Genomic DNA, 124,805 nt, shown 5'->3' with positions numbered 1-124,805 from the left:
TGAGCTTGTCTATGCAGATTTTTTTTTTACTGGTTATACTGGTCTGATTAAATGGCTCATGTTAGACCAGCGTGGACATTCTGATTTTAGGTGAAGACTGGATTTTGTCAGGATAGCTTAAAGAATTCATGCAACAATATAAAGTAAAAAGGGCAAGCCTTGATTTTAGACACCAAGTGTCCTCCTGGGAACTACTGCTGGTTTAATTACAGAGGTTGAAACTCTCTCCTTTTCCCTTTCTATTATAACTATCCCATGTTGATAAGCCAAGTTTGAAGAGAGACTGAACTGATTGCTCTGCTGCATTATATTTGCCTTCACTTGAATGGATGCCAACTCAACTGACAAGTATTGTAACTGTAATGCCAGTAAACATTAACTATTTCACTTCTCAACAAAGCACACAAGGAAATCAAAGGACCAAAGAACATGGGCTTGCAGAAACACTTCCCAGAATACAGCACTTAAAGAATACAGAGCTTGGCTGCTGGTGTGCATAAGATAAATATATTTAAGTCTACCTACAGTGAAACTGCAAGGAAGTCGGGGGAAGGGCACCAAATGAAGTCATTTTTCTAGAAGAGGTTAGACGTGGGCTCAGCTTTCAAATGCTAGAGAAAGAATACTCTTGTTAACACGGTTCTCTCTTGTTCCCAGAGAGACACCCCTCTTAGGCTCTGGAAACAGGGCACTTCCAGTGCCCCCCAGAGGTGTAGCACTGACCTGGTGGGTGGACAAGGGTTGTTGGGGTGTTTTTAATGAGCTGCAGTGGCTTTCTCCAGGGACTTTTAGAGCTTAAGATGCTGAGAACAGCTTATCTCAAACTATGACAAGGGGGAGGAGTGATAAAGAACACAGGAACAGGTAGTCTGCTGAATTCATTGCCCTGCACAGAAATCATGCCTTGAGGAAGTCAGTTAACTGTCTGTTGATGAAAAAAAGAGGTTTTAAAATGACAGAAGTAGATAGTATTGACTGCTCTGGATGAATTATATTCTGTGGTTTCAGATGAATTCTGTGAGAAGCCTTCTCTGAGGGTTTCAGAGAATAATTACTGCCAGTTTTCTGAGCATCTCGTGATGTAAGAAGCAAAGCTGGAAATCACCTCTGCAAAAGGGCATACATACAAAACATATACCACCAGCTAGATCTGAATACAGGTGTCTTCCACCTCCAGCTTTCCAGAGCCACCACAACACCCAACAGGTTCTCCAGTGCAGAAAGGGTACCTGGTACACATAAATCCTCACAAAATGGAGCAAATTCAGCCCATTGTCCTGTAAAAATTCCCTGTGTAACTGTCAGAGAAGTACACACGGTCAGTCACAAGCCCAACTAACCAACTAAGCCTAACTAAGTGTGAGTCTTTCTGAACTCCGCAAAAATTTGCTTACAGGAGTAAATCTTATGGCCCTTAACAAACTTCCTTGAAGAAACAGGACTGCTCTCTGCAGTAGCTGTTTGACTGACATCACATAAACACTGATTTACTGACTATACCTTCCTTCCATCAGTGCTGCTTTTTGAGACTCATATTTCTAGCTAGAAAGGCAAATCTTTACCAGACAAGAGGAGAAAGTGCAGTGGAAGGGCAAACTAGAGATAGATCAAGTTCACTAAAAAAGATTTACATGTACAATAGCAAGTGAATTTGGAGAAAAAATTAAGCAGTCTCATGGTATCGCATACCTAGTTGCTCCCATGAAGGCAGGGCTGGTGATTGTTCTTAAGGTGACTTAAAAATTAGGAGTCCAGCTACTATGAGGTGTGCCAGACCAGTAAAAAAATCAACATAGTTCCTCACCACATCTTGCCAAGATCTATGAAAATCTAGAAACTCTGGATGGAAAAGGTCTATTAAGTCAGCCCATTGTGTCTCGGTCCAAGATTGTTCCTAGACCTTGCTATATTTTCTTCAGCCCCCCAGGAAAGCCTGGCCACAGCTACCCATTTGCAGCATGAGGCTGCAACAGCTCAGGGCTGAAGATAGTGACCGGGGCACAGAAAGCCTGGAAAGAGAAGCTTTATTTTTCTCCATACTCTGATAACCACAACCAAATTGAAATAAACAGATGCACTGTTTTGGGGTTAGTTGTTTTTAGCATTTCTTTTAAAATAGACAGGACAAGGTTTTATTGTGTCTTTAAAACAAACTGAAAGAAGCAGAATTTCTGTCAGATAATATGACTGGCTTTTCATGCAAGCTGCACTGGCAACCCCAGCTATAGAGCTGCGAAGCTCTCCCTCTGCTCAGATCCTGAAAGACATTTGCTCTGAGAGCATTCAGAATCAAATGTGCATTTAACTCTTATTTCCATTTCACACTCCATTTCTAGTGATTAATGCTTGTGTTCTAGATGGATGAAAGCTGAAACAGATGTTATCCACTCACAATGCCATTCTGATAACCCTGAGCTAAAGGCTGAAATCCTTAGCAGATTAGTGGCTGAAATGAAAAATGGGTAAATAAAGTGAGGAGTACGGGTGAACAAACTCTTATAGGTTTTATTTCTGTGGATAACAATGCACAGAGGCTATGTAATCTCTGTGCTAATCTGCCAGAGGAAAGATTAAATGGAAAAATTCCAGTACTGAGACCTGCAACTCTCCTCTGCTGGACTGCTTCAGTGTGACCACATATTTTTTTAGCAGAATGTCACTGTGTAGACTCTATTATGTTGTTAAAAATGTTTTTTTCCAGCTTATTTTCTTTTTATTGAAACAACAATAACAGTTTTTCTTATACATTCCTATGAGTTTATGCTATTTCTGCCATTAAAGGTAGTTGCAGCCACTGTATGATTCAACCAGTGCTGAGGAGGTTAGGGAAAGTATTTCAATTTTCACTTAAATGAAATTTTGAGTGGCTTTTATCAAATAAGAAGACAGACTTTTTAGAGAATTTGGGACTATTTTTTATATTCCTTTCTTCGCACTTTGGAAGTCCTTTGGAGCAATGAATCTGGCATAGCTCTGTCAGTCAGGGAAAAACTTACAGTCTCCCTCCTTTGTTTTCTACCTCAGAGCGCTAACAACATGTCAAAAAGCTGTGGTGTATTAAACTATAGGCAAGATGAACCGACTCAGCTGAAGGTATGCTGTTGGAAACTGAGAGAAAAGGACGAAATCTGCAGCATCAATACCCTGAAAAGCAGAGAACTGGCTAGGTACGTATGAGCTATATAGCTCAACGTATCCACTAAACCTCTTTTTTTTTTCAGACGGTCCAATTACTCTCTTTAAAGCACAGGAATGGCAACATGGATGCAATAATCTAGTCCATTACCCTGCCTCAGACAGTAGCAGATGTTTCTGAGGAAGGAAATAACAACCTGCAGTAGGCTGGTGTAGGATAATCTTACCCCCACATCAGATCACAGCCTGGTCTTCAGTAGTTAAGAGACTGGCTTAAAGCAGGGTATTATTTAATATCCTTTTGAGAGGGTTTTCTGCTCTGGTTACATTACTGATTAATTTCTTTCCAATACCCATCACGGAGGTAGGTACCCTAAATGTCTTTGCTTTATGTATCAGATGAAGTCTCATAAGACACTTAAAATTAGAGAAAAGACTACTAAAACAGTAACTCAAACTACTTTTTCCAAATGGAGAGAGGGACACCCAGCTTGCCATGTGTAAATTGTTGTTCTGGGTTGAATTCACACTGCAAGCTCCTTGAGGCCTCTTACATAATTGCCAAATCTGTGCTAGTTCTGTGTCTATCAATAACACATAATAAATCACAGCAAAACAATCAGACAGAAAGCCCCAGTTCTTCCTCCCCTCCTTAAGAATAGGCCTAAAGACCTAGACTTTGCAAAAAAGACTTTGCAAAAAACATGATGGTTGTGCTTTATAACGTCATGTTGATGCAACAGGTATGAAGTGAAGAGCAAGAAAATAAATGTATTCCTTTAAAGATACGTTACAGAAAAGCACTTCCAAACTCATGAACCTCTTCCCACCACCTCCCAAGAATCATTTAGTTTTGTTACAGACCATAAGATGACTCATCTGAGGAATAACACAGCATTGCAAATTTCAGGGTATTCATTCTCTGATGCAAAAATCTCCAGATCTTCAGTCCCCAGGTAGCCGCAGGGATCTCTGGCTCCAAATTGCTTTTAACTTTTAACCCTCACGAGGCTGCAGTTAAGACCCCAGTTAAGACTATTACTAAACCTGCACCTTTCCTGGCTCTTCAGTGACACCTTCTGGGACAAAAATAGACCAAGCCAATCTTAGGTTTTCTGCAGCTGTTTTTACCTACGTGTAGGAGTCAAGTGAGATATTTGGAAGCTAGTTCCCAAGAAATAGTGAGCACACAAGAAATGCTACCCGAGTACACTGCAGCTGCCTGTACGCAGCACCCTGAAAAGTGCGATCTCTCTGGAGACTGGGCAGGAGATGAGTCCCAGATGGCCACGAATCTGTAAGCTTTCACTTCTCCCAACACGTATTTTGCTTTCCTGAAATTGCTAACTGTGGGGAAAAAAGTCACACTTAAAGAGCTAGATCCTCCCTGTAAGAGCAGTAAAGATGAAGGTGGAAGTTTATATTAAAATCTTTTATTCTTAGTGACAGTGATCTCATCTTTGCTCAAGGGCAAGTTTTAGGCGCAGCTGTGATGTGACCCCAGGGCACAACACTTGCATTTCACTGTGGCAGAAGCCCTGTAAAGGGCTGGACTGCAATTCCCGCTCCTGTGCAACCCCAGTCGCAGAGCACAGGGGCACACAGGGAGGTTCTCCCAACCACAGGGATAAAGACACCTCTTTAGTGACTCTCAGGAGAACGTGCTGGGAAGACGAGCAGGCTTTGCTAGGCAGGTTATTAACTCACTGAATAGGCTGGAACTTAGCTGAGAAAGAGAGCACATTTAGCAAAGAGGTCTGATCTTGAGCACTCATGCATGTACAACCCCAGACTTTGGTGATACTGTGCAAATTTACAGCCACTCAGAACAGCAGAAACATCTGGTTTTCCTATGTGCATACTCCATCCTAAATAAATTTACCTTTGATCACACTGTGCTCCACCAATGATCTATCTGGTACTTTTTGGCATTTTCAGTCTGCCTGTCCCTGGCCTGTTTGCTCATTTATTAATCTATAACTTTTAAATGTCAAAACAGGTACCTTGGGCAACAATTTTTCCAGTCTCGTGCAGCTACTGTTTTGCAAAGAGAAAACACAGTGGGTGAGAAAAAAATTATTTAAAATCTGTGATGCTCTCCAAATTTGACACTCAGCATGCTTTCGTCTGACTTGAACAAAAGGTGAGCCAGGAGAAGGGCATCCTCTCCATCCAGGGCAGCTGGCAGTACTGCAACGCTGACGTAGATACTGCACTCCATGCCCAAAGGCAGAGAGTCAACATTAGCAATTATGTTAGTGTGACCTGCTCTAGCTTTTCAACAAGTTAAGCTACTCTGCGTAACTCTTTCTGTATGCTGGCCCAACGCTGCCTGCTTTCATCAGTGCACATTTTCCTGAAGCGGTAGAGATTCCTTGTAAAGGACGTGTATCTAGCACGATACATTGGAACCTGGAGAATTTACTTGTTGTAAATGGGGAGTGCTGCACAGATGAGAGCCACAGACAAGGTTGGCAGTACGCAACATAAACAATGTGATTTGTAATCAAAGCAGAAAGCTGTCACTCGTGTCTCCTCTGGACTGGTGCATTAATGATCCATGTCCTTCTGTTGGAGGGATGCTAATGTAACCCATGAATCATGCATAGTTTAAGAAGAAAAGAGGACTGAAGAATAACTGCGCTATTGGTTCCCTTCATTTCTTCTCTGCAGCGGCCAAAGGCTGAGCTCTTTGCCTAGGAGTTAAGAGCTGCTAAGTACACTGCCACAAAGTTGAAAATAAAGGAGAGAACTCCCTCCATGTCTGTGCTTGCCCTGTGGCTCCGGAGCAGAGGAGTACAGATCTCCTTGTGCTCCTTTCCTGGCCACCTGAAGACCCGAGTGTCTAGTCCCAAAGGGTAAGGTTTTATGTGTGTGTTCACCACTGCATAAATAGATTGTTTCAATCAGCATCAATTAGTGCTTGGGTCCTAAGTAGGTGAGTTCTTGCTAAATAGATGGAGCCAGGTCTGGGAGTTGTCCTCTTGTTGTGGTTCTTGGTTTGGACACTGAAGAAAACATTGCCCCTCAAAACTTCCCTGCTTCCCTTTCAAACTAGAGTATTATCTCCCTCCTATAAATCCCCAAATACATATTCTGGGCACAAGCCTGATTTTTTTTTTTCTTAGGCAAGATTATATATTGGAAGCCACAGAGAGCTTTTCCTGAGTATTGGGTTCTTTCAGTATATCAGAGCTTATCTGCACATCTGAACAGTTTGCTATCACCCATTTTTTGAGGGTTAAAAGACAAATACCACATAAATTGTAAACCTCTGTGATAACAACAATGCTCAGCAAGAATATTTTCTGGCTCTTCTAGTTTAAAGAGACAGGATCTTCTGATTATTCTTCATACTTGTGATATTGAGGCAGCCTGACCCAAACTGGGGCCCCAGTGTGCTGGGTTGTCTATACAGATGCAGAATGAAAGCAGCTCATGAGAGCAGAAGGTTTCTAAGGCAAAACATTAAGATTCACGTTTGACCTCTTTAAAAATTGCCCTCAGCTGTCCTCAAAAGCTCTGCGCATTTTCTTTTTAGAGCTCTTTTACTAGCAACCTTTGCCATAGGCTGCATCCTGCCTCATCCTCCTGGGAGCACTGGTTCACCAGGAGCTGCACAGCTATGGCTTAGTGCTCCAGAGAAAGGGCTGGGGGACACCTTCCCAGCCCACCGTGCTCCAACCTCAGAGCCTCTTGTCAAGTACTTTGGTAACTCCACCCTCAAAACCAGGTTATGCCTTCTTTTTGCAAATGACTTAGAAGGGATCCCCTTTCTGCTGTCCACTGTACCTGTGCAGGAAGTAAGCATGCTTCTGTCCCCAAGTGCAAACGTACTAAAGGGGTTGCAGCCTCCCTCCTGTGCACGTTACACAGGCTGTCCGGGGTGTGATGTGCCTCTCTGTCCCACTTGCAGGGATGTGTCAGCCTTGGGAAGACAGAAAGTGTGACAAGACAAAGCAGACTGAGCTGCCTACACTCACTCTGGGCCCAGTAAAGTGTGTGCTATCGGTGCATATAATTTGGCTATCAACGCATATTCTGGTGTGCTCATATTTTAGGCACTCTTTGCATAGATATTAATGAGTAGCTCAAGGACATGGCAGCAAAGCACCAATGCTTGGGGTAGAATTACAACCATACTCAGCATGACGTAATCAAGCAGTGTGCCAGAGCGCCTGGTACGGATTTATACCTTTTGGGTTAATATTTGCCATTGACTATCACTGGTCAACAGGAAGGCAGTGTGTTTTTAATAAACTTCAAGATAAGGGGTGGGTGAATTGTCCTGATCACAGCAGTCCAGTGACTTCTGGGCAAAGGTTATCTTTGTTTTCTCCACAATTGTAGATTGTGAGGGACTGTAAGTTCACCTGGCATGGGGAAAGACTTCCCATATCTTACAATAAGGCATTATTTACAAGCCTGGAGTAGCCACAAAGTCGGATAAATCCTCAGCAAAGCACCACACTTGGAAATGAACAGAAGAATTGTTCCCTGGGCTTTGTTCAGGTGCTCTACTACAACTGCCAGCAAGAGGGCCTCTTCCCACTAACAGCAACGTTGACTGCATAACAGAAACAGAGTGTTAGGCAGGAACATGCTGGAAGCACCATCTAATTTTACACCGGTTAGCCACGGCTAAGCAGATCTCCCAGTCTGCCCACACTGGGTCAGGCCCTGTGCTTTGGAAAACATTGGAGCAGTGGAAAACAGGTAAAGTGCTCCGATACTAGAGTGTGCTGTGAAAGCCCAAAGGCTTTGGCCTCTCCTCATTATTCCATGTCTTCGGAGCAGAGGAGGTGGCTGCACTTGCAAAGGGGTAAGCAGAGAATTTGCTGAGGTCAGGCAGGCTTGGCGTATCCTGCAGAGGCTCTGTGACAGCACTAAGTGCCCCATCATCACTAATTATGAGGCTGAAGAAACCCAAAGATTTAAAGCTTAAAAGTATCTGCAGACATCAATCTTTCCAAAAGATACAACAAAAAAAGAAAAGCTAAATAGAAGTTTTAGCAGCAAAACTGCTTTAACAGCTACTGTAGGTCTAGTGAGACTGCTAAGGAAAGATGGAAAGCATATGGATTAGATTTATTGGCATAAATCTGGGGACATCAGCATAGCTGCAGAAAATGCCATCATCAAGTCTTTCAAAATCCAAAAAAAGAGTCTTTTAGTACAGAGAAATGGGGAAAAGAGGAGGAGATAGGAAATCGTATCTCAAAAGAAATAGATACCTGTCTTATTTCATACGTATATTTGGGCTCAATTTTCCCCTTGCCTAAATCAGTGGAAAAGTCATCTTCAGCAGCATATTTAATTACATAATTAGCTTTAAGTACAGACTTCATCGTGATTGAAATCAATGTGTGTTTAATCACATTGCTGCATTTGTGCCTAAATCAAAAGTCTACTAAGGCTCTTAAAACTACACTGGTATAAAAGAGGTGTAAGAGGTCAAAATCAGACACTCCAGGGTGGCAAGTAAATTGCTACTGTCAATGAGCTGTTAGAACAAATAGTGTTATCTTTTACCAAGAAATTACACTGTGCTATGTTATCACAAACAGAATTTGTCTTTTCAGCCATTTCCTACTCTGGTTCCCATCAGCTGACAGTGACTCTGCAGGAGTCAGAGGCCGAAATACAGCTCAAGTTGTTGGGACAAAAGCTAAAATGCAGCAAACTTTGTGCATAACATTAAAAGATACTTAATGAATGACATGAACTGATTCCACAGATAAATGCAGGAGCTGGTAATTGCTAAGAACTATTCAGGCTGACCAGATATTCTTATTACTGTAAAACATCAGAACAGATGTTGCATGTCTAAATCATAAATACCGCAATTCAGCAAAATACTTCAACATGTGTTTCACTCTCATTGAAGTGGAGCTGAGATTAGACAACATCCTGTTATGAGGCGGGTTATGCCTTAACATTGCTCATTTCAGTGAAGAATAACACACCAACTTCTGGAACTTACAAGAACTGGAGCAACATCTAAGAAATCCACGTTAAAAAGAAAAAATAAAGACCGTTTCAGTACTTTTATCTGCTACAAAAAATAGCACACTAATTCATATCAACATCACGGATAGCAGAATAGATAATAATTCAATGTTTAAATTGCTCTGTAAGTCAAGAACATAAAAAGATCCACAACTTGTTTCAGAGCTAGTTTCTAATGGGATACTTACAGAATCAGCATGCCAGAAAGTTTCTTGGCAACCCAGTGTTACGTATCTTCACCTTGTTTTCCCTTTGTTTCCCCTTTCCCTTCCAATTTTCCAAAACAGAAAATCCTCTTTGAATTTTATACAGGAAAAAAAAAACCACGCACCAAAACCCTCCCCATATCCAGGATCTGCTCCTTTTTTAAAAGCCAAATAAAAGTCTCCTTTCCCTTGACACCGTTCAGGGGGGAAGGAAGCCTAATATAAGCACCTGAGGCCTAAATTATTTTAAAAGTGATGCCAGCTTCACACATCCAGCTGATGCCATGCTGGCTGAAGACCCATGTTGACCACAGTCTCTTCAAATTTTCTTGCACACACTTCCACACCTCCCTGTCTGTCAAACCCGTGTTCTGGGAAGGACCTCCTTTTTGTTCTCTGTTTTTACTAGACTAAACACCATGGAGCTGCTTGGTGTTAATTACCCCAGCACAAATGTACAGGCAAGACCTCCCAGAGCAGCAAGCCGCTATTCCCCACTATTGTGTGCATCCATGGCAGGCATCCATGGGAGGGCCTAGGACCAAAGCGCAGGAGCTGGAGAGTGGGAGGAAAACAGCCACGTGAGATGAAGAGAAGTGAAAGGGTGATGTGGGTGGGGGAAGCTAGCCTTGGGTGGGCGAGGAGGATACACACACCTTAGTGAGTCTGGGTAGTGCACACAAGTGGATAAGAGTGGAAAACATAATGGTTAACAATTATCGGAAACAGGAAAGTGATTAGCTCATGGCATTTGTCATCAAGCCTTGATGAAACTCAGCATAGTGTAACTATCTCGGTTAATGGGAGTCAGTGCTAATGTATTTATGCACTAAAAAACCACCACTGACATGGGAAAACATCCCTTAGTTTTGTCATACCCTTCATTCTAGGGAATGAAAATCATGGTAGGTATGACATTGCACTGGAACTTTAAGATTGCAGATGGAAAGCCAGCCTCTTCCCAGGAGCTGTAACCTTTCACATAGTAAAATCTTTGAAATAATCACTCAGTACCTACATATTCAGGGTCTTGGACAGGTTTGTACTGTCCTGCAGCATAAAGTCTGCTTCAGCACTACTTGATCTCCAGCTAGCTAGAATAAGTCTATCTCAGGAGCATCAGTGCTTTGCCCTCATTTATTCTATCTCACTTTCTTGCATGGGACAAGGACCTATGGCTCAAGCTAATATGTTACAGTGCAGGTTGCAATAAATTGGGCACATATGCAAACACTCAGGCAGCTCATTTATCCACGTGTAAAAAATTAGTTTGGCACTTCTGGTTCAGCACAGGCACATGCGGAGCTGTTAAAGCCAAAAGGTTTCAATAAACATTAAGAAAAACTGCCTGCAGGCTGCTGGCCTGTCTCCCCATCCCAAGAGGGGAAAAAATGCTGTGTTTAACCTTTTCTGGATCCTGTATAGTCTAGTACAAAGCTCTGCAGAGAAACAGAATAAAAAAAACCAGGAGACAAGCCTTCAGAAACACTACAGAAATGCCTAGCACAGTCTGGACAAAGCTTTGCTCTCCAAAGCCTGCAATGCACCGGAGGACATCTTTACCAGGAAGGCACTCTAGGAGCTATCGCTCACCCTGAGCTCAGTGCTCACTTAGCAAAGTGGAAGAAAAAGCCCATCCCTTGGCTACCAGCTGAGGGCTGGGCCCAATATGCGGCCAGCGTGGGGGCTGCTCAGGTGCTGGAAATAAAAGAGAACAATGCTTTCTAAGATGCTGCCTTCTACTTGGTAAATTATGTGCCTTTCTTATCTTTACTAGACATCTCTCTTGGGCATCAGGCTTGCCATGGTCACCATCACAGCTTGCTTTAAGCCAGCTTCTTCATAGTGATTTTGGCTGACTCATATTTAATGAGATATGACACCTGACTTCCAGAAAATTTTTGGGGTGAGATTAAAAAAACCAAGCAAACAAACGGGGAAGGTGCTACTTTTGCACATTAATGCTTCTGACTTTTCTTGTAGGTATATCTTCTAGAAATGCTCTATGCAGTGAAACACAGCCCTGCACAGGGAATCCACACCTAGAGGCATTCAGAGCCAGGGCCCTGTTGGGAAGGCTTAAAGGGAGGGTTTAGGAGATTTGTAAGCTTTGTGGCAGCCTTAGGACTGAGAGAAACGTCTCCCCAGAATACAGAGCTCTCTCATTTTCCCTATGGCCCTTTTCTCCCTGAAAGAGCTTTTTAGAGAGGGAATATTATTCCAGCCCCAAGGACATTGACTAGTACAAATAGGAGCTAATGTAACTAAACCTTGGAATTACTAAAAAAAGATAAATGAGACCCCAGTTCTACCAGCAATACAATTAGATGGTTTTCACATGGGACTGTTAACAATAGACGCTTTTCAAGAATAAATCCTTACACTTCCAAGACATATGTCTTTTCAATCACTAGCTCTTTTAAGAGGCTTCAAGATAAATGAGTGCAAAGTGAATTAATGGAGAACATAATGTAGTCACTTAATATTCCTGATATTGATTCAATTTCATTAGCTGGTAAGCACTTTATACTCCCGCAGAGAGATTTTCCTCCTTCCTCAGGTATCTGATTATAGGAATAAAAATAACCTTAAAGAATCTTCCCCTTGGAGCCTACCTCTAGATATATTTCCAGAACTATACCTTTATGTCATTTTTTTTTTAGTCAGGATTATATAGAAATTTTAGTACTGAGAAGGGGATGTGACTAGTTTTTCTGCAGGCTTGAAGCATTTGATTTGCCTGTTAGAAACACTGTCCATTACACCTGCGCTGCGTCTTGTCCTTCAGAAAGAGTGGCAGAGAAAGCCAATAGATGTCAGGATGATATCTACTGTGCCCAAATTAGCAATGGGTATGTGCACATTAGTGTGTGTCTTTGAGGGCTGGCTTCCTGTTTGTGTAAGTTGTTCCAGGACTTCTGAGCCCTTGTGAGTCATGTTGGCCATTTTATGAGGGCTACAGGAGCACTGAGGCAGGGAGCTGCATTTTAGCAAGAAGACAGCAAATTTGTCTTGCAGTACAGCATATACCAGCAACACAGCTTTTCTGCCAACCCAGCTGAAAAACAGGATACACTGGCATCATTCACCACGGCTATCTGACTTCTCCAGCACTCAGGGTACACTGTGCAGAACAGGCTTGCTATCTTTATAGAGCACAATGCCGTATCATGCAGATCTTTTAGTTTTCACCAAAGTCATAATGGGTCTCCCATGCAGAGCAGATGAATAAAAAAGCAAGAAGACTGAAAAACAACATGTCCCTGACCAGAGAAAATTACTCAGGTCTACAGGTAATTTAAAGTTAGTAAGGTCTGATAAGAAATGATACTGTTCAAGAAGATTTGAGGTATATTGAGATAAAACATTTTTTTCTCTTCCCTGAATTTTTTGCAAAATCAACACAAATTTGCAAAGTGTTTTGCTGATTTTCAATTTGCATTTTTTGCTGAGCAAGATTCACCCACTTCTAGCCCTGACTAGAATGGAAATGACAGAATAACTACAGGAAATTGCTTCTTTCTGCTGCTCTCCAGAGCAAGTGTTTTAAATGCACAGAAATTAGCACATTGTTCAGAAATGGAAATCATCCAAGAAATGAAGGAAGTACAATATGCCTTAAAAGACTAAATCTGCTCCAATATTTTCAAAATGGCATGCAAGACTTGAGGTGCATGACTCCCACTAGCACCAGGGAGGATCACAACACTGCAGTATGGGTCTTTGAAACGAACATGTCTGAGATGTGATTTCACCAGCACTGACTTGCAAGAGCTTACAGACTTCTGGGAGTATAGATGAGAAAGCAAACAAGCAAAAGCAAGGAGAAAAATATCTAAGTAACGAAGGCAATGTGTAAGGGAAAGAAAAACAGAAATAACAGTAGTATTTGGATTCATTGCCTAGAAAATTGGCCACAATCAAGGTGATCAAGGTGAAGGCTTTTAAAGAATGGATAATCTGAGTTCTTTTAAATTAAGTTCACCTGTAGTATGAACTGCAACTATATATACACACATTTTGACAGGGAAAGGCTGATTAAGTTGAACCCTTTTTTAAGCACCTAAGCATATATGGTAAAGAATAAACATTTGGAGTGAACTACAGGTAACTGTAGCCATCTAGTCAATGGTGTAATCACCCCAGTCAGTGCACAGTGACCCAGATTTTCACAGTGTGGTTAATGCTATTTTAAAAAGGGCATCACTGATGGGTACAATGATTTGCCCTCTGGAAATGCTCACTGTCCACTGACTATTGGGAGATTCCTACTAAACAGGAATCTAACTAAAGTCAGATAAAAAAGTCTCTCAGCTAGTCTGACAAGGTAAAATAACTTCTGTAGAGTTAAAATTTGCCTGGAAGGCTTTTCTGATGTGACATTTTAGATTTGCTTTCATTGAAATGAAGATCATTTTATGATTTACTTCAATGGGAGAACATTCACATCAATGCCAAAAATTTTGAGAATGTTATGTTCGTTATATTCAAGTGTAAAATGAATGATCTTTAAGGGAGTGCTATCAGAAAGAGAGCTGGGCTTCCTCCAGTGATTTAACTTGATCTGCAACAAACCAAACTAAAAGATACTGTTATATCCTGGATCTTAAGGCTTTTATGCAGAGGTTAATCAGATTTCACATCTGCACAAGAAAACCCCAGTTAACTGAAGGGGTTTAAAGCAGCTCCTCAAAGGGGAGCACTCAGAAAATAGTTTGATTGCTTTTTTTTACTAGCAAGACACTAGACAACACTGTCTGGCACCTTGCTGCACATACCAACAGCCAGCTGAGAAGGAGCCAGGTATATGACCTGACTTTGTATTTCATTGGAAAATCATCCTTCTTATGCCAAAGGCTTCTTCACCATCCTAAAAACAATCACAGAAAGGAGATAAAGCTGGCTTTTCCCATAACACACTGCAAAAAAGATTAAGAAATTCATTCTTACCCCAGTGTTGACCCACAGGTACAGCAAAATTCAGTCTCTAAAACAGTAATCTGAAAAGAGATGAGGGCTGCCCTGAAGGGGGTCATGGTAGAGTTTTTCCCTCTTCCCCATCCTACCTGCTCTAGGACCTTCCCCCACAGCCAGCTCTTCAATCCTGACTAAGGGAAGGCACCGAGAACAATCAGCGATAAAACATCCTTGGCAGGGTCATCTCTTTTGTGAGTAGCTGGTATCTCAGTTGCAATCTCAGGATTGCTGTGAATTGGGACCAGCTATCCTTGCGTTCCCTCCGTAGACTGTGCACAGGGCCACAGAGCACACACTGTCATGCTAGGGTTGAGATTGTAGTCTACCAAAATTAAGTTTGTAAATTATGACACTGCCAAATATCATCTAATAAAAAATAATTTAGTGTGAGGCCAGAGAAGAGGGTTGCAAGTTTAAAAGTCAAGGCTACAGTTACATTGTTCTTCAAAGTAAAGGGAATATGAGGTGAAAAGAAGCTAAAATCAAGCTGCAAAAATATTAGTGCCTCTGGGCATGTCCAGAAACAACTCAAGAGTGGATTGTCTTTTGTTTGATAGAAGAGAAGGGCTCTGTTGCCCAAATTAAAAACAACTGAACTCTACTTCTCTGAATTTACTTCACTACGTTGCTGGCTTTATCTATGTCTGGCATAAATCCTGAAGTCATTGGAAATTGTTTCAGTAGAAATAGTGTTCATAGTAGTTCAGTAGTAATAGTGTTTCAGTAGTGTTCATAGCACTTCACAATTCAGTTCAGTGAGTTTATTAGACTTTTTGCAAAAAGTTTACAGTAGACCTGAATTTGCATATTTGGACCTTTACTGAGACCAATATCAGAGCACAACAGAGTGGTGTGTTCCCTCTATGGACACACCAGGAAACCACAAGGCAAAAAATTAGTGTCTGAGACCTGATGTTTGACATTCTTAGGCCAGGAGCCAACCTGGCAAGCATAGCACCTGCAAAGCCCATGCATAAACTATACCTTAGCGGCTGCAAAGGCTTTTGTAATCCTATCCTCCAGAAATCGGTAACCTATTTCTTCTCAGCTTCTGGCAGAGGACACAATTCTCTTGTTAATAAAGCAAAGCATCTCCAAGGAATTCACAACCACTGGAAAAAAGTCTAAAGTAAAGTAGTAATTTAATCTGCAGAGCTCCTTCTAACAGTATTTTACTTTGCGATACAACTGGCCCCTCTTCCATGAGGCAGTCACTAACAAGACAACGCAACCATGAACAAGGTGTTTATAAACTTCCTTGCCTACAAATACAGCAGAGCCAAGGCTGTGCAGAAGTGTGCTCACGACTTGCAGCACCTTGCCCGGTCCCAAAGTTTGATGCCTTTGGCCCTCCTGCTTCTTTTTCAGTGTGTGCTGGCACCGGGGGCAGCCCTGCTTCCAGTGTCAGTTCCCTCCAAAATGGAGCCTGGTCCCAATCCCACATCTGCTGAGGCATTTGGGAAAGCAGCAGCTGGGCCCACCAGAGGGCCAGAAACCCCAGATCGAACTCTACTCTGAGCAGCCCCCGCGAGCTACCTCCTTGAAATCACTAGTAACCTACACATAGATACATCCTAGCAAAATACAGTCTATCATCTTCAAAAATAACTGTTTCTGCTGATTGCCACAGCTGGGAGCAATGAACAGGTGTATGGAAAAGAAGCAAGAGACGTAATGGGCCTGAAACATGGTGAAACCTTTTCCAGGGAAGCTCCTCCAGTCTGTTCAGTGGATTTTGGCTCTATATGCAAAGGCTCCTAATTTACATAAATACTAATCTTACTAAAATTCATGCTTGATCATGCTCAACTCTGCTAATATTAAGGAGACATTTTTTTTCACATTGGGTCCTCAGTTCTTCAGCAGTTCTGGACTCTGAGACTTCAGTTCAGCTTTCCATACTTAATTCTACAAGGAGATTATGAAATACTTAGAAAAATGTTACTTGTTTTATGCCAGAATAAATGAAGGTCATGTTAACTAGCTATGAAGAACTAAGTTGTTATTAAATGTACTTGTGTGTCAGAAGAAGGATCCAGACATGACTAGACAAGTTTCAAGAGAAAATTAATAATACACTTCTGATATTCACTATAACTCTATAAATTTTGTGTACAGGCATTTTTATAAGGCCAGAAAAGATCACTGTGATCATAGTCTGGCTTCTTGTTTGGAACAAGGCAGAAGATGTCACTGAACTCACTCATACATATGTATTTTATATTTTGAAAAACATACATCATCTTGATTCAGCAGCTGTAAGTGGTGAAGAGTCCACAACAAGCACTAGGAAGATGTTCCAGTGATTGATTAACCTCTTTCATGTAAAGATTATGTTTATCTGCTTTATCCTCCACTCCTAGTGCTGACTGCCAGACAGCAGAGCCTCTGACATGCTGCCGTCTCTGATAAGAGGTCCCTGCAGCAGGATGCAGTGCTGGGCAGAGACAGCTGGGGTAAGTCAAGTGCAAATAACAGCGCAGCCCCCAGATACTGCTCCCCATCTAACTGAATTAGTCTCGTTGTAAGGCAGGCTAAATTAGCCCAGGTTTTGGGCTGAGCTAAGGCAGTTATGCTACTTCTGGTACCCAGAAAAAGCCACAGGGAAGCAGTTTGGGTGTCCCTACATGGTGTCCTCTCATGCTGCTGATATCCACAGGCTGCAGTCAGGTGGCATGGGAAAGGAGTTCCTCCTGGGATATCAGCAGGAGGCAAGACGGACAGCTCACAAGCCACCCACCACCGTCCTTCCCAAACTGCAGTCTTTGGTGAGAAGACTCCAAAAACCAGCTGCACCTGACTTCCCTCCTTGTGCTTCAGCTCACCTGGTTTGAATGCCCGAGGAGACTGCCTCCTCCTGCCCCTCTTACATTCATAGCACAGAGATGTGTCCACATAGAAACACAGAATTTGCTTCCTGTGCCCACGTCCAGCCAAGCCAGACAGCCCTGACCCAGCAACCATCCTCTGTTTCATGCTGCCTCTGACCCACATGTCATCTGCCACCAGTGTCGGCAGCGCTTTTGCTGCTTCCTTCCAGGTCACTGCCCTGGCTCTAATAGCACATTCCCTCCACCTCCAAAACCTTGATACAGTCTGATTTAAAACAGCCACTGTTAGCATCTGCTGCTGGCAACCTGACCCTCAGCTGACAGCAAAGCGTGCAGATCCTTCCCCCTTCCAATTCTTGCCACGTGCGTGTGTTTGCAATAACAATAAAAGCTCAGGTATCTTCCCCATCACCATTCAAGATGTTATAGCAGCCACTGGAAAAAGCCTTTTCCTCCCCATTTCTGCTGGTCACTGAATGTCTGCTCCCTGCCCATCCTCACTGCTGCCTGAATAGACTCCTATAATGAAAGCAAATGAACTTCAGGTAGTTACTGGAGGAGTAAAAGAAGAGACAGATTTGGTTAAGTCACAATCTGATTGCTGCCCTGAATCTGCTTAGACCCATCAAAACTCCTCATGAAGTCTAGTTCACATCTATTTAGTAGATTAAAATAGCAAGTGTGTTTCCAGCCAAGCAGTTTTAGAGGAATATTTCTCTGCAGAGCCTTTCAAGCAAAAAAAACCCTGACATCTCATTGCTCGTGAGAGTCTAAACAGCCACTGCACAGCTCTTGTGTGTTGCACCTGGCTGATCCTTGTGCATGCAAAACCAGTCAGCCTCTCTCCAGAGGGGTGCCATTTCCCTCTCCACCCCAGAGATTTTGGGGATGTGGTCCAGCTGACACAGGCTGGGCCAAGGTCAGTATATGGGACTCTCCCTGAAGATGCAAAAACCTGTCTCCAGTTGTTTCAGCTCTGGCAACGCTCAGATAAATCTTACTCTGCATCCAGCCATGGCCAGGCCAGAAATGCCTTTTCCAAAGGAAGTTGATGAACTTGGCAAACCACATACTGCTGCACCATGAGGGGCAGAGGGAAGAGCAAATCAATAGCTGGCAGAGCAAGGAGCATCAAAGCAGAAAGCTGCAACGTACCCTGCCATTGATTTTTTGATGGGGAACCCAGATCCAAGTTGGACAGGCTTGCCTCTGCTTTCCACTGCAGATTGGGCAGCCTGTCACACCTCCAGATTGGTAATATATTCTCAGCAATTGGCCCTTGATCAGACTTTCCACCTCATTTTCTTGGGGCAGTGCTCTAACATCTGACCAGCAATGCTTCCTTTCCCAGCTGGAAATGGCTGCTAAGATATATAGAGTTACTCTTGAAGATTTGCTATTTATCGTTAGGGAAATGAGGAAAAAAATACAGAGTTTTTACATATATTGTCTGATACAAAATGTCTTTTGTTTCTTATGGGGAGGCAATAGACAATCCATATTTAATGCTACATCATTTCCATTATGAAGCCCTATTTTATTATCCTGTAATTTTGTGCAAGAAAATTGGTTAAAGTCCAAATTGCCTGATTTTCTGCTGCAGAAAAATAGTAACTTCTCTGCAAGCACCATGTATTTACTTACAGTCAAATGAAGCTTGAATGGCACTTGTCTTTGTAAGTGATCAATGAATGTCACTGATATCTGCTCATGGGGCTGGTTACCTGCTGGGTGGTGAATTCAGCTGGCTTTGCAGTGCCCACCTGAATGGTGCCAGGCAAAATTCTGCCCCAAAGTCTGAGGTTGCTTTTTTCAAAGGTTTAGCTATTGGTCTTATTTTGAGTGTCTTCCAGAAAGGACAGCCTATCATCTCAGAGGTAACAGGTCAGACTGATCTTAAGGATGCCCTTAAGAGTTTCTTTTAAGTGAAGAGGCCCTGCAAATGACTTATTAAATTGGTGTCACTTTAGCAGATATTTTTGCAACAGAATTTTGGGATTTTAGTTTCCCACGTGGGGTTTTGCATTTCTGTTTTGTGTCAAGGAGGAGGAGACAGAGGTTAAAAAAAAAAAGCAGTGAACTGAAGATTCACAAGCAGGATAAAGTAGCATCTTGCTTTTGAAGCAATGGAACCAAGCAATTTTTAATGGGATTTGACTTCATGTCATATAATCCCAATAACCTACTATACAGTGATATTTTCTCAAAAAAATGCAAGACATTTCATTTTAAAAAAACTTTTCTTAGTTTTTCCTGAATTTGTTTTACTCTTTCTGGTAGGCAAATAAATTCATTTCAATGAAACAGTACTATTTCAAGTCTCAGTTATTAAGAAATCCCAGTTTGGGGGAAAAAATAATTTCATTTTTTTGAGAAGTTTCCATTTGTTAAAAAGACAATTCTGCCCTAAGAAAGTTGCCAACCTATCTTATATTTGAATAGAGGGATTACTATATTACAAACAGACTATGTTTGTTTTGCTGGCCACACTGATTATGTCCCTGCAAATTTGCTTTGTTGAAGACAAATGTAAGATACACAAAAGGAACCATGCTCCTTTCCTGGTTAGCTACCATAGCCACATCTGCATCTCCTTCTCTCTAAATACTGTAGACAAATTGTCCTGCCAGCAGAATTAATGAAGTCTAGAAACATCCTGTGCACTGATGCACCACCTCCTTATCTCCCCACAGACCCCGAATAGGCCTTGTGTATCCATATATCTCTCCTCCAGTGTATCCCCTTACTCGTTTCTATATCCACCAACCACCAGTGGCTCTGGAGGATCGTGAACACTTGGTGAGTCCAAGAACACTTGTGCTAATCAAGACATCCAACCGCCCCATCCATGCTACAGCCTTCCTCTCAGTGCAGACACTTGTCATAACTTGTTTGCCTTTGAAGCTGTACCCCTCTGCTGAATTCTGCTTAAAAGTTAATACTACAGGGACAACAGAATCACAGAATGGTTGAGCTTGGAAGGGACCTCTGGAGGTCATCCAGGGCCCCAGTCTGTACCCTGCCATGGTCCTAAAAGCAGCTGGAAGGTCCCTGCAGCTGTGGACAAAGGAAGCCCCACACTATCCACCTTCTTTGTACCTTGTCATGATCCTACAAGCAGCTGGAGGGTCCCTGCAGCCATGGACAAAGGGAGCTCCGCACCACCCACCCTCTTCTGTGTGAAACTTAACTCCAAATAAATTTTCCAATTCATGAACCCATTGGCTGGTTTGTGCTGTCTTTTTTGGGAAACCTTTTGAGGCTTTTCCTTGTGCATAAGGATTGCATAAGCCTCAACTTCTTAGGAAACTGGGCTAAAAAAAAATTCAAAGCATATTAAGTGTCATATCTAAGATTAGAGTCTGCAGGCAGGGATATGTAAACCAAATGTGTGCTATAAAGGAAACAGCAGGTCCTTCAGCAGTGTAACTGAACCCAACTGGCTCCTTGCGAGGTTGTGAGAATCCCTTTCACAACTAGACTTCAAACCTCTGATGGGCTCTCTAGCATGCAGGAATGAACAAACCTTGGGTTCAGCATCAGAAGAGACAGACCCTGAGCACAGCAGAAAAGTTGAAGGACTCGCTTTGATTTATAGGCACCATCACACCCTATAATAATTAATTTTATTAACAGGGCTGAGATCAGTGTCTCCTTACCAAAGACGTGGCAGGAAAACCCTGAAGTGAAACTGCAGAAAAAGCTCTTGTTATGCGACTGCAACACCTAGACTGAAAAATACTTTGCTACCATGCTGGCAGGATTGCTAATGTCACAAGAGCAGCTGAACCACTTGCTACACTAGCAAAATGAGCTTTCTTACAAGGTAAGCAAATGCAATGTACTGTGAAGTTGTGTGTGAGGACCTGTGCTTTTAAGGATAAGGAACACACTGCACGGCAGCCAGCTGACCTACATTTACAGCTGAAGACGTAAAGCTGACCCACAGGGAGTTCTGTCTAACCTACAAACACAGAAGAAGTGCTAGTCAAACGGACCATGTCTTTTAAAACGATAAACTGAGCAGGAGCAGCAGCATGGGGACAGGCTTTTCCTGCTGCCATATGTAAGAAGCAAAGCAGTTCAATATAGCACGATGAGCCACTGGCAGCAGGGAAATACATCTCAGAGTAACTCCTACCTCCTCAATATGCCGTGCTGCAGGGAGGAAAGCACATTCTTGGTACACGGAGGCAAACCAAGTGAGCACTAAGTGGGATGGCAGCATGGGCTGAGCTGGACAAACCAGGTCGTGGGGCCCCGTTGCAGGCAGTAAAGCTGCAGCAAAGCCAGCGCTGCTGTGCTTTCACTGCCACCAAGCCCGTGGCATCAAAGCTTACACAAGTAGCACCATCGAGGCACAAACACAGCTTGCCATGTAAGCATGGATAACCTTCAAAAAAACAAGGGGATGAACAGTGCATTGGAGGGTTGCTAAGCCATAAAGAGAGGAGAGGAGGAGACAGAGGCAAAATCTTCCCCAGGCGCAGTGGTGATAATTGCATCAGCATAGGAGAGAAACACACACACTTGGGACCAGATTTTTAACCCCCATCAAACAAAGTAGCTCTGTTGAGATCTGCACAGTGCTGCAACACACTGTCTGAGGATCTCCCTGTTGGCATAAATCAGCTTTTAGAAAAACAGGCTCCCAGTTAATTTGCTGAGTCCTGCCCCAAATACATTGACGTTTCTTGAACAGAGCCTTCCCTGTCCCTTTGTGGAGCTGCATGGTCATATGACAGCTAAAGAGCACATGAGCTCTTTTTCCACTGCTACAGTGGAAAAGGAAACATGTAAAAGAAAAATTGAAAGTTACTACAAAACAAAAATGCATATCCTAAACCTGCCTATTAAAGACAAACCATAAGTGTTAATTAAGCCACCTTGCCTATAGTTAAATTACATCATGCCAACATTTCACCCCTGGCAAGCATGAGTGACAGCTCTATACTTTGGAATTTTATGAGACAAAACCAGAGCAAGGAAGATAGTTCTGCTGGGCTCAGTAAATGCACACAAATAACCACAGTAGGAAACTATCATTAATACAGCCTGGATAGAAAGACATCTCCCAGATTACTCAGTGTTATTTCCCTTTTAATTTTATTTTTCAGAAATCTAACCATCTTTTTTCAAAACTTCATACAGACAAGACTTTTCCTGGGACCAGCTGGCGCATTTCTGCAGTGTTCAGGGAAAGCCTGAAATGCAGCCACTGCACCAATGCGAATGCCTGATGCAGATGCAATAACCTCCTAGAAGCCAGTGCAGCTTAACTGCAGTATGAAGTAGAGACTAACTGCCGAGACATAGCCACGTGGCCTACCTGCATGTCAGGGCTTGTGTTGGTGCAAGTTGCTGCAGTGGGTGTCTATATATATCACAAACTTGACTGGGACAAGTTTGTTACCTTTGCTCTCAAGCAGAAATCACCATCCGTATAGGGTCTTCATGGCACTTTTGTGACACTCTGATGAAAAGTGCGATGCCCATATATTGGAGCTGACACATGACATAAACTTGGAAACAAATCAGTCATGTTTTCATGTATCATATCTTTGTCCTTCCACCCACACAGAGCCTTGTACCACAAAAGGGGGGTAAGAGGTTGACTAAATGTTTCCTTTTTTATATTAAACTTTGATGTCCACCATATTAAATAAGGCAAGAGGAGTGAGGTTTGGTTTGCAGCCCAGGCAAGAACACTTAATATAAAAACCTAATCTGCTGTGATAGAACTGCTTGAGGAAATTCCTGTTTCTGGCATGGATTCTGGAAGAAGGAAGAATAATTCAAGTGCTCACTGTTCCTTTCCTGAGACAAGTGCATTCCCCCCCCCCCGTGCTTATTTTGAAACATGCTCATTTATATTACAAAGGTTGAGGCATTTACCCATTACTGTCCCTGACAATCTTATCAGTTCAGCAAGTCACTTCCGAATTTTACGCCTCACAGATAACATTTCAGCAAGTTCATGATCAGCAATGCTTTGTGGCCAAAGTTTTGCACTTTTTACTTCTGATAAATAAAGAACTTTCTATTCATTCAAGGAAGATGGACTAGAAAAACATTTTGAAGGTGATTACAGGATTCAACAGCGTAAGTGGCTAAACCACTTTTAAAAGTTAGAAAGTCAGTGACTTTAAAGCTACTTTTGACAACTTTGAACGTTTTATCCCGATCTTGAGCGACAGCAATTTACAAGAACCTGAGGAGATGACAGATCATTCCACACAGTCCAAAACAGCCTGTCAGACATCATTTTTGTTAGCTGTCATCTCCTCTAAGAACAGAGGTAGTGACCAGCATATATTCCACATGGCAAATTACATATTCCCTAAAACCTGTACCGGTGATCTGGATTTATGAAACTTTGCAGAAGTCTCTAAAGGGAAACGAAAATAACAAGTATATAATCCCTCTGTAGTCTAGCCTGAAAATTATAGGCATGTAACATGCCTATAATAGGCATGTAACATCAGACAGAACATTTTCCTCAAAAATCCTTCCTAAAAAGTCAGCTGAAAGGAGAAATCAGGTATGACGGGGAAGCATTTTACATATTAGCACTGGAGTATTGGCTAAAAGTTCACAACACTCCTTGGTTTCACAGTGTTTTAAGTGCCTTATATTTGGGTTCCATGAAGCAGTAACTTAAATGATTACACAATCTTTTAAAGTATTTTTCCCCCCAATTTCATTACGTATGCGGAGAATGATTTTTTCAGCTTTGTGCCTTGTACTAACACTCCATGTGAGAGCTTATTTTAGCCTAGATTCCCACAAATTGCCACATCTTAATGATTTCTTCATCAAAGGAGCAATGCCCATCTGGACACACTTAGCCAGCCACATTTCATCACACATACGAAATGATGCATGGTACAGAAATGCACCATCTGCCTTGGGTTTTAAGCTATCATGTTGTACCCATCATTTGCAAAAGGTTAAGGGGACACAAATCTTTGCTTATATGGAGCAATGGGTGAATCTGTGCAGTCTGGTCATTTGCTGCTGTCAGACCAGAAGTTTAAACTACTCTGCGGGGGCTGACAGTGTTGCAGCAGGTTATGAGTGGTCATAGGTTGCTGTCTTTCTGATGAAGCTTTCCCAAACTGAGACCAATAGGCTTTCCCCCCTCTCCTTCTCCCTGCTTCCTTCCTGTATCTCCTTGCCCCTGGAAGGCTTACATGAAAACTGTGAGGGAGGAAACCTCTTATGTTCAGGGAAACAGAGGTGTACATACATGCATGCTTTGTAAACTCTTTGTGTATACATTATGTGTTTACCTTAAAGATATGAGTCGTGTATAATCAGTATCATTTTCAGGTAGAAAGACTCCAGGAAGGTCCCAAACACTGTCTGCCCCCTCAGATCAAAGTGGCTACAAGAGCTACACTGTAAGGGTGGACACAAGCTGCTCTGGAGAAATCCTAACACCCATCCATCTGTTGCGACAGTGGCTGTAGAAAACAGGGAGACTAGTTGTCACCTAGCTCCTGTTTTCTCCCCAACAGAAATGCTCTGAAGATAATAATAAGCAAACATCAGCAAGCTTTGCTTTCCAAGATGGTATTTCCATGGAGATATTCCTGAATGTCTCCAGCTGGTGTCCTGGCTATGGATTTCAGTTTTGTTTCTAAAAGGTATGATAAATGCTGTGATTAAAAGCAAATAGGTAGTCTTTATCCTGAGGTGTGCAGGGTGGGGCGTAGCGGGGGAGAGTTGGGTTGGGGTTGGTTTTTGTGATGCATATTTCTCACACAGAAAGAAATTCTGATTTTGCTTTGCTTTGCTTTCTAAATAAAGCCCCTTCTCTGGGTTAGTTTTTATCTGTCCCTGCATGCCAGGCATCCTGGAATATGGATTGCACACCATGGAAAAACCATCCTCACACATTCTGTAAAAGAATGAAATTTGCTGGTGGGGAAAAACCCTTCTTGGTTTTACCCAGGCTGATTTGGAACGTGAGGAAGTTGCTGGCCCTGCTGCTGAGGTGCACGTGACATGCACCAAGCCTTCAAACTGGAAAACTCTGAGCTACCTAAGGTACCTTCTCCTGGTAGTGTCCATTTTTTTACTCAAGGCAATCTTCTGCTCAAAAAGCCCAGATTAAATGTTACATTCAGTATTCCCTGAAAATAAGTGTCTTACTGTTGCAGAAGCTGCAGAGCATGTGATCAAAGGATGCCATATGGGCCATTTATTAACAATGAAAAATGAATGCATGATTTGTTGGGCTGTAATTAAAACTGAAGAACAATATTCCAGTTTTCATTCCCATTGTTGATCTAGCTATTTGTGTCACAGAGCATAAACAGTTTCTTGCCTTATTACTCCTAGCATGAATTCACAGCACATCAGGTTTACGAATGGATATTGGTAGTAAATATTTCATATTATGGCTCAATAATATGCTGATATATATGCAAGCACATTGCCTACCAGCTTCCTACTTACATACATGTTAATAGGATTATGTTTATATACATATACAGAAATACAAATTCACATCCAAACTAACACAAACCCAACCAAGATAAAAATAAAATCACTGCAGTCAGTTTACATGTCATTCTGAATTTCAAGTGCTTTAAAATACTACTGTAATTTGCAAGTCCATATTCTAAACTAACATATTGTAAAAGCACTGCACAAAAGCTATTTTAAACTGTCAAAATACAAATCTATACATTTCCACTTTCTTCACTCGCATCTTAATTTAAAAACAAAACATTTCCAAAGAAATGCTTTTTTAAAAGTCTGAGAGTCATAGTTTTCTTTCAGATCAATTTCTACAAAATCGCCAAATATAAGCATTAACAAAGATCACAAGCTTTATGATATTTTTAGTTGCCTCCTCTTCTGAGATTTTTCCACTTTTCTCCATTTTCCCCCCTCAAGGCAAAAGACCTAGAAATGCCCTTATCTTTTATCTACTCCACGAAAAATGAGAGACCAGGATCCTGGCACATTTACAAGGCTGAGGGAGGCAATTGGGGTGCAGAGCACCACACCAGACAACTGACGGCAGAACAGCAAAAATCTGCCACGCTTTTTTGAGGCTGGCTGCAGTCATGGCTTTTGCACTCCTATGAGCTGTGGAGCAGGCTAGGAAAGGGTGACGCATCCGATGTGACCTGTCCTCCTCCCCTGCCCTGCCACAGGGCCCCAAGCCACCCTTGCTTCCCGGGGACTGCTCACAGAGGCCACTGGCACAGCACAGGCACAAGGAACACTCCTTGGGTATCCATTCCACAGGTTCCCGAAGTGAGGCCACCTCTACCTTTGGCTTGACGGTGACAGAAGTCACCAGCATTTTAACTGTTGTGGCACCTAGAGTTAATGCAAATGCTCAAAAGATAAATGAGCAGCCTGTATTCAGCTTTTGCATGATTGCTGTCTTGCAGAAACACACCAGCAGCGTACCAGTAACAAGGTATCAAAGAGCCCTTTGGAGACTCAAGAGGATCATGCATTCCCCCCCCAAGTAAGTTGCATCCTGCTTAGTGGTAAAGCTCCATTTCTACCACAGGTTGCTTTCAAATGCTTCCCATTTAAACCTAAAACTAGCAGAATTCACATCTTCATACACAGTTTCCTCCCCTTTTCCTTCCTTTTTAGTATTACAACTACAACAGCCACAGCTTGCAACTTCACAGATGCATGTCTGACATTAATACAACAAACTTTTCCAGGAGGGTGAGCAGGTACTGAGTTGGTATATCAAGACTATGTTTTCCACATGTATTAAACTTAAATCTTAACCTGAAAGAAGCCCTAACTGAAATTCCACAACACAATCACAGGAAATCACAAACACATCTATAAAACTAGGTAATTCCATTCTGCAGATACTGCCTCACCTTCCATATAATGGCAGTGTCTGTGATTTCTAGAAGGGATGTTTGAAATCCAAGGAGTATGAATGTCAACTTCCAATGGCTCTCTTAGAAACCTCAGCCAGCAAGAACAGGAGCAGGAGTAGTGCAGAAACACAGGAGCAAGCAAAAAAGTAGTTTTGACTGTTTACAGGGCCAACAAAATGAATGTTTAGAAGACACAGCACCAAAGTTTGTCAATGCTACCTGGCACAATTGCACCAAAGTCATACTAAAACAATTTGCTGCATCATTTCTCATTAAAATAAGGCCCTATTTCACTCTCATAACCCCAGCTGATAACAGAGCTACATGACTTCTTGTACTGCCATTCCGCTTGTCATGGGAGCCAGTCCAACAAGGTTGTTTCCTCCTGCAGCTGAAATACACCTAGCAATTGCACCAAGTGAGGCCTCCACTCCTCCCCACTTGGACATAATGGGGAAACTCTTCCTTACAACTACAGCTGCAAATCAATGCTCATATTGCAAAACTCCTCTACCTGCAAAACTTGGCTCTCCTACTCCAACTTCTTCCCATAGTTCTCAAAACATAACAACAACACAGCTTGGAAAGGCAGCTGTGGTGCAGGTGACTTTAAGAGGCTAGAGCCAGCACTATGCCATCTATTTCTGGCTCCTTAAGGAACCCATTGCATCCCAGGCCAGTATGGTACTGCAAAGCTATTCCAGCCAAGGCAAACCATGAAGCTGCTCAGGTTCCCCCATGGCTCTCAGGAAGAAGAACAAAGAAAAGCATCATTGCCATCAACACTGTTGTGCTAAGCACAGCCCAAGAGTATGGAAAGTTCTAGCTCAGGAAGTGTTTGGGGACTGTATATAGCTTTACTCATCTCTAATTTAATACTTCGTCTTAGCCCTGAGGATGCTATATTGTCCCTGCACTATGCTTAGCGGGGATCTGTTTGCAGAAAACACTGCCACCCCACTTCCTCCCCCACCTCTCCTAATGAAATATGAACAATGAAATATTAGAGAGAGGTATTTTGAACAAGTACAGTGATAAAAGGTTGTTTCCCAAAGCTGTCAAAAAGTCACAGTTTCCAACTCCACTCTGGCTATTAGGGGCACTGCGGGTTGTTAGAGTGAAACTTAAAATATTTGGTATCACTTCTGAAGCAGCAGGTATGCTCTGCTCTCAGGATTAGCTGCATCTTTAAATATTATAGAGCTGCTGCAGTCTAAAAAGCTGCATTCCTTCAATCTGTTCTAGTGCTGCGGGTCAATTCCTTAGGTAGCAATAGTTTTGGAGGCTCTTCCATAAATGTTCATGTGGAGAGCTGTTTGCAACTGATGTAGGTGCAATGCAGTATCCTGCCACTTTGAGCACCACACACTTTGGGGGCTACATTAGAAACGTTCTCTTCTTTAGCTCTGCCCTATTTTTGCTCTGTTGCAAAGCACAACTTGCAAAACAATCCATAGCATCAAACTTCACAGAAGTTACCCTTAAAAAAGAAAGGGCAAGATTAATCAGCAATTTTTAGAAGACTTGAGCAAATATTAGCAAGCAGCTCTGGTATTTTGAGTTTCCACTAGCAAAAGAATAAAGCTGAAGAAAACATTTTAAGATCAGCATCCTACAGCTGTATTTTGTTCTCTCATGGCAAAAAGCTTAAATCAATGTCTTGCAGCACAGGAAATAATCAGAGGAGGAGACAAATGCAGTGTTTCAACTTAGATCACTGCAACAGTTAATTGAGCATTTTGTGACAGCAAGCAATTTACCAAGTACGTTTTCACATAATTAAGCAGCAAACGAGACTCAGTCCACAGGAGCTGCACATTTAATTGTGTCAGCAATTCTATTATAAAGCACTTTACGCACATATATGTGTGTATAAGGACCTATCTTTATATACTTACTGTGCAGCAAGGCATGGGTGTTACGTTGGTCTCAAAACAATTGCTTTACAGCCTCAGGCAGAGCAACCTTCCTCTCACGCTCATCTCAGGCAAGTCAGTGTTTCTGGAAGGTGGCCAGGCAAGATCAGATTCATCAGCCAATAAAACTGTCTAAAGCTGCCGTTCCACAGGAGACCGTTCCTCCGGCTGCAGACTCAGGAGCAGCCAATAAAGAAAATCAGCATCAGAGTGCAGGCAAGAATCTTGCCCCATATTAAGGATCTGCTCTCCAAAATTCCAGCTTCCCCTTGCCTGTGCTGCTGTACACAGTCATCCTGCATGAAAAACAACTTGCACTTGACTTGCTTGGCTAAAATAGATGCACAGCTATTCTGAACACTGGCAAGGGTAAAGAAATCAGTCAAGCAGGTGCCTCGTGCTGGGAAGCAATATAGCGACATCCGGAGCCATGAATTCATGCTGCTAGCGGGGGTACCACATCAGACCTAGCTTTGTAGGGGGTGGTGGGAATTACTGCTCAAACCTAGTATTCACTTGAGGACAGAGATGTTGTTCGTGGTGGGCAGTGTGGAGACCACTGAAATCTTACCTCTATTTTATCTTGCAGAGCTGGACCTGCTGCAGTGGCTGCATGAAGCCATCCTGTCCTTGGACCCACGTGTTCGTCCCGGACTTCATTGCCATTTGAAAGAGCCCTTGCTTTCACCCTGCCAGTCCTACGGCAGCAGCAAAATATCCCAGCGTGCAACAAAACTTCACAGAGGTGGCAGTCGGAGCTGGCTGACATCTGGGGACATCTAGGGAACCTTAGGCCTTGCCTTTACTAGGAAAAACAAAAAAAGTCAGTCTTAGTATATGTTAGCTAACCTACAATAAATCCTAAAGATGACAAGGCATCTGTTGCAGTTATGCATGTTAGCAGGTCAGGAAAAGCCTTAGGAGGTCTTTACTTCTAAATTAACACTAGGAGGAAGACCACTCCTATATGTCACCAGTCGGAAAAATGTGTATTTTGACAGTAGATGACCTATTTTGCTATGAAATCCTAATAGAGAAAAAGCACAGGTGGTCTCTGTGCCCTGTTTTGCTCCCTTGCTGGCATTTACCTCTCCTAACTTTTTTGAGGTAAAAACTATTCAGACTTGTTTCCACAGAAGTTTTGCACCAAGGCCCTTCATCTGCAAAACTGACTTGCCACCTGACTGAGGGCAGTCCAGGCCAAGGCCCACGTTTCCAGCAACATCTATTTCAGTCTCCTGACACAAGTGAAAAGCAAATACCATCCAATCTTCACCAGTAACATTCCATACCCTCACCTACATGTATTAGACGACAAAGTTGTCTGTAGCGCAGACAACCCTTGGAAAGTTAAGACTTTGTAAAAAGCTACACCGTGTCTTGAAATGGGAGAGGTTTCTTAATGAAAAACAAATGGTAAGGAAAAAAGGGTTATATTAGCATAGGGTCAGAAGACTGTCATTAACAATAACACTTTTCCTTTTCATGTGCCATTGCCTTTAATCTCTTGTTTTGATACGGATGTATTTTTACTTATTTATGCAAAACAGCGCTACCTCTGCTCTCTTTACATGCTGATACTACAACCCTTTGGGGGACCACAAGCCAAAGATGTTGCCCCAGAGCTCTGAAGGCTGTGTTACGCTGGAGCTGGAAAAGAGGCTCCTAAAGAGCCACAGTATGCTAAAATCAGGTAGCACAGAGGCACAGCCTAACTGAAATCAACAGCCTGGACTTTGTACTCTGATCTTGGAAAGCTACATGTGCAAGCATTTATGATCTGGATTTTCCTTTGATGTAAATTGTCATAGACCCCCACCCATTTACACAGGCTTTTCTTCCAGCTGGGAATCTTCTGCTATCTTTGGAAAACGTGGGGTTTCATTTGAAGCCACTGTACCCTGCCATATTGCCCATTCAATGGCAGTGCAGGGAGCACATGCCACCCTGAAGGCAATTACATGCTGGGTGATCCCTCAAAGGCGGTCTTGGTGCTGGGGAAAGAGGCTTGTCAAGTAGTAGCGTAGGAAAAGCGTGTCTTGGCTGCAAAGAGGGGCAGGACATATACTTACTGGAAGCAGCCGTCTTAGGGAAACATGACAAGCAAGTGAGGAATGCCCATACCTTTGGGAGTAGGAGAGCACAAAGCCACCAGCAGGCCAGGGCCCACACCAGTGGCATATGGAAGAGGGGGATACCAAGCAGGTTACCACAGCAGCCCGCCTCCAGGAACTTCTGAATTTTCTTAGAGCTGATAAAAGAAAAATCAGTCGGCCAGGCAGCTGTGCTGGTATCCCATCCCACTGGCAAGCATTGGGTTGATTTATTCTGCAAGTTGTGCACATTGCACTAGAAACACAGTAAATACCTACATTTTCTCCTCCTGTGTATTTGGAATGTGGTCAAACTGCACAGAGAGCTGCTAACGCAGGATTTGGTTTACCATTCACCATAAACTTCAGTTTCAGTGTTTAAATGCAGTAACAGAGAGCATTTTCTAAGCTGCTTTCTACACGTATTTGAGGTGGGTTTGGCTCTAATTAATTTGGAACAGGGCAGGGAGTTCAGAAATTTTCCTTTTCTCTCACATCGCTGTGTCCCACTTTACTTTTAAAGTGGTAAGGCCCATCTAGATCAAGGCACTAGGAGGAGAAGGGAGGAAAAAATCTAACTGAATTAGAGATGGCTGACAGGGCATTTCATCATCGCAATCGTGTGCTCAAAGCTTTTCAGAAATCATAACATGAGTGGCCATGCAAATCAGCGAGTCACTGCAACAGCTGAAGGGGAAAAACTGTACAAAAAAAAAAAGAAAAGAAAAAAGCAGAACTCTGCTCACCTGCTGAACCTGCTCACTGAGGAGTTTCCATAGCATACTTGTGCTTTGCCTGGCCATAGCACATTTTTATTCTCTTTAGTGCATTTATCCTTAGGATGGCTTGGTGAAGTAGGGCATTACTTCGGGGAAAGTTACATTACTTTCTCACTACTGGGAGAGCCCAGCAGCATGCAGGAAGCCTACGACACTTCAAGGAACTGAAGGCGTATCTTTGTAGTTACAGCTAAGGCTGTTAAAACTGCATTGGGCTTCTCTGTAATGCAAGATCAAAAGCTGCTTCCCTCTTCCCCATCCCTTCCGGCACCTGAATATGCAGCTGCATTGGTGTGTCCTCAGTGAGGGGGTTGTGCAGTCTTAGCCTTTCAACAGCAGTCTCCTGTTTTTGTATATTTTATGGGCTCAGTATTTTCATGTTTTTTAATATATATGTTTTTAATTATATAGATGACCTCAATGTTTAAAGATAACATACTGATATTTGGGGGACAGCTGTCTTATACTCAACCTTTCACGCCTACTTTGCGCACAAGTGACAGCGGGACAGTGTCACTTTCCATAGTTTTACCCTTTCTAGCAAGGAATGATGAAAGAGCATGTGTAGGAAAAAAAAGTAAAACAATCAGAAAAACTCAGACTATTTTTTTCCCACCTCATGTCTAAGCAGTCCCTGCTTGAGGGTACTGTTCTGTCACCTCCAGAAACATGGAGAAATCCAAGTGCAATCCTAGGCAAAGAGCTGCAATAAGTACCAGAAAGCATGCATCAGTCCTAGAGTAGAAAAATGCAGCCTGCAGAGAGTAACAGAAAATTATTTCCCTGTGAGAAGAAGGATACCCTCTCTTGGAGCAGGCAGGTCAGCAAGCATGCCATGCAGTGGCCCTTGCTTTAAGGGGGTAGGCTGCTTTGGAGCGGGCAGAGCTTGGAAGGAGAGACAAGATCGAAGGACTGGTGTTTCAGTAAGCCCTCGTGTGAAGGGCGCAGGAGTGGTAGGAAAGGCTCTGTGCTCAGCTCCTGGTGGCTTCACACAATCCTACTCCAGGTGCAGCCCATCATGAGCAAAAGGGTTGAAGCCAGCTCTATCAAAGCTGGGGTTTTTGTGCCTCAGAGTAGCTGTACCAGCTATCTAGAATAAACACCTTCTGTGTATGCTGTCCTGTGATCATGCCAAATACCTAGCTTATCCATTAACACAGGAAAGGAGACCTTAAGTGATTCACGGTGGAAAAAAAATACCCCGTCATGTTACTCAGAACTCACTTTGATTCAGATGAAGCAACTCTGCAAGACTAATAATGCAGCTTTTGGCCTTTAGTGTTATTTACAGGAAAACTGAATTCAAACAGACCTTCCAGGTTTGTTTAAACAAAGGAAGGGACTAGATTTTTATTCACACACCCCCCCCCTTAAATCAGTTTGACACTGCAGTATAGAGTCAATGCCCTCTGGTTGGCAGCCTCATTACCATCTGTAATGAATGTAACATCTTAAAACATAAATAATTTATGTTGTAACAGCAAATACAGTTTGGAAGGAAGACATTTGGGGAAACTGGGATCAGGAAAGGCTAGAGTGAGTCAACACGGGCCTCTCGGTTTCCATAGAATTATGAGCATTACCCTACCCACCTTAACTGCAATCAAACTGAAGCCCAAACAACCAGGCTGACTCTCAGGACGGGAAATATTGCATCAGATTATCAAATACGAAAGTCTAGTACTAAGCAAGGAGGGAGATCTCCCAGGCGGGGAGCATGCTGGACTGGGACACAGCAGGAACCAAATTTATTTTCCAGCTCAGCTGCCAATTTCTGTCCCACCCTAGGCAGAACCCCTAACTGCAAGGGGGAGAAAATCTGTATAAATAAATGAAAAATTTTAGAAAACAGCTGTTCTGGCATAAATACCTTGTCACATCCCATTTTATGCTTGTTGAAACAAACTTTACCCATGCTTCCTCTGCTGCGCTTAGACTAATTTATCATGCATTATGTATGTTGCTCTGTCTCAGTGTTTAATTATTCATGAATCCCTCCACCCTCTCCTCCTTTCCCCTTCCACTTGCACGAGGATCAATCAGCACGATTCATCAACTCAAGCCCTTCATCGCCACCAGCTCTCAAAGATGTGAGCCTGCAGCCTGGCCCAGCTCTGGGCATTGCTAACTTCTGCCAGAAAAACCAAAATCCTGCATGTTTACTGACTGGTTTGGTTCAGACCTCAGGAAGGCATAGGAGCATTGTGTTAGACCAGGAGGCTGACACATGGAAATGTCAGCCTCCCTGTGGGCTCCCTAACAACCCTCCTGCCCCTCGAGCAGGTGCTGTGGGCTGGGGAGAGCCTAGCCTACCCCGAAAAAGTGTGGCGCGGCCACCAACGCGTGCCCCAGAAACCCTGATGTGAGGTCCAAAACAACCTCCCCTCAGCCCCCAAAGTGGCGGGGGGCCCTGAGGAGCCACTTCAGCGTCTCCTCCTGCCCACCCCAGGGAGATGCCAGCACCGGCAGGCCCTGAGGGCATTCTCACCTGGGATGGGACTCCCTGTTTCTCTCAGCAACATTTTCACTTCATTTCTATTCGGAGGGAAATGTCTGAAGAAGGTAGACCTACCTGCCGGGTGCCACAAGGGCCGGGTGCCACCTCAGGCTGGGTGACAGCTGCAGGCCCATGCCTGTCCTGTCCCAAGCAATGGAGGGAACGGGGTGGATTGGACATGGTGGCCAAGTCGGATGAGGATCCCAGGCCTAATGGCAGCGTGGCAGCAAGGAGGAGGTCCACACCGGGTGCTGGTGCCCAGGTGCTGGCAGCAGCGGGGCTGCGGGGTGACTGCTGTGAGGAGAGGCGGCCGGGGGCTGCCCCGTGCTGGATGCAGCCGGTTCCTCAGCGGCCCCAGCACAGGGCACCGCCCGGGCTGTCAGTGGAGCTGGTGGCACCCCTGGGAAAACGTTCTCCAGGAAAGGGCACAACGCCGCACAGGCAGCGAGGAGCGAGGGACGAAGGGCGAGGAACAGCCCTGCCGGCAGCCAGGCTGGAGGGAGAGGAGGGGCGGGGGGAGCTCGGGCCGCCAGAGCAGGGATCCCCCCTCCCGCCACCTGGGAAGGTGCGAGCAGGAGGGAAGGCGGAGAGGGACCATTACAGCTGGCTGCAGCCCCACTCACCATCACCCTGTGCCTCCTTGGGCAGAGGAGTTCGGAATGAAGGAGCAAACATGAACCTGAGGAAAAGGAAGGGGGTGGGTGGGTGTGTAGTTTAATTGTCTTTGTTTCTCACTATCTGAACCTATTTTAATCCGCAATACATTAATTTTCCCCAAGCCGAGACTGTTTTGCCCATGATGGTAACTGGTAGGCAGTCTCCTTGTCTTTATTTTGGCCCACAAGCTTTTTTGTCTTATTTTCTCCCCAGTCCTGTTGGGGAGGTGGGGTGAGCGAGCAGCTGGGTGGCAGCTCAGTCTCCAGCTGACCAAGGTCAACCCACTACATATTATTATTTATCAAACTACAAGCCTTGCACTTGTTCTTTTCTCTCCTGTTAGCTTTATGATTGTCTCTCCACTATTTATTCTTCTTTAGATTTGCTGTACATGTTTCTGTGGGCAACATGGACAACTTTCCTGTGTGTTTTGCTCTCCCCAGTGTACTCGGGTTTCTCCACATCTCTGTGCCTCAAGGTACTTTCCCTCAGGGTGGCAGGTACATCTTTGCTCCCACAGTAGTACCACCTCTGTGTTTAGTCTACTGTTTTCAGGGCGCTCTGAAATGCATGGAGTAAGGTACTACGTACAGCACAGTAGCTTCTTCTGTGAGACAGTATCTTAAAAGCTGTTCTCAACTGCCAGCGCCACAGGAGTCTTGCTTTAACTCACATATGTGCTCAACAGGATCATGCATGGGAGCCATGAAGCCTTCCTTAGAAGAAAACCTTTGGTGCCAGCCTGGTCCTTCCGAGTCAGCTCCCCAGCATGCAAGTCCATAGGCACAGCCAAACTGAGGAAAAGCAAGAAATTATTACTAGCTTCTGTAATTTAAGTACCAGATACCATTGCTTGCATTTTATTCCAGCCCCCATTTCCAAACAGCCACAAATAGATTTCTGTTAAAAAAAACCCTTTCTCCTCCTTTTAGTAACAGCGATGTGTGCAGTGTAGAAGAGGTATAAATCTGCTGCCACCACTGTTCTGCTGGCCCAGCGCCCTCACCTGCACTGTATTGCAACTTCAGTTAGCACAGAATGCCTCAGTCAGCATCACCGGTGAATGCATCAAGTATAATGTGCTTTTTTTAACTTTTAAGGCTTCCCCTCCAGCTTGCATAACATTACACAGCTGATCTCTTAATTTCCTACATGCAAAAATCAAGCTCTTTGTTCTGAAACCACACAGCTTTCATCTGCTGCCAAAGGGGAATCCATCTGGGTGCCGTGACTTCCGCCCTTTGAAATGAGTCCTCCCCACACCCGTTAGCAGGCAGCAGGCCTGTGGCCGCATTCAGGATGCCTGCCTGGTTTTGGTTTACCAGCAGAGCAGGGAGGATTGGAGACAGCAGGCATACTCAGGCTGCTCACAAACCCCTACTTGCAACTAAAACAGTCAGCTTCCAGGGTGGAGGGATTTGCCCAGGTGTAGCAAGAACCTAATCACCTCCATGTTTTCTGTTTGCTTTCTGCCTTTGCTGTGAGGTTACTTAGGAGTAGTTGGCATTTCAGTTAACTGTATGAGTTATTCTGGGTTTTTCCATCCATTGCAGCCTTATTGTATCTCCTGGTTTCCCATGCTGTGGCTCTGCTTGGTGCAGAGGGCCCCAGGCTGCTCCTGGGATCCAGCCCATGCCAGGGAGGCAGAGCCCTGCCAGCTCCTTTGCAAAACTGGCAAGGCACCACAGTGAAATGCTGCTCTGTCCACTGTGACTTCTTGGGCCCCTCAGCTGCTTTTGCATAGCAAGAACGAGATCAAAAAGCCAGGCACATCCTCAGATGACTGATTTACCCCAAACGTCTCTTCCCCCACCCACAGTCTTTAGCACCGGCAAGTCCCCCTATCCTGGCCACCCTCATGCCTGCTGCCTGTGACTTTGCTCAGCTCCAGCCCCCGGCTTATGTTTCAGTTTCATCGTTGAGGTTATTTTGCTGTAATCAGACAATTGATTCCCCCGTATGCGGATACTGAGCCATCCTGAGACTGTCACTTCAGAGGACTTTTGTCAGATTTGTCACCAATAATTAAACCGTCTCCACCCAAGCAGACTGTGCTTTTGATCAAGAATATGCAGTTTGCTCCTGACTGTGGGCCAAGGAAAGCCATGATTTGATCACAGTGCTGGCAGATGGCCTAGTGAACAGGGGAAGCTCACTTTGTTATGCTTAGCAGCTCCTGCCTTTCAATCATGGGAAATCACAATTTGACTATTAGCATGTAAGAATTTTCCTTACACGCCAGCAAAGTTAAAAGGCCACTGTCAGCTTGGAGCATGATGCCTTCCCTATGGAGGCTGATGAGAGACTCCACACTAATCTCACCCTGCTGTTTGCCTGCTGGTTTCTGGTACAGTCCCAGGTTATTAAGATGTTACATTAGTCACAATGGAATTATTTAACTATGTGGAAATGCTTTATTTTTTCCCTTCTCTGTTGTGTGAAACAAAAAGAGGCACAACAGTCTCGCTTCGGCAAACATTTGCAGTGTACACCTGCAGTGAAACACGCAGGTTTTCCCCACCACAGCCCCTCGGCTCTGGCACAGCAACAGCGCTTTCTGCTTTCCCCAGTGCATGGGAAAGTGATTCAGTCCCACAACGCAGCTGCTGGCATGATGTCAATTCATTTTGCCAATCCTTTTTGTGGTATTTCATAGGTGATTGTGTGTCTTTGTTAATGGTACCAACATACATTGCCCAGGCTTTGAATCGCCTACAAACCCCTCTGATTTTATTCCCACCACCCGTTTTCCTGAAAGGAACTACATGTGAGCATTTTGCAAAACTGCCTTCAAATGTCTCCTAAGAAATTTGTATCTAAGAAGTCCAGAAAATGGTAGACAATTGCAAATGCTGCTTATTAGGGTGACCATGGTCATCACACTGCTGGCTTGTGCCTCACTCAGCTGCTGGTTATATTTCTCTCCTGCCTCTGGTGATATCACTGGCTGCAAACTCTCATCAGGAGATGGTCCTTCCCTCCTCAGCAGCTCTGTCCCCAGCCCAGAAAGCAGCCAGCTTGACTCCCCCACAGCCATCCTGCCTTTTCCAAGATAAACTAAATAGCAAAGTCCTTGAAAGCTGAAATGTTCGCCAAGCGAAAGACCAATCCCGGGAAAAATTGCAGTGTCGTGTTTTCTCTGAGTGCAGAGAGAGCATCCTCTGCAGACGGTGGTGCTGGTGGTTGTATTTTCACGTAGATTCTGGCTCTACCTAGTAAAAGCACTTACAACATATTGATCACTTTATGCAATAAATTGTGACTACAATCATGTTTCATCTGGAACCAATTGGCCATATTCTATAGAATAATACTTCCATGTACTTCTAATACCATTTAAAGCCAGTGACTTCGAGAGAGCCTTAAGGCTCTAGTTTGGTAATAACATTTTGCCTTCCTCAGACTGACTCGTAAAGTTTCAGCCTAGCCAGCCATGCACACTTACATCACATTGGAATAACTTGGCTAGAGGCAAAAAATTTTAAAAAACCCTCTAATTTCTGTCTGTGAAATGGAAAGTTGAGTACTTAAATACACATGGTGGATGGCTCAGTGCAATGCTCTTCAGGAAAAAGCATATATTTTCCACAGCTGCTTAGAATATGGCCTTAACTCAAACCTATAAATCAGATAAGAGAATACTGTGGAAAAAATACGTCTTACATGTATTGACCTATTTCAATACCAAAATCTACATATAGGAGAGCTATCAGTGTTATGGTAATTTGTCTTCTGTTCTAGATAGCTCAGGTTACCGTCTGCAGAGAGTTTAAAGGCATATTACTGATTGACATCCATATATATTCAGATTCCCGATTCTCTGTCCCATCATTTTCTAACCAGGCGCTTAGTTTTGCTCAAAAAAACCCCTAAGCTTGGTTTGCCAAGGCCCTGCGCAAGCTGTATGCTCTGGGTATGCCTCCGTTCCCTCTCTCAGCTGACTTGCAAGGATAGGGGAGCAGAGATAAGGTCACATTCCACAAAGCACCACAGGTGCTTTCTTTGGATTTCTCAGTATTTCAGTCCCCTTGACTACAAAACCCATTGTAGAGAAACAAAAATGGAATATACTCTTAAATCCTGATTGAACAGTTAACGTTCGTCTGTACTTTAAATTGCTTTAAAAAAATGTCCAAATGGTGAAAAAAAAAAAAATGGAAAGAAATTCCCAAGAGAGATTTTTTTCAGGTAGTGTGGAACTGTTCAAATCTTTGTTTGGTAGCATTTTTTAAAGGCAATGCTTTTTAAAACCCTAAAAAGCTAATTTTCAAAATACCAAGTGGCAGCATCAAGTCTTAACAGAAATAACATGACTGGTACTAACGTGCTGGCAGTGAGCTTGACAAATGAAAATATCAATGGTCTCACTGCAGCTACCACTATGAAATCTATTTTGCTGGCATCTCAGTCACATTTTAGATCATTATACTGAGGAAAAGCAATTCAATAGCTTTAGACATGGTTTATTATTAAATTACAATGGTTTTAAAGGTTTGATTGATCCTTACTGTTCAGAAATTTTTTTCAGTATTTTGGTAACTGGCCTACGAATGGCCTCCAGAGCTCAGCTTTCCTCCAGCACGCGCCCACCTGGCCTGTCACCTTCAGCACTGGGAGCATCGCTCAGGCCAGGGGGCAGCAGCCGAGAGCCATTCAGCCTGGCCAGGTCCTGCTCAGAGCAGATCTTCCATGGTGGAATGGTGATATTTGAGCATGGGAAGTTTGGATGTGAAGTGTTATTTCTAGTTTTGATTTATTCCTCATTCAAAGGAGGAAGGGTTTGTAAGCAGCTGGGTAGTTGTAGATATGTCTTCCAGGAGATTTAGAGCATTTGCGGAAGATCCATCACACACCCATCTCCATTATAGCTGTGCTTGTGAAAAAAATATGTATCTATCACTAGAGCTTTGCATTGAAATCTCGCTGTGTTTCAGGCTGGAGATGGAAGAAGCAAAAGTAACTCAGCAGATGTTGCCGGATGCTTTAAAAGGTGCATTTAAAACCTCCCTAAGGACCTATGTAAAAAAAGGCACGGAAGAATCATGGTTAGTGTTACACACACACACATAAACAGATCCATTAACTGAAATAGCCTTTTAACTGTTATTCATATTGAGCAGTATGAGCAAGCACATTGTTGTTGGCTGTCTTTATTGATGTATCTGAACTGTTCAGCAGTCCTATAAATCCGTTATTGCTGGGAACAGCTGTGGAGCAGACTGATAAGCTGGGAAATGAGCACACAGCCAACAGTGCTGAATAACCAGCTCCAGCTCCAAGAGCCCTTACACCTCGGACTACATGCACCATCAGAAAATATCTAGGTATCAGTAGGACTCAAAGTGTAAGAGCACTTGCCAAGAAAGCAAAGGAATATTTGGCATTGTCAGGCTATTGCTGAACTTAAGAGGCTCTGAAAAAAGTAATCTGATCAGGTGTACAACGCTCTATAGGTGAGCACAAGGTACCTAGCCCCTGTGGAGCAGGCAGACCAGCCTTACACAGGCACAGTGGCCTGGGCTTAACCACTGACATGGGCCAGGGCTGGAGGGGACGTTAGGGAGAGCTGGAGGGGACGGGCTTTGCACCTACAGCGTGGGGAGAAGGAAGGGGAAACAGCTCATGGCGTGGAGGGAGGTTATCGGAACCTGGAAAGGAAATGAAAAAGCAGGCAGGCTGGCAGGAAAAGCTTTCCCTGGAAAGAACAGTGGTATCATCTGCCATCTGGAGGCTTAACGCAGAAATGAACAGCCTATACGTCTTTCTGGAGAGACAACCATGACCTTTTAGTTAGATACGTACCTTAACAGGAGCTGACATTAGATCAGCCTTTATCACAGAGCTTGTTTTCCTTCTGATAGTACATTCCCAACAGTGGAAGAACCACATCAGAAAACTGCCAGATTAAAAGACGACTAGTCCAGAAATCTCTTACAGAAGATACATGTCTTCTTGCCCATCCTGCCCTGCACTGAAACAAGGGTAGAGACATGGCATGGTGTGTGGAGAGCACTCTGTCCCTAGCACACAGCTCTTGTGTCCCTAGCAATCTCATTGTAAGCACTATTAATACACTAGGGATGTCCATGAAACACTAGCATGACATCCGGAACGTTGTTCCAAAGAGTCTGGCTTTTCCCTGGTCTCCTGGAAAGTTGGAGGTAAAACATGAATTAAAGTAACTCGCTTTGGATCAAACTAGACTACTTTTTCTCAGTGAAAAGAGCAAATTTGCTAGCTTTGCTCTGGCTGTCAGGAGATGAAGTCTATTAATTTGAAATTAAATAAACCCAGGAAAAGCAACTTGGATGAATAAATGGGGTTCTGCTAAGTAACAAGGACAAAGAAGAACAGGCCTGGATCCGGAACCTTTTTCTTCAGGTCTAAGAAACATTCTGAGGGGTTCCCAGCTTCTCCCCTTGTGAGATGTACAAACAGCTCCTTCCCTTCTGCCAGCAAAGCAGGCAGGAAGCAGCTCCTCCTGGTGCTTCCAAGTCAGGTTTTCTGCTTTGTTTACCTCCTCCTCCCTTGCAGGCAGGCAGCTGGCATGGGCAAAGAGTTGGCCAACCTGAGAGGAGGGAGATCAGAACGAAGCACAACACTGGAAAGAGACACCGTTTGGTACCAACTCTGTAAACGCTTCTGCAAAGTGCTGAAAATTGAACTATTTAAAGCCAGAGGTTTCAACACCACAGAGGTTTCTTCTCTTATGTGAAGAGCTGAAAGGGACTCCCTGAAGCAGAGCCACAGTAACTGGAAAGAGGAAGTAAACTGACTTCGCTGGTGGGTATGAGAAGTGGGAGAACGCTGTACCTACCTCAGAAGCGAGTAAACTGTTGATCTTTGCTTGCCCCTTATTCAGCCCCTGGACAAAAGTGATTGCATCTGCATTTTTTGATTAGTTTTTACTCAGATCACCCAGGAGCTGTTAAGACCTAACATCCTTGCCATTGCTAAGAGGGTTTTTCTTTTTGCTTGAGAAAAGCAGAATGTGCAAAGTTTTCAGGTGTTTTTCCCTTCCAAGCTCCCACTTCTGACCCTCTTCCACAAGAACATCCACATCTGTTCCTCTCCAAACTCCATTCACCGCCTGGTAACACCCAGCCAGGAAGGGCATGCAAGGGCAGCAGTGTTTCTGACTACATCCCATTTATCAAGCAAAGAACAGGACAGAAACCTTACATTCTCTCCTTTCTGACCTTTTTAGTCTCAAAGGCAGTAAAACCAGTAAATGACAAGGCCAGGTACAGAACGCAGTTTCCACATACACGGGTTCAACTCTACCCACCTGAACAGACTAACACTCTGAGTGACAGCTAGAACAGTTGGCTTTACTGAAGTTCTAGTATTTCAAACAAACCTATGTGATTTAAGGGGAAAAAAAAAAGTGAGGAATTTTGCTCCCTAAAACTCTCCCTGAGGCTGATTAGCCCTAGCAGTGGTGGTCACCTGCTGCAGGTCCTGCACTGGGAGGTTCATTGTCACAGCTTCTCTTCTGCAGCACGAGTCTCACCAAAAGCACTCAGGCGACCATCGTGTGGCTGGCACATGCTCCCACTGGAAGATGACGAGACAATCATGCTTTGCTCTTCCCATCTCACCATGCAGTCGTTTCAGAAAATGCAGCAGTTACCATGGAGGATCACAAGATTCTTCAGTAAGTGTCAGTAGCCCATGAGAAACTGGAGAGCTGCTGAGTTCCAGCATCACCCTCCAGGCATGTGATCCTCCTTGGGAGTGATTCAGATGGCAACCAGGAATGGAAACTAGGAATTTTAGAAGAAATGGACTTAACTGAGGTAATTTTATATGCATCTACAGTCAGGTAATCTGTAATCAAGAAGTCAGCTATAACATTACAAAGATATTTCTGCACCCCCTTCTATCATCTCCCCCTGACAACAGAACATCCCCTTCAAGGGATGAAAAAGGCCTGCCTCTTGTTTTTCTGGAAGTAAATGAGTCCTACAAACTCTGGTCCTCCTCCCCAAGGCTGCTTCAGTCAGTGGAAATCTTTTGATTGACCTCGGATGAAGGTATTGTTCCTTTAACTGGTACCAAGCTCTTCATTCAGAGAAACCACAAACTGCCAGGACACATTAGCAGCAGGCCCTGGTCCTGCCAGGCAAGTCTCAATGACAGATTAACACCCTCACAGGGAGCCCCAGTGACCGTAATACAAATCCGACTCAAGAGCCACCCTAGAGGATGGGAGCCCACTTTCCTTATCCATTCTAAAGCCCTTCTAAATGAAACGGGTATTTTGGCAAATTAATTTTGTTCAAAAGGAACTGAAAACTCCAAGAAAGGAAACAAGACAGAAAGTGCTCTAGGATGATGCTTTTTAATTGTTATTTTTATATCTTTAAAAACAAATCAAACCATTAAAAACATTATAGACATGTGCTGAAATTTCCTGTACAACAAATATGAAAACAATAAAATTTGTACATCATTTCAAGATATTCAACAGTCACTTATTTGAAACACATCAACTTTTCCCTTCTTAAGCAGGCCCCAAATGGGAAAAAGAGTAGAAGAGAAATGCGGGAGATGCAGTTGCCACACAGTGGAGCTTTCAGCCTGAAAAGTGGATAGCTTTAGATAAGCAACAACGAGAGAAAACGCTGACCAAAGAGACGGATCTCGGCAATTGTAACACAGAGAACATCAGAAGGCAGGGAAAAGTTATTTGCAGGAGTTCAAGTCATCTTGACCAAGACAGATCCACAAGGTAGTAGAGCATTACCTGTAATCCTCCTCCTCCTGCAGAGACATCCTATGAGGCATGTCCTGCTTATTCACATCAACACTATGGCCAACTTCACATTTACAACACTTTAAGCCTTACCAACTTTTTCCACCTATACCTGGGATCAGCAGATCATTTACTTCAAACTTCAGTCTCTTCTCACAATGAGTCAGTTTTGGGGAAACACATGCATACAGTTGTATTAAAAATGGATACTCATTAGATGACACAAGTGAGAATTTGGCACCTGCTTCCAACATCAAAACAATGGGATAGATACATTTGTTTTCTGTAAGAGTATCTGGGCAGTGGTTAGGCAGAAACACATACTATTCTAGCTAGTTTTCTGATGTTCTGCTGCAATATAATGCAAACACATGATCTAGCATAGAAGATTCACCTCCCTCTCTTCTGTGCTATATAAAACAAGGGCCTTCTGAAGCAAGAGAGCATTTGCCACCCTAAGGCAGCAAGTTCTCAGGAGACCTGGAATAATGAATACTGGCTCTGTGCTCTGCACCGATGTGCAGTAATTAAAAGATTAAGAGAGGAAAAAAAAAAAAATCACATGACTGTAAGGGGCAGGCTTTCTTCCCTCCCAGTTCCTTTGGAATGGTTCTGTTTGGTCCAAGTGGTTTATCTTTCTTTGTCATCTGACAGCAGCTTAGGAAGAATGCCAGGTGAGAGATCCACTATGTGAACTGCCAGTTTGGATGGAGTTGGACAGGATAATTAACTTTTTAAAAAAAATTTGTTTATTTTAAAGTATTTCAGAGAAAGAGAGAAAAAATATATTCAAACACAGACAAGTGGCTGCTACAAAAGAAAAGCTGACGCACGCTGTGGTTTGTTCTCCAGTTTTGCTCACACAGCACACCACAATTTCACACCAGGTTGTAAAAAATTCCTCTGGATATCTGTAAAGTTACAGTTGTGCACCAGGAATTCCTACATTTTCCTTCAGCTGACAGTGGATTCTGCGAGGTCGCCAGGTTGCACTGTAATGCCACATACACTTGTAGTGTCTGTAGCTTTTTCTGACAACTCTGCTAAAACAAACCAACCCTCCCCCAAACCCCCCCAAAAAGCAGCAGAATTCCAGGGACTCTGGTTATTAAACCTTCATAAGATTTTCACCACTTTATAGCTATTCTATAGCATTATTCATAAACTTCATATTCCTCTGCAATGCAACCAGTGCAATGATCTGAAGACCAAAAAACACCCCCCCTCCCCCAAGCTATTTAAGAAGTCCTTCATTGGTAATGCCTTCATAAGTCTAACAGTTATGTACCAGCAAAATAAATCCAATCTAATCCCTGACTTGTAAAATCAGCAACTAGGGGTTTTCTGCTTGTTTGTTCTGTTTTTAAAAGGACCAGTTAAAACAACAGCAGCAGTATATTGCAAATAATTATAAAACAATTACATTAGATCAATGAGATGCAGGCACGTAAGATGTGTCTCAGTTTTGAATGGCTAAAACAACTGAGAAATTGGTCTTTACAGCAGAATTTTGTGCAATTTGTTTTGGTAGAAACAGTAAAGCCAGTCAATCTGTTTGGGAGTGTTCGGACACTTGGAACCTTAGTTTACCATTTTCACAGACTTACATATTTGAGGAAAAACAACAACAATGATAAAAAGACACCAACCTGAGTAAAACTCTATTAGAATAGAGTGATCATTATTCAGTAAATAATATATTGCACCTTTAAATAAATCATTATAAATTGTATAAAAACAGGAGTATCAGCCAGGAACAGGGAGGAGCTATTCTGTCTTTCATACACACCCACACACACCCCCACACACACATTCACATATTCACTTGCTCAGTTCTTTTACTATAGTTAAAGCTCAGAGTGACAGACCACACTCCTTTTCCTCTAGCAGAGGCACCAAAATATTAAGGCAGGGGATATTTGTGGTGAAATGCAAAAACAAAGCCCACCTCCAAACTTCTGGAGAGTCCTGCCAACAGTGCAACTACAGTTAAGTTTGACATAAGCCTTATTTAAAAATCTGTGTTCTCATTAAGAGTTTCAGTACAAAAATAGAATCTCTGCTGTTTTTTTTCTAGAGTAGCAACTAGAAAAGGCACAATTTCCAAGTATAAATGTCCATTTGAAGGAGCTGTTTGTACTCCTTTTTTAAATAAAAAGGAACACAGAAAAAAAATAAATCACAGAGGCACATATCTATGAGCTAAGTAACCAGATACAGTAGATAAAATATGTTCCTGAAACTTATAATTAAATATATTAAAACAGCCCACAAGCCTGGTGTCTGTAAATGAAATCCTATAAAACTGTAATAAAAAGCTTGTGTTATTTTTTTAATATTTGAATTCTAGTTCACCATTCATACTGCAAATGCTATTTCATCTATCAACACTGTTAAATTCCCAAGAAAAAGCAAGATTCCTCTGTTAAATTTAACTAGTTTTGTTTGTTTGTTTTTAATATCAATCTGCAGCTCCTGCCAGCATTGTGTTTTTCCTCCTATAGATGACATCTTCAAATGCGGACAGAACTGGAGAAGCCAGACATGAGACTCTGCACAAAATCCTGGAAAACACAAGTAGAGGCTCTTCTTTTCCCATGCACAGGTAACAGCTCCTGGAGGCACTGTGTTCCTTTCAGACTATGCATGGTAGCCATTGGCCTTCCCGAAGCCTGGCCCAGGTGTGAAATTTTCATAGATTGCCATTGCTGTCATGTTTTGGTAAATAAGATCCGTTTTCTTGTCTTTCTGGGATCTAATAATATCCATAACACACTGGTTTAGGAAGACATACTGGTCCTGATGGGAGAAAAAGAAAAAGGAGGGTAATATATTTCTAGAAAATACCTGATTTTGGAAGTAATTCTGCTTTTGAATATAGGTTTTGGTTTTTGGATGCACTGCACTGAATGTTATCACAGAGTATTTTTTAGAAATTGTATGTATAGTTCATAGAAAATAAGGCTGTGTGACAGATGCACTTGACGTCTTAACCAAACTAGCAGTAGTTTGGTACAGGCTCCAAAGGAGGTAAAGGCCTGAGCCGTGACCAGGCCAAGAACTCCTCTGGTCCTGATTTGTTCTCTGAGAACCCACAAAGAAGCTAAGTGGCACAGTGAGCATCGATGCATATGAGCTTGGAACACCGATCATGCAACTGACACATGAATAGCAGGTGGCTTTAAAATCACTCATTCGCAACAGGCTGGAAGGGACCTCATGATGTCATCTGATCAACCCCCCATAAAAAACTGGGATCAAGTTTACTGTCATGCCTAACACCCTCTTAAAAGACTTTCATGATGGAGATTTTACAGCCTTTTCCAAATCAGCTTGAGTTAATCCACACACCTTTTTGGATCAAAGTAGTACTTTCAGCAGGAACATGTGTGTTCCTGCAGAACACAAAAGAAAAGATGCACACCGAGACCACGTGACTCAAGATAATTCTGGCTCACAGCTATAAAGATAAAACTCACATGGGTAAAACAAGCTGCAAAAAAACTTTTTCAGGATTTGATTCTTTCCAGCTGCAAATGCCAGTCCTACAAAGTACTCTGTAAAGAGATTGCTGCAACTACTGTTGTGGGAAGAGATGTGGCAGGAAGGAGGGAAGTTAAATAAAGGGCAATTTCAGATTGCTCCTTAATATCTCATCTTCCTGTAATTCTGAGCTACATCTTGAATCCACCTTTCCTGGATTATTACGCGTGTTTGAAAAACACGCTGCTGGATGAAAGGCAGCCTTACCTCAGTTTGCACCATTAAAGGTCGGTGCATGCGAAGATCATATACCACTCCATACACATCCACAGTATTCTCCATTTCAATCTGCTGAATCAGGCGGTCAATGGCAATGAACGTCCCTGTCCGCCCGACACCAGCACTGCAATGACACAGGGAAGCTATTTACCACTTTCTCTCAACCTCCTGCTCACTGGTGGCCTGATGAAAAGCCAGTGAAGCTAGTAAGATGCTTTCTATTATTTCCATGGCACAGGTGTTACAAGTCTCTGCAGTCCAGAGGGGTGATTCTTACCATCACCAAGAGGGAGGGAGGACACGCTTCGGGGCTTCCCAGCCTTGCTCTTGCACAAGATTACATAGAAAAGCACTTGAAAAGGCAATTTCTTCAGCTAAGTTTTCCAGGCTAGGAGAGATTGTCTATTCTAATGACATTTTGTATCACGTACTTTGCTACCTACATTGCTGCGTTTCTGAAGCACGGGGCAAAGGTTTTAATTCAGCAGGGTGAATAGCCCATGTTCTTAAGCAAGGAGACTTATTTTTTAATGTTTTTTTTTGTTTTAATTACATTGAAAAAGAATTGTTCTTAAAAAGGCCACAAGAAAAGTGTGTCTAACACAAACATGTTCTTCTTACCTGCAGTGCACCAGAGTAGGAGAGTCGATTGGATTTTGACTGCTGTACTCATGAACAAGGTGTCTAAAGTTGATGAGAAGGTCTGTTGTCTCTGGCACTCCATGATCTGGCCAGGAGGTGAAATGGAACTGGCGCACTGTGTGGCTTTCTGGTGTGTTGGACTAGATGAATACACATTAAAAACAAAAGAAAATAGGCTTCAGAGGAGCAACAGTAGGGCTTCCTGCGACATATACTGGGCAAAGCTCAGCTTCATTAAAGCTGCCTGTTACAAACTGTGCAGTAATTTGATCTATATTTCAGTTTCCCTCTTCCTTCCGCTCTGGTAGAGAATACTTTGAAATAGTTTCCTTTTACTTTTCACTTTACTCCAAGATCATCTCTGCTGCATTAAATTTGCTGACAGAGATGGGGCTAATTGTTCAGTCTAGCAGATATTACAAGTATCTGCATAAACACAAGGTTTTGGTACAAGTCTCAGGGAAACATGAGCTGCAAGATCACTGTTGGGACAATCAGTAATCCCATTAGCAGGCTGGATTTTGCTGGCAGATCCCCACAAGGAGGGTCTTACTGACAACTCATTCCCACCTTTGGATACATTACTAACATGCTGTTCTGGGAAGCCAGGGCATACGAACAAATGCATATACATAATATCACAGGAATCTCGCTGCCAGTAAATAGCATGAAAGATTTTAAATCAGACTTTTGGCAGAAAGCAGACCAATACATTCAAAGCCTCAAATTAAAATAAACCACTCTTACCCTTTTCCCTCAGATAACATTGAATTTGATTAAGTTTTAGTGAAATTACTATATTCTGTCATTCCAGTGTTCCTTGACATGTGAAGTCACAATGATATGATAAACAACTTCTACAGATATTTATACACAACTAACGGGGTACTCACCTTTTCTACAGTGAAGTCCCTTATTGTCCATTCTGGAAGGACAATCTCCGAGACCATTGTCACAATAATGTCACCATAGCTCTTGGATTGTTTGTCTGGCCAGTATTGCTCACATTTTGTCTAAGAAGAGAGTTACAAGGTTAGACACATTACACACAGCAATGAAGCAAATGACTGTTAGTTTTAAATAACACACCACTTGAAGCAGGGCTAGAAAGCACGTCACCCTTCCCAGTGGCCTATCCCAAGGCAGGAGAAGCTCTACCAAAATTGTTCTTTAGGGAGAACCACCCACCCTTAAATATAAGGATTCCACAACCCTCCTGAGACAATCTATTCTGGTAGTCAGCAGACATAAAAATGGGAAAACGCTAAAAAAATTGTGCTTATTTCATTTAGAAAACAGTCTTCCAGTAAGTGGATGGTTGCTAAAAGAAAGTGGTCAGTCTCCAACCTACTAGGGTAACAACAAAATTAGAAGAGATCCAACTGTCTTCAAGAGACAGTTCAGTTTTCGTAAAAACATACCCGGGCTTGTTCAACACATTTTGTCAACATAACAATAGAGTAGATATTCTTTTCCCAAATCATGCACCAGAAGTCTTCTATAGTATTGGGTAAAGGACCCTGTGCAGCAATAAATGCCTTCTTTGAGTTGTAGCCCTTAAGAAGACAAAGAAAAAGCCAAAATAAATACTTATACACAGACATTTGCATCAATGAGACATAAAAAGCTGATTTTAAACATTATGATCTATTAACCCTGCATCATAAAAATACACGTTATTTCAACTAATGAAGCAACTTACAGGCATATAGTTCGCATTAATATAATCATTGGTTGCAGAGCTTTGATCTGAAAGTTTAACACGAGAAATATCATCTGCAGAAAGAAAAAAGGAAAATAAAATTATGAATTTTAGAACTAGAATCTTTCAGCAAAATACTGCTTATCTAATGCACGGTTTCTAAATAAAGGGTGTTTTAGAACAATGTGCTTTTTAAGAATAAGAATATAACTTTACGAATCATAAACAGCAGTAGTTTAGAATTTTTATAATGAAAGACTTCAGAAAAATGAGTGGCCAGAATTAAAAAAAAAAAATCAGAATATTCAACACAGATTTTTTTTTTCTTTTAAACATGGTTTGGTTTTGCATATTTATATTTTTTAAACAAACACAAAATTTACTATAGTTTTAATTACTGGAGAAAAACAGGTAATTTGCCTCCTGCTGCCATTGCAGCTGATGTTTTTCCTCCAAAGCATCCCTAAGTACCCGCCACTGTTTGCCTTCCAATTCCTTCTTACACTCTGCTGCACAGGGGTGCCTGCAGACAGCTTGGCAAGGCTTAGGCTCTTAGTTTTTCTGCAAAACTGGCCAGCAGGATCTTAATATTTCTCATAGCTCTGCGCATCAGTCTGTCCACAGTCAACCGTTAACCTCTTGTTTTTTCAATCTGGACTGCAAGTTTCTCACAAATGGAAAATTAAAATTATTTAATTAACAGAAAGTTCTTTAAGGAGCTTTCTTGAGGGAAAGTTTGGGAACTTTAGGAAACGTTCTTGAGGGAAAGCTCTTTACGTTTGCTTATACAGTGATTTTGAGAAAGCAGCAGCCCAAATTCATTCATTTGGAAACTGACATTAATCCCTCTTTGAAACCTCTGCGTATTACTAAAACCAGATTAGCCAAACCCAAGGTTTTTCACCTAAAAACTCAAACAGTAGAAGATGCAAAACCAAAGACAGTAACTCACATGGTAAGACATTGTTGTATCTATTTTTTCCCCTGTTCTCAGGAAGTTCTGCAGCAAATTTGGGCTGATGAACACCAGCAGACTTGAGTTCCTACAAAAGAAGGATTCATCAGCACCTGGTCCTGGTTTAGGAATCATACATGACTGAAACAGACAAATACTCCAAACACTCTTGGCCTTTGCTGTAAAAGTATGCATGTTAAACTGGAATAAATGATGATAAAAATCAGCTTTGTACAGAGTGGGAGGGTGACAGTGGCAAACCGGCTAGAGAAGGGATTAATACAGAATGTAGGAATACTAGCGTTTTTAAAACCCAGAGATGGGCTTTAAAAGCCCAGAAATAGTTTTGCAGAAATACAGGACACGGACATCAACAGCACACTCATTCTGACTCCAAGGCAGTGAACTACTTAGCATAAGCTTTGCAGACATTACAGGGAGAAAGGGAGCAAGTGCATCATGAAAGGACTGAAGGAAGCAAAATCTGAGAGGAAGGCAAAGCAGAGCCACCGGCCTGCAAAGTACAATAAAAGGAATGGAATTTGATCTGGAAAGAAGAAGAAAGTCAATTAATATGTTCAAGATGATGAAAAAAAAAAAAAGAGATTCTTTAACAGCAGACATGACAACACAGAATCCTTACTGATACCGATTCCTGTCTTTTGTACCTTATAACAATTGAGCTTTAGCACATTTCATAGCAAACCAGTTCTGGGCACTAAGGAAATAATAAGTGCTGTTTCTCTGACTGCTCCTTTGAGCTATTCACAGGTGTGGTTTGCAAATCACACCCATGCATTCAAGGAGTCAGTGATATTAGCAGAGAACTGTCTTGCTGTGTAGAAAAACAAAATAAAAAACCCAAAGTGCAGAAAAGTTAAATAGGTTTCTCTAGGCTAACTCTGTAGTGCAACTAGGGCAAGGACTCTGGAGATCCTGGCTCTGGTGAGAGCTCTGAGGAGCAGGCCATGCTATAAGCTCACAGGTTGAGATAATGGTTCAGGATGTGAAGTATTTATCATGCACTTCAACTAAATCTGGAGCTGAATCAGGGAAGGGAAGGCTATACGTGAAGCTTAATAATATCTATAATAAAGGTTCCTTCTCTTCCCCTTCAGTAAGCCTCATGTATGCTCCACAGGAAAGATAATTTGCCTTTCCAAAAATATTTGTCATGAAGCTCTCTCCACTGAGGGCACATACCTCATACTCTTCAGCAAAACCACAGTTGGAGTCAGCTTGCTGCTTCTTAAAGTAGGACTCAAAGTTCTCCGCTTTAATCATTTTTGATCTACAATGAGAAAAGCCATGCGTTGGTAACTGGTATTAGGCAAATAAACGATTAATTCAGTTAATGTGTTAGAAAGTAAGCTTTACTTACTTCTTGACTCTTCAGGGGAGGATGGGGGGAAGAAAAAAAGGTTGATTAGACACATGCAGCTGTTTTTTTCACTATGTGAATCTAAGAATGAAAGCATGACTGTTAGTAGCAGCCACAAAACTGTGCATTTACAGGGGACAGGATATCAAGCATAGCATTTAACTGATCTGTTAAACCAAGAAGAGAATAGTGCATCCTTCAGAAGAATATCACAGAAGGTGTCAGTCAGCTGCTTCTGTGCTCCCATCAGATTGGCCCCATTCCCTGGTGTATTTTGTCAACTATCAAAGTCTACACAGGTGGGACTTCATGGGATGCTCCAGCCATGCCTTTCCATCAGCACAAAAATCGGTGCAAGAACCAATAATGTGATTCAATTGCACTGCCTGTGACTTCCAATATATTGTGGTTACGCTCCCGTGGCCAGCTTTTACAATATTAACATTATCTGAATTAATGGCTCAGCACAAAGCAGTCATAAAGCAAAGGAAAATTCAGGCCACAGTGCAGAATTTTGCATATATGCACTTATCAACAATTTGGATTGTCTCCTCAATGTGCACGGAAGCCTGCATTTTATCCAAACATCCTGTTTTTCAAAACTACGTGGAGCATTTGTATATCTAAAAGCGATTCACGAAGCCAGTGCTCAAATCCCTGTGGCAGCTCTAGACATCTCGATCAACATCATTATTTTTAGTCTGCAGGCTGGAGTCTTTAAATTCCATGAAGAATTAATACTGCAAAATTCTATATAAAACTGCACAGAAAACAAGTATCAGGGTTCAGAGTAAGTTTTGCAAATATTGCTTCAGCTCAGAAAACAATGTGTGAAAGGATATGGACTTACTTAATTGGAGAAAAGGACACTTCAGTATTCCTTTTATCTTTCCTATAAGGCAAAAGAAATCAACACAATAGGTTCACAGTAGAATTTAATGGAATGCATATGAGATTTCTGACAACAGCTATTTCCTGTGCCTGTTCAGAACAATTTCTTTTAAAGGATCTCATTCCGTGCAAGAAAACCCTCCTGAGGCCAATCTTACACCTGCACTAAGAATAATATACTTAATCCTTCATTCAGTGATGTTGTGCAATGGGACTGTTTCTTTCTGTTGGAACCAGAGCATAACGCCTGAACACAAAGCACATACTTTGGTGGAAGAAGTACATCCAAGGGATCTGCACCACTACCTAACATCTCAGGAGAATTGCTACTAATCCCAGAATCCCTACAGTAAGTGTTCAACAGTGATACTTAAAGTGGTAGCTGAATGAAAATAAGTGTTCCTAGCTTTAAAGGAAGCTCTTCTCATTATTGTCCACAGCTACTGGACATGCTTGTAAGAATAACAGCAGTTAATCAAAGAAACTAAGAAATCTGGACTAAGGGCCCTACAGTTAACTCTTTAGAAAGGATGTACCACATGATCAGAAGCAGGAAAAAGCCTCTGTGGACTCTTAAGTCCCAGATTATTTGGAAAAGATTGGAAACTGAGAGATCAGCTCAAACCTTAGGCAACTCATCAGCTTCTGGAAACTCCAGAATGGAAGTTTCATGTGACAGGCCATCAAGCAATTAAAAAGTGTGATTAATGGATATTTTCCAATAAAACCATCTAAGATACAATTATATATGTCTTTTAGCACAATCATTTGTGATGTCTGCTCACTTCAGACTGATTTACTTCATCAGCACACATGAATTCAGAAGAGCCAAACAAAACAAATCTTAACTTGTTAGTTTGTAACTATGGGGTTGAACAAGTCATTTAACTAGTTTGATACATCAACTCTAATCTGTAACATACAAACAAGATTTTTAATAGAATGTATTTTAAAGCATCATGACAGAAGCGTATAAAACAGAAAGAGAGGCCTTTTTAGGAGAAAGATACAGAAGTGAAATACTGGTGTTCCTCATCACAACAAATACAATAATGAACACACATTACCTTCTCCTTCTCCAGAATATGAACCCCCCTATAGCGACTACAGCCAATATAGCTAAAAGGCATCCAATAACAGCTCCAGCAATAACACCTGATAGAAGAGAACAAGTATTACTCATTATTGATTTACCTCTTTGGTAATGATCTAACTCAATCAACAAGTGACAAAACACACTCTGCTCTACTAAACATCTTTTCTTTACTGTGTCCTTTGGCAGTACCAATACTGAAAGCTCATTAAGAATAATAAAATGAATAAATGAATGAATAAAGCTAGAGAGGAACAGTCCATCACAGGGAAGCCAAAGGGTGTTTTGCTATTATGAGACTTGCCATAATTAAGGAATCTCCACACAGTTTGTATGTGCCAGGCTGCCAGTCCTAAATTTGACATTAATTATACCTGGATCCTGGGGTAGCAAAACCGCCTCAGAACAGGGTGAAAACGATACATAACTATCTTCTGCCACAATGATGTTGGCCATAGTAAAGGTTATATTAGTGAAACCTGCAACACTTGCCCTGTTGATAAGGGAGAAGAAAAAAAAAAAACACACAGGCGCATTACATGGTTTTGACAGCCTTAAGCAAGATCTGTAATCTTTTAATTAGATGATCTTTTAGATTTCAACTGCAGCAAAATTAACCAAACAGCGGTTTGAGATAAATACCTGTATGAACGAAGTGGAATCAATGGTCCGTTTTCATAGCCATACATTGTGTTTCCCTTGCCTACATTAACGATGTTTGTACCATTCTGAGAATGGAGAGAAGGTGATTTTGCCTGCTCTGTATCTATAACATATGCCACATAGGTGACTGTCGTCATCTTCTTGAAGTCTTTGTATGTGTTGTTCAAATCAGACTTCAAAGACTCACAACCTTCAGGAAAAAACAAAGATATATGTGGTATACATCATCTGCTGATTTTTTATCAATCAGCACAGTGGCTGAGATGGTAATACAGTGTGTCACATTAATCACAGTTGTCATTACTCCATAAATTCTGCCTGAAATGAAATCAGTGCAACAACCTCAGAAAGTGCAACAACCTCAGAAATCTCTTCTACTGCAGTGCAATCTACTGAACTACCTCCCTACTACCCAGTGTTAATTTGTTTTAATCTCCTTTTGGTTTTACTTCTACTACGTATAGTGAAGCTTCTTTGTAAAGGTATATTAAGTGGTGGATTCTGGTGTCCTCGTGGACAAACTTCACTAGACAAGTCACTCATATCCGTACGCACTCTATCAACTATCATATGTAAACAGTGCAAACAGTGTAGAAAAAGTCCATTGGTATTTGGTAACATTGTGCTACCCAAACAGCACCAAGCCTCATTCAGGGTGACACTGAACTCATCCTGACCCATACTTACTTGCTGTGTCTTTCAAGAAGTCTTACACCTAAACCCTAAGAGACGAAGGAGTTAATTTCTGCCTTTTCTTCACATAGACAAGCATTGGACAAAACAGTGATCAGAACAGTTTCTCTTCCAGAAGACTAAGAAGAACATGCTACCGCAGTCAAACAGCGAGCAACAGGACACCATCTGCAGAACAGCATCACTTTACAGTGTCTGTTGTTAGAAGATGAACCCTAGAAACTTGAGACAGATTATACAATTTAGGCACATATGACCTAAGAGGTAATAAACCAGCTCAAATTACCAGTTATCCAACAACTCAAGAGCAAATAAACTGACGTAAATATTCAAAGTGTTACAGGCGGAAGAAGAATCTTGCTCATTTGACTGAAGTTTGCATACATTGCTCTCTACTGACTGCCTTTACAAAGCTAAAAGCTCCTTCTAAAAGCAGATATAGTACTGAATTCACCTTTAATAAGGAGAAGCCTTTAAGGAGCTCTGAAAGGTGGAAGAGCTCTACTAAGTTTTCTACAGTTGTGTGGACAAGGTTTAACCTGCCACCAGTGAGATGGTGGCTCACTACCACCAGCAGCAAAGCTCTCATCAACCATAACTGTGCAGGAACAGGGTGCAAAACAGCTCTTCTAAAACACTAGCTTCATAGAATCATAAAGGTTGGAAAAGACCTCTAAGATCATCTAGTCCAACCGTCAATCCAACACCTCCATGCCAACTAGACTATGTCCCGAAGGGCCACATCGACACGTTTTTTGAACTCCTCTGGGGATGGTGACTCCACGACCTCGCTGGGCAGCCTGTTCCAATGCTTGGCCACCCTTTCAGTGAAGCAATTTTTCCTAATATCCAATCTAAACCTCTCCTGACGCAACTTGAGACCACTTCCTCTCGTCCTATCGCTAGTTACTTGGGAGAAGAGACCGACACCCACCTCACTACAAGGTGGAAGAAGAAGAGACTACGCCCACCTCCTTTCAGGTAGTTGTAGAGAGCAATAAGGTCTCCCCTCAGACTCCTTTTCTCCAGGCTAAACAACCCCAGTTCCCTCAGCCGCTCCTCATCAGACTTGTGCTCCAGACCCTTCACCAGCTTTGTTGCCCTTCTCTGGACACACTCCAGCAACAAAATGTCTCTCTTGTAGTGAGGGGCCCAAAACTGAACACAGTATTCAAGGTGTGGCCTCACCAGTGCCGAGTACAGGGGGGATGATCACTTCCCTAGTCCTGCTGGGCACACTATTTCTGATACAAGCCAGGATGCCATTGGCTTTCTTGGCCACCTGGGCACACTGCTGGCTCATGTTCAGCCAGCTGTCAACCAGCACCTCCAGGTCCTTCTCTGCTGGGCAGCTTTCCAGCCACTCTTCCCCAAGCCTGTAGCATTGCATGGGGTTGTTGTGACCCAAGTGCAGGACCCAGTACTTGGCCTTGTTAAACTTCATACAATTGACCTCGGCCCATCGATCCAGCCTGTCCAGATCCCTCTGCAGAGCCTTCCTACCCTCCAGCAGATCGACACTCCTGCCCAATTTGGTGTCATCTGCAAACTTACTGAGGCCACACTCAATCCTGTCATCCAGATCATTGATAAAGATATTAAACAAGACTGGCCCCAATACTGAGCCCTGGGGAACACTGTTCGGTTACATTAAAAGCTGCTGAGGTTGCAATTAACTCAGTTGCCTAGAAATGGATGTTCAATACTATCTGAGATACATTATACGTCCTGTTTGGTCCCTAGTTTCCATTCCAAAAGTATGTACATCCCGGGTTGTAACTGCAGCTCCTTGTGGATCTCTTGGATATCACCCTAGGTCATCTCAAACAGCGTTAGACACCATTGCTTACACAACTGAATAAAGTCCCCTCTCTCTATCCTAAAGGTAATGATGTCTGTTTTAAGACAGAGAAACACATCTCAAACATATTAACGCTATTTCAACACTATAAAGCTGAAGCAATGCTTGGCTATAAGGATGGTTTTCTGCTCTTATCAAAACACTCAGACCCTATATTATAAATACAGGCAATCCTCCTTCCTTATTTCTCTCAATCACATCTTGAAAGTCCTCTTTCTTGAATCCCTTGCAATCAGAACCACACAGAAGAATGCACTGAATCTCATCAAGACTAAAACAGAACTGGATGAAAGTACAAGCAGAGCTGTTGCTGCATGCAAGAGACTGACATTCAAATCAGCAACTCTGGGGCAGCTGAGTAGGCATGTGAAGAACAGGAATTTTCATAAAATCATAGAATGCTTTGGATTGGAAGGGACCTTTACAGGTCATCTAGTCCAACCCCCCTGCAAGAGCAGGGACATCTTTAACTAGATCAGGTTGCTCAGAGCCCCATCCAACCTGACCTTGAATGTTTCCAGGGATGGGGCCTCCACTACCTCTCTGGGCAACCTGTTCCAGTGCCTCAACACCCTCATTGTAAAAAATGTCTTTCTTAAATCCAGTCTAAATCTGCCCTCCCTTAGTTTAAAACCATTGCTCCTTGTCCTGTCACAACAGGCCTTGCTAAAAAGTCTGTCCCCATCTTTCCTATAGGCCCCCTTTAAGCACTGGAAGGCTGCTCTAAGGTCTCCCCGGAGCCTTCTCTTCTCCAGGCTCAACAACCCCAACTCTCTCTGCCTGTCCTCGTAGGAAAGGTGCTCCAGCCCTCTGATCATTTTCATGGCCCTCCTCTGGACCCGCTCCAACAGCTCCATGTCTTTCCTGTGCTGAGGGCTCCAGAGCTGGAGGCAGGACTCCAGGTGGGGTCTCACCAGAGCTGGGTAGAGGGGCAGAATCACCTCCCTCGACCTGCCGGCCACACTTCTTCTGATGCAGCCCAGGATACGATTTTCTGCACTGATGTACTACATTATATGTATCTCCAGGCATTTCTTGGACATATGTTGTATGGAAGAAGAAAGATCTACAGTCAAACTGATGCAAGATGAATTTCCAGTGTTAAGACAAAGGATAAGCATGGATGTCAAATCCCACTTGGGGGAAACTATCTCCATCAGCTGCTTTATTCCTCCAGTGCGCTGGCACAAATGAAAAGAAGTTGAACTACAACCTACACTGCAAAGGTAAGTTCCTTAATTTTATGATTTATCACTAGATATTCGCCAATTAAAGACGTTTCTCTGTTTTGATGCTTTGAAGAGGTGACTTTTATAGACTACCCTCCAGCTTTCCCTGGCATTCAACCTCCCATAGCATGTCATGCTGCCAACACTATTCAAGCCTCCCACCTGCACCCCATCTTTCTCAGTTAAGAAAATGTTTTACATACAATCAGAAGGAAAGCTCTTTTTTTTTTTTTAAGATCCTACTGCAGATATCTTACAGCTGAAGAAGGGAGGGGGGAAAAACATCTTACATTCCAAAGCTGCTTATATTAGTAGCTCTGAGAATTATCTGTGGGGAACAAAAAGGATACTACACAATCTTGTGGCAGGAATCACTGGCAAATCAAGATGGCAACAGCACAGTGGCAATACATATGAGACATATACAAGGATAAGTCAGGCTGGAAAAGGCTGAGTGAAAACAGCAGTGTTCTGAAAACAAGGAGTGATCTGGCTTCAAGCAAGCAAGGTATTTGCTTCATGATTTTTGGAAGGTGATGGAAAATACTGAGTCAGCTTTTTCTCTATCCATTTAACACCTATTTAAAGTTTAAGACTGTCCTGGTTTGGGCTGGGATAGAGTTAATTTTCTTTCTAGTAGCTGGTATAGTACTGTGTTTTGGATTTACTATGAGAATAATGTTGATAACACACTGATGTTTTAGTTGTTGCTGAGTAATGTTTCCACTAGTCAAGGACTTTTCAGCTTCCCATGCTCTGCCAGGTGCACAAGAAGCTGGGAGGTGGAACAGCCAAGATAGTTGATCCAAACTGGCCAAAGAGCTATTCCATACCATATGACGTCATGCTCAGTATATAAACTGGGGGGAGCTGGCCAGGGGGCAGTGATCGCTGCTCGGGGACTGGCTGGGCATCAGTCAGCGGGTGGTAAGAAGTTGCATCCCTTGTTCCTCCCTCCCCCAGGTTTTGTTCCTCTCTCTCTCTCATTGTTTTCCTTTTCATTACAATTTATAACAACAACAACATCATCATCATCATCATTTTCTTTTTCCCAATTATTGAACTGTTCTTATCTCAACCCATGTGTTTTCTTACTTTTGCTCTTCCGATTCTCTCCCCCAGCCCACCGGGGGGGGGTGAGGGTGAGCGAGTGGCTGTGTGGTGCTTAGTTGCCAACTGAAGCTAAACCACAAAAGACATAATGCTGTCTGATAAACTGTTTCACACAGCTACAAGAGAATATCATAACATTTACCTTGTTCTTCTGTTGTGATCATTACTGCATAGGCTTTTAATGGTCCATTCACTGACTCAAAATCAGAGAATTCAACAGACAATGAGCTGTGACTGACTGCCTTGACTAAAGGAGCTTTGCTTGGAGCAGGTGGGTCTACAAACAGAAATAGTTTTTAGTACCTTAATGACTGATAAAGAAAAGCTTTCCAAACAAGAAAATGCTGTAATACTGATGCCGTTCATATAATGCATATTTATTATGCATCACATTAGACTTTGCATGAATGTAGTGTTTTATTCATAATCTGTAGGCTGATAATGTACTGCATATCAAGTTTGGTATTCTGCAATCATGAAGTTCATATTTTGGTCCTATGAATATCTTTCATTCTCAAATCTTAATGCTTACCAGTAATGCTTGTTTTACACATTTGCTCAACTGGAAGGCTTTCAGAACTATTTGAAAGAGTCGCAATAGTAACAGTATAGGTACTGAAATAATCTAAAGATGCTGTTCTGAAGGTTTCCTTTGAGCCTTCTCTCATGCAGGATGGAGTCCATTGTTCTTTTCTCCATGTATCATTAAATATTTTAATTTTGAAGCCAGAATTGTTACCAAAAGGACATTCCCACTTAAGCATTAGGGAAGACTGCTTGGCCATCGGTTCACACTGAAATGAATTCACTGAGGCAGGAACTGAAAAAAGAAAAAAGAAAATAATTAAAAAAAGAGGAGTAAGAAATCAAGTACTGTAGTAAATAGAAAAAGCTGTGTATTTGTAAGTTCTGTGTATAAATGTTTGTAAAACTTCAATATTCCCTTCCACTTTTAAAAGGATGAAGCTACTGCCTACAAGGACTTGCTACCCTATGAGGAAGAGAAGTATTTATCACATTAAGTACACAGGCCTCTGCAGACAGGTTTACTGATAAAATTTAGGTTGAATATTTGTCAAGATAGCAAAGTTGTCAAAATACTGTTCACTCATTGAACATACCACTCTAAGAAAATTTTAAAAGTAGTATTGAGATTGACACTAACTCCCTGTATAATTACGTAAAACTCTTCGTGGCCAACAAATAATAAAACGAATACAAGCTCCATGCATTAAAAGTGCAGCAGTAGCCATCCTTAAGAGCAGCAACTATAACATGTCAGTTTGTGTGAAAGTCCTATAGGACACAATAGAAAAATTGCAATCTTATGACCAGATACAAAAAGATATTAAAAAAGTTAATGTAGCAGTGACACTGACAAGAAAGGTCCCTCTAAACTAAACATCTTCTAAAACTTGGCCTTCAAGACCAAAACTCTCAAAACTTCTACAATTGTAACACACCGCAAATCTATTTCCTCTATTAATAAAGTATGTGGTACTTCCAAATACAGGGGTAAGAGGCTCATGGATTAAATTATTTTGTTATTAAAAAGGGGTATTATTTTAAGAAACTAAGGAGAAGCAGAATTGCGTACCAGAAGAAACAGATTTAGTTAAACAATAGATATGAGTGACTGGGACTTATTTCTACTGCATTTTATAAATATTTCTTCAGTAACACTGTCAGCTACTCCTACAAATACAGTGAAATTATAGAAGGTTACAGGGTTTAGGTCTGTAATAACAGCTCTGGTGACACTGGATGTCTGGTTTCTAGAGGAGGAACCATGACTTTGGATCTCTATCCTGTAGGTGTAGTTAGAAGAAGTATCATCTGTGCTCCACAGGAAAAATCAGACAACAGCATACTCTGCCCGGATATGGAAAATGGAGCCGGGCTCTGTGAAAGTCAAGACGAGACTCCATCAACGCTCATGAGTATTTGCTGACAAACGCAGACAGAAAAAGCAGAGGCACAGCCACGCTTCCACGTTTTGGACAGACCGAGCGTTATGAGTAGCCAAGCAGCACTTTCACAGTACCAGAGACTCTCGTAACAGGTTCATCCTGGGGCACCTCTGGAAACCCCACTGAGGAGCTCTGGGACAGATTCACTCCACCTCAGCTAAAATGGGACAAAACGAAGGAAAGGACACAGCAGCACATATTCAGAACAAGGGGAAAAATGGACACAATGCCTAGCATAAGCAACACAGGAGCACCTCAACAGTCTCCTCTCTGCTGACGAGCTGAGCACAGCAGCATGGCTGAGAGCCACACAGCCCAGTGCTGCCCACAGCCCAGCTGCAGCCACAGGCCCCTCCAACAGGGGAAGTTCCCCAGGCACAATGCACTGTGTGGGAGCCCTTCAAAATAAGGACCTGAGGGCTACATCCACAAGGAGGAGAAGGCAACAAAACCTCCCACAGAACCCCCTTCCACACATTAACATTGCTGACTGCAGGCAGGTCGCGTGCAGCACTTCTGCCTGCAACAACATTATATTTCAACCCTCGGGCAGGTAGGCAGAATCCTGTGCGGCACAGCAAAATACAGTCCGCCAGAAACAGGGCTGCAAGAAACTGTGACTTACTTGTATACAGGCTTATGGACACCCCTTCTCCTTCCGTCTGACCACCAGCTGCTACTGCAAATACTGTGAAATTGTACATCGTCCCAGGGATTAACTCAGTAATTTCGACTTTGGTGACATTGGACGTCAGGTTCCTAATAGAGGTATCATTTACAACCTCTATCCTGTATGTGTAGGAGCTGGAAATAGTGTTGTTCACCGCCCATGTTAAGTTGACAGAAGTCACACCGACATATTCTGCCTTGAGATCAAGAACTGGGCTGGGCTCTGTGGAAGCAAAGACAACAAGCTGTCAACCTGCAAGAACATCTGCTCACATACATGGACAGAAGAAACACAGGCACGCCACTACTTCACTCTCTTCACACCACTCATCGTTCAGAGTGCAGGAGCACCCCGACAACATCACCAGATGCTCATGGAGGCTTTTGCATCAAAGGGCAGCTAAGGAAAACCTGAAGAAAAGTCATTCTGAGTGAGATTCATCTCCCTTTGACACTCCAAAGCAGAAGCACAGGTCATCACTCCGACAGCACTCCCAGGATTTTGCTTGGGAATTCAGAGATGTGTTCAGGAAAGATACAAGGTTGCAGGGGAAGGTAGGGAAAGAAGGTGGTGGTGTATCTGTGCACAGTAAAAGGTAAGGAACATCAAATATCACTGCAAGAGAAACTGAGGGGATGACCCAGGCACTGTGGCTCCTTCGCCACCCTTGATGCCCTGAGCTCACTCCTGAGCTAGTGCTGCCTAACGCTCACTCTCCTGCTGCAGCCCAATGTCAGCCACAGGCCCCCAGATCACAAACATTCCCTGGGCAGAACACACTCTCTGTGTGGGAACCCTTTTAAAATAACGGTGTGAGGCTGCCATCCTCCAAGAATTGAAGGCAGCAAGACTGCCCACACAAATCCCAGGCCAGGGAGGCAAGTTCTTAGGAAGAGTTCCATCACTGCATCACAGGCCTTGGTGACTATGTTGAACAACCGCTGTTTTTGAGGGGTTTTCCTTTACTTTGTTTTTAAAAAGAAGGCTATGTCCCTTCCACACAAACATCTCTGACTGCAAGCAGGCAAAGTACAGCACCTCTGCCTGCAACAACATTATATTTCAACCCTCAGGCAGGTAGGCACAGCCCTGAGCTGCACAGCAAAATACAGCCCACCAGAAACAGGGCTGCAAGTAACTGTGACTTACTTGTATACAGGCTTATGGACACCCCTTCTCCTTCCGTCTGACCACCAGCTGCTACTCCAAATACTGTGAAATTGTACATCGTCCCAGGGATTAACTCGGTAATTTCGACTTTGGTGACATTGGATGTCAGGTTCCTAATAGAGGTATCATTTACAACCTCTATTCTGTATGTGTAGGAGCTGGAAGCAGTGTCGCTCACTTCCCACATTAAGTTGACTTTCTCAGCACCAACATATTCTGCCTTGAGATCATGGATTGGGCTGGGCTCTGTGAAAGCAAAGACAACAAGCTGTCAACCTGCAACAATATCTGCTCACATACATGGACAGAAGAAACACAGGCACGCCACTACTTCACTCTCTTCACACCACTCATCGTTCAGAGTGCAGGAGCACCTCAACAACATCACCAGACGCTCATGGAGGCTTTTCAATCAATGGCTGGGTAACAGAAAAATGAGAAAGAGGCATCTCAAATGCAATTCATTTTCCTTTCCCATGTAAAAGCAAGAGCACAGGTCATCATGTTGCCAGCAGTCCCAGGGTTTACCCTGGCAATCCAGAGAGGTGGGCAGGAAGGGGAAAAGAGTAGAGCGGAAAGACGGTGGTGCACAGCAAAAGGTAAGGAACATCAAATATCACTACTGGAGGAACAGAGGTGATGACCCAGGCACCCTGCTCCTTCTCAAACCCTCATGCCCTGAGCTCACTCCCATGGCAGAGAGACCATCTCCAAAAACCCTCTCTGCAGCACCCTATTCTCTGTGCATCTTCAAAACAGGGCAACTAGCCATTACAGTCAGGCAGCTCAGGAGAGGCTTTTGGGAATCGACTTGAAAGGTAGGAGCACACACGCAAGTACATTTCAGGACAACACAAATGACAAGAACAGGCATCTGTTTTCTTTCAAATACACCCTGTGGAATAACCAGGCTGGGCTACAGCCTTGCAGGCCAGCTCCAAAATGGTCCCTCCAACACCACACGTCAAGACTTTTGATGCTCAACATGGCAAGGTGCTGGATAGCCAAAGCAGTTCTGAACTAGTGTTGCCTAAATGTCATTCTCCTGCTGCAGCCTGATGGCATCTATGGACCCCCAAATCACAAGAGTTCCCTTGGTGCAATATGCTCTGTGTAAGATCCCCTTAAAATAAGGGTCTGAAGCCCCCATACTCTAGGAAATGAAACCAACCCCCTTTCCCAAATTTAGAAGACAGAGGTTCTCAGGGAAAAATCTCTTCTCTGTGTTGTCAGCCTTGGGGACAAACTTCACGAACAGCTTTCTATCAGGGCAATGCTGCTTCTGCACTTTAACATCCCATGCTTGGCAGATTGGCTATCTCCAGCTCCAGGACCTCTGCCTGCAACGTACTAAATTACAGACCTCAGGCAGGTAGGCAGAACCCTGTGCTGCACAGCAAAATACAGCCCACCAGAAACAGTTTCTTGCAGCCCACCTGCAAGAAATTGTGACTTACTTGTATACAGGCTTATGGACACCCCTTCTCCTTCCATCTGACCACCAGCTGCTACTGCAAATACTGTGAAATTGTACATCGTCCCAGGGATTAACTCAGTAATTTCAACTTTGGTGACATTGGACGTCAGGTTCCTAATAGAGGTATCATTTACAACCTCTATCCTGTACGTGTAGGAGCTGGAAGCAGTGTCGCTCACTGCCCATGTTAAATTGACAGAAGTCACGGCAACATATTCCGCCTTGAGATCATGGATTGGGCTGGGCTCTGTGGAAGCAAAGACAACAAGCTGTCAAGACAGAGAAATAAAGAAAGAAGAGCCACAACCACATATATCTATTCCACACAGAATGAGCATTATTTTAGCCAAGCAGCACTTCTACAGTATCAATGCCCAGTTTCAGACATTTATGCTGGGGCATCTCTGGAAAGGCCACAGGAGTTCTGGGGGATATTCTCTTTATTTCATTTCACATGCTAAAACTATTTATTTCCACAGTAGGTTTCTGGACAGAGAAACAGATGGAAATCAGGGAAGGAATCAGAGTGCAGGGTGATCTTGGTCTGTTCACTCAAAATTGCGTCCTCAAGTATTAATCTGAACCCTTCAGCCCAGCCTCTCCCCAACATCAGCAGAAGGAAACGGGCTCCTTAAGCAGGTCCAACAGCTGACCCACCCCAGGGGGCTGTGTCTGCAAGCCTGATTCAGCATCAACACTAGGCAGACAAGACTCACCTCAGGCAGCTTAGACAAGCTCATCTACTCAATAGCAGCTCCAGGACACACTGCTTCTAATTGCTTTAGAGGGATGTTGCCTGTTCCCTTTCCACTCCTGAGCTAGACACAACAAAAAAAGATCTTCTCCTCCCATCTGACCCTCTGATCTGGGAAAAGATGCTATGGCACAAAGCCAACAAAAATGGCACCACACTTGACAACGAAGCCCTAGGCACTGTCAGAGCCCACAGGAGCCCCAGGCCAGGGACTCTGAAAAGAGCTCAAAACAATCTTGAGGAACAAAAAGCCTCTGGGATGCTGGCCACCACATCCCTGCACACCATGCTCTTTGGTATAAGCACTGATAAGCTGCTCCCAGAAGCATTGTAGGAGGCCCATTCAGCCCTCAAGTCTAGAGAAAGTCATGCTGCTGTAACAGCTGGATCTCTACATAGTCTTAAGCAGTCAAGCTGATGAAATAACTGCTTTACAGGCAATGCATGCACACACACACACAGTTTCAGTCCTTTTCCCTTTTACCAAAGACTGCTTGGCACTCATGCTCACAGGAACCTGGAGCAAAGCAACATTACAATGAGAAATAGTACCAAGTTGGAAACCGCAGATAAAAGAGCAGGGCAATTTGGTACAAACTGCATGTTTACTTGCAATTGAGAAGCACCATTTCCTTACTTGTATAAAGGCTTATGGACACCCCTTCTCCTTCCGTCTGACCACCAGCTGCTACTGCAAATACTGTGAAATTGTACATCGTCCCAGGGATTAACTCAGTAATTTCGACTTTGGTGACATTGGACGTCAGGTTCCTAATAGAGGTATCATTTACAACCTCTATCCTGTATGTGTAGGAGCTGGAAATAGTGTTGTTCACCGCCCATGTTAAGTTGACAGAAGTCACACCGACATATTCTGCCTTGAGATCAAGAACTGGGCTGGGCTCTGTGGAAGCAAAGACAACAAGCTGTCAACCTGCAAGAACATCTGCTCACATACATGGACAGAAGAAACACAGGCACGCCACTACTTCACTCTCTTCACACCACTCATCGTTCAGAGTGCAGGAGCACCCCGACAACATCACCAGACGCTCATGGAGGCTTTTGCATCAAAGGGCAGCTAAGGAAAACCTGAAGAAAAGTCATTCTGAGTGAGATTCATCTCCCTTTGACACTCCAAAGCAGAAGCACAGGTCATCACTCTGACAGCACTCCCAGGACTTCCCTTGGGAATCTAGAGACATAGGCAGGAAAGGGATGACTACGGTGGGGAAGGAAGGGGGTTTTTTTTGGTCAGTTGGTTGTTTTTTGGTTTTGTTGTTGTTCTGGGGGATTTTTTTGTTTTGGGACGGGGGAGGTTTTTAGGGAGTTTGGTGTTAAAAAAACAAACACACACAGGGCTGTGTTTCTCCTACACAGTAACACCCCATTCTTAGTAGACAGCCCAGGTAATGTTGTATTACATTTCAACCCTCAGGCAGGTAGGCACAGCCCTGAGCTGCACAGCAAAATATGATCCACCAGAAACAGAGCTGCAAGTAACTGTGACTTACTTGTATACAGGCTTATAGACACCCCTTCTCCTTCCGTCTGACCACCAGCTGCTACTGCAAATACTGTGAAATTGTACATCGTCCCAGGGATTAACTCGGTAATTTCGACTTTGGTGACATTGGATGTCAGGTTCCTAATAGAGGTATCATTTATAAACTCTATTCTGTACGTGTAGGAGCTGGAAGCAGTGTCGCTCACTGCCCACATTAAGTTGACTTTCTCAGCACCAACATATTCTGCCTTGAGATCATGGATTGGGCTGGGCTCTGTGAAAGCAAAGACAACAAGCTGTCAACCTGCAACAATATCTGCTCACATACATGGACAGAAGAAACACAGGCATGCCACTACTTCACTCTCTTCACACCACTCATCATTCAGAGTGCAGGAGCTCCCCGACAACATCACCAGATGCTCATGGAGGCTTTTGCATCAAAGGGCAGCTAAGGAAAACCTGAAGAAAAGTCATTCTGAGTGAGATTCATCTCCCTTTGACACTCCAAAGCAGAAGCACAGGTCATCACTCCGACAGCACTCCCAGGGCTTCCTTTGGGAATCTATAGAGGTAGGCAGGAAAGAGAATAGCACAGAATAGCGTAATTTCAGTTGGAAGGGACCTAAAACGATCATCTAGTCCAACTGCCTGACCACTTCAGGGCTGACCAAAAGTTAAAGCATGTTATTGAGGGCATTCTCCAAACGCCTCTTAAACACTGACAGGCTTGGGGCATTGACCACCTCTCTAGGAAGCTTGTTGCAGTGTTTGACCACCCTCTCAGTAAAGAAATGCTTCCTAATGTCCAGTCTAAACCTCCCCTGGTGCAGCTTTGAACCATTCCCGCGAGTCCTGGCACTGGATCCCGGCGAGAAGAGATCAGCACCTCCCTCTCCACTTCCCCTCCTCAGGAAGCTGTAGAGAGCAATGAGGTTGCCACTCAGCCTCCTTTTCTCCAAACTAGACAAACCCAGTGTCCTTAGCCACTCCTCATAGGACATTCCTTCCAGCCCTTTCACCAGCTTTGTTGCCCTCTTCTGAACACATTCAAGTACTTTAACATCCTTCTTAAATTGTGGGGCCCAGAGCTGCACACAATAGTCAAGGTGAGGCCGCACTAGCACTGAATACAGTGGGATAATCACCTCTTTTGACCAGCTGGTTATACTGTGTTTGATGCACCCCAAGATGAGGTTTGCCCTCTTGGCTGCCAGGGCACACTGCTGACTCATATTGAGCCTGCTGTTGACCAGCACCCCCAGGTCCCTTTCTGCAAGGCTGCTCTCCAGCCACTCCTCTCCCAATTTAGACTTGTGCCTGGCGTTACTCTGTCTCACGTGGAGAATCCGGCATTTGGACTTGTTAAATTTCATGCCATTAATCATTGCCCAATGCTCCAATCTATCTAGATCCCTCTGCAAGGCCTCTTGTCCCTCAAGAGAGTCAACACCACCTCCCAGTTTGGCATCATCAGCAAACTTGCTAATGGCGCATTCAACTCCTGCATCCAGATCATTGATAAATATATTGAACAGGAATGGCCCTAGAATTGAGCCCTGAGGAATACTGCTGGGTGACCAGTCACTAGCCAAATGTAGCCCCATTCACTGCAACCCTTTGAGCTCTGCCCTTCAGCCAGTTCTTCACCCAGCACACTGCACTGTGAACCTGCTCATCCCACAGTTGGACAACTTGTCCAGAAGGATGCTGTGAGGGACAGTATCAAAAGCCTTACTAAAATTCAGAAAAAACACATCCACCGCCTTCCCTTCATCCACTAGGTGGGTGACCTTATCATAGAAGGACAGCACATTAGTTAAACAGGACTTTCCCTTTGTGAACCCACATTGACTGTGCCTGATGACTGCATTATTCTTTAAATGCCTTTCAATAGTACCCAGTATGATCTTCTCCATAATTTTTCCAGGAACGGAGGTTAGTCTAAAAGGTCTGTAGTTTCCTGGGTCCTCCCTCATGCCCTTCTTGTAAACTGGAATAACATTGGCTAGTTTCCAGTCAGCAGGGACCTCCCCAGAGTCCCAAGACCTTTGGTAGATGATTGAGAGGGTTTCTGCCATAACATCTGCTAGCTCCTTCAGTACTCTGGGATGAATCCCATCAGGCACCACGGACTCGAGAACATTAAGCTGATACAGCTGGTCTCTTACAATTTCAGTGTACACAAATGGGAAGTCACTTTTCCCGCACTCATGGTCCTCTGACTCAGGGGACTGGGCAGTCCAAAGTCTATCTGTAGTATTAAAGACTGAGGAAAAAAAAAAGCCATTGAATGCCTCCGCTTTTTCTTCATCCTTATTAGTCAGGTGATCATCTTCAACAAGTATCGGTCCGATGTTCTCTTTAGACCTCCTCTTGCTATTAACATACATAAAGTTTTTTTCTTGTCTGACATAACACTGGCCAGTTTCAACTCTAATCGAGCTTTGGCCTTTCATGTCTTCTCCCTACATATACGAACCATGGCTCTGTAACCTTCCTGCAAAGCCTGACCTTGCTTCCACAGATCATACAATTTCTTTTTTGTCTTTCCGCTTGAGCTCCACAGGGATTTCCCTGTTCAACCAAGCTGGCCTTCTGCCCCGCTTGCTTGACTTTTGACACAGCAGAATTGCCTGCTCTTGTACTTCTAAAGGTGGTTCTTAAAAAGTCACCAGCACTCGTGGACCCTTAAGCCCTCAAAAGCAGATTCCCAGGGTACTCTGCTAAGTAGCTCCCTGAATAGCTTAAAGTTTGCTCTCTTGAAGTCCAGGGTAGCAACTCTGCTATCTTTTTTTCTTATTACACTGAAAATTTTAAACTCAACCATTTCGTGATCACTGTGGCCAAGACAGCCACATCCTGCATGAGTCCTTCTCTATTCACAAACAGCAAGTCTAAGGGGACATCTTTCCTAGTTGGCTCACTGAGTACTTGTGACAAGAAGTTATCTCCCATATGAGGGGATATGAGGAGATGAGGATGGAGAGGAAAGAAGGTGGGTTTTGTTTGGATGGTTTTGCTTTGTTTTTTTTAAAGCAGGGATGTGTCTCGTCTACACATTAAGACCCCATGCTTAGTAGACAGCCCAGATTAGGCTCCAGGATTAAAACATCACGTCTATAAACAATAGTTTTATATTTCAGCCCTCAGGCAGGTAGGCAGAATCCTGTGCTGCCCACCAGAACAGGGCTGCAAGAAACTGTGACTTACTTGTATAAAGGCTTATGGACACCCCTTCTCCTTCCGTCTGACCACCAGCTGCTACTCCAAATACTGTGAAATTGTACATCGTCCCAGGGATTAATTCAGTAATTTCGACTTTGGTGACATTGGACGTCAGGTTCCTAATAGAGGTATCATTTACAACCTCTATCCTGTATGTGTAGGAGCTGGAAATAGTGTTGTTCACCGCCCATGTTAAGTTGACAGAAGTCACACCGACATATTCTGCCTTGAGATCAAGAACTGGGCTGGGCTCTGTGGAAGCAAAGACAACAAGCTGTCAACCTGCAAGAACATCTGCTCACATACATGGACAGAAGAAACACAGGCACGCCACTACTTCACTCTCTTCACACCACTCATCGTTCAGAGTGCAGGAGCACCCCGACAACATCACCAGACGCTCATGGAGGCTTTTGCATCAAAGGGCAGCTAAGGAAAACCTGAAGAAAAGTCATTCTGAGTGAGATTCATCTCCCTTTGACACTCCAAAGCAGAAGCACAGGTCCACCGTGTCCACTGCTGTGCCAGTGCTCCCAGGACTTCCCTTGGGAATCTAGAGACATAGGCAGGAAAGAGATGAGGATGGAGGGGAAGGAAGATAAACAAAACAAAAACATGTGTTTGTGTTTCCGCTGCACACTATCATCCTATCCTTTGCACATAGCACAGATCAGGCTCCAGGACTAAAATGTCATGTCTGTATACAACAGTATCGAATTATAATTCTCACATACATAGGTAGAGCCCTGAGCTGCACAGCAAAATACAGTCCACCAGAAACAGGGCTGCAAGTAACTGTGACTTACTTGTATACAGGCTTATGGACAGTTCTTCCTCTTCTGTCTCATTATCGTTCACTACCACAAATACTGTGAAATTATACAATGTCCCAGGGATTAACTCTGTAATTGTGGCTTTGGTGACATTGGATGTCAGGTTCCTAACAGAGGCACTGCTTAGAACCTCTATCCTGTATGTGTAGGAGTTCGAAGCATTGTTGTTCACTGCCCATGTTAAGCTGACATGAGTCACACCGACATACTCTGCCTTGAGATCAAGAACTGGCCTGGGCTCTGTGAAAGGCAAGGGGGGAAAAAAAAAAAAAATCTTTTAACCTGCAGGAATATTTGCTGACAAACCCATAAAGCACTCTTCTCCCTGCCCTACCCAAACAGGTATCTGTAAAACAGTAAACATCCTGGGAAAATAATCAAGCCATCCTTATATGTTGCAAGGCACACTTGCTAGCTCTGCAATCTACTCTTTTTCTAACTCCTGAATTCACTTCATCTCAAGGAGTAAAACTGCCTAGGTGCAGCAGTGATTACCATCCTGCCTCAGCTGTCAACTTCATGCAGGGTGCTGAAAAAAACTGGAACACACAACCTGCTGTTATTTTTTTCCTAAGCTGGCTATCGCAAACAGAAGAGCCTTTCTAGCTGCAAGATTTACACAGCTCTCCTCTAGACACATAACTTCTATACTAGGTAGAGTACTTCAGCTATACGTTGCTACATATGTATTTCAAATCTCTATGTCACAGTATGTTTGAACTGTTGCAGCTGTAACCTAAAAAGCCATAATTAGCAGGGAACTGAGCCCAAGTCTAACAGTGATAAAACTATTTCAAGGCCATGCAGCAATCACAGTGTTAAACTGCACTCCCAGTCAGCTGTGCAGATACATTGCTTTGGCCCATTCTCTACTCCAGTAAAGCAGTTGGATCCACACCCCTGTGCATGCTCTTCGTACTCTGGACTAGAGTTTGGGCTTAAAATGCTAACACAGTATAAAAGCAAAAAACACCCTGAAGATTCATATCCCAGTCACATTCCAAACCACTTACGTGTTACATTGTTCTGATCACTTATTGTGCTGTCAGATAGCGGCACATCCCTGGATGATTTTCCACCTCCATAGGTTTTGTTCCCATTTGTAGAGTTTACTGATAAATTATCATTACTACTGGTTCCTGTTTCTGCAGTTACATTTTTTGAACTGCAGTCCTCGGTGCCTGAAAGAATACAAAGCAATAAGTATCTTCTGAGTTTCCCATTTGCAAAAGCATAGTCATTTTTAGATCGCGCAAAGGCCTGCAGTCACTTCTGTTTTCCCAGTTTGTTCTCCTACAAAGATTTCACTGCACATTTCCTGGTTTTACCCTTTTTAACTTCTGTCAGATGACTTGATTTAGATTAAGAGATTGCCACATTATTTCAGTCATTCACTGACTCACGGTTTGGATGAAAGCTAGCATGATCTGCTCTTTTTTTCAGCGCAGTTTTGTTTGAAAAGAACGGAACAAAGTTGCAGCCACATTCTGCGTGTGTATTTTTCTCACGTATTATCAGAAGCTAGCTGCTTTACTTAACCTGGCATAGCAATTTTGTCTCTTCCCCTCAGTGTACGAGCAAAACAGTTCTCATATTCACACAGTTTGTTCCCACAAGTAAGGAAGAGACATAGTATACCTACAGGGAACAACTTTAGGTTGATAAACACAGCTCAAAGTGTGGAGAGAATTGATTCAGGCCCTAAAATTTAAAGGCTAACTCATGCAAGTATGACGTTCAGTATTAAGGTAGAACTCATCTGCAAGTACTTCTGGAAATTTTTGCCACATGAAAACTTGTCATCTTGGCAAGTACAGCAGTTGCTATACTCACTTCAGAAAAATTCTTAAAGCATCACTTTGGGCGTCTGTCTGTGTTTTGGGGTTTGTTTGTTTTGTATTGCCTTTAAGTATATTTTCCAATCTTCCTAAGCATGTTATATCTGTACTTCGTTTTACCAGAACTCTTTACAAACTGAAAAGCAAGGGGATTAAAGTGCACATTTGTATCTTCAAATATCCTTAAACGCACTGCAGGAATTACAGTCACTAAAATGAGCAAGTTTACATTTTTGAATGCTATTTCTAAAAATTCTTTTCAGGAAGTTTTTTTTTTAAATACTTAGCTGATACTGTTCAATCTTTCTTAAAAGAAATTATGATAATGAGAGGTATATTAAAAAATATAATTGAGTACAGAATGATACTTACAAGCAATTGTACATCTGACCTGGAAAACAAAACAAAACAAAAAAGAAATTAAAACGTTAAAACTACTGGAAGCTCAAATAAAATAAGGACTGGTTTAATTAACACATGGGGAAGGACCAGTTAAAACAAACAAACAAAAACCCAACCAAAACCAAAACTCCAACAAAAACAACTACCCAAAAAACTATTGTTGTGCTCCAGACTTTTCAACCTGCAAAAGAGATACCTAAAAATCTACTGACATAAAAATAACACCAAAAGTATACCAAACTATCAGAGAAAAAAACACAAACATGCTGGCAAAATGTTACCACTTTTTTTTTTAGCCTGAACAGTTTATTTTGTCACAGAAACAGCTTGCATAACATATGCCGATTATTTTGCACATATAAATTTAAAAACAAAACCTACAAGATTGTAGTCAAAAGACACTTTAGTTAGTACCTTCGACACCATCCCACAAAAAGCAGCAGATGCTAATTAGGTCTTTTTTATCCATAACATTTTTCCTTTCATCCTATTGCTGTATAAATTTTATTATTACTTCTCACAAAAGAATATTTTGCATTTTCTGAAACAAACTCAGTGTGGTCAAAGTCAAAACACTTAGTATATATTCTGAAATCTAGTTTCTATGTGTACATATCCATAAAGTCTCAGCATTTGCCATTTAACCGCAATCTGAGACTACTCTACTAGTAATACTGACAAGCACACCAGAATTTTGCTTTGAAAACGTTTTTTAGTCTTTCAAGCTTTTACTTCCGAATAAGCCATTTCCCTTCCTGTTAGCGTGCAAACTGTCCTGTAAATTGTTTTGTTCATCTTCCTCCAGGTGGCAGCACAAAATGCTTCTAAAGGAGTGAAGTAAAAGCCCCAGACTGAGGTCTGCAGACGCTCGAGAGGAAAACTGTGATTTCCTGAGACTCTAGTAGCCAGCTGATGCCAACCAACTGCAGCAGCCACTTTTGTCATGTAACAAACAGATTACTTAAGCAATTGCATCAGGGATTAAATACAACTATTCACCTTGCAAAGCTACACACAACAAGGCAAAAACAAGGATGTAGAGATATGTGTCCCACAGACAGGCAGGTCTCCAGGATGGCACTGGAGATCCACAGGTCACAGTGCCTTGTGCCAGGGAGGCTTGCGGGCGTGGGACGTTTCTGCCCATGCACCTCTCGGTCTGTTTTTGGCATCACGGTGGGTGCAGGCAGAGGCAGTCTCCAGCCCTGGCTGCTCTAACATCACCTGCAGAAGGGTTAGTCCTTTGGTGGACCCTATACTGTATTGCTCCTAGAAAATCCAGCTCAGCTTTATGCCAGATGGTGCCTTACCCACACAAAGCACCAAGCCTGCTGACTGCAGAGGTTGACGCATTTATCTAAAGCACTTGAAATTGTCTCGTTTTCTCTTTCCACCCTGTTTTCTTAGACAGTTTCTTAGCTGTTTCTGCAATTCCACGAGCTAACCCAAAATAAGCAGCTATATCACAACAACCCAATGCGGAGCTTGAATCCCAAATCGCTCACCCCCCAGCTCTCACATTGCTGGTGCCACAAGTAGCTCCATCAGCAGTAGCTCCCCGCATCACCGTCATGGGCCCAAGCAGACATACCCTCAAAAAGTAGTCAGAAGATACCATTAAATCATCTTGTTGTCCATATGAGAGACTACAAAAAGCACTCTCCACAAAGATGAGGCAGGCCAGCTGTCTAAAAGCAACACTAGAAGCAACCCCTCCAGCTTTGCAACCCCTCCAGAAATGCAGCAGAAGCAAGCTTCAAGTGGAGAGACCCCCTTCCAGCCTGCGATGATCTCTGTGCCACAGCAAGAAGAGTTTGGGTACGCTTCCTAGGCAAAAGAGCACTTGTAAGCGTCAAAGAACTAACACCTGGTCTTCTCTAGCACAGGCCTACTGACAACTCAGGACACAAAGGACATTACTTGGGAGACAGATGTCCTATGTACAAGTGTTAGGCTCTTCCTCAACCTTTCTTAATATTTGAGAGCCTAGACAAACTGCAAGGCTATTAGGAAGTGAGGAAATGTTCATCTGCACTCAGGTCAAGAGCCCTTCTGTATTCTTTCACAAATAAGTGGCCAAGGAAGAAGAGACTACAAAGGAAAAAGCCACTCTTAAGGCAGGAAAACACTACTGTGCAGTGTTCAGAGCAGAAGTGCTAAGCTATGTGGAAACAGCTGCTGAATGGTGAACAACAGGTGACATTACCTGAAAAGCAGGGCAATCTAAAAGCAAAGTCAAAAAGATGCTATGTTTAATGAGAAAGGAAAATCACAAAAAAGAACAAAACCAACAAGAAATGCCACAGGACTGAGTAAGTCAGTGATTTCTGCAGCCCTACAGACAAAACAGCAAAAGCCTGACATCATTCACAGCCTGTCCTTCAGTTACTTTCTCTTCTGTAAAACTGCCTGAAGATGACAAAGTTTCTCATCTCCTTCTCCCCACATTTTGAGTTCAGGGGCACAGCATCTTTCCTGAGCAACAGGAACAACAGACATCGTATGACTGAGAAACAAGTATGCCACTACCAAGTCCCCTGCACGCCTGCTTCTCACCTCCCCATTTCTTCCCTGCCAGCTCAAACAAGCAGCATGTTGATTCCTGTTTTACCTCCAGCTACAGCCATCTGATCTAACAGCAAACTATTACCAAGCTGCTAGAAACTTGGTTGTACCGTCACGTGTGGGTTTTGTTAATGATGCTCAAACAACGAAAGGAAAGTTATGCAAAAACTCCTGTCACGTGATGAATGAACAGCTTCCCATCATTTTACTTGCTTTTGTTTATCACACACTTTCGCACTACCCCCTCACAATACCCCTCTCACTTTCCAGAACCCTATGTGCAAACCAAATTCAAAAAAACCCACATCCCGCCGGCAGCAGGCAGGCCTCCTTCTGAAACACAAAACCATACAAAACAAATGATCCCATTCCCAAGTGTCAGCCTGCCTGACTCGGTCATTCCGTGCTATGTTTCAGCACAAGCCATGAACTGAGCTGTTCTCCGGCCTTATGTTATTACTTACTGAGATGCTATTTACACAAAACATTTGCTTATTATTTCAGAGGATATCGGTGCTGAACACCTGATTCTCCTTGTGTTCCATCTAATAGATCAGGAGCCCTGCTATTTTCACTTTTCTTTTCAATGACATGAGTCCGTATTATTCATGTGTAGAGTTGGGTATTTTTTTAATAAAAAAACGGGAACTTGGAGTACGGGTGGAACATCCCACCCCAAGAAAATACTCAACAGATCAAGAAGAGGCCACAAAACGCAAAACACTGAACATTTCAACTGAACAACAGGAGAGATGTGTATACACACACTCATCACTGTCATCAGCTATGGCAAATTAATCTTTTCATGTGTCACATAGCCACATTTCAAGCCTGATCAAAGGCTGCACATTCCAGAGGACTGAATAATTCATCTGCACTCACACAAGGTCTGTCCTGTGCTCCTTATGTGTGCAGTTTATTATCGACCAGGAGTTGGTGGTGTGTAATAGATGCAGGATTCAGCTCCATCCTCCTCAGGTATACAGTGGGTCACCTAATTGAGGAATTATTATTATTATTAGTCTCACAGGTAATCTTATTGAGGAAGAGATAAGATGTGCTACAGGAAAACATCTTCAAAAATACTAAGTGACTGAGAAGCCCAAGTTCCACTGATATTTGATAAGACTTAGTCTAAGATATTTGCAGGAGCAGGATTTAAAATGTGCCTGCTGTACCCATGCATCAGGGGAGCCACGGGAGCCGGTCAGCAGTGGGGAAGACAGTAGTGCCTCCCCTTCTGCTGGCCGCAAGACTTTAGATCAGCTTGGCTCTGCTGCCAAACTGTACCCTCTAACGACGTTAGGGTTCCTGCACCAGGAGGAAAACCCTTGTCCACAGCAGCCCACCTGCCTGGCGTGCTCCAGTTTCCAAAACAAACAACGTGGTTTGGTTCATGTAAATACAAGGCTAAGACACTGGCTAAACAGTCAAAGTGAGCAAACCAAAAAATCCTAACCAAAAAAACCCTCTTAGCCACAAATCCTTTCCGAGAACACTACTTGAGCCTGCTGCTTACTATTTCTTTTGTGCTCACCAGTGTGTGCCTTGTGACTCAGATGCAAAAAGCCAGGAAATTAATCACACCCCTCTCAAAGCTAACGATCTTTCACATGTGTACCTTCAGATCTTACCTTCTCCACCCACCCATCCTCTCAGGTTTGGAAGAGCTCCACAAAAATACCACCAAGCTATCACAGTGGTCTCCAAATTCTTTCTCAACACCCTTTCACAAAACCAACAGCATAATTAAGATCACTGTCCCAGTAATCCTGGTCTTGCTTCCTTTTGTTTTCCTGCTATGCCCACCTACCATTAGTTGTCCCACATCCATAACTATGGGCTTTAGGGCAAGCCACCACACTGCAGCCATTATGATGGTTTTAAGACTCCAGGCTTTGCTTTGCTGACATTATCAGTCATCGCTGCTCAGCCAACAAACATTAACCAGCAAAGATGCAGTAACTTGGCCACTTGCAGACTGCTGTGTCACCTCTGATGCTTCATACTTGGCATAGGTTTATTCAGAAAGTAATCCCACAGAAAGGTTTTATTCAAGGTCACACAAAGTAAGTGAAAATTAAACCCTGGAATGACACTAGGAAGCCCCACAATAACAGAATTGGGATTGCCCAGGTATTGCATCCACAGGCTGATTGACACAGCTTTGCAATAGTTGCTGATTTTCTAGGATTTGTAAGGCATTGACTGCTATCCCAGCTGGGGACATCTTCCCACTTCACTGGGAGTGTAAAGTCTAAATCAGCAAGGAGTGACACCTTCCTGTAGGAGACAACAGTCTCAGAGACAGGATGAGGTTTGGAAAGATGTAAAGTTTCTGTCTCTTGCAACCCATCTCATGGCTGCTTCACTTCATTAATTTCCACATTATATCCAAATTAATGAAGTTTGCAGGCTTACAGCACCAGGCAAGAAAAATGAGATCACCTGAACTGGGGCATGGAACTATGTGCCTAAACCTATATGAACCCAGTTCAAGTAACATGCCTTACTTTGGCAATTTTTGGGTTTTGGGGTGAAAAAATATCATACTGGAAAATGAGCTAAAATATACTTGTATAATATTTTGCCTTGTTTTCTAATTTCTTCCTAAAACGTCATAACTCTCCAACTGCAAAGCATTTTTCTGCACTTAAGCAGACAACTTTTAAGCAAAAACTGTTATACTGTTGTACTATTGTAAAATGCATAGAAATTCATACACAATTAAAGATATGCCAAGCCAAGAAAAGCAAGCGTTTTCCCCTGTGCATGAAAAGAAAAAAGACAATGTAGATTAAGCCTGTGTGCTGTAGATTCACTCCAAGCTATGCTAACAGTTCAGTTATCAGTTTTCAGTGGCATTTGTGAATACTTGGCCCTCCTGTATGAGGTCCTGGCTACTTGAAGGAGGAAATGGTCAACAGGAGGCTAAGTCAGAAGCTAACATTTAACTACGTTATATAGTTTCCTTTAAGACTGATTACTTTCTCGATTTGGTGCTAAAGTTTGGGGTTTTGGTTTTATTTTTTTGTTGATGGTGGGTTTTTTTTGTTTGTTTGTTTTGGGGTTTTTTGTTTGTGTTTTTTTTCCTCCCTTTTCCAGTGTATATTTACTCTGCTAAATTCATTTTAACTGTAACCCACAACACGCTTTTTGATTCAAATTAACTCTAGATGATCTCAATAATATGACACATTCACTTCCAATGAAAAACTGAAAATAAGCTGCAGCAAGGGTCAGCTCCACATGTTTTCCCCCTGGTGTCTTAGGCAGGCACTCACGGCCCATCCACAAAACACATTTCACAGAATGTTTGGTTTAAGTGGGTTTATCTTGGGGGAAAAAAGCTCTAATTTTAGAAGCAGTGTGCTAAGTTTTTCCAAGATCTTTGGAGTCTTGTCTTCTTTTAACCCTAAACGAGCAGCTTCGCTAATGAGACTGCATGGAACCAGATGGAGATCCAGAACGCAGAAGAAAGAAACATGAGCTGCTCTGTTTGTTATTAATTGGGTAGGGCTGGACCCTCTTAGGACACCACGTTGTATTAGGAAGCTATACAAAACCCTAAAGCAGTTGACAGCCCTACACAACTGTGCACAGACTATTTTGAGCTATTATGCAGTTATGTGAAAGAGGAATGACTATTTCCACTTTGCATGTATTTATATTTTACCCCTGACATTTCTAAATTCTATCTTCCCTGAAGCAAGCTTTTCTCCAAAGAGAGGCCAAATATCATTTTTTCCACTGGCTTTTATGAAAACAGATGAGGAGATTCTGGTTTGTGCAGCACCTCCAGTGAACTAAAAATGTTGTGGCAGACAAAGCCTTGTAGGAAAGCCAAGATGAGACACCAAATGAAAATTTGTGGTGAAACACACTGGAGAAAGTTCTTTCTTCCTCTCCTGACTTTTCTCCAAATTTTACCTGTATCTGCTTCTCAGATGGCTAGCCTAGGAATCAGGAGCTTTCTGGGCAATATATCCAAAATAAAGAGAAAAACATAGAATGGATCTAATTTGAATTGTACCTGTTAGATGTTTCCCCTTTCTCAGTCCTACCTTCAAGAAAAGATTTCTCGGGTAAGTTTTCCTGTGGCTTGGTACAAGGAAGTGAGTCATCTACCTGTGCACACACAAAACAAACAAGCAACAGAAATACCTAAGACCAAGCAGCACAGATTTTGGTAGGAAACGGGCTGACAATAGGCCTGGACACCAAACACAACTGCATCACAACTGATAGCTCTCTCACCACTGATCCTAGGAAGCACCAATTAGACTTCTTTCCAACGGCTTCCAGATCAAACATCAGTTTAAAACTTTTCCATGCAACCCAGTAGTTCTTCTCTGTTTCCCCCAAACCTGCAGATCCTAATGAACTACAGGCAGTAGGTGCTGCAAACAACCTCACAGTTCAGGAACATCCCTCCAAGCATCCTGCAATCTTCCAACTGAGAAAACAACAACAAAACTTCATCCTGGAGAAAGGCTGAGAAGTTTCAACGAGTTAAGTTATTCACATAACCCAAGAAGTCCTAAATGTAATGTCTCTTCAGAGACTATCTTGCTGAAGGAGTTTACAAAGAGAACAGTGTGCTTATTTGACAATGGCAATGAGTAATATTTAAAACAACTACTTACTAAAACCCAAATTGTTATCCTACTCGAGCTGCACATCATACCGACATCAGTGGAACTGCAGCTGGGTGTGTAATGAGCAATGCCTGAATCAAAAAACCTCCTCTTTTAATAAGAATTTTCAGTTAACACTGCCAGTCATTTTCCTTCAAAACTAAGAAAGCACCAACCTTTACTTTATGTGAACAAGGCGCATTCCTGCGTGTAGTCTAACAGTGCTATTTTTTCACTCTGAGTCATTACTCAGGCACACCCTGGAAGAGGATACAAAGAAAAAAAGAAGAAAAAAGAAGAAAGGGAAGGAAAAAAAAAAGACTCCTGTTGCAGTGACACAATGCTAACTGTCCCCAAGTCAGCAGGGTTGGCCACCCAGGCAACATGGAAAACGTACATCAGAGCCAGCAGCCGCCTGGCCTTTGCAGCACAGCCATGAAAATGAGGGGCATTTCTTGACAGGGCCCTATTTCAGATCTGCTTAGCTGAGAGCAATTGAGACTCTCAAGTTTCTCTCACCACAAGTAGATTTCACTTTCCTGACCTGGACACTTTAGACTCTACACAGTCTTTGCTCAGGAAAGTGTTAAAAGATACTTTACAAGGAGAACAACATTGAGCTGAATTTGGTTTGAGAGTTTTCCAAGTAAAACTAGCTGTAAAGGGATTTTAAAACTTACACAAAAGCTCAAATACAATATCAAGAAAGATGATTTATATTGAAAATAAAGACCAAATTTTTGATCTCTGACACGCTGTCTGGGGGCAGGAGAACGATGGCCTGTGAAAGCCTTCAGCTTGCTCACATAGAGCTCAAAACAGTCTTGGTAGACAGAAAATCCTTTTTTTGTGTCAGTCTTGATGCTGGTACATGAAGGGCTTGTTGTTTCCTGACTTACTTCTATACTTTTCTTAGGACAGTTTATCTTTTTGCCCTTACCAGGGTCCTGAAAACTTCCTAATTTAAAAAACAATGAGGTGTGCAGCTGGGAGAAACCAGCCTGTAACCACTGCCCGACACGGAGACCTCTCAGGCTAACCTTCATCTCCTCCTTCATGCTGTTACTGTTTATTACCATTTATTTATGCTCCTTCAGCACGTTCAGTTCTAACTCCATGTAAAATGCTCCACTAGAATCCAAATAAATTATCTGTATGGCACTGCGCTTGCCCTGTAGCTGGGTAAATCTACCCAAAGGGAGGGAGGAAAGCAATCCTTCCTCACCATCCCCAAACAGCAGCTCTGGTTTAATAATGCAGTCTTGAGACCACTAGAGGCCCCAATAAAACCATCAAACTTCAGCCCGAGTGACTAATAGCAGTGAAATAAGCCTAAATTCCCCTAAAACTTGACATATTCAGGAAAGTACAAGGCTAAGGTTGACCATGCTAGAGAATGAAGTGCGGATGTAGGTGTAAACGCTGGCTCAGATGCAGATCGTGGGAGCTAATGACACCATGCCAAGCTGGCTAAGGTAGGCTCAGTGCATCTTCAAGCATCACAAACCTGTCACGAGGGAAGTAATTTTATACAATAAATTACCGGCTGGACCTTAGAATTTCTTCATAGTGCTTATTTACTACATCTCACATTTTCAGCTGCACTGTTTTGTATTGAATCGACATTTCTGATGGGCCCTAAAAGCAAAGTAGCATTTGATCAACTTCTTCAAAACAAATGCAAATTGCCTCATAGCAAAAAATGTGGTGCTAAACCTTTTCCAACTCTAAAATAAGTCAGAGATCTGACTGATCTACAAGGATCAGATTATCACAAAACACAAACAATTCAATTAAATAAACAATGTTTTCCCATATGCTGTTTTCACATGCAACAACATGGGGCTGAGGGGACACCCTTGAGGTTTGCCTGCAACTGTCAGCTCATTTAATCCTTTAATGAATTTAAACTGTAGCAAAAGACAAATGGACTGCAAGCATTCAAAACATGTAGTAGTACTCCTGGGAGGGAACAAAAGATCTCATTGTATGGCTCCAGTAAGTTCATCTAGGGCTCTGCTATAGTCTCTCTTTTCCTCCTCTTTGAACAGAAGCTGAATAGAAACAGGAATGAGAATTGGCTCCACCACCACCCATCGCCAGACTCGCCTCTATGAATACATTAAGGCTGCATGAGAAGTTATTCACTGACAACAACATGGGCTGTCTCTCACCAGTCAATAGACATGTCTATCAAAGGTCAACTTCATGGCCATCTGGGAGGACGAGCTATGGTGGAAAAAGGCTGGATGACGCAGGGTCAGAACCAGAGATCAAACTGACACTGCAGCCTGACCAGCTGCAAACTTTTTATTCTAGAAAAATAATACCCATGGCTTCTTTCTCCTTCCAAGATACATGAAGGAGTTCCTACTGATCTGTATGTCTGGCTTAGCGCTGATACAGATCAAATAGCTAGTCGTTCATTTCAAACTCAACTATTTAAGAGGAAGATATGTTTACATTATTTATTATGATTCTCAAAACATGTTCATTTCAAATAAATTGCATATTGTATCACTGTGCAGTGTTTGCTTAGCCTTGTACATCACTTGAAAAAAGAAACAGAGGAAGTTTTAAAAACTAACACTCAATTTTTACAGCATTTTGGTCATTGTTTGCTTAGAGCAATAATACTACTGATATGGCTTCCCACAGCCTTTTCTATTTCCATACAATTATGGATTTTCTGCTACCTGTATCACCAGAATACAAAAGCATGACTCTTTCCATTGTGTGGTCTTAATAGACAAATCCAAAGTTTTCATAAAAGATTACTGAAAATAACTTTTTAAAAAAAGCAATTAAGTGAAAGACAAACATTCCTTAAATTTACCCAATTTCATCCAAACTGGTTGTATTACCATTAAATTAATATCCACTACCAGCAAGTTTAATGATGAAGCACAATTATTTCAACCAGAAATTCACCTTCCACTTTATGATTGTTCTTGCAGATTTTAAAAACACAAGATTTTAAAAAGAAATTCTCTATAAAAGTTATGTTTCTGAAGGCACATTACATATATATATTTTTTTTTAATACAGGCAGCCTTCTGTTTAACAGATAGCCTTGCCAAAATATTTTAAAAGCATTTTGAAGATTTATTAGAAATAGTGGTGCACTATTAAGAATAATTTTGTCACACAGGCCTCCACAACATTTTACAGTGTTACCCCTAATTGAAAACCAGAAAAGAGCAGCAACAAATGCAGTACCATTCTCCAAGCACTTTGACAGAGTCTGTAGTAGCAACTATTGCCTCAACTGTGGCCAAAAAAAAAGTGAGATATTAAAAAGAACTAATACTAGTCAGGCACCAACACTGCAGAAGAGATTGCAAGTAGGGGAGGGCTACATCAGTATCTCTCTTTTTCCTATCTATGTTATTAACCCATTTTGTCAAATTATTTTTTTAAAAGCGTATTTGGGACAGTTAGAAATTCAAGTCTAGGGATGTCCCCCAGATATCCTCAATGTATTTTAGACAAGCCTCTCAATACTTATATATAAAATGGTAGGATGAAAGAAGAGTAGCAGGTATTAGAATCAATCGCAACTGCTCATCCTCCTGCTTCATTTTTGTTGCATCTTCAACAACACCTAAACAGTTCCTTCAATTAATTATTCTTTGACTCAGACTGAAAGTCACAAAAATAGATTTAATTTTATTTCACCCAGATTATATGTTCAATGTCTTTGAAACATTAGATGTATTCTCTTTTGCTTTTATGTCCTCAACAAACCACAGACAGAAATTGAAAAATATCACTACCTCTTGTCTAGAAGCTTTCTAAGCTCAAGTTAAACTATAGAAACAGTTTCCCTGCACCACCACAAAATGCCTTGGAAGCCTAGAAGGACAAGAACTTTATGATTTATATACGTACAGGTTTATATGGATTTCACATGATAAAGATGAAACGATGCCTACAATAAAGAGTAGCAAAGCATTTCCAACCAAGAGAACAACAAATGATAGTAAAACATTTCCGTATCAGAGACATTTCTTTCTGGCCTGACATTCAGTGCTTAATTTTTTATACTTTGCAATAGCTAAAGTATAACATCTCTATCATTTTCAGGGAGGAAACAAGGACATACCCAAAACCAGCTAGAGCACAATCACTGCTGTTATTTATTTGCTAATTAAAAAAAAGTAAAATACAGGTAAGGCTATGAAAAATAATGCTCAAGTACTGCATTAAAACATAACTAGGCCACAAATGGGATTTTGATTGATCTGTTAAAAATATACTTCTAAACTTTCTCATCTGCAGGTTTAAGACTGACAAGTACCAAAGGTTTGAACAGAAAACCCACATAAATGTGTGTATGTTTGGAGCAGGAGCTATGGAGAAGGGTTGAGGAGAAACCCTTCAGATCACTGTGATGCATTTCACCATGTACACATGGGACAAAGCTTCATCTTCCCACTCAAATACTAAACCCACATTAAACTAGCATTAAGACAAAGATGAAACTAAATCCTCCATGCCTGCATCATATTTTATGTGCATGTCACAGAACACTAAGTCATTTATACTGTATTTCCTCATGTAATAGCTAGATTTCCTCCAGATTAGGGGGATAACATACATATTTGTAACTATCTATAAACTGCTGCTTGCCAACAGTAAAACCTGTAAAGCAGCAATACAAAACAGGAGTTAGGCAAACCTTAAGCCCTCTGGACCACACTACTGGGTGGGATCTTCTTAGGTCTTTAAAGTTTAGCACATTAAAATAATACATGAAAAGTCAGGGTGCTGAGTCAGAAGTCAAAGCCTTGTATCAGATGACATAAATAATTGACCTTTGCTACCTGCCACATGGCTGTTCATCTACATGAAATGTGCGGGTAGAAGAGAGAGATAAGAGTGAAGAGGAAGTTAATTATATTCCAGCTGCTAAAACCTCGTTATCTTGTACCTTTTAATTGATGTGGTTGTGCAGACTTCCACACCGCCTTCCCTGAACTGCTCCCTTAAGGGCCTCGTGCTCTTTCCCCACCTTCCAGCAAGGGTTAAACCAAGAGTGATTCACAAGCTGGATTCCTTTGCAGCTCTCCTGTCTCTAACAGAGATAGTCAAAATGTCACAGAGTTATATAATGCTGACAGAAACATGACTACCTGAAAAACAGGTTTGAATAAAGAATGTAAAACTTTTATAAGTATTATTACATACCAGAACAAAGCAGTGCATCCTTCACAGGCTATGGCAGCCTCTCATCATCTCTAGGAGATACTGCTTTATCACTGCTTATAGCAACTACATTACAGCAGTTCAACTGCGGAAAACAAACTAACAAGAAAAGGCACTTCAGACCAATTTGCCTTACCGGCAAGAGGCACCAGCAGGATTTGATCCACACCCAGTAGGGTTTTACCCCTTACCTGCCGTGGCAGAACCCCCACCCTATGTTTCAGCATCAGTAAGGAGGCATCTTGCAGACACTAACTGGGAAGAGTTTTATCAAGATGAAAGACTCAGCTAAGACGACACAAACACATGAGACCGAAGGCACACCAAGCCAAGTTGAACTAAAGACCACTGTTCACTGCACCCAGACTGCCGGTGCAAAGCTAAAAGACTTTTCAAATGACCGAGAAACACATTAGCTTGAATACACTAGTGCAGACAAGGCCCTAGTTTAGAAAGATGCCTGATCCATCACCTGACTCAAGCTATGAAAATGGAAATGTACCTGCAGACTTTTTTTTCTGTAAAGGGAATACCATGTATTGGGACACATGAGTCTCCAGATGCCAAAAGGCATGAAGGCAGATGTCTAGACAACTCTGAAGGGCTGAACATCTTTATAAAGACATTTTCTCCTTTTCTTTTCTCATGATATATCCTGTCTGTATGACTCATAACCTTTTAAAATCCACTGTTATAACACTTTCTCCCCTGCACCATACAGCAGGTTTTATGTCTACGCTTCTTCTAACAGCAACTGCATGTTGTGAAGGCTGTGTTCAGAGCCTGCTTTAAATCCAGACTTTAAGATTTAGAGCCCAGTCCCTGCTCTGTCTCTCGAAGACACTTGCCAAAGCACATTCCTTACAAGTAAGCCAAACAAACAGAAAAGTGTTTGGATAACTAAGGGGTTTCCTTCTTGTTTTAAAACAGAGGAGAGACCAGCCAGTGTGTGTCCCTGCGCTGTTACCCAGGGGGTTCAGACACAGGCTTACTAAAATGATGAGCTCTGATCATATATGACATTGTTGCACGTAAGAGGGAAGACATATTGTCACCCATTTCTCAAGATCATGGGTTAAAAAAAACAAAAAACAAACAAAACAACACCCCCAAAACCAACCATCAACTAGAATGTCTTATCAGGGGATAGCTCTAAAATCAGGGATATGTTTATAGAAAACATTTCAAGATTAAAGTATCCTATAAGAAGCAAGTAAGCAGGGTTTTGTAGGTGCCAAAAAAAAGTTTTTGCACAGCATGTACTTCAAACAACCATGTTTCATTATGGACTGCGAGACCATGAAGTTACCTACATTCATTCAAACACTACTACTCTGCAGACAGGAATCCAACACCAGCAGAGACAATCCAAGCACAGAAGAAACCAAACACAAAAGAACTACCTTTTTACTGACAGAGGTAGGTAGGTCAGTCATTAAGCCCAGGGATAATCCGGCACTGAAAGTCACAAGTACTACAATAAAAGGCAGTAATTAAATGGGAAAGTCTCTTCCACGTACCCAAATGGGTAACAACTTCCACATTTTTGATGCAACATCCACCACTGAATATTTCCTAGCCAACTTCTCAAAAACTGAAGTTAGATTATATGACTTATCAGAATTTAACCTTCATATTTAAATGAAAGAAAACAAATTGCACTTGTACTGTTGTTAACTCTCATGCAAAGCATTTATATTGCAAGTTTGCTGAAACTGTCTTATCTGAATCATGTCCTTTGTACCCTACATTCAAACTACCCACACCTGATACTGTAGAGTGAAACAACTGAAGAAGGGGATAGTATTTTATTCTTTCTATTCTTTATAATGATTTAACTAGAATTTCATCCCAAAAGATATTGCCAGTTTTCCTTATATCTCTCTTACCCCATTTCAACATATGCTGTATGAAGATCGCCTCATCCCCAAATAGTAGGACAGTAACATTTTAAGCTCTTACATTGTTCTTTCACATACCTCTTCCATGTCACATGAAGACTTCATGTATCTATCAAGTCATAGCACCTATAATATGCAGCCTTTAAGGTTTATTTCATTAACTTAATTAGTATAAATTTTACTGCAATTCCATCAACAGAACAGAGTGTATTTATAGCGACTATCAGAAAAGCTGGGTGTAAATGGTGGCTCAGTCACCCCAGAAACTGTGCCTGCCCAGCTACACAACCCAAAATAGACCAAAACATCATCTTCCAACTGAGCTGATCTTCTGCAGAAACAACCTTTCCAATAATGCACCAGAGCCTCCTCCTCTATTTCAAACACTGAACAGATGCCCAAAAGCCAGAACAGCTTTGAATAAGGATGAGTTTAAAATGACTAATCGTTTCCTTTATTATTATAGTTTATGTTGCCTCTTAGATATCTTGTTTGTGTTACCATGTGAGCTAGTTCCTTCTACTCCAATACCGCAGCTTTTGGTGCAAAGCTCTCTTTTTAAAGCTATAGGCTTAAAAAAAACCCAAACCAAACCAAACCTCCTCACCTGACTGAGCGAGTCAAGTTTGCTTATCGGCTGAACTGGATCCACGCCGCTCACAACAAGCCCAAAGACTATATAACAATAAACAAACAGGCCTAGCAGATGTTAATATTGCTGTTTCTGGATGGAACTTTTTTCCTCTCCTTGATGAATCATTTATTCATTAAAAAACACAGTTTCAGGGAAGACTAAACTATTCACAACTTTGGGCTGAACTTACAGAGACGGGTTCACTTGAGGACACCACCCCCCCCCCCCCTTCCCAACTTGCATTGAAACCAACACAGGAGATTGAAACGAACTATTTCTATCATGACAAAAACATTCAGATGCTGGGTGCAGGGAATAAAAGCGAAGGCAACAAAGGGCTACATTCAGCCATAATACGGTGAAAGTAGGTCCCAATAGCCAAGTGGTTACAGCACTTGGCTGGCACGCAGTAGATTCAGGTTGAAATCTCCCCACTGCCTAGCCAACAGGCTAATCCTCCTTTATGCAGGTTCGCGTTTCGGACAGGCACACTGAGCTGGCTGCAGGGCCACCTGCTCGCTGGCCCACAGAGGCGATGGGAAAGCACACAGTGGGGCCACAGCTCCCTCCCCAAGAGCCATCAGCATGGCTTAGACCTGTCCTCCACTGTGTGCCCAGTTACCCTTAATTACTGCCAAGCAATAAACACGTTCCTGCTGCAAGGGAGATCTGAGGTCAAGCCCTAAAGAAGAAAAAGGGCTTCAACAAAAGGCACACAGGTATGCGCTGCTGGGGAAAAACATGAGCTGCCCTCCTCTCCCACTGCCTTCCCCCCAGCTCCTTCCCCTGTGGCTCTTGGTTTTAAAAACACAAACCACACAGACAAGAAGCCCAGGCTAAACCACTCAAACATGAGATCACACCAAACAGTCAAATTAACTTGAAACTAGCCAAATTGGGGTTTTCTGTGGTTCTGTAAGACTCCCTCCCCCCCCCACCAATACTTTGTTGAATTGCCACAATTTTTTCCCCTTGAAATTTTTTTTTTTGGGGGGAGGAGTGGGGGAGTTGTTTTCCCATATCTATGCCACCAAATGCAAAAATAAAAATGTAGATTTTTGTTTTTCTTTTCATGTTATAAAAAAAAAAAAAATCTGGCCACTGCAGAACTGCGTGCACTTAGGAGAGGGCAAGTCTGGGACACATTCACATTTTATTAGCACCTAGAGGCCAACAGCCCTGGGAGCAGAAAATACTGTAAAAACAATAAATAAATGTTAAAAAGAAGCACTGGGGAAAGGCATCTGTTTGCACACCAGGGCAGGGAGGCAGAGTACAAAAAACAGGCATAAATTGCTCTTTTTCCTTTCTGTTTAGCTTTCTGCGTAATCCCACTGAATAGCAGTAATTTGGGGAACAGTGTTAAGTTCCTCTATCAGAGGCCACTCGGTACAGTCCTCTCATTCAAAAGCAGTTAGAGCACAATGGTAAGAACGTTATTCATTATTTCCTATTACTTAGGGTGGGACTACATGCTACTCAACAAGCCTGTATATCAGATAGAGACATCTATAATACATTCACTGAAATTAATATCCTGGGGAGGGAGGGGTCTGAACCATTTAATGCCAGGTTTGTTTATAGGCAAAAAATAGTAAGAAGTTAGACCCAAAAGTCACCTAATTAATCAAAGTTATGGGCAGGACAACACTATGAAGTGACAGCAGTGAGATCATGATGTAATGCTCTGACTAACACCACTAAAGGCAAGTCAATGTATGCACACCAATGCAGGATTCGCCAGCCTGGGGTATGTTGGGAATCTGTGTTCTAATACATGCTCTAATTGCAGCATTTCCAGCCCTCAGAATTAGGCCCAAACAGCTCCTTTTATTATGTTATCTTTACTAGAGAGAAAATACAGTGTTGCAGGGGTAGTTTCTTACCTAGAAAGTGGCCATTCATACACAAAACTACTCTTTCAGTACCCACACAGTTTTCATGAGGCATTATACCCAATTATGTACCAGCGGGGATGCTGTTAGTGATAACTCAAGAGACCAGACGTTTTCAGCTCTATGCCTTCGGACACAAGCTTGCAATCAGCTGAAAATGCTGCTCCATTCACCCAAGCTTGCCTATCTCTTGCATCTTTATGATCGATCTGCAAATTTACACCCCCAGATAACAATGAAAAGTAAATAGATAAATATAAAAAGGGGCCAGCCACTAAGGTTAAGCTGAGTTTTGCATTTCTCCCATATGACAACTTCTGTGAACTGCTTTTCCCACCCACTGCTCTGACACCTGGCCAAGCTGGCAGGACCCCCAGCCGCATTTCCCAGTCCCGAGTGGGTGCATCAGCAGCTGCTTTGCACAAGAGACCAGGCAGAAGCAGAGGAAAGCCTCCACCCTGTGGCACAGCTTTTTCTATCACCAGTCAGCGTCAAGACTTCTAAAAACAAGATCGAGACAATGAAAGATCTTAGTGATATGGTGGGAGCCAAAATTGCCCAATTTTTTTTTTTGTGTGTGTGCACACAAATGAATCAAAAGTTCCTGTCTGATAATGTCTTCCAGCGCACAACTCCCAGCCAGTGGCACATGCCAGGCTGGGGTGGAGAGCTGCACACATTCACAGCTCTAACTGGAAGGACACTCAGTACTTGTCAGGATCTGAGTCTTAGTTCCCAATTTCCACTCTTGTAACAGCTACTGCAGAAAGAGATGGGGGAAAAAAATTATATATGTTTATTATTTATGTATAAGAAAAGTTTGTATTGTTTCATAAAAATAATCAGTATTTCAGATATCTTTTCTCCTATTGATTCTGGATCAATGTTCTGCCAAGCAGCAAATCTCTGGTTTTTGCATGCACTGGGATCTCTCGTTCCTCCATACACAAAAACGAGCTGCTTTAAAACAACAGGGGAAGAAAAAATGTCAACTTTTAGCATTTTTTCCCACAGTACCCCCCCCACACACACACACTAGCAAGAGCAAGGCTCTAAATATATAAATAGCCTGGCAAGTGTATAGTATAAACCACACCCTATGTCAGGGCCACTGTCTTAAAGGAAAATATTAATATTTAAAAACCCAGGGATGTGGAAAACAGAGTAAGGCTTGCACTTGACATATTTCTGTATCTACTTTTGAAGGACACCACGTACCTCTCACGAAAATGCTGTACTAGGTGCTTTCCCCCACCCCCATTTTATTTATCATGGACAGAGACTTTTCAGCAGCTCTCCCAGCCCCATTGTTATTTGTCTCCTCCTGAAGCCACGACAGCTTTTAATCAAGAACAGTGGCTAACAGGACATACACCCTGGGGTTTGCGGGAGGGAGGGTTCCCCCCAAAAAACCCATACACCGAGTTTCAGGATGTTAAGGCAGGAAGATGCACAGAGCACAGCTTTTTGCACAACTCAGGTCCCGCCCCACTGCAGAGGGGTTCACTCCAACCCAAGAGGGACATGGCTGCCCCAGCCTCCAGCTTGCTGAAGGTTTCCAGAGCAATTGTGCCAGCAGGAGCCGCAGTCTCCCCTCATGCAAGTGGACACTTGACACTCAGAAGGTACCACATTTCCAAACAAATAAGAAAGCAAATTTCCAGGCAATGCACTATTCTACTACTATTTCTGTAGAGCTCATTATTATTGTAGTTATAGGAAGTTGCCAAGAAGTAAGATCTCAGGAAGCTGAAAAGAGGAACCAGAACTTTGTGGGACTAACAGGAATCAGAAGAGTTGTAATAAGATTGCTAAAAAAAAAAAAAAATCCCTTAAGGGCAGGATTAAACCTTCAGTTATAAAGACAATCCCTATGTTCAGGGGAGGTGGGGAACTAATATGGAATTTCTCTCCATAGCTGAATTTTAAAGTTCCTTTGTTCTGCCAGAGCTGGATATACCTACCTTTCACCAGCACTTTCCCCTCTTGCTGCACAGTTTAAGTGATGGGTGAGTGCCAGCCTCCATGCCCCCCATACAAGCAGTTAGCATTTTGCTGTGGATTGAGTGAATAACAGGAAAATAGGACAGGACTCCCCAAGAAGCCAAGACTTTACTAGCTCTGACGAAGCTGGAAACTACAACCTCAGCCTGTGCTGTTCTGTGTCTGACGAAAGCCTTTGAAGTAAATTCTTTGAAGTTGTCCAGAAGCGGCTCTGAACTGGAGAGAGCGATGAGCAGGGTGGCTGGGGAGCTGGCTGGGGGGCTTTGATTCCCACGCAGTCAAGTCCAAGTCAAGCTTGGATTCAGCAGATAAGTGTGCATATTTTGAAAGTCACCCTTCCTTTTACAGGTAAAAGGAGACTTAAATCCTAACTTACGTTCACAAGATGACCAGTGGGCCGATCTGCAAGTTTCAACAAGCGTAATGAGATATGGAAGTGTACACTCAGTTCAGTCTCTCCCACTACTGCAAATATCATCCCTTGAAAAAACACATCTATGATAGGACTGGACTAGGCACCAAAACCTTTTACTGTACATATTTCTACATAAATTATTGAAAATTTCCCCAAAACTCCCTGCAGCATTTCTGCTACAGGGACAAAAGGAGCACTTAATGCAGGTTTGATTTCCTCAGGGACAGGTAAGAGTGGGAGCCATTTAAAACTGGCCTTTTCTGGAATCTGTCTGCAAAGGACATCTCTGATCCTCATTTTCAGTATGTAACCCAGTCTCACACAGCGTGTAGTTTTAAGGGTTTCAACTTTGGAGAGCAGAAATAAGAAGTCTGGCTTAAAGTAACAGCCTGCCTGAAAACAACCCTTATCCACTGGGCCCCAAGTATGCATTATCCCTCTGAGCAAGGGGCAAAGGAACATGATAATAAAAAAACAGCTGAAAGTATTACACATTAGAAACCTTTCATCCTCCTTATGATGGCTGAGAACCAAGGGAATGAAGGCAGTAACTGCAGTGCTGAACACACACAGGCAGACAGTTTTTTAGCAAACTGATGGGAATTAGTAAAGTTTCTGTTGCACTGAGTAAGGAATCAGGCACAGCAGGCAGCCAGGCTTCGGCCAACAGAATTATGAAAGTGTTCAACATGTTTTGATTCTTAAAAAAAAAATTTTTTTTTAAAAGTTAAAATGAAACCAGTTGCATGTAGAAGACTGCACCAGGAACGAAGTGCCTGAAATTCTGGGACACTGGGTTTATCATACTCAAGTATTGCTTCTGTTTTTCCTTTCCCAAAAGCTGTGTATTCTTCAACACAACTTATTTCCCTCATAATTGAGGACTTATTGTAGAAGTGTTTTCCATTCGGTCCCTGACCAGCTGCACATAACAACCAAGAGGACAAACAAGATTTTCTTTCACTGTTAAGGTTCTCTTGCTGAGTTTTATAACCATTACTCACAGGCCTTTTTACAAACCAGTATTTTTAATAACTATGGTAAGGAAAAGGAACCTGTCAACACTATTTCCTCTTTATTTGCGCTACTAATTTTGTGGCTTTCCGCAACAGTCTAAATCAAATAATTTTCAATTTTGAAATCTAAAAAACTTTTTTCTTTCCTTTAAAGTCTGCCATTTAACACATTAAGCTTTAGAGTACACATACTATTTGAAACACAACATCAGAGCACACTTATACTGAAAGGAAAACACTTCTCTGAGAAAGATGATGGCATATTTATTGAACAGCCCTGAGTGTAAAGTTCTTGTAAGGCTGCTACAAACAGTGAAACAGGCTTCTACCTTATTGTGTCTTGGCAATTTGTAAATTAAATTTGCAGAGTTTGCAAGACAAGTTGTCAGTGTTACTCTACTCAACCTCACTGGTGGGTTTTTTTGTTTGTTTTGTTTTTTAATTAGTTACTTAAGAGCTGCAATTTGAAATCACTTAACAGTTCCACTGAGCTGCTTTTAGGAACCCTTCTTCTCACCTACTTGCCTACAGAAGCATGACTTGCAAGAAATTACGTGAAGAAATATTACAGTTATATTGCAGGAAGAAGAGATTACTCAAAATAAGCACAGCAACATATGAGTTAGGTAAAAATATATTTAACTGGCCTGCTGACCATGGCCAGATACTGAAGCCATGGAGATCTTTATGCAAAGTAACTTCAGTTAACATAACATTAAAACCACCTAGTTCTATTTTAACAGCTTTTGGTTTCAACAGTGTTTAACCAGATAAAGCATGGATCTTAGCACTAAGGTCTCTAATACAGCCTCCAGACATAAGAATTCATTTTCCTTAAGGACACCATAATACATGAATGAAAAGACTTTGAACTAGACCCTGAGCTAAGCCCTCTCAAGTTGCTTGCTCTGTGCTTGTGTATTTAGCATGTCATCAACACAATGAGCCAATAAATTGCTGCCCCTTCCTTCCATGCTTTGTTTTTGAAGGCTTCATTGTATTTTATTCCAGTTTATTTAAGCAAGATTCCTATCGCCACTGGTACAGAAATGGGCAAATCTTGTTATCTTTGCAAATATTAAAAAAGCCTCTGAAAATACATCTATGCATATTAATTGCTCTTACCTTACAATTTAACAACTTAAAACTTGTTTGTTCCCTCTAATCAGCAACCAAAAATCAATAAACCTTTAAACCTTGACAAGTTATGAAAATTAATGACATCAGGAGCAGCACTTTTTACATTTTCACTTTTTTCCTGACAGTCTCTGAGATCAGCAATAAAGCCAGGCAATCCATCAGTTGTGAAACTACACTGAGCTTGCAGCGCTTTCCTGAACACACAACCTTTGGGAAAGCCTTCACACTGAAGAAAAAAAACTTCATGTTAATGAAAAAGTTGAAGGCTAATCACTGCACATTGTGGGGACTTCCTGCAACCCCACAGACACCGTATTTGTAGAACGGATCTGACAGTAGCTCCCAAACATTTTTTCAGATCAGCTGCTCAGGTTCTGATGCATACACGAGGGTCAGCAAGAACTGTCTTGACAGACTTTCTCCTATTGCGTATGCTTTCTGAATCACCTCAGACATTCAAAATAGACGTGACTTATTTTCCCAACCAACTGTTTACAATGATTATTGCTTTCATGGGTCACTAAACAGGTTCCTGCCCTTTTTCATTGTTTCTGCTGCAGAGTGGGGATGGTATTTCAGCACTTTCAAAATTATTTTGTATTTAAGAAGAGCAATGACAGAGGAGGAAAAAAAGGGGGGGGGGGAACACCACTAGTTTTAGCACAAGAATTCCCAAAATACACTGAGGAATGCCAAGCGATCTCGTTCTTCCCAAAGTGCCGTAAGGCAACAGCAAACAAGAGGAGGAGTTGAGTTTGATAAGGAAAGAGCTGGGAACTGTGTTTGCTGTTTGCTTCCCTGGTTTTGAGTAAACATCCAAACATTTGTATGACTAACGGATCCTCATTATTAGATTTGTGTGTAAACTTCCCTATATCAAAACATTTCATCTGCATATTTTAGAAGAGAGGGTTTTGCTGCTTTTTAAAAAATTTTCTTTCATAAGCATAAAAGAAATGGGGCACAGATTACTTTTATTCTCCAATTACTTTTTTTCAGGTGGAAACTCATAATTAAAATGGGGTCAACAGTACCTCAAATAGATGAAAATAGGTAACCTACACCCGCTACATACAAAAAGGTTTGGTTATATTATGAACAACTGTATATAGTACTTCTCTGCATCAGCTCACTACTAACGCTTTGGCTGGGCACTTAGAGCAGGAAGAGATGGCAAGTGGCAACAGGAGACAAGAACTTCTGTTTAGCTTTGTTGTTCCTACTCCAACCTGTGATTATTATTTTGGTCCTTTTTAAAGGACAAAGTCTGCATTTTGAGGTCTGCTCTGTGTGAGTGGACCAAGCACCTCTCTCTGTAGGAGACTATGGACAAGAGGCAAGCTTGCCTCCCATATCTGATTATATATAACACTCCTACAACCGCTGTCATTGCAGACAGCCGGGTGCTCCACCAGGTCCAAATTCCTGCCTGTCCACATGGTGCCCCTTGCAAATCTCTGCTCTGCTCCCTTGCCACTTTGTTTCAGGTGCAGGATGTGGGCAAGCTGAGAAGTGGCAAGTTTCACTGTAGAAGTTCGAAACCTTACAGAGGCAAGCTACCAACCCAGCCTTGCCAGACAAGGCAGGTAACATCTTAAATTACCAGGGCAAATTTTGTCAAAGGACCTTTCAAATCCTTAGGAGAATCCCTTCTGCCTGGCCCCTCTGACCAATGTAGCCCAACCCCCAGTCCCAGCTCAGAAGCAACAACAGCCTGGGTGAGGAAACTACACCACAAAAAGAGCACCAGGTTCAGCTCACTGAATATCCCTCCTTAACCATCTCCTACCGAACCAAGACCCAAAAGCCAAGATGGGTTTTTCCCTACCACTTTTGTTCAAAAAGTTACTAGAGTCATGTTGCAAATGGATGCTGTTCCCACAGAGAAAAATTCAAGGGTGCAAAAATCACACTGAATGAATTTTACAATATTTCTATCCATTTTCACATCACCATTTTCACAGAGCCCTTGTTCATAGGTACAGATAAACACAAATAAAGGTGGAGTGGACCCATATGGACAAAACATTTACAAGTGAAAACATCTGGCAACAGTAGCTTAAGACTGTCAGAGCTGGAGAGACGACTCCAGCCTGCTTCATAGCTTTTACTAATGGGTAAAAACTAACAGGCTTTAAACTCAGTCTCCCAACTAGAAATAATTCCTTGCCAGCAGGACTACAAGAAAAGTCTAAATATCACCTTTTTTGTTCAAATGTGTAATAAATGTCTTGGAAAACATGAGTATTAAGCCTCAAAAGAAACAAAATGTGTTTGGGGAAACAGATAAGAGCCTTTGGGTAAAATAAACAACAAAGAAACAAAAATTAATTCCCTAATGTAAACTGGAGGAGGAAGAAAAAAGATTTTGCCAGTAGATTCCCATGTTCTGACCTCTGCATGAACTCTAAGCAACCAGTCTGCAATTTCTAACAGCAACAGGAATGGAAAGTGCATAGGAAGATACTGAAGGATCCCAGTCCTTCCAATTTTTGCTAAGCAGTCAAGGCACAAGTTAACTGAAGAAAAACGTACACTGCACAAAGTTGCAACACTTTGCTGCAAATCACCAAAATACTTCACTGCAAGTATTATAGGTGGAGCAACGCAAGTCACAGACCTTCACATGCCTTAGAGCCCATGGCCCGATTCCTTCTGCAAAGGTTTATGCACAAAATCTATGCCTTGGGTTTTAGTGAAATTATCAGTTCAAGGAAAAAACAGTTTCATGTAAAATTGCCAAGTACTGGATAATCTATCACATCCTCATCTTAATGATTCCACAGCTTAATTAGTTTTAGCATAATCACCTGTATCTACCCCAAAATAAAATGTGTTGAGAGACAAATATTAAAACTATTTTAGTGTACTTGAATGTGTGGATTTTTTCCAGCTCATGCTGAAATAAATAACAAAGCCCATCTGCACCCACTGAATGGATCAGAAAAATTACACTAAACCTTTAGCAAAGTAGGTGTTTTGCCCTCACACAGTGTTAACAAGCAGTAACTCTACTCAAGTTAGTGGGAACAAGCTGGTGTTAAAAGTGGCATAAATATTGGAATAAGGTAGAAGTTAAGACTACAATGTCTGGATTACACTACATATTTTTATTAAAAGAGGGTTATTTCTAAACAATTAAGAAATTAACTTTTGCCACTAATCTCAGGTTCAACAAGGCACAAACATATACTAATACTTGCTTTCTCAATATCACATGGCTAGTAGCAGACAACTCTCCAGAAAAAGCTGGTAATTTAATTTTGTTCTGGCTGACAGGAAATACTTGCTTCTTCCACAGAGGTGTGCAACATTGCCACCATATTATTTATATTTTTCTCCAAAAAGAGTCGCAGAACTTATTTTAAAAAGGAAAACTGATTTTTATGCTTGAAAGAGCTTCTAGTCTTTGCAGCTGTAAAGAAAAATCTGAAGTCTGAAACAAACTCATCGATCATCAGCATATTGTCATTACCATCACGCTGGGCTTTGATTTGCTCTATTGAAATGGTTCAGGCATTTAGCTCTGAAATTGGCATTTGATTCTAGGTTTACGGAGATGGATGATATGACACTGCATAAGAAACTAAAATATTATTAATATAATTTTACTACTACTATTACAGAACATAGCTGACCCTACCCAACTTTGGTTGTTGCTGAAAGGGGCAAGCCATGCCTGTCCTCAGGCTGCCCTTACTGAGGCACAGTCACTCACCTGACTGCACAGTGAATTTGTTTAAGGAGCTAATTTGGCAGAGAACTTCTCTGACAGAATAATGGGAATAGCTTTCTGCTAGTTTAGCTATGTCACCTAGCCCAACCTGGGGTCAGACACAGGCCAGCAGAGTGAAAGGGAGCAGCTCACGTCACTGGATGACAGCAGGGAAGTAGATGGCCATTAAATTGGCTCAGCTATTTCGTAAAGCCTCACCCTCTTGCAAGATAAAGGAAAAGATCTAGAGCTTACCCATCTCAATGGCAACTGAGGCAGGAAAATGTTCACTTTCTGCCAGCAACACACATTTCACAGGGTGACAAATATTTCAGTGAGGTAAAGGAAGTAAACAGAATAATTTTGCCTGTCTTTCTGCCTGGTGAAAGCTCTACTGGTTGACTACAAAATGAAGGCATGGTCTTTACTGACCAGGAATCTCAAAAGCATCACTTCTACAATCCACTCATTCCCTACCTGCCTGCCTGCCTTTTCTTTCTTTTGCCTATGCAAACCCGTTGAAGGCGAGAGGGGCAAGTGACTTCTTTAAAAGTCACATAGATCAAGGTCCTTTTGCCATAACAGTGTACATATCTGGACATGAGCACATGCTTTTAGAAGACTGTTTTCAAGAGCACTCACTATTCCAGGTATGCTAGTTTATTGTTATCATTACTGAGATGCACAAGGCACTTGCAGAGGGACTATTCTCACAGAGCAGGAACAAACCAGCTTTCAGCCTGCACCAACAGTGAAATGAATGAAGCAGTTGGAAATCACATGATGCAAAATATTTCATTAGATAACCTGCACTACTCCTTAGTAGAGCTTAGTACAGTTTTTATTCACAACAGAAAAGGTACCATGTGTTCTTCAAGTAATTGTTATAAATACTGCATAAATTAACTGCTATGAAATACTTGTTTTTAAATAAACTGTCCTCCTTCCTCTGCACAATAATATTAGCAGAGAAGACAAATACAGCAGCTCAAAATAGCAGAACTTGAAGAAAGCAGGAAGAAATTTAGTACCCTTTATTTTGCCTCTTCATGCAAATTGCATACATCCGCACTTCAGTAACACCTAGAAACAGCAACCGGGGCACCGTTCTGCTGAGAACTGTGCTCACATCTGGCAAAAACAGCTCCTGCCCATTGTCCTTCCAACCTAACTACATTAATACAGTAGGGTCTTTCAGGTAGCTGGCATTTGCAAAGGATTTGCCCCGGAGGAAAACGTTAATTCTGTTTACCACAATGCATTTTTGAAAGATGAACCTACAGCATTCGCCAGATGTAAATACTTCATGGTCCAGCAAAGGCTCATCAAGGAATTCGCCTTTTGTGGCACACATAGAGGGTCCAAAATGTAGGAATGACAAAGTGAGATACTTTACCCTTCCCTGTTTTATAAGTCATTTCCAAACTGCTGCTTCTTCGGTAAGGAGACTCAAGAAAGTTGCTAAGATTCAACAGGCCAAGCTTAAGAATTAAAGAAAATTTTCTCTTTTTGCAAAGCTGGGTTAAGTCATACTCAGAAATGCAAAGCTAGCAGCACCAAAAAAAATCTCATTTCCTTTGGAATAGAAAGAGAACAGGCAAGTGAGATGTCTGAAGAGCTAAGTGGTCACAGGCTGCAATTCCACTTCCCATCATCAACAACCAAAAGATTTAAGGGTTCACTTCACTAGACAACCAGACCTTTAGTCTTCCATTAGAAAGGGAGGAAATTTCACCCAGGGCAGGTGGTAATACTGGAAAAAAAAAAAATTCTAAGAGGAAGGACACAGTAAATGACTAAAGCCCTTCTGAGACAAATGCGGGAGTCGGAAAAGGAGGGTGGGAGAAATAATGACCCTAGAGCTCTTCACAGCTTTGTGAGCCATTTTATGAAATGGTAATTGAACTGTACACAGCCAGTCAAAAATGCGTAACATACTTTCTTAAGTGAGATACTGAGAATATTTTTCCTATCGTTTTAATAAATGAAAAAATACAAAGAAGTCATACAAGAAAAAGAGAAGCTGCATAAAAGTCATGAAGTTCAAACCGAATGCAATGGCAGAACCAGTATTAAGTGTGCTTCTTGCATATAATAGAACCTTATTATGTATCATCGCAGAACATATTCAAGCAATGCAAAATGCCACATATGCATTTAAAGATTAGACAGAAAGCTCAGTGCAAAACAAGACACTACCTTGTACACTGAGCCTTTCTAATGAGCAGTAGAAGAAAAGCAGAATTTCTGTTGCTGTAGATGCCAAACAAATCATACTACTGTAATCTTTTTTCCAGGATATTCTTAAGTTCTCTCTATTGATAGATGGAAAATACAAGTTAACCCTCCATTCACTGAACTCAGCATAAACACAATTTTTGCTTAAAGGTTGCACTACTAATTAGATTTTTTTCTCGTTTTAAGCAGTTAAGAATATTTTCAGGTACTGTGTTTATTCCCGACAATCTACGAAGACTTTTGGGTTTACAGACATATCTTACTGTTTCCTACAGTACTTTTTCCTTCCCCGTTTTGTGCCTGACACATGCAACATGACTGAATACACAGAGCAAAGGTGACACTGACTTGGCCAAGGTGCTGCCAAAAGCTCCAGGAGAAGGACTTACATGTTTTGAGGTTGTTTCTGTTTTTTAAAGAACTTTCAGTAATCATCATGTTAGGGGTCACAGCAGTACTTTTGTATCATAAAAAAATAAAATCAGAAGAGCTGCTGCTTTATGACTTCATAATGTCTGCTGGATTAGGTGCTAGAGAAATTTAGGCTAAGTTTCTGCTTAAACCTTCCCCAACAGAACTCCCAACAGACTACACCAAGGGGCAATTTTTAATGCCCAGAGCTGTAACTGTTCTGAGATGGATCCAAAAGTTCTGTGAAAACATGAAGACAAGAGTTACAACAGCCATCGATACCTTCATTTCTTTTTCTATACACACACTTGTATTAAACTAACCTCTAAAGACTGGGGTGGAAAACTGAAGTGAAAACGTGAAAGAGGGAAGAATTTCTAAGTGTATATTCATATATCCAAAAGGAAGGAAAGTTTACTAAACATTCATAAGCAACACTGAAATACTGAAAGCTACAGCACATACCCCAAGCTGAATGACACAGTAAGAGCAGACTATGCCTTACTGTGCAGTTTAGGTTTTTCTTCTTAAAGATTTGTAAGGAAAACATGTATCTTAATATTTAAGATTTCCTTAATATTTAAGGAAAACTAAGGAGTAGATTTACCCAGCTCTACAATTGCAGAGCTCAGTACACACATGCAGCTCTGGTGAAATGAAGGAGAAGGAGAGGTAAGAGCCACTAGCCTCATTATTAGCACCGGTGACAAGACAGGAAAGGACATAGCAGTGCCTAAGTTCACATCACAGAATTGTGATTTCAGCCAAGTGGCTTCTCGCTGTCATTTACATCAGGGTTGTCTGCCATGAGGTCAGCTGGGCTGTCCTTGGAAATAAGTGTTAGATGACACATGGAGAGGTTGCAGAATTAGGAGAAGAATGAAGCACACAAAGCCTCCAAATTGAGAATAATCTTATTTATATATGTTTGGTAAGTGAGAGCTTCTCTGTAGCTAACGTGGTACATACTCATTGCAATCCCTGGTTATTAATTCATATTAGAGAATACTGCATGAGCGGTACTACTTTCAAGGACTAAGGGGGGCCAATTGGTTATTTGCAGGCAAATGCTGGGGGCTGTTGAGAACTTCTTTTGTTTAATGAGTAATAGTCCCTCCCCATGCCCTCCACAACTGAAAAGTCAAGGAAGAAAAGCAAACACTGAGTAAGGTTACTGTTTTCCAGTTTGCCTGTGCTGCTTCTAGTTACTCATTAACTTTCACACATATTAACCAAACAATAAAAGAGAGACAGAAACTGGGTTGTTTCCCCTTCCCCACCAAGAAGAAAATGGTAGATTTAGGAGAACCAAAATTGCTCAGGAGAGATGCATCCTTCCATGGACAACAGCAGTATAGCTCAACCCTAGCTGAAAACTCAATGATGGATCCTTACTATCACCATGGGGCCACAGAGACAGCAAACACAGTCCCTGAGCCAAAGCTTTATCTGAAAATTCCCATTCTGTAAGGTAGCCAGATATAACACATCAAGTGATGCTCAGAAAAAATAAAACCCAAAAACACCCAGTGATGCTGACCATCCATTTTAACAACTTCATAGCCAAAGTTCCTGCCATGTCTGCTTGAGAAGCTGGATTACAAAAAACCCCCAACCCAAACAAAAACTCAACACATGCCACAAAACACTAGTTAGCTGTAATTTCAAGCACATGACCTATGAAAGTATTCTTGTCTGTTTGTAATGCAACCCGCTACATCCAAAGTAAGACCTCAAAAGCAGGTTTAAGGGAGACTATGCCAATGCACAGACTTTGACATTAGATAGATTTTAACTTCAGCAGCTCTCAGGATTTAGATTTTGCCCTAGGCAGTATGCGAGGCTCTACTGACAGCTGAGGGGAGACTCTGTGAACAGTCCCACAGGTAAGAAGCCAGCTAACGGACAAGAAGAGCAGTACTGTGATGAGCTCCTGACATGAGGGAGAAAAGGAGTAGGTGCTCCTCCTCCACGAGGACTCCAAGCTGGTACAGGGTCAGCATCCACCTGAGAAAGATGCCAACATCGCCACTGTCCAACAGCACCGGCATGCCTACAACTGCAATCAAGCAAAATCACAGCAGGTGCTAGAGGATTTCTCCCCATAAATGGGCTTTCTTTCTATCAGCAATGAAAGACGAACAAAACCAAGACCATGAAGCACAAACCCCCCCTGTTGTGACCCCTAAAATGATGCACAGTCTACAAAAGACAAACTAAAATGGACAGAGCAATGGACCTTTCACTCCCCTTAATTCAATTCTCTCCTTTAAGTCAGTGCACTGTTATTACCCTAGCAATGAGACTGTAACACTGAAGTTTTTCAGCTTGATGGTAAAATCATGTAGTGTCCATCCATCTCCAATAATAGCAATATTGAGACAATGAACTCTATTGAGGCATCTAATAAGGCAGATAGTCATTTGCATAGTACATTTTCTGTGACTCTCTGTAATACAACATCTCAAAGGCTCAATTCAGACTATTCTCCTTTCCCACAGACATTTTAAAAAAAGGATTCTTTTACTAGAAAAAGAAACAATGACCCCTCCCATAATAGGGCAAAGCAAAAGATAGGATTTTCCTGCCTATGATGGGTGCACACTTTTGTCTGCGTATTTTTATTTTGTTGGGCTTGCTTTTTTTTTTTTTTAAACTCTATGTGCTTTTCATCTCCATTGTGGATTGAATGCTCAGAAGTATATTTCTGATTGTGCTCTACCAAGCTTCTGAGCAGGAAGCACTTTGGGATTCCCACCCACCAGCACAGGCAAATTTCATCTTTAATTCCTGTGCTGCAGTCTTTTCCTTCATCTCTCCACATACTCCTCTCCTATGTGACTTGCTGAATTATTATTTGCTGGACATACCACGGTTCTGTAGATATGCTAGCCTGCTTATAAGTCCTGAGTTTTAGGATGAGCTCTGCAATGTAGTACGTGGGTAAACTTGACAAATCACTTCCTCTCCAACAGACTGTAACGGCCTGGAAGACAATGTACACGCATATAGTGTACACTGTGCCTCAAAGTTCAGCTCAAATAACATCTCCAAGTACTGCCGTATAGAAGCAGTAATGATTATGTCCTTCCTCTTCATAATCCTTCTGCTTTCTCCTCTTTCAGTAAATAATCCTGGACTTTGTCAGTGTTTTATTTAGCACAAGGAAGCACATATATTATTCCTGGAGGTAATTAAGCTACCTCTACCTATACAGGAAGGACACATACTCAATACCGCTTCAGTATACTAAAACAGCTCCTGTCTGCTCTGCCCTCTGTCCCTCAGTGTAGTCACAGGCAAGCTCCAGATTTTTTCCTAAATCCTCCATCCCATTCCCTCTCCCAGAGCCCACAAACAGAACAGTAGGAGGGAATACATATCCATAACTCATCACCCCAACTCCCAGCCTGTGATATGAACATTAATCCACCTTCAGCTGTGAACACAAGCTCTCTGCAGCCACCCCTGGCCAGGGTGCAGAGGAGACAGCCACTGAGCTACCAGAAAGCCCTCAGATGCTCCCCTGCCACATCCCACAAAACCAGTGACACACACTCTTCAGATGGGTCAGACATGAGAGTCTCCCTGCAGAAGACCGAGCCATAGCACTGCTCTTCGGTTAACCTTGGGCAACTTGATGTTGGGCCCCCACGAAAATGAAACTAGATGGCATTTTTTGCAAGTCAGAGAAGGTCAGTGGAAAGGGAGAAAAAGCTGCCACACAACAGCCCCAGTGAGGAATTGCCTTGCACTCTTTGTCCAAGTTTCTGATTTTATCAGATTATGCCACAGCGTTAACATTGTTTATGGCTCTATTTTGTGTCTGTGAATCACCCACTCCCAGAGACTCTTCCTCCACCCCAGTTTATAAATAGCACCACATACAGAACAGAGTTTGTGAAGCAAAGGAGACTTGCCGAAACAAAATAATGTATATCGAGCTGACAAAAATCTTTCAAAAGCCTCTCTCATTTATTTATAGTGCTGGCTAGACAGGCAGATTCCCACATTTTGTAAACCCTGTAGGTCACTATCTCCATTGCTCATTCACAAACAATTCTGCTAATAAAAAAAAAAATCCCTCCAGTTACAACTGAACTTATTCCCCAGCACACTACTTCTTGGCACATGGCTTTTGAAAAGAAAGATTTTTAAATAAGCAATATTACGTATTTTTCGTATTTGAAGGCAACATATGCCTAGACCATGATAAGACAATATGACGTTATTTATATATCTGGAGACATTCAGACTTCACAACCAACCTCTTGAAGCTTTATCAGTATGAGATAAGTCATCTTCTACCATGTCATAGCGGACTGTGACCTAAATTTCCATAGACTGTATTCTCAATTCCAAGAGTAAAACCCATTGAGGGTTTTTTAATTCCCTCTTTCCTCCAGGAACCATTTGCTTGCAGTGGGAAGTTCACAGTGCTATCATCCAGATAACAAAGCAGACAAAGAGATATGTGACCAAAAGCTTCAGAGAACAGTTTCCTAGAGCCCGAATACACGACACCTTGTTGAGCCAACACATAACCAGCCATAGCCCCTGGGACCCAAACAAGCAGAGCCTGGGTATTAGAGAAACCCCAATTCCCCACCAAATGGGATGGATGGAAAGTGAGCTACCAGGCTCCACTTTGGCAAGGAAAATCTTCAGTGCTGGTGCTGAACCCCAGGCAACTCATCCCATCTTTCCATCCCCACACTTGGACATATTTGCAATGCATCAACTTGACACCAGAGAAGGATCTGGACCAGATACATGCCAGCCTAGTAAGGGACTGCTGAGCTCATAAATGCCCACATGAAACCCACACTTGCAAATATACACCACTACAACGTCTCCACCAGTTGCCCAGCCCTGTTTACCAGGCAGACACATCAACACTAGTGATGCTGGGGCTGTAAGAAGCCCTTGATTTTTTTCACCAATCGCAGAGATGTGGGTACACCAAAGGCCTGTGAAAAGACATCCTGCCCAGATCGATTTAACAGAAACAGAACAGCCACTGAAATAACACTGACACGTTCTACTGATAAAATTCCTTCTAAGTGCCTAAGGTGAAAGCATTCAAGTACTTCTCTGTTCGATTCACCAATTTTTCCCCCTGCAATTAATCACATGGTTATTTGTCCAGCTAATGGTTCCTTAATCAGTTGTAGAAGTTAAAACCTGCTATAACAAGGCTCTTCTTTAAACACAAAGGATGAGTAAAACAATGCACTCAAATGCATATTTCAGGAACAGTTAAATGTACTAATATTGTGGTTCTTTTTTGTTATTTTGTAGACTCAACAAAAATCAACTGTTTATAATCTTAATAAAAAAGGAAAATACTAGTGCCTGGAAAATATCACAGTAAGTCTGGACATCATTTAAGCCAAGTACGTGTCTTTTTTTTTTAATTCTCCTACTGCTTATCTCAATGCACAGTTCCTTTTCCTTTAGCTTCTTTCAAACAATACTTGATACTAAACAAATAGAACTAAATACCAAAATAAATTATTTCTCACTAAAGGCTCATTTCTTCTCTCCTGTTCTACATTCACAAATATATATGTGTGTGTATACACAGTCACAGATATATACACACGTATATACTTGAACTGGCTAATGCTACTAAAAGTATCCTATTATCTTGTAGTTATACAAAAGCTGACTAGTATTAAACATGACTTTCTGACAGAAAGAGAAAACAAGAGTAGGGTCCTCTTGCAGTTAGATAGCAGCACTGAAATTCAGAAAGTTTGAGCTGTGTGTCATCAGTTCACTGCGTTACTTCAGACCCTCATGCCTTGTTCTCCACATTTACAAACAGAAGCTTTCCCGGGGGGCTCAATACACTGATCCTCATTATTACTCTGAAATACTGACCAAAGGACTTACGGAAGTAATATTTAACCTACCATAATCTCTTTCCATATAAAGAACGTGTTTGTAATCACAATCTTTGGTAACATGTCTGATCAACACAGAGGGAACTATGAGATCATAAAATAGGACCATGACATAACAACAACGATGGGGATCTCCCACGTACATTCTCACTTAGGCACACAAAGGGGAAACAACTCAAAATCAGGGAGGAAAAAGAAATTTAATTAGAGCTGACTGAAAACTGAGGCATATGGTTCACAGGAATTTTTGCTTTCAATTAAAACACCCTCCTCCTCCTAGGCAAACTAAATAAATACAAATTAAAACAAACCATTCTGTAACATGTATATGCAAAAATGAAGACAAGCATGACAGAAAAATTTGGGTGGAAGCTGCACCATATACCATGCGCAATTGCAATCCAAGTTCTGCAACAAACAGTCTTTTGTCACTATACTACACAGGCATTTATTCCTCCCCACCATCACTGCATGTAACTATCCATTTCCCCCACATTACTAAAACCTATTCCACCCACATACCTAAAATTTGACTTGAGGTGTGGGCAGAAAAGGAAAGGAGGAGAGAGAAAGGTGTAAAGAACAGGACTGAATTTTAGAAATAGACTTTTTAAAAGAGAAATCATACTCTGAAGTTTCATATTGATAAAAATGCTAAAATACAAAAACAGCCATGTTTCTAAAATAATATATAACAGGGAACAGTGTAAAAGATGGGGCCTTTAGGGAAGGATTTGCAATCAAAATGACTGACAAATTGCAATTATGAAGATACAGAGAAGACTTAAGAAAACTGGATACATCTGATTTAGAAACTAGTAGATCGCTATAAGAAAGACTATCCACACTTGCATTAAGAAAACTCAAAGATTTTACAGAATGCGTGGAGCTTTCATCTAATTTAAGTTATAACAGGATTATTTGGCCCAGAGAGGGAGAATTTAGGGAGGAAAGGTTACAACACTGGGCTCTGGCACAGCTCTGCTGGGGCAGCCCCTCTCAGCTGCACTCACAAGACTTCACCAAAGCATCACCACAGGTGACTGCTATTAACTGAGGACGCTCACTCATACTGTGCATCCAAAACCACAGAGCTTGGCTGGGGACAAATGCCTGCAGCAAGATGAGACAGAGAAGTAGGAGGAGCAGTTTTCTATGAAAGGGAGGAAGGCATCGATGCTCTGAAAATCAAGGCCAACTAGTTAAATGATAAGTCTGAATGGTAATAGCACAGGGTGTAATATGACATTGCCCAGGGTTTCCTAACAGAAGACCCCTTTTCATTTGCTTGTTGCTTACCTCAAGTGCTTCAATTTGGAGGGAAATTTTTAAGAATACGTGCCAGCATCTGGCTAAATATATGTACTTAATTATGAAATGTTGCAACCAAAATGCTTCAAAACATTGAGAAAATTAGAATGAGGGAAAACATGTTGCTGTGCCATTACTAAACACCCCAGTGACCTTTTTTCCTTCTTACAGTCTGGCAAGAAAGGGACTTCCCCCAATGCCTTCAGTCCTCCCATCACTAAGGTAGCCTTTGCTATCACTGGGAAAAACTTACTTACATCAGAAACACCTGGGATATCAAAATAAAAAGTCCTAATTGACTTGTGCCTACTAGAGCCTTTGCAGAACTGGAACAGAGGGGAATAAACACAACATAAAGCTACTTAAAGAACAACTAAGCTAAATCAAGCACTGAAAGATGCTCCATAAGCAACCCTAACCATCCTAAACATGGAAGGAGAGGGAGACGGGGAAAGAGGAAGGACAGGGAAAAAGTTAGGTGAAATAACCAGAAGATCCATGTAAGGAACGTGCATGGGAAGGCAGGGAAAGGGGAGCAGGGAGCTGGCAGGATAGCACAGCAGGAGGTGGAGGCTCTACCAGCCAGGGGTGCATTGCCATGGTACCTGAGTATGGCAGGCCCTGAAATGAATGGTACCCAGGCTCAGCCCAGGGTTAGGATCACCAGCCATGTCCGTAGTAATGAGGTAGGTCCAAGGTCAAGCCAGGAAGTTGATCCTACGGGACAGGATCCAGGTCAGCAGGGCACCCAGTGGGCCACCTTACCAGGTACCCTCTCAGATGCAATGCCCCCACAACCCAGTTGGGCAGGCTCTCACCTCAGCTTGAAAGCTGCGCCAAAATCAAAGGCAGGGAAGACACTTCTTGGCAGGGCTGTACAGGGGAAGCTGCACAGGGACATCCTTCATTTTCACTGAAAAATGCACCCAGGCAAGCTGAAGCTTTTCCAACAGCTCCCTCTGATGAGGGGGCTGGCACTGAGTGCAGGCAGCTAAACATGGTGAGGGGGAGAGAGTGCATGCTCTGGGCCCTGCCTCCATCCTTTGGAAAGGACAGTCAAATGAGCAGCTTTAATTCCAATGCTTCCTAGCTTTTCAGAGATGGATTTTGCAGCCGCAGAAAAGTTCCTTAAATACAGACTGTGTGTTTGCACATGTGCATGCTTAAAATAACATTCAGGCATTTCAGAACAGAGACTGCCTTCCTATGCATTTTCACAACTACAAGTAAGAGTAGGGTTACCTTGGCTAGGGAGCTTTTAGCAATACCCTGAAGTATATATATAAGCAAACAGTAATACCTATCACATCCTCCCCTCAATAGTGGTAACTGTAGAGACTGGAGACTTTGCTGCTGTTTAGTGCAGCAGATGAATCAGGCAGGCTCACTCCTCCTTAAGCTCTCAGATGATCATGGTTTTGACCATCAGCAAACACCAATTATCATCACCTCATAACCAGCATACAGCTGGTAACCTCACATAGCAAGAGCCTGCAAGTTCAATACTAGCTGTCTAGAAATGCCTTCTATCACTTTTAAGCAGTATCCAAATTACAGGGGACAGTGTCATATTATCACAGCTGTCGAGTGTGCAAAGGTCTGTGGGTGGGGGGTGAATTTTACCTTTCTCTCATTTCAGGAAAGGATGTCTCATCCCAACAGGATCTAATTAAAAAGGAGACAGCGGACTGGTCAGTTTTATTTCAGAGATGAATACAGTTCTACGTAATGCACCAGCACATACTTTGGCACTGCTTCAACAGTTGATATGCGCTATTAACTTACATAGGCTGCAGCAGTCTTGCTCCTCATGTACACTCTGTGTTTACTCATCATCCTCCCCCACCAACCTACTTCCTTTTCTTTAGAAACTTGTCTTTGCTTTTGGTTTCATAGAGATGGACATGATGAAAGAATGCTTACGCCCCAAACTCAATTAGCCTTTCGTACACTTGCTTTTCCATGTCCTCCTCAGCTGTACCCACGCATGGTTCTTGTTTAGCTCCCTTCATTGCACTAAAGCAGGGATAGGAACATCTCAAATTAAGAGTCCTCCAAACACCATCCAATACATACAAACTAGACTGCCCACAAGACTATGGGACATCCAGAAACAAACTGTGGGTTTTCTTCCTCAGCAGAAAAGAAGCATTTGCTGCACAAAGGCAACAACCGGGTTTGTTTCAGTTATGTACAATACACACAGTTTGGAGCTTGAACAGTCTGATGGTAGCCATTTACAAAGCAGACATTTTACTAGCATACTGATTTTTGCACCATTTCAATATAATGGGTGTTATCTTTAGCCCTGATTTCTCAACAGGATCTGCACAGCCATGTACCATCCCTTCATAAGGTCAGAGGCACAGTTTGCTCCCTAGCATCCTGATCCCTCTCACTGCCCCCACTTCCTCCAAGTAGCTGTTTCACAACTCGGACTTGCTTCATGACACGCCGAGCATCCAAGATGAAATTCGTGGCCCTGCTAAATGTCTGCCAAGGTTTTGTACTGCCTCTGTCACGCTCCTACCCCCTTTTCCCAAGCATTCAAGCAGTTTACCACAGGCTGCCCTGTGTCTAGAGGTGAATGTCTGTCTCACAGCACAAGAAACCCTTCCCCATCTGTGCCCGATGTAAGGAATGCCTTTCCTATCTACAAACCCACCAAGAATTAACCAATTCACTTCAAGAAGAAAGGGACGAGACCCCACAACCCAGCTTTTGTCTGATTTATAACCCATTCATGACCAAAAAGGAATACTGTATTCACAAAATACAGGAAGCTGTGCAAGGGAAGCTTTTTTCCCTTCCAGCTCTCATTTTTGACACAGTTTGTGAGCAGAAGTGAATCCTGGTGGAGACAAATGTGGTGGGGCACTATGTTGACTTCCTACATGCACCTGGCGACTGAGAAAGATTTCTTTTTTGAAGTCATTGACAGAGGTCCTAACCCCATTAAGACTCCTTAGTACTAGCCATGTGCAAAAGCACAATGTCCCATAGCATTTACAACCTTCAGGTCACAAAACACAACTGGTGCAACAAGGGGGAGGAAAGTGTGAAGGGAAGATATGAGGGGTGGCAGGTGAGCAGCTCCTGTGTCCTCAGACAAATCTTGACAGCAAAACCTACTGCAAGTCCTAAAACTTTTCAGTCATTAACTTAATCTTCAAAACTCTAGCAGGATTTCAGAAGTCCTACAGACTCCTTGGAAGATGGAGCAGCAAACGCCTGACTTGAAGAGAGCAAAAAGTAAGAGGCCTTTGCTCAAAAGGGAAACTGAAGTTTGGCAGTATCTTATCTTCTATCTTTTCTACATACTTCTACAGGAGGACACAAAATGTTCAGCTGACCAGTTTTCCCTGCAAATCTCAGATTAACACAGCTGGAATATGATAGTAGTGACAAGTAGTGACAAGTACCGCATGTAGCAATGACTCTGAATAAACATATGCACATGAGATATTTGCTTTCTTTTTCATCTCCCCTTTTTTAAAAAAACTTATTCTTCTTCTTACCTTGAAGAAGAACTGGAAAATAAATAAAAAGTAGCAACTGTGTGAGTTGTCACGAATAGCTTTAAACTTAGGCATAGGAAGAATCACTGCACACACTGCTTACAAGCCAAACCATAAATGCACTGCACAGAATTTTGCACGTAAGCATAACCTATGGGGCACAGTGCAGGTTATCAGAAACGACCTTCTGTCTGGTAACAGCACAGCAAGCAGGCAATGGGTTTGCTAGGATGGAACAGTGGCTGCTCTGTGAATCACCCAGAACTGCTGCTGGAGAAACAGCAGTCCCTTCCTGCAAGTCAAAAAAACAGAACGGTGCATGTGAATGAAAAGGAGAAATGGGGTTTTTTTGTAGCCTGCTCAAACTTTCAGAAATTTAGAAGAGAACTATTTCATTTGCACCTCTTAGATAAGTCCTAACCAATTTCACCATAAAGAGAACTAGGCTCCATTACCAGGAGATTGCTGGGGTGGAGAAGAGGGAAAAGTACGCTCTGCAGTGAATAATTAGCAGCTCTGGCCTTCTGCTCACTCCTCCCGCAGTGTTATGCTTTGCACACTGAACCAGGAAATAGTTGAACAGATACATTTAAAAGTATGAAGACTGAGTCAGAAGACAATAGTTAAATACCAGTTAAACCACATACTACAGGGCTGTCTTGTAGTACTGGGAAATGAGTACCGCTTAAGGCTGTTTCAGATGTTGCATCCACCTGCAAATATTTGCTGCTGGCTAGAGCTCAGCATATATACTCTCACTAGCAGTATCAGTACTTTGCAAAATATTGCAGACAAGAAAGAAAATAAAGTTAGCTTAATACAAAGTACAATAAACTAATTACATGCTTTAATCATCAAAAGCGTATAATGCCTGGTTGGTGGGATTTTTTAATTTTTTTTTTTTTTAAAAACACAGGTTATATGATTATAAAGTTAGTTAAGGATAGAGCTGCTTTTTTCAAGCATTTAAGCTTTCAATTTCATGAATATAGAGAGTTAATTATTAGCTTCTTTAATGTGGATCTTTTACTATAAGTGTATAGCACAGATCAGAAATTACAATGTCACAGAGGAATCAGGCACACACTCACAATAAAAGCACAAACGCAATTACACTTTCATTACATAGTCTCAAATCCACATTAAAAAAATATATTGTGTTAAGACATTTATATTTTAGATCAACTACCTTTCAGCAATAATGAAAAATCATTATAGCTGGCGAAAGAGTCGACAAGATTATGAAAATGCATTGACATGGTGCTGGAGGACATTCGCCGTTAAAGTCTTATCTTATGAAGAAACAGCTAAACGCTTTATAACAATATTTCATCTGTAACTTTTAAGCTGGAGATGTCTGTTTCCAAATGGATTCAGCACATAAAATAAATATTTTTATTTGCTTCTGTTAGCTGGCTAGCTTTTGTATTTGTAACTATCTCCTAGAAATTTTAACATCTCCAAATGCAAGTCCTTGATAAATTACAGACAAAGGGAAGTTTTCTTTCCTTTAATAGGGACAAAGGAGAGTATTGTTGAGATTTATTATATACATACAATTACCTGCATTGTTATGGAGATTAAAGGACAAAGGGCCAACAGATCTAATTCCCGATCTTACAGCCTTGTCCTTTCCCATAATTATGTCTTAAAATTGGATTTCAGTAAACACATTCACAATACCAATATCTACCAAGGCTTTGCATGTACTTGGAGATAGTTTCAATTATTTTAACATGGATGCAGCAATACATTTAATTAATCATTGATCATTCAAGTGAACACGTTCAATTTAGTAGCACCAATAAAGTGCATTTTTTCAGTTGGTTGTAAGAAGAGTCTTAAAACTAGTACAAGGTTCATTAGAAAGAATAACTGGCTAGTCTATTAGTCACTTTAAAAAAAAAAAGCACTAAACAAACTTTCACAAAAATCTTCCCTTTTTTTTTTTCTTCCATCTGAGAAATATTTCCCGAAATAGGATTTTCAACTGCAGAGAGATACTGAAAAAAGAAAAAGGAAGTATTTTCATTCTGCAGATGTTAATGCTGCCCCTTTATCTCATGTGAGAGTATGTCAGTCTCCTTTCTTCAGCTGTCAGATACAACTTCTATTGGAAACTCTGAGTTTAAAATACCAGGCCTGTGCCTTTGGCGTCCATAGTATGCCAGCTAAAAAGGCCAGATCCTGACCTCAAAGCTGGGCTGCTTATTTCTCCCTGGTGTCCAGCTACACGGAACTAGACCCTAGAGGTGAATTCCCCTCAAAGAATTATGCAAACTGAACCAAAGATAATGAACTTCCCCAAAGAAAGAGCCTCCCCCCCCTTTTTTTTTTTCAGTTTTGTTGAAGATACACATTTACAAAGACTGTGGGAAGGAAATTGTGGCTATACTTCTCGTATTTCTCCTTTACAAAAAAAAAGTATAAATCCATAGAAGGTGAAACCATCAAAGACTTCTGTTAACCAGGCACAGGCTACTTTTCAAAAAAACAAAACAAAAAAAAATTGCATCGAAATTGACCAGAACAGGTACGTTTTTATTGGTATTGAACTCCAAGCCTAGTATTAGAAGAAGTGGCTGATCCTGCAAGCAGACTGAAAGAACACTAGAATTTAGAAAGCATAATTATGTAGCAGGAAAGCCATGAGCTGTGAATTCCCCAAATCCAAATTTGGTTATAAATGGGTGATTATAATATTTGCAGCATCAAGAAGACATTAGAATTCCCATATCTGCTTTCACTGGAGAAAAATAATTAAAGAAAACAAAATTTGATGACCTAAAAGGACCCTACCAATTTATCACCGTTCATTTTATTTTTCCCTTGGTTTGAGGCATTTATAAGTATATAAAGTTCCTGCAGAATCAGAGAAAACAACTGACTGTGATCAAAAAAGGAGGAAAACCCTAAACTCCCTTATTAACACAATATAATTTTGCATATGTAAATTTGATGCTGGCCACAAGCACCCATTTTTTCCCTTCACACTAGTTTTCATAGTAAGTCACATTTCAATGTTTAAAAAGTACACTGAAACCATGGCATGTCTAATATTGTAATAAAACCACTGGCAAGGCTGACTTAATCTCTTTTGATAGTTCCACACCGCTATTTTCTTCTACAGTGAAACTACTAACATGCGTTTCTTTCACTTGAATCCCAGAGGGTAATGGTGGAAGCCCTTCTCTTTCTCAGTCAAAGCTACATTTTGGTCTCAGAGAGAAGTCATTTGCCCCAAATCCTCACCAGCATAGAAAACTGGTCCCCTTTCCAATCAGGGCTATTCTTCCTGTTTCAGATGTTGGTAGTGGTGGAGGCCTCTTCTATTTTCAGCTGGACACTATTTACCACTCTAGCATCCTTCCTGCCCTTTCCACTTCAAAACGCATAGGCCACCTTGCACAAAGACAAGCAGCAGAGCAAGTTTAGACAAATAAAGACAAAGATGCAATCCCTCTTACTATGAATTCAGACAGTAACTAACAAGTCATCTGTCCTTGAGCTGATACAGGCTGCGGCCAGATGAAGCTAACTGAATGAACTCTTGCAATTCTCCCCTTTGCCCCTCTGTATCATGACATCTTTGGCACGATTAAGTTCAAAGTTTCAAGGGAATACTCTGGGAATCAGTTGGCTGAGCTGCTTTGGGCATGAGGAAACCCTGGGGAGGACAGGCAGCAAAAAGAAGCAACCTCCATTTGTGCGCAGGGACTACTGACATTGCAGGCACAACAAGCACTAGAGGGAGGCAGCAGGAAGCTTTCACGGTCAGTAATATCACAGATGGTCCCATGCTTTGCTGCATATGGAGGCTGGCTTGCCCCAAAATGAAGCTGCACCTTTCTCTGGCCACGGCCTGCTGCCCCGTCCTTTGCAGCATCCTCCTGTCTGGTGAGGCAATATAGCACTCCCAAGCCAGCCCTCTGGCTGGGCACCCACCTGCCCTTTGCATGGCTCCTTATTTCCAGGGACAGAGTTGGTAGAAATTGTAATGTGAAAATGAGGACTCAAAAGCACGTATGTAGAAATAGACGTGCCAGCAGTGACTTGTTCATGTGTGTATATAAGAAAATAAACAAGGAAGCTTATTAAAAATGCTCTAACTTAAGAGAATCCAAGTGCACAAGAGGAAACAATAAGAGAAAGCTCAGTCTAAGCTCCATGATGGGGAATGCAGAAACAAGTGTCACCGGCATTCCTGGGAGAAAACACACTCCAGAGCCACCTCCCACTGCAGAGATGAGCCATCAGCAAACAGAACAAGACGTATAACATCATAACCTTGGCTAGGAGTCTTCATAGAGGTATGCAGAGTACCCTATCTTACCACCCATCTACCAAGACGTCCTAAAACCATGAATGATTCATCTTGATACACTCTATTTAAACAAAACAAAAAAATCCCACTTAACTAATAAAAGCAGAGGCTTTAAAATATGCATTTAAACCTGTCAGAACATGCCAAGCTACGATCCCCCAATAACCAAGGACAGGCTGGGCTTCTACAAAGCTGGTTTGCACAAATATCCCTGCTTTAGGGAGCACTCCCATTCAGGCTAGGTTCAACCCAACTCCTTGCAAGCTGGCAGACAAAAAACCCCAATCAAAATATTGCCAAAAGGAAGTAAGGAATTAAGCTGAGAATGCACCTAATCATAGAGCCAGCTGTGTTTTAGATACAAACTATAAAATCCTAACAAGGAAAAGCTCCCAGGCACTTAAGTCCCTCCTCTCACCTGGGCTGCGACGGGAGAGAGGGCTCCAGAACCTTCGGGCACAGAAGAGACCCACTCACAGAGCCAGGACCAGATGTCACCCTCGCCCTTTCTCAAACACTCACAGCCTCCAACATGGATACACTAAGAGACTGCATCTGCTTACCAGGCTGCAACAGACAGACTGTAATTTACAATAAAGCTCCGGACCTGATGTTCAAGTCTTTACTTGATGATTTTGTAGTCTCGGAAGCAGAAATTGCTTACCTTCAATGGGGGAAATAGGGGTGAAGTTCACACAAATTATTCCTTATATTCAATCCCTGGCCCATATCGTGCACAGTAAACAGAAAACAGTACTACGGTATGTAGATGGCATTCTCCTGGGCTGGGGAGATGGGTCGGGGCAATCCTCGGTTTCAGTACAGGCTGGGGGATGATGTAATCAAGAGCAGTGCTGTGGAAAAGGACATGGGGGTACGGATGGACAAAAAGCTGGACACGAGCCAAAAATGTGCAGTTGCAGCCCAGAAGGCCAACCGTATCCTGGGCTGCATCAAAAGAAGCGTGGCCAGCAGGTCGAGGGAGGTGATTCTGCCCCTCTACTCTGCTCTGGTGAGACCCCACCTGGAGTCCTGCCTCCAGCTCTGGAGCCCTCAGCACAGGTAAGACATGGAGCTGTTGGAGAGGGTCCAGAGGGAGCGCCACAAAAATTATCAGAGGGATGGAACACCTCTCCTATGAGGAAAGGCAGAGAGAGTTGGAGTTGTTGAGCCTGGAGAAGAGAAGGCTGTGGGGAGACCTTAGAGCAGCCTTCCAGTACTTAAAGGAAGCCTACAGGAAAGACGGGGACAGACTTTTTAGCAAGGCCTGTCGTGACAGGGCAGGGAGCAATGGTTTTAAACTAAGGGAGGGCAGATTTAGACTGGATTTAAGAAAGACATTTTTTTACAATGAGGGTGTTGAGGCACTGGAACAGGTTGCCCAGAGAGGTAGTGGAGGCCCCATCCCTGGAAACATTCAAGGTCAGGTTGGATGGGGCTTTGAGCAACCTGATCTAGTTAAAGATGTCCCTGCTCTTGCAGAGGGGTTGGACTAGATGACCTGTAAAGGTCCCTTCCAATCCAAAGCATTCTATGATTCCTGCACACCACAAAGCCCAACCAATCAACCAAAAAAACCATAAAGTGTTCCAATAAACATAACACCCAACCCAACATTTTAAAAAAACCCCACATTCTAAAGCCTAAAGTAGAACCCCAGATGCAGTACACAAGAAAAACTTTGCATGCATTAGGAACCTACCAATGACATACTAGATATTTATTTTACTTGTTTAGTTTGGCTAAAACTGTGCAAAACAATGAGAAAAGTCAGAAGTGTACCTAACAAATGTGAGGTACAAGAAGAATAGGAAAAGGAAACCAAGAACAAGCAGATATGAGGCACTGGAGAGAAAGGTATTTCTAAGCATTGGCTAGGAGAGCTTAAATCCTTCCAGTGGTCCCTTCTCCTCCCCAAAGCAGGACCCACATCAAACACAGGCTTTAGCCCTCTTCCTCGCACACACCAACTGGGTTTGAAGCACCATGTAAAGCCAAGATCAGTTACAGACCCCACAGGTCTGGTACCACAGCAGATGCCAACATCATTCCTTCCTCTGTTTGTAGCTGTAGGCACAATTTCCTCTATTCTGAAACACAGTTAAAAGCACAGTTTCCTTTTCTCCCATTTACATTTCTACAGATGGAGGAAGAGGCTTTCATACGTGGCCCTAGGTGTCTCAGACAAATCAGAGGAAAAGAGTGACAGTTGGACTGTGTGGTTTCTAATACCAAGGGATTCTTCCAATTTCCTGGTGACGGTAGGAACATAACCTTAAATACATTCAGTGACGTGCCAAATACCAACAACACTTACGGAAAGATACAGATGTTACTCTGTGTTGCCCTGCCTTTTCCACTGAATGCCCATGAATGGCATTAGAAGGTAACTAAATGAGGCCACAAGTTTATCGATCCAGCTCTGGTTGGACCACATATACGTGTCCATTCTTTGCTGGATTACAGAAATACCTTTCCTACTTAATCTTGGATTTTCTCCTGGAATTTTGGATTAATAGCCCCAGGAGGCCTGTTTACGTGCAGATACATTTAGGAACAGCTGGAAAGCACTTAGAGAAAAGCCTTGGTGCAGCCTTCCAGAGCAGTGCATCTGTTTGTTCTTCTCTTCATGCACATGCCTGATCACACATTTGTGTGCCTTCTAACATTTCATATTAGCACATGCTCACCTACACTTAGTTGTCTTTTTCCCCCACAATTAAAGTCCTCCCCTGCACAGTCATCTCCTGCTGGAAGTTAAATTTCCTGCTGATGTCTCCATTTAAGGCAAGGTTCTCCTTCACTCTCCCCTTCCTACATAGCAGTAGGCCCTCTCTGCTAGAGAAAATTCAACTAGCTCCTCCTACATTTCCAGCGACCTTTCATGATGTTCAAGGTACTATTTACATTCAAATTTTGGAATCTAACTAAAAGCAGTCACATCAGGCTAACAACCAGATATGCAGCCACTGACTGTTTTAATAGCTTTTCTCTCCTTTGCTCATATTGGGAATCTTCTTTCAAGCAAGCAAGCAAAAAACCCCAAATAAACGACATGAGACAGGCTTCATACCTACAAACATCAAATTTCCAGTCCCCAACCACTCTCTAACATTGTTGAAACGCTTACTCTATGATACACTGTAATTCTAGTAGGAAGAAGGAAATGCATAAATTAAAATTATATGGATTATGGCCTACACAATAAACAAAGATTTTAAAACAGTAGCAATTTCTCTCTCTCATATTTAGAAACTCCAACCAAAAAAATTTACATGCCATGAAAATCCTCAACAAAGACTTGCATGTAGCTCACATAATTGAGGAAGTACTAATAATAGCGTGGCTGTTTGCACAGGCAACATTTCCACTGTGGGCTTGAATTCTGATCTCAAACATGCAGAAGAAGATATTTTGTTGTATGTTGCTGGCTAGAGACTAAAATCAAAGTACTGGAAACCATCCGAGTGTGTTGCAATGTGCAGTCAGCCTATGCAGCTAAGGAAGCACTACACACATCCATGCCACGTTGAAAACAAAGCATCTATTGAGTACTGCAGAAGGTGTTTGTGTTGTGTGTTCTTGTAATGAACATAAAGAAGCACGTTAAATTAACCTGTGTTGCAGTTTTAAACAAAAATGAAAGCCTTTGCATTTCAGCATCAACTGTCAGTCATCACAGAAAAGTAACTTGCCCTGACAGATGGGAAGTGTATTTCTAAGCTCCTCCAACACAAGCAAACTCAGTTCACAGCCACAGCTTCCCTTTCTGGTCTACACCGGGTAAGTCCAGGCCTGCTCAGGTCTCCAGATCACTGATGCCCATACCTGTGTTTCTAATGGTGGTCATTAAAGGTTTTACCCCAGAGTGTATTTACAGTAGCAGCAAGGGAGCCTCACATTTCCCAAGCTTTATTCTTTTTTAAAGCTCTAAATTAGCTCTATGTAGACCTATCTCACAAAGTAGTTGCAAAATATTTTTGTTAAATGGTGCTCTCAAATTTTTTTCTTCACGTGCTGAAGATTACCCAGAATAATTTCGCAAACTAAAATTTAGAGTACCATACAAGAGAAGAATCAACAAGGATAATTAACAAAGACCAATATATAGCAGAAATTAACTGACATGCAGCATACACACATGGCAAGTCCACATTTTAGATATGATGGTGTTTCATTTAAACTCCTCGGTTGGAAATTCAGATCAGTAATTAAGTCATAATCCTATATAATCGACTCACACAGTATCAGTAGGAGTTCTGTGCATGGAATAAGCTGTAAGAACAAGCTATTAGATCCACATAAAAGGCATTTATAACTCTAAGCACCAAAACAAGCACACAAACACTGGAGCTTAGAAGTCCATTGCTCTTGAGTAGTAGATGTTATGTTGTCATATCACTAATATGATCATTCTCAAGTCACTGGCTCCCATAAAAAACACACAGCAAGGTTTGTTTTTTTAACAGCTCTAACCTTGCCCACTATGTTGTAATTCTTTAAAAATAAGGAAGATGCTTATCCTGGAGTAAAAGACACCATAGAAAGATCATATGCCTGTCACACCACCCAGGAGCTGCCATGACACAGCCGTTCCACAGCTCGGGATGCTTCCTAGCCCTTGAGTGTGTTCAGGCCAACAATGCTGTCTGTGTTAGGAGCACTGTCCCTTTACCGACCCCACAGTCATCTAAAAGGCAACGCGGAGGCCAGATCCAGCCGAGAGCCACTTCCACCCGACTCGCTGCCTTTCCTCTCATGGTCCAGCAGGGAGACTGTACACAAGGGGCAATAGTTCCTACTGGCAATGCACAAAGTCCAGCTCATGCCACATGCCTGGCAGTCTTGCCAGCTGCTGTTGCCTTCTTACACCAGCTAAATACCTCACCGGGTAGTCCCAGGCCATGTCCCCATACGTGCACACATGTCACACCGTGAATGACACTAGACAACTCTGACATCTGCCTTAACCTCTGCAAAGAACCCACCACAAAGAGCAAAACTGTTCCCTTTTAGAGACCATCCTGATTTTTAGAGGGCAAGACCATATGAACACTACTCGGAACAGCCAACAAGACTACTATGCTTAGAGCAAGCATTCCCTCCAAGCAAGGCTTTATTCTGCATCCTTATTGCTGGCATTAATGGGCTATATAATCATAACACACTTTTCTCACATCAGTTATCTCCCCTACCTGCCACAAGTGGCCACACTGAAATTTAGTGATTTCAAACGAGCGAACAATTTGCAGAATCACACAATCAGCGAGGACTCTGTTTACATCCTATTCCTCTAAGGAAAAAGCTGCCTAAGGGGCCTTTCCCCCCACCTCTCTCTGTAGATCATGCAAATGCTCCTAATGTTCAAAACTCCACAAGGTGCTGACCAGCACCAGTTAAGAGGTCTGGTGAACAGAGGCTTCCTTGCACCAGCCTTCACATTCACAGGTACACCTAAAGTCACAGCTGAGACTGTCAAAAACCGTAGTCTTACGAATTTTCAGACCATGACACCATGAGCTAGGGAGCTCCCACCTAAACTTGTGAGCCACACCAAAATCTGCAGATCTGACCTGTGTCCTGTAGTACATTGATGGGAGCTCTGATACTATCAGGGGATGACAGGACCTACTCAAGGGTCCCACAGGGGTGGAGCGTGCAGCTTGGCCCCAAGATGATGAATGCATAAATGTAACTACATGTAATTGAGGAGATGGTCCAATTTTTTTTATTATTATTTATCATATGAGACACCAATTAAGAGCCAGACTTAGAGGACAAGTAGATCATTACGTCACAGGATTTCATACCCTGCTTGAGAAGAAAAACTACAAACGATAGACATCACGGCTGGCAGATCCTCACACAAAGGCTCCTCTGCTTCAAGAAAGAGAAGTCAATGCAAGCCACATGCCCACACAAGGCTCTTGTTGCCTGGATGAGCCTGTAAGGCTACACCCAAGGACAACCCAGGCCTGCCCTGAGCTCTTCCAAAATGCTGGAGTACTTAGATTCCCAAGTCAGTCTTAGCTCTTATTCAGAAGAGATTTTTAAACCTAGGCTTGGTACAACAGCAAACAGAGATGGAACAACAAAACACTGCAAGGTACCCCAAACTGAATGAGACACAAAAGGAGGAAGAAGCAAAGGTTAACAATAGCCACTGGCTGTAATCACAAGGTGGTGCCAATGTAAGATAAGGAAAAAAACAGTTAGAAATCTAAAGCAGTGGTATAGTTGTGCTCTGCAGCTTTCAGGGTGGGAATGAAACATAGGCCAGGCAGAACTGTCACCGCAGACAACTGAGCACCTTGGTCCATACCAACATATGTTCATGCTTCTGTAACAGAAACTGTTGATGCAGAGGCCAAGCAGGTATGTCTGGAAGCAAAAGTTCAGCAAGCCCCAAAACATTAGAGTTCACAGCACTCACGAAGTGTTCCTATGGGAACACTAGTAAACCATCAGCTGAGAGAAGCACGGGGTGAAAGCCTATGCCAGCATGCGATGAGCAGGTCACCTGGCAAATGATTTTGATTTACATCACTGAAAAGTGTCCTTGGAAGAACATCCTGCAACACGCTCAGGCACAGAGGGAGGCCTGAAACACAAGTGTGCTGGCAGACACCTCCTGTTGACCTGCAGCCCTACACCGCCAGGTCCACTCTCTCTGCAGCACAGCAGGATTTTCCCGTGAAAACTCCACACCACTCTTGAAGGCTGCAACTCAGTGGGTGATGCGCACCACCAGCACGGGCGATGTGCAAATAATGTATTACTAATTAACCAGCAGCGACACAACGAGGGCAGGCTACAATACTCAGTGGGGAGACGAGAGCCGCCCCTGCTCTACCTAAGGTAGCTCTCAGTGAGGTAAACAACCGGGGCTGCCTCACACCCCGAAAGGAGCCACGCGGCTGTACCACAGGACCATACTCCCACCACGTCCTCGCCGGTGCCGGCCACTGGTCGCCCCCCACGCTGCGGCTGGGCGGGGCTCAGACCCCCAAAGGGCAGGTAGAGAGCACCGGGGGAGGCCGAGGCCCCAGGGATCCCGCCGGCGGCCGCCCCAGGTGAGCGCCGCCTCCGCCGGACCACGCCGCGGCATCCCCCAGCCTCCCCTTCCTTCCCCGGGCGACACCGGCGGACCCGCTGCGGGACAAAGCCTGAGCCCCGGCCACACACCTGCCCCACCGGCCGTACGCCTCCCCGCGGAGCGGCGGGCGCCGCCGCCGGGGCAGCTCCCGGCGGGGACAGGTGCGGTGGCCGCAGCGCGGCGGACCCCCGCCTCTCGCGCCCTACTCCGTCCCCCGCGCCGCGGTCTCACCTCGACCGGCAGCAGCAGCAGCGGCAGCAGAAGGCAGGGCAGGGGCAGCAGTAGCCGCCTCATGGTGGCGGAGAGCGCTCCCCGCTGCGCGCACAGCCGCTCAGCCCGACGCCGCCTCCCCCGGAGACATGGCCGGGCTACGCGCCCCGCACCGCCCGGCGTCCCACCCCTTCACCGCCCTCACAGGCGGCAGCACCTCACCCTCCCGCCGCTCCCTCTAGCGCTCCCTGACTGGAAAGGCGGGTGGCTGGAGCCGCCGCGGGGGAAGCCCTGCACGGGGCGGAGTGAGGGGGCGAGCAGAACAGCCGGCCGCGGGAGGACCGGACCAGGCGCCGCTCCCTCGCCCACGGCTTAAATGGCCGTCTTGCAGCGGGCGGGGGGGGCTGCGCCTGGCGCTTCCCCGCCTTCACTCCTCCCTCCCGGCATCTGACATCTCCCCCCGCCTGGCCAGGCGAGGAAGTGGCTCCCTCCGAAAGTTTCCCGGCCTCCGTGCGCATCCCCGGAGGAAGCGGCGCCGCGGGGTGTGCCCTGCCGCCCGCCCCGGCCTTGGGACTGTGCTCGGGAGCGGACGATACGCAGAAGGGTCGGTGGTAAAACGGAGTGAACCGCGGCCTCGGGGCGCCTCTACCGCCCTCTCTCCTCCAGCGGGGGGGAGCCCTGCGGCGGCTGCGGCCCCACGTGGCCCCGGACGGGTTTAAGGGGCTGTCGCGGCCGCAGGAGGGGATCCTGGTTTTGCGGCAGTGAGTGGCTCCACTTATTGCACCATTCATCACCCCCAGGTCGTGCCCCCCAAAAAGTCCTGTCCCTCTCCAGGCACTGTTTTGGACATGCTTTATCCATGTCATCAAAAAGGACATTACATCATCAAATGCAATCACTTTTATAACCTTAACTTTCTTCCCAGGCTTAATGCACTGTTTCACATTTCATTCATCTTGGATAAGGGAAAAGGAGAGACAGGGTCGGTTTACATAGCATATCTTTAATTATGGAAACACTGGCAGTCTTCATTTTCTCAAAAGTTTTGAGCTCACGTGTTTGTAATTTCCCTGTCTTTCCTGAGCCCTCAAAAC

At 42.6% G+C, this 124,805-nt stretch overlaps 1 protein-coding gene across 5 annotated transcripts; it reads right to left on the bottom strand.

Annotated features, from left to right (window-relative positions):
• Positions 1–43,343: 43,343 nt before the first annotated feature.
• Positions 43,344–123,894, bottom strand: PTPRJ (protein tyrosine phosphatase receptor type J). Of its 5 annotated transcripts, XM_072865230.1 has the most exons (24): positions 123,733–123,892; positions 73,535–73,553; positions 72,338–72,505; positions 71,298–71,564; positions 70,477–70,743; positions 67,271–67,537; positions 66,394–66,660; positions 64,983–65,249; positions 63,505–63,771; positions 62,311–62,577; positions 60,248–60,535; positions 59,858–59,992; positions 54,799–55,009; positions 54,531–54,649; positions 54,131–54,218; positions 53,023–53,064; positions 51,995–52,082; positions 50,789–50,879; positions 49,837–49,910; positions 49,556–49,690; positions 49,028–49,147; positions 48,114–48,274; positions 47,481–47,616; positions 43,345–46,529 (listed from the first exon to the last, which is right to left on the bottom strand). In XM_072865230.1, the coding sequence occupies exons 1-24, from the start codon at positions 123,793–123,795 to the stop codon at positions 46,371–46,373; spliced, it is 3,966 nt and encodes a 1,321-aa protein (XP_072721331.1). In that variant the 5' UTR covers positions 123,796–123,892; the 3' UTR covers positions 43,345–46,370. The 5 variants fall into 5 exon arrangements, with proteins under 5 accessions (XP_072721334.1, XP_072721335.1, XP_072721331.1 ...); XM_072865233.1 differs by lacking the exon at positions 63,505–63,771 and having other exon boundaries at positions 43,344–46,529; positions 123,733–123,894; XM_072865234.1 differs by lacking the exon at positions 64,983–65,249 and having other exon boundaries at positions 43,344–46,529; positions 123,733–123,894.
• Between the last annotated feature and the right edge of the window lie 911 nt (positions 123,895–124,805).

The sequence above is a fragment of the Ciconia boyciana genome, chromosome 6 (genome assembly GCF_034638445.1).
Source record: "Ciconia boyciana chromosome 6, ASM3463844v1, whole genome shotgun sequence".
Classification (NCBI taxonomy): Eukaryota; Metazoa; Chordata; class Aves; order Ciconiiformes; family Ciconiidae; genus Ciconia; species Ciconia boyciana.
This window is presented reverse-complemented; position numbering and strand designations above follow the sequence as displayed.

Coding starts and splice junctions, on each gene's coding strand:
- PTPRJ (XM_072865230.1), bottom strand. CDS start 123,795: ATGAGGCGGCTACTGCTGCCCCTGCCCTGCCTTCTGCTGCCGCTGCTG. Junction 54,650..54,798: donor ATTCCACTTCGTTCATACAG/GTATTTATCTCA, acceptor CCTTATCAACAG/GGCAAGTGTTGCAGGTTTCA. Junction 54,219..54,530: donor TTTGCTACCCCAGGATCCAG/GTATAATTAATG, acceptor CTCTTCTATCAG/GTGTTATTGCTGGAGCTGTT.